Source organism: Diabrotica virgifera, chromosome 5 (genome assembly GCF_917563875.1).
Source record: "Diabrotica virgifera virgifera chromosome 5, PGI_DIABVI_V3a".
In the NCBI taxonomy this organism is placed as follows: Eukaryota; Metazoa; Arthropoda; class Insecta; order Coleoptera; family Chrysomelidae; genus Diabrotica; species Diabrotica virgifera.
The window spans coordinates 74,615,647-74,737,542 of record NC_065447.1 but is presented as its reverse complement, the minus strand read 5'-3'; the positions used below and the strand labels follow the sequence as shown (position 1 = coordinate 74,737,542).

Genomic DNA, 121,896 nt, shown 5'->3' with positions numbered 1-121,896 from the left:
GGTCTTCACCTTTCTTTAGTTCCTTTTATATTTATATTATCAATACACTCAAGGAGTTTGACCTATTTAAAATGCCTAATTTTGAAAAAATTGGAGTTTAAAGAAAAATTGATTGTTTGCAATTTGGTATTTTTCATATTTTACTTCAAAATATCTCCGAAAATACTGAAGATATGAAAAAAATTATAAACTACTAAATGTTAGCTTTTTTAATGACTAAAATTACCCTGTGCATGGATTTTCATTACAGTGAATAGTTAGCCAGATATAGCTGTTTAAAACCTCTATTTACCAGCAAACACCCCCTTATTCGAGCCCTTTAAACCCGCCCTAATTAAAAACTAAGGCATCTTACGGAATTTAATTCACACAGTCTTATAGCTCTTTAAAAATCCTACAAAATCATTTTTGAGGGGTCTCATTACTGAGAGGGTATCAAAGTTGCTTTCCTACGAAGGTAATTAAATCCATTTACTAAGGCTGAAAGTCAGTGCACAGTGAGATATAATATTTTTTCAAAAATTAGGCATTTTAAATAGGTCAAACTCCTTGAGCGTATTGATAATATAAATATAAAAGGAACTACAGAAAGGTGAAGACCAATTTTGAATTAGGAAGGTAGTTAGGGGGTTGTTTTCACTGATTTTTTCGTAGAGAAAAGCAGGTACCGACATTTTTTTTATTATAAGTCGCTTAAATTTCATGATAGAAATTTTTTATTATTTTTTTAAAGGTCTAATTGTATACTTGAAAAAAGATTCTTGAAGTTTTCCTCGAAAAATGCCAATTTTTCCCATTATTTGGCTTTGAATATTTCAAATTATGCATTTGACGAAAAAAGCTAACCTTTAACATGCCGTATCTTGGTTTGTATTAGTCTTAAAGATATTATTGTAAAATAATTTAGTTTGTATTACTAAAAGATACAATTTTGATATCTACAGTTTTTTGATTAAATGCATATTTTTCGAGGTATTCTCAAAAAACCCTATAAAAAAATCGATTTTTTTCGTCAAAAAACTGTTATTTTCATGCGCGAATAACTCGAAAAATATTAGTTTTACGAAGAAAATGTAAAAAACGTTTTTTTCTTAGAATCACTTTTTGCATCGAATTACATGGTTAAAATGTAATAAAAAATTCCCACCCCCGAGATGGGGTGCCAACCACCCCTAAGGTTTTAGCGTATGATAGCGGCATGATATAGAAAATGATCCATGGACTATTCCCTACCTTCTGTGAAAATTTCAAGTAAATCCATGATGGACGAAAAAATTGCGAGCCAAAATGCTTCATTTCCTCAATAGACTATTGGGGCCGACCGACTATAATAACTTGTATTTATATTTAATTTAGAACGTGTGTACTGATTTTCAGCCTTGTAAAACAACTTTGATACCCTCTCAGTAACCCCTGTTCTACGTTTCGCTTGACCGACCGCAGTATGTTTCTCTACACACTCACAGTAATCAACTGTGAAAAATCTAGCTTTAGTAAATTCAAATAGATTTTTCAGCGCTGCCTCTCCGTCTATTCGGTCGTTTAATAATATGCACATGCTAAAATAGTTGAAAAACCACCACACTGCAATACTACAACGCACGCAATGGAGTGTAAAAAGCTCTGTAGAAAACTCTAGAACCATTATTGTTCTTCGCAAAATAATTTAAGTTTATTTTTAGATGTATGTTAAGTACAAAAAGTAAGTTCACAGCATCAGTCTTCAATAGATTAATATATGATACACAAGTACACATTCCTATCTTTTAAAATGTATCACTAATGTTATGATGCAATTGTTATTTTAATGTGATTGTGATTGGTATCGTAACACTGTTTACTGTACACATTTATTATTTCTTCTCAAATCTGTTGCAGATGATAAATGATCCTGTTGCACATTTATAGAAACAATTTTTAGGTTTAGTATGAGTTTAAAATGGATGAGGTTCCTGCTAGTTAGTGCGATAAAAAATATCACATCTGAGTTGTGGGAAAATTGACTGTAAAAGGATTTCCAAGATAGTCAAATAGTTATGAAATAACTATTTGGCTATCTAGTTAATTCATAACTATCAACATAAGTTGATAAAATATCTATATTAACAAGGTCGTGAAATCATGAAATATGTTATGGTAGGGGAGCCCAAGCGGGGATTTTTGCAGTTACTCAAGAGTCAGATTATCATATGGGGAGAAACGTGGTACCCTGCAGATGTACCTCTACCATATTGGCTCTTAACATAGGGGCGTTCGTTCAGGGGGGGGGGGGTCGAAAAAAAATCTATCCTTAAAAATACTTGAAATTGTCAGAGTAAGATAAGGTAAGTACATGCAAAACGATGTATATTTAAAAAATCAGACGATTTGAGGGGACGTACGGAAATGTGTGAGTCAAAAAGTTTCACAAAAAAAAGCGAATATTTCGCGAAATGAGTGACAGATCGAAAAACTAAAAAATATGTGCTCAATATTTTTTAAAAATCTGTCGAAAGATACCAAACATGACCCCCCACGGAGAGGGGTGGGGGGCAAATTTAAAATTTTAAATACAAATTCCACGATATTTCGCAAAATAAACATCAGATCGAAAAACTGCAAAATACACTTATTCAATATTTTTGAAAAATATATCGAATGGTACCAAACATGACCCACCACAGAGGTGGGGTGGGGGGTTACTTTAAAATCTTAAATAGGAGCCCCCATTTTTTTATTGCAGATTTGGATTCTTTACATAAAAATAAGCAACTTTTATTCGAAACATTTTTTTGAATTACGGACAGATGGCGCTATAATCGGAAAAAACGATTGTTGGAAATGGAAAATTAAATTAAAAAATGGGATATCCCCACTAAAATGGAAAATTTTACTTAACTTTTTTTGGTTTTATGACCCAATAATCACAACCCAATAGGTCCCCAAAGCGCTCGAGTGATTGCACATTTAGCATACTTTGCTCCCCTACTATAAACACTATACTGTCATACCGGAATAAAATTCAACAGCTCCATTAATATGCAACAGATCTTGTAAAAAAAATAGTACACTTAACCGCAAAAGTTTTCCACATTAAGGACAAGATACAAGGGTAGGTATGCATCTAAATCATGTTATAATCTTGTCTTTTGAGAACATTTTGTTTTTTAATTTCGCTGATATCTTTGAAAACTAAGAAAATAGACGGTTTTATTATTTAACATGTATTTTAGCTCCAACAAAAAATAACAATTAACAAAACTTTAAACAGAAACATGACGTGAACTAATAATGCGACTTTGCTCCTCTACTTCTAACAAAGGCTTCACACCGTCTATGGAGTTTTATATATTCATAACTACAGTTTCTACATCTTGCAGGTAAGCAGGAAGGGGCTGATAAAGTCTTAATTATCGACTAACAATATCCCATTTTTGTTCAATAGGATTCATGTCGGGACTGTGAGGCGACCAATTTAATGTATGAATATTTACCTCACTTAAGTACTTAGTAACGACATGCGATACGTGAGGTCTTGCGTTATCATGCATTAAGATGAAATTATTTCCTATACCGGGTGGTGAATCGTAAAACGGGCCATAGGAAACTCAATGTATAATTCTAAACTGTTGAATTCCTGCTTCCCTAATTATTATACATCAAAAGTCATGAGAGAATATTTGTAGAGAATTGAAATCTGTATTAAAATCAAAAGTTAAAATTGTTCTACGATTTAAATGCATTCCAAAACTTTGAAAAATATAATACATTTGCCACAGAAGGTATGTGTGTAATAGCCACTTTACACGATGCAAGTAATTGCGAAATTTATTGCACAAGTTCTTGCAGCAAGAACTTCTGCAATAAGTTGCAACTAGCTTTCTGCAATAAAGTGATTACACGGTGCAAGTAATTGCATAAACTGACATGAAATGGACAGAAACTTTGACATACCATAAATTTTAGGTTATGTTGTTTTTACTTTTTATAAATTAAAAATGTAATTTTTTGAGTAGAGTTATCAGATATATTAAATTAAAAATGTTAGATTATAATTTGAGAAAATTATAATATGTATTATGTATAACAAAATCAATTAATACCTAATGCAAGTATACCTATAATACATTATTCATTTACAAAAGGAAACAAGTTGTTAAATACAAAATAAATAGAAAATAGTTTCTTTAATCCCTATGTTGCATAATTAAAGTTATCCACCAGAATAATGTTATCTGTGAAGCGTGAAATTGGTAAAAAGTTCCTCTAGTTTTGTCAAAAATTGTTTAGTTTGAAATTTACAATGACAGAATGTCAAAACAAACAGTGTAGCCTTAAAAGTTACTAAAAATATAACCAAATTGCAGAAAAAATTGCATGAAAAATAGGACATGTTCTATTTAGCTGCAACTACTTGCAGCAAGAAATTGCTGCAAGAAGTTGCAGCTTTTCTGTGGAATTCGCGTATGACACGATGCAATTTCTATTGCTGCAAGAAATTGTGTAATAAATTTCGCAATTACTTGCATCGTGTAAAATGGCTATAAAAGTTATAGGCCATACGTTACTATTTTTAACTGACAGTGCTCACACCATTGACTGAATAAAAAACCTTTATTATTAATACTTTCTCTGCAACTGAGGGTGTCTTATCAACTGTATTGTTTGTAAACAATAAATGATAAAATAAAAATATTGACAGTTCAAAAATGTGAAAGTAATAACTTCATTGTGACACATTATTGCACTGTGTGGCCTAATGGGGAACTTGCACATTTTTTTTTATTACATAATAATGTTCAGTTTTGTATAAAAATGAGATTTCCAAAATTTCCCGCTTCAAAAACTCATAATAACTTAGAAATACAAATTTAAAGTCTTCTTTATTTTAAAGTAGTTCAGACGGCCCGTGACGTCACATAGTTTTACATTAGTTTTTTATATGGTTATATCAGTGATGTGGGAGGGTTATATGTAAGTATATTCTTCTTCTTCTTCTTTAGTTTATTGGCCTCCACCTACTTGGGTATTTGGCCACAGCATCGTCGCGAAATATGGGAAAATATTTATATTGTAATGACATTTTTTTATCGTATGTCATTGTAATAATATAAAAAATATACCAGTTTGTTGGGATTGGAGTTTACAGTTTTTGAAGGAAAAAAGAGAAAGATTAATATGGAAAATAAAGAAAAACTTTATAAGTATTGTTTAGTGCCATTCTGTACAAGTACAAGCATTCAAAACCCCAATAAAATATTTATTAGATTACCAAGGGATAAAAAACGCCGTTTAAAGTGGTTATTTGCATGTCGAAAAAATATATTTCAGATAATACACAAGGTCTTCATGTATGTCAAGATCATTTTATCGTAAGTAGTCTGTTGTCTGCTTAATACTGTTAAATAAAACAAGTATATTTTTTCATATTTCTGTGTTTTATAATATTGCCACTATACTTAATAGGAAGTGTGTACCTACTAAGTTTTATCGTTAAATACTTATGAGAATAATAATCAGAATAAAATCACAGTATAAAATTAGTAGGTATAATGGGAGTATAATATACATAATATATGTACTTACTTATCTGCTTTAACTCCCCGAACTTCTCCGACGGAAAAATTTTCACTCTTTTGAAAATATGTAGCCACCATACACATATCAACTATAGGTAAGTTATCAGACTGCCCTTTACAAAAACCCTCTTCGGTCATTTTAAAAAATATATCTTAAAAACACTCAAATATATCAGAAATAGAAATTATGGGCCATTCCACGAACATACGCCTGTTTTGGATTACTTCGACAACGAATATTTTACTGTGCAACATAAGAAGTACGAAAGTAAATAGCGCTAATAATTATTCCAATAAATAACAATGTAATTTGCAATTTATTTTCGTTCTTCTTATTTTGCACAGTAAAATATTCGTTGTCGAAGTAATCTAAAACAGGCGTATGTTCGTGGAATAGGGATATCAAATATATTTATAAATTAGTGTCAGTGTCACAACGAATGCCAAACCTATGAGGGAACTTACACATTTTTTTATTACGTAATATTATTCAGTTTCCTTTAAAAATAATATTTCCAAACTTTCACGCGATAAAACCTCATAATAACTTAGAAGATAATTTAAAATCTATATATTTTTTCTGTTTTCTGGCCTTGGTTTAGAAGAACCCTTAGCCAATGTAAAATAGTTCAAACGATCAAAAACGCTTGTGACGTTACATAACTGTATTTTCTACTGACGTTTATAATGTCTAATTTAAAATTATATACAATTTTGTTTACTTTGTTGGTGCAGAATGTACATGCACAACTATATGACGTCACTATGCGTTTTGGACCACCTGTTTTAATTTGAATTTTTAATCGTCTTTAGGGGCCAAACGAAAGACAAACAAAACTTTTTTTATCTTTGATACATGTTTTAAATTATGTTCTGTTGTGATTTATAACATTTTTTTCGAATTTAAAAATTGATGCAAGTTCCCTATTTTGGGCTAAAAAACTGAAAAGTGTATTACATTTTTACAAAATTTTGGAATATGTTTAATTCGTAGAACAATTTTAATAGTTGTTTTCAATACAGATTTCAATCCTCTACAAATATTTTCTAATGTCTTTTGATGTAAAATAATTAGGGAAGCAGCAATTCAACAGTTTAGAATTTTACATTTAGTTTCCTATGGCCCGTTATCCAATTCACTACCCGGTATAAGGTACGAAAGGAACAACGTATTCAAAAAAATAAAATTTCTGTAATATATCAAATATATATCATCAAATACATTCTTAATGTCAAGAAAATTCCTCTCCAAACATCACAGAACCTCCACTAAACAATCTGATCTCTCGCGTATGTCACAAATTGTACCGTTCACCCAGTTGACGAATAACTCTTAAGCGTCGATCAGAACTGTTATTAGAAGTGTTCCGTGGTTGTGTTGGATGCGTGTGATAACTTTATTATCCACGGAAACAAATAATATCCATTTATAAACAAATAATAATAAATTCATTTTTTTAGTAAAATTGTGGCTTATTTCCCATAGAAAATACTTAAAAATAATATCCACTGTTAATAATATATTTCGGTAAAAAGCGTGCTTATTTCTCGGAAAGTGTGTGTTTTTTTGATCTTTCCCGACCGAAGGCTGGTTTTGACTGAACTGCACTGGTATTAATTTTTGTCAATCAAGGCTTTCGGATTTGAACGCTCTTAAAACTGAGATCTATTCCTCAGTCTGGATGATGTAATTGATTAAAAACGGTATTTCGTTTCGTATACATAAAACTGAAGAAGTTTAGGTAATTAAAAATATAAATATGTTTTTCTATAGATGCTATACAATGTGCAACTTCTCTCAGTACTTACATACATTCAAAACGAACAACTTCTCATGCGGTGAGAAAAGTCGGCCATTGCAGTGAGCAATATTTTTTCTGACGGGTTCTCCTACGGTTTTCCATATATGATCGCCGTTTCCATGGTAACATGCACAATACAAACACAATTAATGTTGTCAAATAAAATGTGTTGGAGCAAAACTTACCAGGAATTACCTTTCAAAACTTTTTGAAGATAACTGTTAATTAGAATTTTAAATAAATAACGTAAGTATATAAATTTTAAGAATATTAAATACCTACATGTATAATGTATATATTTTATTTCAATTTATGTATAGAATATACGTAAAAGCACCTAAATTATTTAATTTTGAAGTTTGAACTCTTGACAAAACCGCATCCATAGAAAAAGTACAGTGTACAACACATGAGAAAATGACATATTTCTCCCTCGCTTGATTTGCGCAACAAACGTCTGCGCTCGTGAGAAATATGTCTTTTTTCTCACTTGTTGTACAATATACTATTTTGTATATATTATTACGAGCGGAAAAAATTTAAATTTTAAATGATATGTATTATTTCGTTTACAAAGAAAAGTTATTAAAATTTGTAATTAAAAAATAGTAAATGTAGCTTGTCGCTACATAAGTATAAGGGGAAACACACGTTGTTATTTTTTATTGTTAATTTACTATTGTTACAGTAAAAAAAATGTACAAAACATGAGACTACGATATAATTTCGATGTATACCCTCCCTTGTACCTTGTCCTCCCTACACAGTGTCTCAAACTTAACATAAGAAAAACATTTCTTCCACCCGGTAGAAGCCCAAAAGAGCAACAGTGTAAATGCCAAAAAATCTAAATTAAAAGAAAATTAGCGAAATCCGTCAATCCCTTCACAAGAAAATCAACTATCAAAAAACATAATTTTTGGTAGTACAAATCTTTTAGGATTAAGTGTCCATTATAAAAGTGTTCTTTGGAATAATATATCATACGCTGCCCTCAGCTTGATGTACAGGATATTTAAACTTAAAACTAGATTGGCTAGGTTTAAAGATCAGCATTTTCTTGTGTTGGTCTATAGTATTTTTCCCACAATTTACGCACCTTGGATCCAACAGCTTTGCAACCAGTTAAAGAATATTCAAAATGTTCTGTTTGGACCCAGGACATTGAGTTCAAAATAGACCTAAAATAAAATATACATGAAATATATAAATAACTTTAACAACGGAAATTGTCAATATAGGTACTAAAATAATAGTCATTCATAATAAATATACTTATGGCCAATACAAGATAGTATGTATAGCAATAAAATAATAATAATATTAATGTCGGTTCTTCTATCAGGCGCGACCCTTGCGAATGGGATGCTTACTGGGTATTCGTAGCGCCAATACCCAGAGAGTAACAGGGATACTTGCCGTGGAACAAAAACTGACACCTGGCAGTAGGTATAAAATGCACACCCATTAATATGGAGAATTCTGATTTATGTTTAGGATCGCTGCCTGGGGATCGCCAGGGCACGTGTGGAGCCGGCGCTGGACGTGACAGCATGTGGGACGTCGGTGGCAGGATGTTGAGGAGGCGGGCCCCTGTCATACACTCAGCTACAGTCCAACCACAACCACAAGCGAGCCAAACAACAACAAGAGCTCCACCGGCCGAAGGTGCTGCGCTGGAATATCAGCCGGCGCTCACTCAAGCGGGACGACCGAGGCAGCGCATGAAATGGACTGTGTCCATTAATGAAAACATTTTGCGCTTCTACTACAAGGTGACAAACCTCGATCAAGAAACAATCGGCTACCGACAACAGCTGTATGAAGAATTTTGCAGGACGTACCCAGATATTCAAGTATCGGAGCAACGAGTATCAGACCAATACCGGGTAATTCAAAGAAACAACCTGATCCCACACACCAGACGCAATGCCATCAGAAGCGAAGTCGAACGGGAGATTCATATCCAGGGGCTAATTTTAGATCAAGTCCCTAATGAGATCGGTGATGAGCAGATTCCTGAGCATCCCATCCCAGAAACTCAACCTGATGATACACAGCAGGAAAACAACGAGTTGTGCGATAGTCTAGCAAACGAAATGGCTCGTGCCGTACAAGAGATTAATGGAACAAACCCACTTAGCAGACCACCGCTACCACGAATAAACTTTTGTAAGAAACTAGGTGCGCTGTTACAAATTGTGAACACTGAAGTCCTACCCAATTATGTCGTAGAAGCTCACACGTTAGAATATTTGCATATGCTAATCTACTGTGCAGCAACAGAAATTGCTAATGTAATGGGCGTTAAGACCAGAACACGACGGGGTACAAATAACGAAAGAACTGGTAACAGAATTGCACCCTGGGAAAAAAGACTACTCGGAAAGATTGACTTACTATGTAGGGATATTGGTATAGTCACAGAATACATACGAGGTGTAACAAGTAGAAAAGTCATCAGGAGGGCTGAAGAAATAATGCTGAGTACCGCAAGACACTCAAGATATGATCCAGAAAACAACACAGCCCATCAGTGTCTGGATACATTAAAACAAAAACTCTCAGTTTATTCAGGACGACTAAGGAGGTACAAAGTTAGTAACAACCGCAAAAGCGACAATGCTCTTTTTGAAATATCTGAGAAGACGTTCTATCGAAAACTCAATTCCACTGTAAAACGTGTCGATAAGACTTACCCAAGCCAAGAAGAAATTCATGAGTTTTGGGGAAATCAACTTTCCACATCAGCTGCTCTTAACAACAATGCTGGATGGATAGAAGATGTGACACAGAACTGTCCACACTACATGTGAGGGTACGAACCCTTCACTACTGAAGAAGTCTCAAATATCATCAAAGAGCTTCATAACTGGAAATCTCCTGGACCAGATGGAGTTCAAAACTTTTGGCTCAAGAAGTTTTGGAGTGTTCATGAATGCTTATCAACACTAATTAATCATGTTATTTCTAATCCGCAGGATATACCATTATTCCTAACTCAGGGAACCAATTATTTAATACCGCAGGATCAAAATAACACCCAAGATCCAGCCACCGCCCAATTACTTGTCTTCCAACTTTGTATAAATTGGTCACATCCTGTGTAGCCCGGCGTATCTACCAACACTGTGCTCTGAACAATATCATAGAGCCTCAACAGAAAGGATGCGCTAAGGGTTCCATGGGTTGCAAAGAACAACTCATCACCGATTCAGTCATTTCTAACCAGGCATATTCCAAAAAGAGGAATCTTTTCACTGCCTTCATTGATTACAAGAAGGCCTTTGATTCAGTGCCGCATGAATGGCTTATAGATATATTGAGAATATATAAAGTCGATGATAATACCTTTTTAGAGCATATTATGACAGAGTGGAAAACTAGAATTCACCTTCAAATACCTGGTGAAAATAACATCGAAACTGAAAATATCGCAATCAGCCGGGGCCTGTTTCAAGGAGATTCGTTGAGTCCTCTGTGGTTATGTCTAGCTATGAACCCACTATCTCAGCTATTGAACTCCACAGACGCAGGTTTTAGCATCAAAAATAACAAAAATGTGGTGGTGAAGCTTATCATTTATTGTATGATATTAGCATGCACTTCGGACTAGACAAGTGCCGTATTTTAAATATAGTCAGAGGAAAAGTACAGCCCGGAGGATTCGATATGCAAAATGACCAGAACATCGAGGCCATGGGTGAAAACGATATGTACAAATATCTTGGAGTAAAGCAAGCGCGGAAAATTGACCATAAACAAATGAAAACAGATATCTACTGAGTTTATACAAAGGTTAAAACAGCTGCTTCGCTCACACCTTAACAGTAGAAATTTGTTTAAGGCACTAATCACCTAGGCATGTTCCGCGCTTAGCTATTCATTTGGCATTGTTAAGTGGACAAAAACGGACATAGAAAATCTTCAGCGAAAAGTAAGAACGCACCTCACAAAGGCACAAAAACACCATCCCAAAAGTGCAGTAGAAAGAACGACATTACCACGGAATTTAGGAGGAAGAGGACTTATGGATATAGGTGAGCAATTAGACAAACAAATTGCTAACTTAAAAACTTTTTTTCGGATGCAGGCTGAGACATCTACTCTACATCGCGCTATCTGCGCAGTAGATGACACAACACCGATCAAAATGAGGGAACCAGAAATGCGCATAAACCAGCTCACTAAAGACGAAAAAATGCGCACCTGGATGGGTAAACCCCTACACGGGCGACATCCCAATGAGGTTCATAAAGATCAAATGAAATGTCTTAATCGTATTAAGTAGATAGTCTTTCGACTTACTCTTTTATAATTTCATTTGGAAATGAAAGAAGTTTCTCGGGTTGCAATACTTTAAATATGTATTACTCAAGTCACAGAGACTTTGAAACCTGTGTTTGGTTTGATAAATCAATATATCCAAACAGCAATAATGAGTCAACTTTTTAATGATTAAACTGACAGAAGTAACCTATAACATTACCAATTAATTCCGACGCCGAAACGGCTGACGTCCACTTGGCTCGACGCCCAAACGGCGACGCCCAGATGTTCTAGATTCGTGTTAGCCACATTAGTCATGTACGTTTTCTGGCTCGCCTTAGCAACCCGTGCGACATCATCGGCATAATCTACACATCCCCTCGGCAGCTGTAGCCTCAGCACCCAGTCGTACAGAACATTCAACAGGATGGGACCTAGCACTGAACCCTGCGGAACCTGATTTTGGTATCTTGTCCCCTTATGGGCCTGTCAGTAAAGTTGACCAAGTTAAATCACGTTGACCGAAAGGGATATCTGCCTCCAGATATCTCTTTCGAGATCCTGACGATTACTCTGTGTACTGGATGTGTAACTTTTGGACTCAACTTACTATCCAGAACAAATAAAAAGAAAGATAAAGTGGTGATTACAAAAAAATATAAAAAAATGTATGCACAAATTGCTCTATGTAAATTAAAAAGTCTTCGCACTTACGTGACATGTTCCTCAGTAGGAGAGTTTACGTTTCTCTCTTTAAATTGATCTATAATACAGTCTGCAACGTGTTCTCTTTCCATTGGTAAGAGTGGTATATAGTGATCAATTAAATTATGGCTTATTGTATCAGAATGGTAAAATCCACCTTAAATAGCAAAGAAAACAATTACTAAAAATTTAAGCAGGTATACATTATTATAAACTAGAAAAATTTAACGCACGAGTAATAATTTTTTAAAAACGATAATATTTTTACAGTAAACATTTTTTTTCGGTGATAATAAATTTTAATGATTAAACTATGTCACTTAGGAAATAGGATAATTCAGGAAGCTGGCTGGCAGTCAACACCTACACAACCAAAAGCAATCATACACAAAGACTTGCCCAACGAAATAAAAGAAAAAATCGCAGAAAAACGAAGCCTAAGGAAAATATGGCAAAGAACCCGCGCACCCCAGGACAAAAATAGATTAAACCAAGCTACAACACGACTAAAAACTTTGTTAAACAACAATAAAAACAACGACCTAAGATGATATATACAAAATATATCTGCCACGGAAACCTCCGAGCCAGTAACGGACGATGGGCTAAAAGTAATAACGAAAAAGCCACATTCTTTGCCAAATACCTGGAGGAAGTGTCCCAACCACATGCTCAAAACAACAACCCTGATGCAGAAGATAATATTCAATTGTATTCAGAATATCCATACCAGCTAGAAGTACCATTGGAGAAATTCAGAGCCAAACAAGTTTTCAACAAAATCCAAACAGATCAAGGGCCTCGATTTTTGGCCCTTCGCTTCGTTATCGAACGTATTCGCTTCGTATACTAAACAGATACGAAACGAATAACGAAGCGAAGGGTCAAAAATCGAGGCCCTGAATCCGAAAATGTCCCCCGGGGTTTGACTTAATTACTCCAGAAATTTTAAACTTTAAGATCTTCCCAAGAAAGAAGTGCAATATTTGACACAGATTTTTAACGCAATCTTAAGAACTATAGTCGTCGCTGGGCCATCGAAGTGTAAACATCGTTAAAGCGCTCCGAAAAAAACGGTGATTAAGAATTCTAATTATCTTATCAACAACAATAAAAAAAACCCATTAGCAATAAGTGAGAAAAACAAAACAATATGTTCCCTTCGGGGAATCTTATTGGGTTCAGAAATGGACAACCAGTTTATCAACAACAAAACATACAGAGTGATCCAATAAATCTACAAATAACACAAACAACCAATAACCAACTACAGTGGCAGCCAACAATAATGAACCAACCAGAAAATGCAATGAACATGAATATGCCAACTATGCAACAACAGTATCATACAACTCCTATACAGACAGCAAATACAAACTATCTCTCTCAACCAGTTCAGCAGCAAATGCCGACATCAAGTAAAAATAGTGCAAATATCGAAGACAGAGAAACTCACTATATGACATCAACCAGCGAAGATGAAGAAGAAAATCAAACAGTAAAAACGCTTGGCAAGTCATGGGAAGCAATAAAAGGAAGAAAATACATAACAACAAGCCAAATCCAAGCGAAATTGAAACAGATAACCGATTCCAACCGCTGTCGAAAGAAACAGAAGAAAATACTGGAAACGCAGAAACCAACAAAATACCAAAACCTCCACCAATATTTGTACACGGGGTACAGGATTTCAACGAGATGACAAAGCAATTAGAGGAAATAGCGAAAAAAGAAGAATACCAGACAAAAAGTTTAATAAACAACGTTGTCAAAATAAATTGTGAAACACCAGAAATATACCGAAAATTGGTTAAGGAGTTCAAGGAAAAAAATATATACCATCACACGTACCAACTAAAAGAAGAACGAGCCTACAGAATCGTGATCAGATACTTACATCACTCAACCAATACTGATGACATAAAAAGTGAGCTATCTCAGTTAGGGCACAAAGTGAGAAACATAGTTAATGTAAAACAACAAAAAACCAAAGAACCGCTTAATCTCTTCTTTGTAGATTTAGAACCCGCGCAAAACAATAAAGATGTCTATAATATAACAGGCCTACAGAACAGAGTAATACACATAGAACCTCCACGAACTCAAAAAAACAGTATAATACAGTGCATGAGATGCCAACAATATGGACATTCCAAATCATATTGTAATAAACCATTCGTCTGTGTAAAATGCGGAGGCTCACACAATACCACCACGTGCAAAAAGTCAAAAGACGCCAGCCATATGTGCGTTATGCAATGGAGGCCACCCAGCCAATTATAAGGGATGTGATCACTATAAGAAACTTACCAAAGGAAGCAACAAAAACAATGGAGAGCATCAAAACCCATCAGCAATCTAAACAAATGATATATACACAAGAAACACACAAAAACTATCCAATCCACTGCCCCAGGGCTTGAGCTACGCTGAAGTAACTAAACACAACCAAACAGAAGATACAACCACTGTGTTAAACAAGTTTTTGGAAGAATTCAAGAATCTATTCAACCAACTAATCCAACAAAATAGCATGGTCCTCAACATGCTTACCATGCTTATGAACAAAATGAAATAATGGCTAAGTTTCTTCGAATAGCCCAATGGAATGCCAACGGCCTTCCAAGCCATACAGAAGAAGTGAAAATATTTCTAGACATAAATAAAATTGACATATTTTTAATTAGTGAAACGCACTTTACGAACAGAACTTATTTTAACATACCTAAATATAAACTATATCATACTGAGCATCCTGACGGCACAGCCCACGGAGGTACAGCAATACTCATCAAAGAAAATATTAAACATCATGAACTACTGAAGTACAAAGAAGAACACATCCAAGCAACGACAGTAAGCGTTGAAGCACTTCCATATAATGTCAACGTAACAGCTGTGTACTGCCCTCCTCGCCATAATCTAAAACGAGAACACTATGAAGAATTTTTCCAAACTTTACGACCAAAATTCATTGCTGGGGGAGATTACAACAGCAAGCATACCTTGTGGGGGTCACGACTTATAACAAAAGGCAGAGAACTTGCACATGTTATACAAAATAAGAATTACTCATTTATCTCAACGGGAACATCAACATACTGGCCGACCGATCCCAACAAAAAACCAGATTTATTGGACTTCTTCATAACAAACGGTATTGGTATAACTTATACAGATATAACACCAAGCTATGACCTAACTACTGACCATAGCCCAATAATAGCAACGGTAAGTACAACAGTTATCACTAAAAAACCAAAACTCCACCTGCACAACAATAAAACAAACTGGGACACTTACCGACAAATAATTCACGATACTATCGAAATAACAACGAGGCTGAAAAAACCGGAAGAAATAGAAGAGGACTATAACAAATTTATAAACATACTACAGTATGCAGCTAAATCAGCTACCCCACAAAGTAATCCCAACAGAAACATAAGTAATATACCTTTAGAAATAAAAAAACTGGTAGCTGAACAAAGAAAGGCTAGATCTGCATGGCAACGAACACACACACCAGACAGCAGAACAAGATACAATCGCATCAGCAACAAATTAAAATCAAAGCTGCAAGAAGTCAAAAATGAGTCATTTACGAATTACATCACCAATCTATCAAGACAAGACAACTCTATATGGAAGCCCATAAAAAGTAAGAGAAAGCCAATAACAGCATTACCTCCAATACGTAAAAATTCAACACCACCAGGACCATGGGCAAAAAGTGATAAAGAAAAGGCTGACCTATTTGCCGAGTATTTAGCAGAAGTTTTTACTCCACTAAATGACGACCAAGTACCAGAAGTGAACCAAATATTAGAAGAACCACTACAGATACAGGACCAAATAAAACTATTTACTCCAAAAGAAATTAGAGACGTAATTGCCACCCTAAACCCAAAGAAGGCACCAGGCGAAGATCTGATAACCGCAAAAATGTTAAAAGAAATACCCAAAAAGGGCATAGTTAAACTACTGCACATATTCAATGCAATACTTAGATGTGACTACTGGCCCAAAGCACTCAAAATTGGACAAATAATTATGATACCAAAGCCTGGCAAAAACCCTCTAGATGTCTCATCATATAGGCCTATCAGCTTATTACCAACAATCTCCAAGTTGCTTGAAAGACTTATCCTAAACAGAATAAATGCAGAAATCAATCCACAAAATTGGATCCCAGATCATCAGTTCGGATTTCGACAAAGCCATTCAACGATACAACAATGCCATCGCATAGTCAACGCCATCAACCAGTCACTTGAAAATCAGCAGTACTGCACAGCAGCCTTTATAGACATCAGTCAGGCTTTTGACAAAGTCTGGCATCCAGGCTTGTTATGCAAAATAAAAAGAATTCTCCCAGCAAGTTACTACAACCTACTGAAAGCCTACCTACACGAGCGGCAGTTTAAAGTAAAAGTTAATGAAGAAGTCTCGGAATACAAGCCTATTCACTCTGGCGTACCACAAGGGAGCATACTAGGGCCATTATTGTACATACTATATACATATGACTTGCCTACAAATGATAAAACAACCATCGGGACATTTGCAGACGACACTGCTATTTTTGCCAAGCATGACGATCCTATTGCAGCAACACAAAATCTCCAAGAGCATCTAAACTCACTTGAAATATGGCTGAAGAAGTGGAAGTTTAAGGTAAACGAAACAAAATCATCCCATATAACATTCACTCTCCGGACTGGAACCTGCCCACCAGTAACCATCAATCAAATAAAAGTACCACAAAGTAATCAAGTCAAATATCTAGGGCTACACTTTGACAATAAACTCAACTGGAAACACCATATAACAAAGAAAAGAATGCAACTTGACCTAAAAACCAAAGAACTTTACTGGCTCATTGGAAGAAAATCCTACCTTTCAATAGAAAACAAATTGCTAATATATAAAGCAGTGATAAAGCCAATCTGGACTTATGGCATTGAACTGTGGGGCTGTGCTAGCAAATCCAATACTGTGATTATCCAGAGAGCGCAATCCAAGATACTTCGAGCAATAGTTAATGCACCATGGTATGTATCAAACCAAACTCTACACAAAGATCTAAAAATTCCATATGTAACCGAAGTCATCCAAGAAAACAACAGAAAACACCACAACAAACTAGAAGACCATCCTAATCCACTACTTCATCCACTACTGCAACCTGTCCACAATAGAAGACTCAGAAGAAGCTGACCCTCCGACCTAAGAGGTAACTGAGGAAACATCGCTGGATGTTTACCTCTCCACGTCACCACATTTACAATAATTTAATTTAATGTAAGACCAACAAATTGACTTATAGATGTTTGTTTTATATCTGATTGTCAATAAAGGGAGATAATAAAAAAAATCTTAAGAACTGGTTACTATCCCGTTTTGTGGAAAGTGGCACAAATCATCTTAATACCCAAACCAGAAAAGCCTGTAAAAGAAGTTAAGTCCTATAGACCTATCAGTCTACTTTCCGTGATGTCAAAGGTTATTAAAAAAACCAGCGGCGGCTCGTGGGTCAATCTTCAGGGGGGTCATTTTGGTTTGAAAACTTCAAACTGTTGATTTTTTAAAGTATTTAAAAGATCTTTTAGCATTTATATTTTAGATAAAAAATACAGACTTAGATAAAACTCAATACTATTTACCCTAGTTTTCCGAAAATTAAATTTGTCTTTTTTTAGAGTAAATCTTTTAAAAAATATAGGAAAAATGGTATGAACAGGTTATTGACTGATATATAGATAGGAATATTTATAGTATAATAAATTGTAAATTTATTAAAACGAAACTTACTTTAAATATTTTTATATTTTAAGTCAATTCTTCTATCCTTTAGTTCTGCAAAATAGTCTATGACCTTCTCATTGAACAAGCAGACGGTAACTAACTAAACGTGAGGCCGTCGACTCTACTACAGGTATACGACGGAAAGGTCACTCCCACTCTCGCCCACGAAATTGCTATCTGCCGTCTCTTTTCTATTTTACATGCATTTGTCCATAAGCCATAAGAACTGTATGTAGACAATTTAAAATACGGCCCAGCCACGGGCTTGTGTATAGCGCGAGGCGCGACGTCTATTATATTTGTTTTGCCAATGCAGACTGCTGAGAGTATTTCAGAGTGAAGTTTTAGATAAAAGATATTTTTAATAAAATTGGTATTTTTATGAGATTATTTTAGGGGGGTCATTGACCAATTGACCCTAAGGAGGAGCCGCGCTTGCAAAAAACTACTACTAGTAGTCTCCAATTCCATAAACAAAGCCTTAGAAAAGACAAAATGCTGTTCTGCAGCCTTTTTGGATATCTTGCAGGCTTTTGATAAAGTCTGGCACACTTGCCTGTTATACAAAACAAGACAAGTCCTTCCTCTCAACTACTTTCTAATCCTCAAGTCCTATCTCACCGACCGTCATTTCCTTGTAAAAGTAAAAAATTAGTGCACTAACTTATATCCAATCAAAGCTGGAGTAGCTCTGGGTAGTGTCCTTGGACCATTTATCTACCTACTCTACACAGCAGATCTTTCTACAAGTCAAAACATCATCACAGCCACATATGCCGATGACACAGCAATCATTGCAGCTCACTCAAACCCGTACATCACCTCGCAACTACTCTAGACAAATCTCGATAGAATAAAGATCTGGTTACAAACATGGTGAATTAAAGTAAGTGAAAGCAAGTCAGTACATATAACGTTCACTGTTCACTAATCGAAAAGATATGTGCCCAACCGTCTCATTAAATAATCAAGTACTACAAGAAACAAAGGGATGCTGTAAAATACCTAGGTATGCATTTGGACCGCAGATTAACGTGGAAGAAACACATATTCACGAAAAGAAAACAGTTGGGTCTGAAACTCAATAAAATATACTGGCTGACAGGAAAAAGGTCACAACTGAGTTTGTACATTGAAAGTTTAGTATACAAGTCTGTGATTAAGCCAATATGGAGATATGGTATACAACTGTGGGGATCTGCGTCGAGATCCAATATCGACATCCTGGAGAGATTTCAATAGAAGAGCTTCCGTATTATCACAAATGCATCGTGGTTCATGTCCAAGGAATACATTGGGTGCGTTCACCAGACCAGTGTGCTATGTCAGCGCTTTGAAACTGTTTAGGATTTTTCCGGTGAACGTCATGTCAATTTAGGCTAAACTTCAACGTGTTGACGAATCGGTCGCCATTTTATTCAACGTAGTATTTGTATCGCTTCAATATTGAACGTGTTTAAGAAATATATTGTAATGGCGCGCTGATTTGAAAATATTTACTTTTACAATGGTTTTAATTATAAAGTAATTGAAACTTAGGAGATACATAATTGTATACGCTCACGAAATTGTAAATCTGTGTATTGAGGGACAATATTTTCAACATAATTCATATTTCTCGTGACAATTATTATTTATTTGTGGTGGGTATTCATCATCATCCAATGGTTCTGCCAAGTCCAGCACAGCCAGCAGCACTAAAAATTATTTCTTGTTCATGTCATTATCAAACAACAATAAACGTAGTATTATATTGTCCATTTTTGAATTAAATTTGTGTAAGACACGTCCAAGTTATCGTTGAACGATAGCACGATATAAAAATAAACAAAAACAACGAATCTCGTTTTAGGTTAAGTTCATAATTCATAAAACATGCGAGAACAGAAAACAAAACCAACTATGAAAGTGTCAAACGGAAAAATACCATTCACCAGACTGAACTTTTGACTGAATTTTAAAGCGCTGAAACACAGCTGTTCAGTTGAAACTTAAACTGATTATTTCTGGTGAACGCAGCCATTAATCGTAATCTTCAAATAAAGACTGTCAAAGAAGAAATTTCCAGTTACTCCCAAAAATACGACATACGACTGCAAAACCACCCCAACAGGCTAGCGAAGAACCTTATGAGGCCCCAGGCAAACAGAAGGCTAAAGTGCCACATTCCAAGCAATCTACCAAGATTTTAGATTTTCAAAAAAAATTTAAATGATACACATTTATTACAATCACAAATAATTTTGTTATAGTTCTTCCACTCTAACTTTTCCCATGCGTCACGATTCATTTTCAAACAATTTAAATCCAAACATAAAGTGAAACGTACGTCGATGTGTAGTATTGATACGTACTGTCAGAGTGTCAGTGGTAATAATTAGGAAATGGCTGTTATTAGTGATGTAAAATTTCCGGGAAGATTCGAATGCCGGAAAGTTTCCGGAAACTTTCCAGGAATATTTGAAACTTTCGGAAACTTATGGAAATATTGTATTTTTATTTAAATTCTTATAATAAATCATACTTAGCTTTATTTATTGTTGAGGTATTCAGAAAAAATCTGTTAAAAATTAAACCTTCAAAAACACTTATTTAAAATTCAATTAACTTAATTAAAAAAATACTCTGAATATTTTTATTAGTCATTATACTTAAAACTAAAAAAGTTATTTTATTTAAAAAAATTTTAAAATAAAAATAATAAAAAAAATCCAAAATTGATTACATAGGAACTTAATTCAGGTAATGTGTATTCAGTATTCCTATATAGTATTACAGCAGGAAATTTTTTCTTAACTAATAATAACAAAAGAAACTACAAAATTCTTAGGAATTATAATTATAATAAATATAAATAAATAAGAGTCTATTCTTGTGAATTAGATAAATTTTCTTCACACAAGCAGGACTATGTAACATGAAGAGAACATGATGAAGAGTCTCTCTCTGTCTTGATTAATCTTTCATTTTATGATATGGATTTGGAGCCTTGCCCTGGTTCCAACAGATGAGTTCTAGAAGGACTCTCATCACATACCATTTTCCCATGTTTATGATCTTTTAGGAGTTTTTCATTATGAGCTATATTAATTGACTTTCTGCTCTATGTATAGCCAGTCTATTTCTACTTTTATTATGTATGAAAGAGTATGTGCTAAAACTACGCTCTGTTTCGGCGGAGGAAGCTGGTAACCCCAGTATTGTAATTGCCAAATCTTTTAAAGAAGTTTTGATGCACATTCTTTGCCAACAGCTTATACAATCTACTGATCGTGCTGAAAGCTAAATAAAATCCATCGATCAAAGGCCTGCTTTTGCACAGAACTTTGTAAGTTTAAAAGAAATTATTTTTTGTCAATAAACTTTAGATAATTGGTTATTTTCTTGTCTATACACTGCGTAGCTAATATATGCTCTTCAGCAGTGAGGCTTTGTCCTGTTAAAGAAGGATCAAGTAAGTTTGCAGCATAGTGCACAGGCTTCACTGCCAGTTTTTTCTTTTTTCTAATTTAGATAAGCACTCGTTTTCCTTAGACTTACTGATTGGAAGTAACGGCATATTCTCGGTAAAAATATTTTCTATATCCTTAAATGCCTCGACAACCTGGGATATTTTACATATATTGCCTTCCAATAAAGTAGACCATTTCACAATTATTGGTGTTAGTACAATTGCTACTTTTTACAACTTTATCCAAAGTATTTCATCATCCAGACAGTTTTGTTTAACATTCCGTGAACATTTTTCATTTTCTTCCTCTAGTTATGACCATAAGCATTTGTAAAGCACTTTTAGACACAATAAGGCTATTTATTTAAGGATTGAACCCTACCTACTTTTTACAGGAAGTTTTAATGATATAACCTTATTGTAGTTTTGAAGCTGGATTTTATTAAATCGGGCAAAAGATAATGGGAATATCTATGGCTATTACCCACGTGGGATACTAGCCATAGATATTACATAGGATACTTTCGGGAACCGAGAAATGTCAATAAAAATTCTATCTACTGAAAATCTCCTAAATATTCACTGTTCTGCTTGATGGAATCGAGGCATGGACATTAACTGTTGCAACTCTGAATCGGCTATTACTAAGACGTTTTGAACCAAAAATATTGAAAAAAAATATATGGTCTCATAGTTGACAGCACAACTGGGCAATATCCAATTAGAACACAGGAAGAATTGGAAATGTAGCGATAACTGTTGTCTACTATGTGACTCTATTGGAAGCCGCTATTCTCATACCTCAAAAGAAAGAAAAAAAAACGTATAATCTTATAATAAAAATGATTTATCCTTACCTTGGTGATTAAAAATATCTTTGACAATTACTTTTTCAAAATCTTCTAGTTCAACATCAGCGCGAGTTTTATTTTGATTGTAAAGATCATTTAACTTATCTACAATCAATTGTGATCCACTATTGGACAAAAACATAAAAATGGTGTTTCTGTAATCAGCTCCATCAACTTTTTCTCTGTAATCCAACATAGGTAAGATGGAATTTAATAACTCTTCAGGCATGTTGTCTGCGTCATGAAATATAAACAATTGTTTACTGCAGGAAGTTACATTGCCTTTTAACCAGCTGTACAAATTTTGCTGAAAAAGAAATCTCTTTCAATTTTTTGAAAAAAAGAAGTTTTACTCTATGAACAAAAGTGGCTAATGAGAACCAAAAAATCTCAATAATAATATAGTTCTGAAGCTATTTCTTTGTGGCATTTATGTAATTTACTATTCTAATTGGGAAATAAGCCAAAATTTAAGTCGAAAAATGATTTTATTGACGATTCGACTTCCCCTTCGGAGGTCGTTATCGAAATACAGCATATTAATAAATTAAACAAATTTTGTTGCTTAGTAAAAAAATTCTTCTAATAATTTAGACATATCGCCGCTTCGCAAGAACGTAGGGATAAGTCAAAAAAGACGATTTTAGAGGAGAGGCATTTTAAAATTATATAGATATGATCATGGGCATAACTCCGAATAAGTTGTTACTTTAAAGAAATTACCTATACAATCTTGTTAGAAATCTATCTAAATACAAACTGTGATAACTAGATAAATTTAAAGTGTTAATATGGTTAAATTTTATCATTTTGTTACCCCTATTAGAGTTGAGTCTTTTTTCCTGAGAAACATTTACTTCAACTTTGTTAAAACGCTGACCTAACTACAAAAAGTGTCCTTATTTTAGAGAGAATTTTCACAAAAATTAATCATAAATATAAGAACAGTCGTTCTTGACGAGAAGTAAACACACAAATTGCTTCATTTTCTGCGGCATAACTAACTTGGGTCTATATTCATACGAAAATGTTAAGTATTTAACTACTTTCGCGCCAAACAAATATAGACACTTGATGCCATCTTTTAGCGACTATTATTATTAACGTCATAGGTCTTTATTCACGCGATAGATACTTTGATTTTTAGTAGATCTGCATTAATAAGTCAATTTCGTCAAATTTTGACTTAAGCCTACGTTCTTGCGAAGCGGCGATATATTATAAATTTTAAAGTAGAAGACTTTAAAATGATATTGCCAATATTTATGAATTGCATTTCTGGGACGACTTTATTGAAAGATTACATGAAATCAACTTTAACTTAAGAATATCCGTCACAAAAAATCACAGCATGTGATTTCACAGTATTCCATTTTTAACGTTGATGTTGTAATTTGATTTGTAATTTAGATATCTGTTGGTGTGTGTTGGTTTTCTTTACACTTGAGTCTCAATGATATGAATGAGTCAGATTAACTTAAATTATTAGAAGATTTTTTACTAAGCAACAAAATTTGTTTAATTTATTAATATTTTGTATTTCAATAACGACCTATGAAGTGGAAGTCGAAACGTCAATAAAATCATTTTTCAACTTAAATTGTGGCTTATTTCCCAATTAGAATAGTAAATTAACAGGTTGACTGCCCATATATAAATAAAAAAAATTGGCCCACATGCCCAAGCACATATTAGTCAAGGGCATAGCGGGCGTATACGCCCGCCGGGGCATATTGGGAGAATTAGGTAGCGGGCGTATACGCCCGCCGTGGCAGTCAACCTGTTAAATAATTAATAAACAAGCACAAACTGTGAATATGTGTGAGTGTGAGCTAGTAAGCTATTCGCGGTGTGCAGGTATCTGGAGAGGATATGAGAAACGATCGTGCACGAATAGCGGAGAAATCTTGCAACTTTCTTAAATAATTCATATTCTCAATTAAAATTGTCAAATTGACGTATATTTCATACCTACTGTTATTGAAGAAGAAAAATTATATGTTGCTCACAATAATGATATGATATGCAATTATTATATATAAAAGTATATTTAATTAACTGTATTTTGTTTGCATTACTGCATTTTAATAATTAATTTTATTTACTACATACAATTGTTTACCTTTTAATAACATAACCTAAATCTTACTTTTTCTTCTCATAATTTTTTTGGGCTACGGCCTTGACAATGATCCAGCAACCAGGACCAATATGATTGGCCAATATAATTAAAAGTACGAAAAAAGTTGCCGAGCTATGAACCAGGTGTCGCTTTTCCGAACTTGCACGGTCCCAATATAAAGATATTGCATGGAGAGCTGGGCGCTCCAGATTCAGATTCCAGATCTCCAAAAAATTGGAGATGTGGATACCGACGAATATTGCGGATAAGTTGAGTTGATATGACAAATGAAATAATTTTACATCAAATGAAAAAGAGTACAGAAATAACAAAAACAATAAAAATTCGAGTTACAATATTTCAGTCATGTAATGAGACATCCAGAGAGGTACAACCTTCTGCACCTCATAATACTGGGCAAGATTGCCGGAAGAAGCCAAGGCCGAAGAAGAGACCCATGCCGAAGAAAAGGCCCATACTAAAGAAGTACATCTTGGCTATCTGCTAATATGTTTCTCTGCTGTAGACAAAGTAATTATTTAAGGATATAAGTTATAAACACTTAGGATATTGTCGGTAGACAATTAAGACTTTTCAGCCCCTTCGTGCTTCCCTGCATGTTATAGAAACTGTGATTATTGTTATCTGAAACTCCATAAACCAAAATCAAATAGTCCGCTTAATATCCAGTACGCCTAGTCATTGTGAAGCTGTTATTAGAAATAGAGGGCGAAACAAGCAATATTAGTTTACATTATATTTCTTCTGTTTTAAAAGTTTTGTTACCTGTTATTATTTATTGTTAATTTAGTATCTTTTCAGTTAAAACACATGTTAACTGTATATAGAGGAGAACTGTACAAAAAAATAAAAACATATGAAAGGATAAAGAATAAACAGAGGGGACATAAATGAAGATATGTCTATTATAAAAATAAAAATAGGAGGAATTCTGTAAATCAGTGGTTCTCAACCGGGGGGCGCCCCCCTGGGAGGCATGAGAGAATTTCAGGGGATGCGTGAGGGTACAAAGAAAAAAAAATAAAAATTAAAAAATATATATTTTGTTAAAAAACAAAATATTTTGTATTTCGTATTTTTATTTTGTTTAGAAATAATTCTTTATTTAAACGTGATTAAAATCGTTTTACTCAAACACTTGTGTATGGCAACATCGTAGGAGCGCAAAGTATATTTACCAACACTGTATTGCAAGCACTCCTGGCTCCAGTTCAGTGGCTCCGTCTCACGCGTCAGTCTCGGTCGACAGCGTCTGTGTGCTGTTTGTAGCAATCAGTGTAATCGTTATTTAATAACAGAGTTTGTGTTTTAATTGTTTGTGAATTATTTAATAGTGTTGTGTAACAGCTTTGTCAGCTGAGTCAGGGTAGCCTTGATGATTTCCAATCTCCGATAGGAGTGGCACAAGAAGAAGAAGAACAGCTTTGAAAATGGCTAAGTAACTTCAAAAGAAAATATTGTATTCAGACGATTATATCAAGTATGGTTTTACCTTTATGGAGAAAAACGGCAGTCATTTACCTCAGTGTGTTAACTGCCTTGCTGTTCTTAGTAATGATGCAATGCGCCCCGGACGTTTGGAACGGCATCTAATTACAAACCATTCTTATTTGAAAGATAAAGGCCCAGAATTTTTTATTGCCAAAAAGCAGCCTTAAACGTATGAAACTTGACTCTACTGCAAATTTTCGTGTTGAAAATGAGAAAGCTGTGGAAGCATCATACAAAATAGCACTTTTGATAGTTAAAGACAAGAAACCACATACTATTGGTGAGTCACTAATTAAACCTTGTTTTCTTACTGCTTGTTGTACCGTACTTAGTGAAGACAGTTGTAAGAAAGTAGAAAAAATTTCTCTCTCAAACGACACAGTAAAACGTAGAATTGATGACATGGCTCTGGATTTGTAAAATCAACTATTGCAAAAATTGAAAGGTTCACCGTTTTTTTCTTTGCAGTGTGACGAAACAACTGATATTTCAAAGCATGTACAGTTATTGTTTTACTGTCGATTTATTGACAGAAAACGGTTCCTGGAGGAAATATTGTTTTCAACATCTCTTGAAACAACATCTAAAGCCATTGACATATTTTCTGCTCTTGAAGATTTTTTAGTAATCAATGAACTTCCATGGGAGAAAGTAATTGGCATATGTACTGATGCGGCCCAAGCCATGACAGGATGTCGATCTGGATTTATGGAATTGGCAAAAAAGAAGAACCCTAGGATAATTGGTTCTCACTGCATTATTCACAGACAAGCTTTAGCTAGTAAGACTTTACCTGAACCTCTCAACGTCACATTAAACTTAGCAATTAAAATAGTTAACCACATCAAATCCAGCGCATTAAACACTAGGCTCTTTCAGGCACTATGTCAAGAACTTAATAGTGATCAGGAAACCCTCCTGTTTCACACAGAAGTCCGGTGGTTATCCAAAGGAAATGTGCTTGCAAGATTATTCAATTTAAAGTCAGAAGTTGAAATTTTGTTAATGACTTCAAAACAAGATCTTCACAGAAGATTTACAGATGATAAAAATATCTTTACTTGGCTTATTTGTCTGACTTTTTTGAGACACTTAATGTCCTGAATCTGAAACGTCAAGGCCGTAAAAACCTCTTAAACACTTATGATGCAATTAAGGGGTTTATAGAAAAAATATCGCTTTGGCAACGCCGCCTCCACAGTTCCAAGCCAAACTTTTCCTCTTTTCCTAAACTGAACGACCTTCTCGATGATATTCAAACCCTTCCACTACATCTAGTTTCGGATTTCATATCACGGCATTTGGAGGAACTGAAAAATCAAATTCGAAAGTACTTTCCAGATGTTAGCTCGGAAAACTGGGAATTTAAGTTGACAAGAGATCCTTTTCATATCGAAGTTGACATTCTTCCAGTTAACCTTCAAGAGCAGGCAATTGACCTAAAATGTGATTCACAAGCAAAAGCAGATTTTCCAAACATGGACTTGGAAGAATTTTGGTTAACCTACTTTCCTGTTTACCCAGAAGTGGCTACAGTATCTGCGAAGTTATTAGTCCGGTTTTCATCCACATATCTTTGCGAATATGGTTTTTCTGTATTGGCGTATATAAAATCAAAATACCGTTCAAGGCTGGACGTTGAAAGTGACTTAAGGTGTGCTCTGACACAGTTTCAACCGAATATCGAAAAATTTGTCAAGAACAGACAATGCCAACCCTCTCATTGAAAGTGCAAAAACACTCATATACTGAATTCGCTCTACCGAGATTCACTTTGATACATTCGGAATAGGAAACATACAACACAAAAATTCCTACCTCACACTATTAACTGCTAAAATCCACTTAATCTTTCATTAAAAAAAAAGAATTATTAGAAATAGTGGGAGTGTCTACTAATCTCATAAAATTTTGTGAAGTTTATTTCTACAAAATATTTTTATTTTGCACAATAAATAATCTTGTCATTTGTTATCAATACATTATAATGGTGTAAATAAATAATTATTGATTGGCGTAAGGTTTATGATATTTTTATGTCTGTTTACTATTAATAATATTTGCTATGAGCAGGTGCGTTGGTTGTGTAGAAATTTCCAGTCACTTCTGACAACTGAACTTCCCAAAAAAAGAAATTACTAACGTCAGTGTCAAAGTGAATCTCGACAGAGCGAATTCAGTATATAAGACTTTCAACTTTATATGCGTATTTGATTTTTTGATTATTCTTTTTCTCGAATAAATAAACAATGTTAAGTTTAATATGACATCAAATAAACTTTCGTATTTAAATATATCTGGATTTTTATTTTGCATCCCAGCTTTTGCTAACGTAGAGTTAACATCGTCAGTTTCACAATTCACAGATCTAACTTGAACCAACCAATTATTGACTGGAGGGGAGGCGTGAGCTATCTTCAGTGTTCAAAGGGGGCGCCAGTGCTAAAAGGTTGAGAACTGCTGCTGTAAATGATGATTAGATAAGAATACTTTAAATACATTTTATATAAAATATCGAGTCCAGAATATGATGAAGAAGAGCTGATGGGAAATAACAATGAAGATCACTGAACTAATAGATCACTAAAATAATGTAAACCCTAAAAAAATAGATAATCAAATTAGTAAACATCAGTGTCTAATGCTGAAGATAAGTTGGGTTGAAAGAATCACAAATCTTGAAGTAATACGAAGGATAGGAAGAGACCCAGAAATTTTGTTAACGATAAAACGAAGAAAACTCGAGTATTTGGGTCACCTGATGAGAGGTCATAAATACGCATTACTTCAAAATATAATGCAAGGAAAAATAGAAGGAAAACGGAATCCAGGCCACAGAAGAATGTCGTGGATGCGGAATTTGAGAGAGTGGTTTGGCTGCACCACTAATGAACTTTTTAGGTCAGCTGTAAACAAAGTCAGGGTAGCCTTGATGATTTCCAATCTCCGATAGGAGTGGCACAAGAAGAAGAAGAAACATCAGTGTAGTTTCAGATGAAGACTTAGCACAATGATTAGTTATCCAATGATTACTTAGCCAAATTTTCTTATTAATAGACATTCAAGCATGAGTCATGCATAAAGCTATGAGTATGGGATGCCTGTAACGGCATTGAAATATTTTGAATAACCATGTCTCTAACTCGATTTTGGTTCTCTTTGCGGTATGTAAAGTTCGATACAGAAATCTCTCTCTTTCTCTCCTGATGTCAATTTGCAAATTTAAAAATGTTAGTAAACTAGTTAAATCTCACTTAAGGCATATTAGAAGGTGTGAAGGAATTCTACATAACAATATCACCCACCAACATTTAAAGCTTTGTATCACATACTTTGTATACATCAGAATTTCCCCCTTGGTTAAAATGAAGCCTTCCTGAAAAATAGTGAACATATTTACTTTGAACTCCTAGTTTAAATAAGCTCTGAGCAATCATCTCGCTGATATAATTTTTCCCTGTTCCAATTGGACCATGCAAGCTTAGGACCAGTGCTTTTCTTGAAGGGTGGTTACTGTTCCAATGAGGACTTATAGCGTCTATAACTGTAGACGCTAAGGGTTGGCCATATAATTTTGTTTTTAATAACAATGATAATTCTAAAAGTAAACATAAGAAAATATAAGTACAGATTGGTGGATTTTACACAATTCAAAGGTAAACTCCTTCTCAGAGGCATCTTTCAGTGCGTCACAGTTTTTTGATTTCTTTCTAACTCATTAAGTTGGAAGTGATAGGAAAAAAGGTAGTTCCCACTTAAAGACATTTATAACATTTATTCTAGTTGTTGATAGGTGGCGCTATAATCGAACAAAAAATGATTTATTTATTTATTTTATTTATTTATTTCAACGGTAGAACCATTTACAAACGAGTACAAAAAAAATAGTTAAAGTAAAAATCATGTACAAAAAACATCAAAAATCAACGAATAAAAGACAATTAAACAACAAAATTTGTAAAATAAGACAGTAAATTCAATCGCAGAAGATGAAAAATATTACATACATATTTAAATCAATAAACTCTGAAGCTGCCTTTTGAAGACATTAATGCTTGGACAGAATGGATCAAGTAGCATTTCATTGCATAAGCTGAGCATTCTCGACACGGGAAAATGACGAGCATACTCAGTCCTATGAAAAGGAATATAAAAGAGTGCAGTGTGTCGAGTTCTATGTATTGTGTTTAAGTACACATTATCCAATAACGAGGGACAATTGATAGCATTGTTTAGAATTTTAAATAGAAACAACATATCAGCTCTCAACCTGCGGTTCTTCAGCGTAGTAACATTAAATATATATATATATATATATATATATATATATATATATATATATATATATATATATATATATATATATATATATATATATATATATATATATATATATATATAGTCTTTTAAGTCCCTTTTACTTTTCAGTGTCGGGACTAATGTCTATTCACGTGTGCACAAACTTTGACCATTGTTTTCTATCCTGCGCCAGTCTGCTTGCTTCTGCTACGGTTTTCCCTTTCTTTTGGATAATCTTCGCAATGGTTGTATCCCAGTTTTCTGATGGTCTTCCTCTGTTTCTTTTTTTCTGAATTCTTGCTTCCCATACTTTCCTTACTGGTATGTTTCTTCTCATTCTTTTCATGTGGCCCCACCAACTCAGCTGTTTTTCTTGGATGTATTCTAGGAGTGGTTTAGTTTTGAGCTCCGCTCGTATATCTATATTTCTTAGTCTGTCTCTTTTTGATACTCCTTTTACTCGTCTTAGGTATTTCATTTCCAGTGCCTGGATCTTACTCTTCATACTTCTTGTTAATACCCAAGACTCGCACCCGTATGTAAGTACTGGTCTGTATATCGTGTTGAAGACAGTTATTTTGGTTTTTCTGGATATTTCTTTTTTGTTTAAAAATTTGTTGTTAATTGCGTGGAATATTTTAGACGTTTTGTTAATCCTTTCTTCTATATCTTTGTGTTGTTTTCCGTTGTTTTCCACTGTTACTCCCAGGTATTGAAAGTAGGTAACATTAAATTGAGACATTATTCCAGAATAATCTATGACGAAATTTTCAGTATTTCTTATATTACAATGTGCTTTATAAGCTAAGGATCTTAGAAACTTCCGCTGAACGCTCTCCAATCCATCAATGTAAACTTGATGAAATGGAGACCAAACAACAGAGCAGTATTCAAGTCCAGAGCGCACTAGAGAGCAGTACAGTAATTTGAATACAGTAGGTGAGAGATCATGACTGTTGCGATAAATAAAACCAAGACTGCGAAATCCTGTTTCCTTAATTTTAAGATAATGGCTTCTAAATGTCAATGCACAATCCAATAATAAAATTGGAAAGAAATCCTTTGTAAAAGGTATAAAATTTTTTTATTAAAAATCCCTTAAAAGGGCTACATCACAACAAAACGTTTTAGATTTTTATAAAAAATCATCATCAGTGTTCGATCTAAAAATAAGTATAACCGATTTAATGAATATAAAGTTAGTATTTAAATTTTGACAAAGGTTAGAGCAAGTTGGTTATACTTACAAACTGGATGCTAGCTGAGCCACAAAAGAAAAATATCTGGGTAAAAACCCTTGACATAAAATATAGATGCCTTAAAAGTGCATACTTCAATAAAAAGGCCTGTGATGGTCACATGGCAAACAGGATAATGTCCTAAGGTAAAGTATACAGGTTTCCCAACACGTGGGATCCAAATTGAGTTGATCACATTTCAACGACTTAATGGCAACTGAATGCGAAATGAGTGATGTTTCTGAAAGGTGTCAAAAGACAGATGGACAACGTGACGTGGAATTTACCTTGTATTACGAAGCCAACTAATTGTTAGTAAAATATTTAATGAAAATTTACATAGTAATAACAAACATCAACAAAGTTAATGTTTGTTATTACTATGTAAATTTTCATTAAATATTTTACTAACAATTAGTTGGCTGTCGTAATACAGGGTAAATTCCACGTCACGTTGTCCATCTGTCTTTTGACACCTTTCAGAAACATCACTCATTACTCATTTCGCATTCATGTTGCCATTAAGTCATTGAAATGTGATCAACTCAATTTGGATCCCACGTGTTGGGAAACCTGTATACTTTACCTTAGGGCATTATCCTGTTTGCCATGTGACCATCACAGGCCTTTTTATTGAAGTATGCACTTTTAAGGCATCTATATTTTATGTAAAGGGTTTTTACCCAGATATTTTTCTTTTGTGGCTCAGCTAGCATCCAGTTTGTAAGTATAACCAACTTGCTCTAACCTTTGTCAAAATTTAAATACTAACTTTATATTCATTAACCCTTAAACGCCCAAGGGTGGATAAAAAATGTCCACCTAATGCGTATTCCCTTATAACATATTTATTACATGTCCCGAAATTTTTCAAAAATTATTTATTGTTAAAAAGAGGACCCTTTATCGAATGTTAATTTGGTTCTACCGATATTTTTAAAAATAAAAGTAATATCTTGAATTCAAAATATGGGTGGGCACAAAAAGTCCACCCTTGGGTAAAGGTTTCTATATAATTTCTCGTTGGCAAAAACATAATGCACATAATTATCGACCATATAATTACATAATCGACATAATTATTCGCCACACTAATGAGGACGAAAAGAAGAATGTCAAAAAAATCGACAAATCTGAATTACTGGCTTTTAATGTTATGTTAATTTTGATGTACATCGTAATTTTGTTGTAAGGTTTGTACATCGTTTATATTAAAATTTTAGAAGATGCTGTGTTTACTATGCATAAGATTCTTTCAATTTCTTCTGTTTAATTCATTTTCTAACATTTGTAACAACTCTCAATAAATATATTAGCTATTTTCGAGGTGGACATTTTTTACCCACCCTTGGGCTTACATGGAACCTATAAAAGGTTGGGCGTTTAAGGGTTAAATCGGTTATACTTATTTTTAGATCGAACACTGATGATGATTTTTTATAAAAACCGAAAACGTTTTGTTGTGATGTAGCCCTTTTAAGGGATTTTTAATAAAAAAATGTTATACCTCTTACAAAGGATTTCTTTCCAATTTTGTGATTGATGGTATACAGCCAACTACAGGAAAACTTTTTCTTTTCCTTGTGGATTTTAATCCAATAATACACCCAAATCTTTAATCTCAGTAACTGAATCCAAGAGTACATCATTAAGAACATATCTATTAGCTGTTAGATTATTTATACGACCAATTGAAATACAAGAACATTTAGTCGGATTTAGGCTTAAACCATTTTGTTTCGACCATAAACATATACTATTAACATCATCTTGCAGAAGATCTCCATCTGATATATCATGTATGTCACGAAATAACTTAAGATCATCAGCAAATAGTAGAAAGTGTAAGTTTTTGATAGCCTTACCAATATCGTTAATGAACAAGTTAAAGAGCAAGGGACCACAATGAGATCCTTGTGGGACACCAAAACAACAATGGAATTCTTTAGAAACATAATTGTTGATACGAACTTATTGTGGACGTCCCATCAAAAAGCTTTTAATCCAATTGACAATGGGTTCACCAAAAACAGACGCATGAAGTTTATGAACCAACAGGTTATGATTAACCCTGTCAAATGCCTTTGAGAAATCAGTATAAATGCTGTCGACCTGAATCTTATTCTCAAATCCACCCAACAAGTATTGTTGGTAGTTGACAAGGTTTGTTACAGTTGACTTTCCATTAGAAAAACCATGTTGCTCATTATGTTTCGGCAAGCCCAGGTAAGATTTATCGATACCAATTTATCTAGACGTTTTGGGATTGCTGATTGAATAGTTATACCTCTATAATTATTTACACACTCGCGATTGCCAGATTTATAGATAGGTGTAAGAAAACTATTTTTCCAATAATGTGGAAATATAGATGATGACAATGATAAATTGAAAATTTGTTGTAAAGGTTTACAAAGGGAAAACATACAGTTCTTACATACAAAAACATCTGTCAGACTAAATTCCAGAGTTTGGATATCTACACTGTACTCTAATTCAAAGTTAGGTAAATTATACTCACTATCATTATATGTACCCGAAAAATAATTGGCAAATAGATTGACTATTTCCTCACCACACTGAGCAATTACATCCCCACCTTCATTAGACATTACATTAGGATAAGCGTTAGACCCACGTGTAGCCTTAACATGTCTCCAAAAAGAGCGGGGATTGCTTGAAAGATTTGCTTGAATATTTATGTATTATCTATACAACTATAATCTGTAACATTTATAAAACTATACAAATCAAAGAACAAACCTTTTTATAAATGAAATAAACACAATTGATTTGTTTTTATACCAAATTACGATTAGGTACGATTCTGACAACAGTCAGATTTAACTAAAATGTCATGCTATGATTCTCTACATTCTTAAAATCCGTATATTACGTCATTAATGACACACTGAAAGACTGAGAAGAACTTTAAATTATAGTCGTATAGATATGTAATAAGTAAATAATGGGTAAATACCTAAATCTTTCTTTTTCGATTATAGCGCCATCTATCAACAACTGGAATAACTGTTATACATGTGTATGTATCACGGACATGCCTTTTTTTCTGTCACTTGCTCCACATGAAAAAAAGCCTCTGAGAAGCACCATATCCAATATATATCAATAATCAAGAAGAATAATTAATAAGATTAATTTGCTAACTTGCTAGTTTCATTCTATGATAGGTGTGAAAATGTAAAGAAATGGTATCTTAATAATTACTGTATTGTTACGAATATTTTGTCTTTTAAAGCTATGTAGAGATTTGAAATTGCCTAAAGGTCTTAATCTCAATAAAAATAAACCAAAATCTGTATCTCCACGAAAGTAGATGACAACCTTCAAGTGGAAGGCTAATACAGATAGGGACTGAGTGATTGCCAGTATAAACAATCCCCCATCTACTGACCTACGGCTTCGGGCGGATGAGTTGGTAAGTAATAGGACACTTCTTTTGCCTTGTAGTGAGAACTCAACTTGTTAATCACCATGACACCCGGCAGTTGGGTTTCAGATCCTGTGGTTAGTCACGCTCTGACACCCATACAGCAACCTTCACTACTAAACCACATTCAAATAGCAAATTCCCAACTATAAACAAATGCATGTATTACTATTCGCCGTCTCATTCGTCAGGCTGTTAAATGTAATTTATTGCCCTAAACGAGGCGAATTCTCATTTTACAGGTCCAAACTGGTCAGTCTGCAAATTCAAATTGTAGGTAGCATGTTGGTTTTTAAGATACACTTCAGGACGACCCTGTTTAGCTTCCATGCGCGTTTGTTTACAGTTGGGAATCTGTAAAATGAATGGACTTTAGTGTGAACATTAAGGTCTGTCTGAGTTGAGCCTAGGGGTGGGATATTTTTTCGCTTAATTTGGGTGATTAACATGTTAACAGGTGGAGGAACCAAGAATTTGGTCAACAGTATAAGGATTCGACAGGTAATGGGAAACCACCTGATTATATTCCCTTGAGTCCATCTAAAAGTCAGAAAACAGAAAATGATATGCCTTGTGAACCCGCATTATATAGGTTCCTGGTTACTTACTGAGAAATGTGCAACCAAGCCTGCAGATGAAGGCAGAATCAACCTGGTGGTGGATTTTCAATTATTTATGTATTTTAAATACAAATTAATATCTGGAGAATATGGTAGGCGAATATATTTTCTTCTAAAAAGTTAATGCTAGACCAGATTTGTGAGATGCAGCATTTTAATGTTGGAATATGCAGTCCTGACCCCGTAATAATGAAACAATATGATTTTATAGTATGTTGGCATAATACTCTTCTGTCATAGTGGTCCTCTATTGGTACAAAATGGCTAGGAAGATCTGTTGTATGTGACCCATGGATCAGTAAAGAATTTTGGAAACCAAAAGAATATATCACACAAAGTTTTTAGATGAATTAATGGTTGTATTGCATGATGAAGATAATGTAGAAGACACAAGAAGGCAGCATACCTTGCAAAACTTAAAGTGTTACAATTTAATATTAATAATATTAAATTTTGCTCACATTTTTTTAGACAAGCTCTGGAGAAAAAAGGTTTAAAACTTAGTAGGACAAAAACAGAGTATTTGGAATGTTCATTTAAAGATGGAGTTACTACAAATAAAATGGTATCTTTGGATGGTGAAACGATTGTGAAAAGCAATAGTTTTAAGTACCTAGGATCAGTATTACAGAGTAATGGAGAAATAAATGGAGATGCATGCAGTAGAATTAGGGCTGGATGGATGAAGTGGAAAGAAGCGAGTGGGTGTTGTGTGACAGAAAAATTCCAATGAAGCTGAAGGGAAAATTCTATAAAACAGCCATAAGACCGGCTATGATGTACGGAACTGAATGTTGGGCAGTGAAAAAGAAAGAGGAACAACGAATGCATGTGGCAGTGATGTGATTGCTTAGATGGATGAGTGGAGTGACAAAGAAGGATAAAATTAGAAATGAGTATATTAGGCGAAGTCTAGGTATAGCACCAATTGATGCCAAAATGAGAGAGCATAGGTTAAGATGGTTTGGTCATGTTCAATGTCGAGACGTTAATCACCCAATACGAAGAATAGCTGAAGTGCAGATTCCTGGAAGGAGTAGGAGAGGAAGACCAAAGAATACCTGGGGGGAGACGATAAGGCAGGACATGTTGGTAAAGAGGGGATTAACATTGATATGACCCAAGATAGAATTGTGTGGAGAAATGCAATTAGGGAAGCCGACCCCGCATAGGGATAAGGCAAAGAGAATGATAATGAATATTAAATTTTGCTGCGACATGGAAAGAGGTGAAAGAGCAAACATTAAAAAATAGTTGGAAGAATTTGTTTGATGACCAAGATGCAGGCATAGATTTAGAAGGGTTGAAAGTTCCTGATTTCTGTAGGAAGATACATAATACTGGAGACGAAGTAGCTAAGGAAGATGTTTTATAATAGCTAGAAGTAGACGAAGGTGACCCTGGGTACAACATCATGACTGAAAGTGAAATAGCAGATGAAGTTACGAATCTAAAAAATGAAGCTGAATGGAAGCGAAGATAGTGACAAAAACAAAATAACACTGAAGTTATTAGAGGTAAGATTGCATCTCAACAATCTAATAACATTAATTAATTATTCGTCAGATGTTGAAGTTTAACTGAATTATACAATTTTTTTTAATTTTAGAGAGTTGATTATAAATCACAGCAAACTTCAAAAGTGTAAACAAAACTTGATTCCTTTTTCAAAGCAGGATTACCAAAAGTAAGTGCATCAAAATCAAACAACAACATGACGTCACAATGAAGACAATTGAATACAATCAATTTTGTTTGTGACTCATTTATTGAGCCACATATTTTCCCATAGACCAGCATCTCACCAGTAAGCCAGGGATCGTATTGCACATAATGGCAATTTAAAGAGCTGTAGTCTGTGAGGACAAAACTTAAATACTCCCTTGGTAACAAACAGGTTAAACCAATTTTTATATCATGGACTTTCAGCTTTAACGAACAGCCTGTCCCCCCAAATAGTCTGTTACATCGAGGTTTTACTGTACTATCTACTTACTTTGTATATCACCGGGGATTGTATTACTATTGCAACATTCAGTGAACCAGCAATATGGGCTAATTTCTGATGAAAATATATTATCAGCTACAACATCTTGGGGTTTTGCTGCATTTAAATAATCTTTTGCAGAGTTATACATTCCACTTATGGTAAATCTACTTTCAATGTTATCGCTATCATCCGTTTCTTTAGAACAGTCTTTAAAACTGCAGTAAAATCTGTCTGTCCATGATTTTGAACTACCTTCTTTGTCTTTATTTGCCCAATAATCATATTGCCAGAATTGCACTTGGCCTGTTTCAGAATCTTCGTTAAATCGGTCACATTCATTAAACCAACAATAAGGATTCCATTTTGATTTAGATTTAACTTCTTTATTTTCATTGCCTCCGTTTACTTCCTCACAATCGAATAATGAACAGTAAAGACCCTTGTCCTGATTACTAGATGTATCTGGTTCTGATTTCGTGTATGAGTTATCATTTTCTGCATTTAATTTGTCTTCTTTACAGTCAAAAACTAAACAATAGGGATTATACTTTTTGAATCTATTAACAATTTCGGAATCGTGTTCTGGTTCTATACCTGGCGTAGGATCATCGTTCGGGTTTTCAGAGTTAGTATTTTCTTTTTTACAATCAAAAACTAAGCAATAAGGATTATAAGTTTGTAACTTTTCACCGATATTAAAGTTTTGTGTATTTGAGTTTGACTCATCGCAATCAGCATACAAACAGCGAACGTCTAAATTCCAACATAGTGAAAACTGCACATAAATTAAAAGTAATAAAATAACTTTTAGCATATTTACTGTTAAAAACAAAGTCAAGTTAAAAATAAATATTTTTAGGTTAGTTATTTAAAAATAAATTTATCAACACATGACACAGGACTTCACAGGACACAGCATATTTTTAGGTCTGTTCCTTTGTTTTTTAGTGTTACACTTTTGAGTGTAAGTGTAAGAAATTCTATGGACATTTGAGTGTAAAATGACAGCGGATGTGACAGCGGCTCATGACAGCGGACAGTATTAAACGAAAATTATCGGTGTGCCAATCAAGCAAAGGAACAAGGAACTTCCGAATATGGCCTAACTGGGGGCACATAACATAACCTAATCCTAATATTTACATTTGTAAAGAATATCCTGTTTGTTTTTATTGTCGATTGTGCAGCGAAATTGTGATAGCAAATCAAATATAAAGTAGTTTATCGCCTACAGAACTGAATTAGTCCATAGCAGTTATCAGTTTTTCTTTCTTGGGAAGCTTATACATGTAACTTTTATTGTTGTAAATTGTGCGAGTAGGGCAGACAGGGAAAAGTCTTATTTTGTACTGTTCCCAAGGCTCCCCATGCAATACATTTAAATGAATTATCCAAACAAAGCCGGGGACAATGGATAAAAGCCACAAGAAGAACAGATATAAGGGAACTAAAATTAAAATATGAAAAGTAAACATTTTATAAGTGGTAAGTTTAATGTAATTCAATTAATAAGGATTTTAAATGTCTACAATAATAATAAAAATGTGATAATTCAAGCTTAATTATTAGGAAAGCCAGCCATGTTTCACTTCCATGAAGCAGAGAAGGGAGGTATATAATATACTGTCCCTTTTGTCTTCTCATTAATTTCTCTTTTGCTAATGAAACCTGTAGTGAGGGAGTGATATAATCGTGATGTTTTAGCAATTCTGTTGTTCATTTTTTTTGCATTTTTTGTCTATTATAGTTTATAAATATTCAAAATCATTCATATGTTCTACTAAATTTCCGTCTAGGTTTATATGGATTTCTCTCGGTGTCTTGGAAATAAGTAAGGTTTTAGTCTTTGCTAATTTTATTTTCATTCCTTTTTCTGCAAGTTCTCTCGTCTATAAATTTAGGTTGCTTTGTAAAGATTTCTCTGAACTTGGTATCAATGCAATGTCATCTGCAGATACACATTTACTCAGAGTTATACTTTTTAATCAATGGTAACCTAAATCTAATTTTCGGGACTCTACTGCATTTTTTTTATTGGTTCATTCATATATATAATATAATGAATAGCAGTGAGCTTAAAACTCCACCTTGCCTTACTCCTTGTGTATTAGCAAATTTGTTTGATTCACAGTTTAATGCTCGCACAATGTTCCAGTACATAAATTTTACTTGCATCAATTAGTTCTCCTCCAACATCGAACAGTTCAAGCCCTTTCCAAATGTGATGTCCGGGTACCTTGTCAAAGGCTTTTTCCATTGTCTTATAGTAAAGATATGATCTTGGACACTGTGCCCGGTCAGAAACCTTTTTGTGCATCGTCTAGTTGATGTTCCACTTTCTTTCTCAGTCTCATCTCCAGTGTTCATTCATAAATCTTAGCCAGTACACTTAGCATGAAAATACCTCGATAATTTGAACATTACTTTTTTACCTCCCTTCTTTACCAGAAGAGCCATTACTGCTGTTGCCCAATCTTCTGGGATGCGTTTCTGTTTCCAAATTGTTATCAGTAATTTGTGTAAGTAGTGTAATGCAGATTCCCCCATATATTTCAACAATCGTGTTTTGATATTATCTATTCCTGCCACTTTACCATTTTTCATTTTTGCAATGGCTTCCGTTAATTCTTCCATTGTTATTTCATTACTCAACTCTTTGGAATATTTACTCCATCTATTAACTATATCTTGTGGTTGGGTAAGTGTTTCTCCATTTTATTTTTTTTTTATTTGCACGACAGTACTACCTGATTTACTTCTCATTTTTTCAGACCTTAATAGAACAATTTTTGGTTTGTCCTACTACTGTCTTGCTCCATCTTTTCTCCAAATCTCTCCCACTGTTCCAATTTAGCTTTTTTAACTTTTTCTTTCACAAGCTTCCTTGCTTATTAACTGTTATTTTCTAGATAAGCTCTCCATGGTACTTTCTTTTCTTTCACAGCTATTTTTATCTCTTCGCTCCACCAACTAGTCCTTTTTTTTTGACTACTTTTATTCAATAAAAATATTAAAATACTCTTGTGATAGTGAAGAGACAGTTTATGTTTCCTTTCAATCCAGAGGCGATACAGCTCCGTGAAGTTAGCCCGAAAAAGTCGGGAAAAAAAATGCGATTGATGCCATTCGTTTGTCCATTGATTGTCCACGTTTGTCCACCATTTTATTTCGTTAGTCCACCCATCAATTCTTTTTTATAAACAAAAATTTTTTTTCGGGCTAACTTCACAAATCCACAAATTTTCGAAAATTTAAAAAAACTCTTGCTATATTGTTTGTCCATCGTTTGTCCATGTTTGTCCACCACATAATTTTTTTGTCCACCCTCTGAAACAACCCCCTGTTAATTGTAATTATTTTTTTATTTCTTAATTCGGGCTAACTTCACGTTCTCTTAAATGGGCATTTAAACGTTAATTCAGGTGCAGAATCACAACTAAGCGTTTGTCCACCCCTTTGCAGCATTTGTCCAACCCCTTAAAGTGCGAAACAACCCCCCTGTTAATTGTACTTATTTTTTTATTTCTTAATTCGGGCTAACTTCACGTCCGTTTAAACGTGTATTTTAAAGTTAAATCGGGTGAAGAATCACAACTACCCGTTTGTCCACCCCTTCGCAGCGTTTGTCCAACCCCTTAAAGTGCGAAACAACCCCCTCGTCAATTGTAATTATTTTTTTATTTCTTTATTCGGGCTAACTTCACGTTCTCTTAAATGGGCATTTAAACGTTAATTCGGGTGCAGAATCACAACTAAGCGTTTGTCGACCCCTTTGCAGCGTTTGTCCAACCCCTTAAAGTGCGAAACAACCCCCCTGTTAATTGTAATTATTTTTTTATTTCTTAATTCAGGCTAACTTCACGTCCGTTTAAACGTGTATTTTAAAGTTAAATCGGGTGAAGAATCACAACTACCCGTTTGTCCAGCCCCTTAAAGTGCGAAACAACCCACTCGTTAATTGTAATTATTTTTTTAATTCTTAATTCGGGCTAACTTCAAGTTCTCTTAAATAGGTATTTAAACGTTAATTCGGGTGCAGAATACAACTACCCGTTTGTCCACTCCTTCGCAGCGTTTGTCCAACCCCTTAAAGTGCGAAACAACCCCCTCGTCAATTGTAATTATTTTTTTATTTCTTTATTCGGGCTAACTTCACGTTCTCTTAAATGGGCATTTAAACGTTAATTCGGGTGCAGAATCACAACTAAGCGTTTGTCGACCCCTTTACAGCGTTTGTCCAACCCCTTAAAGTGCGAAACAACCCCCCTGTTAATTGTAATTATTTTTTTATTTCTTAATTCAGGCTAACTTCACGTCCGTTTAAACGTGTATTTTAAAGTTAATTCGGGTGAAGAATCACAACTACCCGTTTGTCCACCCCTTCGCAGCGTTTGTCCAGCCCCTTAAAGTGCGAAACAACCCCCCTGTTAATTGTAATTATTTTTTTATTTCTTAATTCGGGCTAGCTCCACGTTCCCTTAAATGGGCATTTAAACGTTAATTCGGGTGCAGAACCACAACTACCCGTTTGTCCACCCCTTCGCAGCGTTTGTCCAACCCCTTAAAGTGCGAAACAACCCCCCTGTTAGTTGTAATTATTTTTTTATTTCTTAATTCGGGCCAGCTTTTAAATGCCCATTTAAGGGAACGTGAAGTTAGCCCGAATTAAGAAATAAAAAAATAATTACAATTAACAGGGGGGTTGTTTCGCACTTTAAGGAGTTGGACAAACGCTGCGAAGGGGTGGACAAACGGGTAGTTGTGATTCTGCACCAGAATTAACGTTTAAATGCCCATTTAAGAGAACGCGAAGCTAGCCCGGAATAAGAAATAAAAAAATAATTACAATTAACAGGGGGGTTGTTTCGCACTTTAAGTGGTTGGACAAACGCTGCGAAAGGGTGGACAAACGGGCAGTTGTGATTCCGCACCCGAATTAACGTTTGAATGCCCATTTAAGAGAACGTGAAGTTAGCCCGAATAAAGAAATGAAAAAATAATTACAATTAACGAGGGGGTTGTTACGCACTTTAAGTGGTTGGACAAACGCTGCGAAAGGGTGGACAAACGGGCAGTTGTGATTCTGCACCCGAATTAACGTTTAAATGCCCATTTAAGAGAACGTGAAGTTAGCCCGAATAAAGAAATGAAAAAATAATTACAATTAACGAGGGGGTTGTTACGCACTTTAAGTGGTTGGACAAACGCTGCGAAAGGGTGGACAAAAGGGGCAGTTGTGATTCTGCACCCGAATTAACGTTTAAATGCCCATTTAAGAGAACGTGAAGTTAGCCCGAATAAAGAAATAAAAAAATAATTACAATTAACTAGGGGGTTGTTTCGCACTTTGAGGGGCTGAACAAACGCTGCGAAGGGGTGGACAAACGGGCAGTTGTGATTCTGCACCCGAATTAACGTTTAAATGTCCATTTAAGAGAACGTGAAGTTAGCCCGAATAAAGAAATAAAAAAATAATTACAATTAACTAGGGGGTTGTTTCGCACTTTGAGGGGCTGGATAAACGCTGCGAAGGGGTGGAAAAACGGGTAGTTGTGATTCTGCACCCGAATTAACGTTTAAATGCCCATTTAGGGGAACGTGAACCTAGCCCGAATTAAGAAATAAAAAAATAATTACAATTAACAGGGGGGTTGTTTCGCACTTTAAGTGGTTGGACAAACGCTGCGAAAGGGTGGACAAACGGGCAGTTGTGATTCTGCACCCGAATTAACGTTTAAATGCCCATTTAGGGGAACGTGAACCTAGCCCGAATTAAGAAATAAAAAAATAATTACAATTAACAGGGGGGTTGTTTCGCACTTTAAGTGGTTGGACAAACGCTGCGAAAGGGTGGACAAACGGGCAGTTGTGATTCTGCACCCGAATTAACGTTTAAATGCCCATTTAAGAGAACGTGAAGTTAGCCCGAATAAAGAAATAAAAAAATAATTACAATTAACTAGGGGGTTGTTTCGCACTTTAAGGGGCTGGACAAACGCTGCGATGAAGTAGACAAACGGGTAGTTGTGATTCTTCACCCGAATTAACGTTTAAATGCCCATTTAAGGGAACGTGAACCTAGCCCGAATTAAGAAATAAAAAAATAATTACAATTAACAGGGGGGTTGTTTCGCACTTTAAGTGGTTGGACAAACGCTGCGAAAGGGTGGACAAACGGGCAGTTGTGATTCTGCACCCGAATTAACGTTTAAATGCCCATTTAGGGGAACGTGAACCTAGCCCGAATTAAGAAATAAAAAAATAATTACAATTAACAGGGGGGTTGTTTCGCACTTTAAGTGGTTGGACAAACGCTGCGAAAGGGTGGACAAACGGGCAGTTGTGATTCTGCACCCGAATTAACGTTTAAGTGCCCATTTAAGAGAACGTGAAGTTAGCCCGAATAAAGAAATAAAAAAATAATTACAATTAACTAGGGGGTTGTTTCGCACTTTGAGGGGCTGAACAAAGGCTGCGAAGGGGTGGACAAACGGGCAGTTGTGATTCTGCACCCGAATTAACGTTTAAATGTCCATTTAAGAGAACGTGAAGTTAGCCCGAATAAAGAAATAAAAAAATAATTACAATTAACTAGGGGGTTGTTTCGCACTTTAAGGGGCTGGACAAACGCTGCGATGAAGTAGACAAACGGGTAGTTGTGATTCTTCACCCGAATTAACGTTTAAATGCCCATTTAAGGGAACGTGAACCTAGCCCGAATTAAGAAATAAAAAAATAATTACAATTAACAGGGGGGTTGTTTCGCACTTTAAGTGGTTGGACAAACGCTGCGAAAGGGTGGACAAACGGGCAGTTGTGATTCTGCATCCGAATTAACGTTTAAATGCCCATTTAAGGGAACGTGAACCTAGCCCGAATTAAGAAATAAAAAAATAATTACAATTAACAGGGGGGTTGTTTCGCACTTTAAGTGGTTGGACAAACGCTGCGAAAGGGTGGACAAACGGGCAGTTGTGATTCTGCATCCGAATTAACGTTTAAATGTCCATTTAAGAGAACGTGAAGCTAGCCCGAATAAAGAAATAAAAAAATAATTACAATTAACGAGGGGGTTGTTTCGCACTTTAAGTGGTTGGACAAACGCTGCGAAAGGGTGGACAAACGGGCAGTTGTGATTCTGCACCCGAATTAGCGTTTAAATGTCCATTTAAGAGAACGTGAAGTTAGCCCGAATAAAGAAATAAAAAAATAATTACAATTAACTAGGGGGTTGTTTCGCACTTTAAGGGGCTGGACAAACGCTGCGATGAAGTGGACAAACGGGTAGTTGTGATTCTTGACCCGAATTAACTTTAAAATACACGTTTAAATGGACGTGAAGTTAGCCGGAATTAAGAAATAAAAAAATAATTACAATTAACAGGGGGGTTGTTTCGCACTTTAAGGGGTTGCACAAACGCTGCAAAGGGGTGAACAAACGCTTAGTTGTGATTCTGCACCCGAATTAACGTTTAAATGCCCATTTAAGAGAACGTGAAGTTAGCCCGAATAAAGAAATAAAAAAATAATTACAATTGACGAGGGGGTTTTTTCGCACTTTAAGGGGTTGGACAAACGCTGCGAAGGAGTGGACAAACGGGTAGTTGTGATTCTGCACCCGAATTAACGTTTAAATACATATTTAAGAGAACTTGAAGTTAGCCCGAATTAAGAATTAAAAAAAATAATTACAATTAACGAGGGGGTTGTTTCGCACTTTAACGGGCAGGACAAACGCTGCAAAGGGGTGGACAAACGGGTAGTTGTGATTCTGCACCCGAATTAACGTTTAAATGGCCATTTAAGAGAACGTGAAGTTAGCCCGAATTAAGAAATAAAAAAATAATTACAATTAACAGGGGGTTGTTTCAGAGGGTGGACAAAAAAAATTATGTGGTGGACAAACGATGGACAAACAATATAGCAAGAGTTTTTTTAAATTTTCGAAAATTTGTGGATTTGTGAAGTTAGCCCGAAAAAAAATTTTTGTTTATAAAAAAGAATTGATGGGTGGACTAACGAAATAAAATGGTGGACAATCAATGGACAAACGAATGGCATCAATCGCATTTTTTTTCCCGACTTTTTCGGGCTAAGTTCACGGACCTAGGCGATACACAATCTCCAGACAGTTGTTTCTGCCTTACGGCGTCCCCAGTGGAGCTGCCTGCACACCTCTGAATCAAAACGAAATCAAAATGTCTATTTAAGTGGAATTTCAAAAATAGTTATCTACTATTAGGATGCTTCAGCGATATCTCTTAAAGAAAAGAGAAAAGTCCCAGATACAAAATTCACTATTAAAATAGTAAATAATTATTTAAATCTGAAACTTTTCTTATTGGAACCCCTTTCTGGTACATCCTTAATCTCTTTTTGACTTTTACAATTTCGGACTTTGAATTATCTTTCTGATCTTTTTTCTAGATTAATGAAAGCAGAATGTAACTGTATACTGCAGAGTCCTTTTCCCTTTCTTTATTCATCATCTCTTGTCTTATAAATTGTAAAAGTCAGAGATTAAGGATGTTACCAGAAAGAAGTTCCAATAAGAAAAGTATCAGATATAAATAATTATTTACTATTTTTATTTTAATAGTGAATTTTATATCTGGGACTTTTCTTTATTCTTGTGATACTTTCCACATTTTTATGATTTTTTTATGGTACACAATGTAGAATTTTTATTTATGTCTTTGTTTTAGGAACAACCACCAGATATTTAAAAGGTATAAAAAGAAGAAACTGCTGGAATTTCAAAACAAATGTGTTTGACTAGTAAAGATTTGGATAAATAACAGGAGTTACTTTGGGCTATAGCTACGTGCAGATTTATTTCCTTGTGGCTTCCTATGTTAATTCTTAAAGTAATCGTTTAATTGTTAATAAATTATCAAGTATGATTCCCAAATATTTTATTTGTTTGACACCTTCTATGGGCTGATTGTGAGATTATAGTTAAGGTACCAAAGGTATTATAAGGATAATAACACTTGAGGTCAATGGTGTATATACCGAGGGCCTTTGGCCTGAGGGATATAAGTTGACTGAAAGCGATATTATCGTTAATACCTGTGGTGCCTTCAACATTTAATGTCCGACTAAATTATTCTTTATAGGCAAAAAATTGAAGGAATTTTGAATTAATTAGTTTTCAAATAAGTACATTTACCAGCAATAGTTGTAACGTAATTGTGGTAACCATAGTTTTACTTGGGTTGTTATTTGTCAACTTGACAGTATTTAACTAGTTATTTAAATTTAATACCCTAGGGCGTAATTTTTCAAAATAATGCCCTAGAGCCTAGGGCATTATGTCATACTTAACTGACTTCGAAATCATGTCATTATTTATCAAACTGCTTCAAAATCATGTCATTATTTGTCAAATAATATACCAGTCGGACATTAATATTATTACAGTAGAACCTCGATTATCTGTCAGGGCACCGGACCAAGGGTATGACGGATAATCGAAAAGACGGTTAACAGAACATTAAAAAAAATAAAAATTCATAGTACAACTCTCAAATTTCATTTGTATGGTTTGTTTGACAATATAAGAGGGATTTATGTTCATACAATCGAATCAATTTAAAATATTCTGAAATTTGTGTTTTACTGCTGCTTCATATTTTGCGACGGCTGAATTTCTTAATCGGCATAAGGCATAAGATCATGCAATCTACTTTATTGGCTTCTTCTTGTTGAGAATACCACTCGATGAATTATTGCATATGCGATGCAGCTTCTCTAGATTATTTACGCAAATCTTTGTCAGTTACAATAGGTTCATCAGTATAGCTACAGTCAAGCTTCCTTGTGTCCAAGCATCAATATAGCTACTGTGTCAGCTTCCGAATAGGTTTGGTCCGCCTTTGTTGCCATTTCAATGAGTTCTTTATCTGTCAGCAATGGATAGCCGTTTGTGTCCTCATCACAAATCAAATTACCTTTTTTTTTTATTTTTTTTTGCATTTAAATGATTGCTAATGTATAACTCAATACAACTTCTGTATGTACCCTGACGGTTAACAGAGGTGACGGTTAATGGAGAGACGGATAATCGAGGTTCCACTGTACATGATTTCGAAGTCAGTTATATTATAATGCCCTAGGGCGTTATTTTTCAATATTTATTTTGAAAAATAATGCCCTAGCTAGGGTATTAAATTCAAATAACTAGTTAAATACTGTCGAGTTGACACAATTACGTTACAACTGTTGCTGGTAAATGTACTTATTTAAAAACTAATTAATTCAAAATTCCTTAAATTTTTTTGCCTATAAAGAATAATTTAGTCAGACATTAAATGTTGAAGGCACCACGGGTATTAAAGATAATATCGCTTTCAGTGAATGTTTATCCCTTTAGACCCTTTTAACCCTTAAGATTGTTATCTAAAAAAAATACCAAGAAACTTTACAGAATCAACGATACTGATCTGACTGTAATTAACACATTCACAGACACACTTTAGATGTAGACACATCTTATGGAGTAAGTGGCTTCATATGCAGTTGTGTCTGTGAATGTGTTAAGAGGTAAAGATTGACGAGCTCCTGTATAGGATAATGCTACTGTTTTATGTTAAAAAAAGGTAAATTAGAATCGGACCAGGTTTTTATCGTGAGTAGATCAGAAGGTATAGTAGCAATATTTGAGTTGCTCCAAGTAATACTGGTATCATCAGCAAAAAGAAAATTTTTTCCATCAATTTTTAAACTAGGGATGTCATTAATAAACGTAAGGAAAAGTAGACGACCTGATACTGAACCTTGTGGTTTGTAGAGGACCCCACATACAATATTTTGGAGACTAGAGTCTGTATTATTTGCTCTAACCAGTTGTTTCCAACTATCCAAGTAAGATTGAAACCAATTCAAAGAAATTCTTCGAATTCCATAGAAATTTAGTTATTTTTATCAAAATTTCATGATTTACACAATCAAAAGCTTTGGCATAGTCACAAAAAACAGTGGCAGTGTGAAGATTATTGCTCAGTGCTTGATAAACCTCATGTAGTACAGAAAACATGGCATCAGCAGTACATTTATTATTTAAAAAGCCGAACTTTTGTAATAAAATGTTGTTTTCAACAAGAAAGGACATAAGTCATGCTTTTATGAGTCTCTCAATAATTTTGGAGTACCAGTAGTAATGCAATAGGTATATACTTGCAGGAATTAGATTTTTCACCACCCTTATGAAGAGGAATAATGATAGCTGTCTTTAGGTACTCTGGAAATTTACCTTTCTCAAAAGAATCATTAATTGGCGAGATGAGGACACAAGGATCTACAGATCGAGCGAGTCTCGTAAATTGCACAGCTTCGAGCCACGCTTCACGCAACCATATTTGCGTACCGTAATTTCGGGTGACTTTGGCCCGCCAGGGTGACTTTGGCTCATTTTGGGAAAAAGATTTTTTAGTAACTAGGGCATTTGTACAATAAATTATAAAGTAAATTTCATTGTACCGCGCCATCAGTACCATATGAACTGTTTGAAAATTTTAATAAATTATGCTAATACTTGTTATGTTACGAAAAAAACGAATTTCTAAAATTTGGTCATTCCACATAAGATTTTTTGACTGCAAAAATTGGTTGGCGACCAATATTACTTCCAAGAGTAAGATTAATTGCATAGTGGCATATTAAAAATCTGTGAATTTTTAACCTCCGTACATCGTTATTTCAGTTTAAACATAGACAGTAAGACGGTCGGAAATTATTTTGCAAGGTGCTACAAAATTTAACGGTTTTCGGGTGACTTTGTCCCAGTTTGTTGATTGTTGGATTTTGGTCGTTGGTTGCTTCTATATTAAATTAGAGTAAGTAAATGCTGCTTTTAATTTGCATTTAGCCTTGTAACAACTGCAGGGTTTATTAACTTTATAGCATTAACGACGTAAGTAACTTTAATTTTTTTTAGATGCCCTCCAATTACAAATGTGTTGCTGGTAGTAGAAATTATGGAAATTACACGGCAGACACAGTCGAAAGAGCTCTAGAAGCTATCAGAAATGGAGTTCTATCTCAAAGAAAAGCTGCAATAGAATTCGGAGTACTGGGTAAAAGTAATGGTACTGGGTGAAAGAAGTTTATGGCAATGGCTCGAAATCCCCGTAAGAAAATCCTACCACTTGGCTAATGTTGATTTCACTGAGCCATTGGAACTTGGAGATAACCGATATTTCTTTCCAGATTTAAAAAAAGCTTGTAAATCATTTTATTGTTCATTTTTTGTTAAGAAATGGTGTTTTTTGTTAACCTAGGGTCCTATGTAAAGTTTCATGTTAGTTTTAGTTTCCTTTGTTTGAAATTTAAATAAATTTTTTTTTCACCTAACAAATTGTTTGTTTCTGATTCATCTGGTAGGGTCACTTTAGCCCAAACAATAATAATCACAGAGAATAAATATAAAATGTAGCTTGAGACAAAGTCACCCGACACTAGCGGGTGACTTTGCACACCACATTTTTATAATAAAGGAAGCGCTTCTTTGTGTTTTCGTGTAATTTTTCTAAAAGAGTAGTTATAGACTCAAATACACATAAATAAAGAAACATACTTTTATGTATACAAAAAACTGAAATCTACATTTAAACTTCAAAAGTGAGTCAAAGTCACCCGAAATTACGGTACTTGTGTTTTGGGTTGTGTGGTCATGCTCTGGTCGATTGGAGTTATAATTTACCAAATTTAAATATAGTCGTTTCTACTGATTCATAATATGTATACTATAATATAATATATTGAAGTTTTTAAATATTGCTAATATTATTAAAGTTTTTAACATTGTATTTTAATATACTTTGTTTTATTAATAATAATATTACCTAAGTATTGCACCTTGTTCAAAAAAAGTTCAAGATAAATACCGCGGTTTTTTCATATGAAAATGCAAAGAAAAAATATACAATTTGCAGAGTATGTAAATGCTTGTTTTTTGATAAAACAATACAAATTGTATGTAGGTAGGTAGAGTAGCAAAGCATTGAGTAGTTATAGCAAAAGTAGCTACGCCATCTGAGAGACAATAAGGATGAAATTAGTTTTATATTTTCTTTTCTCATGGAGCATGCATGATGGAGAGTTTTTTAAAATACGTAACAAAGCATGTTGTTTTGTTATCTATGTTGCAAATATGTTGTTTTTTTTTTTCAAATTACAAAATATGTTGTTTTCAATACAAGTACCTAATTGTTGTTATTATTTAATGAGCATTTAGAATTTTGACTAACGCTCGATTTCATAATAAAGTTAAAGTGTGTGTTACCTTAAAAAAAGCAATTGTTACAGTTAAAGAAAACTGTAAATTTAAAGTCCACTTTAACTTTATTAATATAAAATCGAGCGTAAGAAATTTTATAAACTTTGGAAAATAGCATTTCAAAAAAAGTACTGTAAGTATGCTGTATTTTTAATTTTTTCTCAAAAAATAAAACAAAACTCATTTTAAAACATATATTAAATTATAAACACAACACTAAATAAATAATTTTTCTCAACGGTTAAAAACCACACTTAAAAGTTTTAGAAATTCACATCCCAGAATCAAGTTACTCAAATTTTCAAACACCTCACCTGACACAGTGTCTCAAGTATGATTGCACGAAGCTGTTGATGTTATATTTTTACTCACATTAACAAAGTATTCATTTAGATTTCCAGGGTCTGAAAGGAAAAATGTTTAAGCTGGGTGAATTTTATTTCGAAGATCGTTTATTATGGACTAAGTTTCTTTTGCAACACTTTTAGAGCTTCTCAGACAATTTTGATAGTACGATTTTTTAGCTGATTTTATAAGTTTTAAATAGGTTTTCCTATACTTGCTGATATATTCAGTGACAGAGCCATTGGAAAGTAAATTTCTTGATGTAGAGTAGTGAACGCATATTCATGGCTGATATGCGGATACCGGATACCTTTAGTAGTCCAGGGCCCAGAATTTGCGATGTTTTGACTTAATTGTAATTAAAGGAAATGCTTTGTTGAACATAAGGACATGAAAGCATATTAAAAAAATCACTGAAAAGTGATAATTTTAAAATTACAGGAAAGTGCCACTCGGAGGTTAAGCAAAATTAAATTAAAACTTGTAGCTACTTTAGTTTTTTCAATTTATAAATCTAGTTTAAATTAAACTAAAAAGAAATATATCTTTTTTGTAAACAAACAAACAAACACATTTAACCATAGATTAATAATATAGTATTACCGGACATTTAACCATAGATAAATAATATAGTATTGGCGCCGGTTGGATGATACTGCGCAGGACGAGTGTAATATCCACCACCGTCTCGGAGGTAGGTGTAGAAAAGTGTTAAGTTGGATTTATAGTTTGACGTAGCGTAGACGTAGACGCAACGGAGACGTAAGAAACGGACTGGAAACGTAAGAAAATATTAGCCGTGTTCGTGCTGCATGCCCCGAGTATGCCCAGAGGGAGAACGCTTGCGCATTACGTTTTCGGAGGGCAATATTCGACCTTATTGAACGTCCAATTTTGTAATGCGCAGGTGTTCTCCCTCTGGGCATACTCGGGGCATGCAGCGCGAACACGGCTATTATGTCAATTTATAGTTCGACGTAGCGGAATTTTTGCGCATGAGCAGAAAGAGTAAACAATGACTTAATTCTAATTCAACAACATAGCCTATAAATTATGCGAACAGTAATAAACAAACTTTGTGTTTATTTATTTATACTTATACTACTATTTATTATTATTATAATATTTATCTGTTTTGTGTGTTACATGGATTAGGAAATAAACGAAGATATGCTCCTTGGTGCCGCATGCCGTGGGATTTCCAACTATTTTGTTTCATTTCTTATCTTAAAAATGTTTATTGGATTTACCTATCGTATAATATGTGTATATAACCCCGAATTAGGCTAATAAACAACTCATATTTATCTGAAATATTGAAATGGCTCTATGATATATTTTTATTAAATTAATAACTTAACATCCATTGTATTCAAATAATTAACAAAATTCGAATATGTTGATAAACAACTTTATCTTTACAAAATTGATGAGGGCGTGTCCACTTTGGGTGACAGAACAAAATTCTTAATTTTGATTGGCCAGACGTAAGAAACGCACTGTAAAAGATGAAAGTTGGTGAACTCTTCCGTTATGTTACGTTTCTCTTATGTTCCGTCAGGCGCTTGCGTTCATTTATAAACAGGAGTACACAAAATTCGGTGTTGATCTTTTCCAGTGCGTCTACGTTACGTCTACGTCTACGCTACGTCAAACTATAAATCCAACTTTACACTTTTTTTCCTACAGCATTTCAAAGAAACGAGTTGTACGCGTTCTACGACAGAAGTTGAGTGTATCGTGAAAAAAAGTGTAAACACTAGAAAAACAAAGAAACAAGAAAGTGTAACACTTTTACACTTTTCTTACACTTTTCAAGAACTAGTGTTACACTTAAAACAAAGGAACAGACCTTTTTTATTTCTCTATGGGACACAGTCATAACACTTTTGGACAATGACATTGACAGCTGCATTTAACGGCTAAACAGCTGGCGCCGGTTGGATGATACTGCGCAGGACGAGTGTAATATCCACCACCGTCTCGGAGGTAGGTGTAGAAAAGTGTTAAGACAGTTTTACATTATGCTATTTTCATGCTAGGCAAGAGCCATGCAAGACAGATCACGCTACTGCGCATGCCCACGCGCTATTTCCATGCAATTCCTCTGCTAGACGAAAAATTAAAACATGTTCTATTTTTCATGCTATTTTGATGCAAGTCCTGTCAAAATTCATGTTGCGAATATGACAAAATTTATAGTTTAGAAAAAAACCCAACCTTATTGTGTAAGTTGAAATGGTATTTATTGGATGTAATAATTTGTGGTTTATATTTGAATATATTTAATTATGGACTGAAGTTTTTAAGTGAAATATCTAAAGTTAATATTTTGATATATTTCTTCTATTGGCAACAATGAAAGTGGTATCTAAAATTGCACAGAAATAGCTCAGATGTAAAAAGGTCAGGGTAGGCAAGAGATATGCCATGCAAGACGGACTTGCATAGCATGAGACTTGCATAGCCTTGATGTAAAGCTGCTTTTACACTTTTTTTCCTACAGCATTTCAAAGAAACGAGTTGTACGCGTTCTACGACAGAAGTTGAGTGTATCGTGAAAAAAAGTGTAAACACTAGAAAAACAAAGAAACAAGAAAGTGTAACACTTTTACACTTTTCTTACACTTTTCAAGAACTAGTGTTACACTTAAAACAAAGGAACAGACCTTTTTTATTTCTCTATGGGACACAGTCATAACACTTTTGGACAATGACATTGACAGCTGAGCTGAGATAAATAAAACTGTCAACAACAACAAAAGTTTCCTTTGCCTTTTCCTTGGTTTCCTCTTAAAAAATGTATTAATATTAATATTTGACTTTAATATGAATATGGAAATAAAACCAAAATCTAGTGAGAGAACGGAGAGAACTTGTAAAATAGAAATAGGCAATGACACCTTGGATGGCTTCAAAATTGAAATTAAGGAAGAACCCAAGACAGAAACTGCTGCAGATCAAGCATTTGATTATTTAAACTTAAATAAATTCACGGTAAACACTAAAGTAGAACAAGATGAACATAAATTTACACTAGTTGAAGAAAAGCAAACAATAAATGAAGAAAGTAAGTAAATAACGCTAATTAATAATTATAATAACAAATTAATTGTATGTTGGGGAAGTTAAAGCAAGGAATGTTGGTTAACACCTTAAGCGCCTTTGTGTATACAATATATACACAGGGGCGTAACAGAGGCCCCCGCAGCGTGAAGCTTGCGGGGGGGCCCCAATCGCTTAGAGGCCCATCTGGTCATCTGATATTATGTAAAAATCTGTCATTGTTATATTATTATACGTTGTGTGTTTAAAATTAAAAACGTAAAATTTCTAAATAGACGTATTTGCCAAGTTGAAATCATCTCATAATATTTAGAAACTTAATCCCTTCCGGCCTTTTTATGGTAAAGACAATAAAAACTATAATGCTTTGTACATGACTATTGAAAGATTTGAGAATTGCAATTTGCCGAAATGGGTTTTCTCTTAATCTTTACCTACGTCTAGTATTTAGATACAATTATTCAGAGGCGTAACAGTTGCCCCCGCGGCATGAAGCCCCAATATATCAAGGGCCCCATCTTGTTGTCTAATATATGTAAAAATGTGTTTCTATATTATTTGCATACATACGTTTTTTAAGCAGTGCAGTATTGAAAATAAAGTTGTCCATCCGAATTAATAAAATTGTAGATAATATATTTGCTGATAGTAGATAGTGCAAGAAGAAAGTTGTTCATCTCATAGAATAATACTAATGTAATCATGTAGTAATTTTTGTTCTATTTTATTCTATACCAATTAAGATGAAAAATGTAAGTCGTCATAAACAATTCATGAATACATTCATGATCAGCGTCACGACGGACGTATTTGCTTGACAATTTGGATTTAGGTTCTAGTTACACTCCACTTCAAAGTTGGATTTATGCTGTTGGTTGCTTTTACTTTGGGGGGTGACACCCCTTCTTGGGGCGGAAAACATACGTTTAAAATAAGTCCGGAAATGTATAAATTGACTAATTATAAGCAACTTTTGTTCTTCTATAGAGTTTCTTTATCTATGCTAATACTTTTCAAGTCATTTGCGAGTGAAAATGTTTATTTTTCAAAAAAAACACGTTTTCAGACGGGTTTTTCGCAAATAACTCAAAAATAAGTATTTATCAAATTAAATATTAGATATCGAAAAAATATTTGTAGCGAAATGTAGCTTATAAGATTCAGAAACTGGTGTACTTATTCATGAAGTCTATCGACACAATAAAAGCACAGTTGAAGCTCATGAAAAATTATTCTTATTTGTCAACCTGCAATAACCAAAAAATGAAGCAATTTTCGGGAAAAACTCTTAAAACTTTTTTTAAATGTTTCAAAAAAAAGCTTTATTTTTATTTTTTATAAAAGTTTCTAGCACAAAAACTATACGAGTTACGCTCAAAATAAAGTAGTTGGCCCCTTTTTGGTAAAAAAAATCTTGAAAATCTGCTCCTATCTCGCACCCCAAATAAAATTTATCATTAGCGCTTTACCATTTCGGTACTTTAAATATTTATTGCTATATGATCTGTAAGTTTGACCGGTTCGAAATTCTTATTTTTGAAAAAAAATTAAAAAATGTTTTATTTTGGAAAAATGCCTTTTTTTTCAAAATAACTTAAAAAGTATTATAGTGATACGAAAAATCTCAAAGAGTAAAGAAATGTAGGTAGGTCTTGCTTTTAATAAATATTTTGGCTTTATTTTGTTTTTCTGTAAGACAAAAATTGGTTAAGACATGGCTGTTTAAAATTTGCATATACTCGTGATTAGTGACTCGTTCAAGCCCTTAAACTAGAACCCATTTAAAAATAAGCACTTTAAACCGGTGAAACTTACAGGTCGTATAAAAAGGTTAGGTAATTTGTAAAGCGATAATGATTAGTTTCATTTGGGGCGCTAAATAGGGGGAGATTTTCACAATTTTTTACCAAAAAATGGGATTAACTCTATTTTGAGCGTAACTGGCTTAGTTTTGATGCTAGAAACTTTTGTAAAAAATAAAGCTTATTTTAAGCTCTTTAAAAAAGTTCTAATGAGTTTCCCCGAACAATATTTCATTTTTTGGTTATTCCACGTTGAAATATTCGATTTGGAATTTGACGAATAAGAAAATCTTTTCATGAGCTACAAGTTTTCTTTATTGAGTCGATAGACTTCTTTTTTGTTTCACTTTTTTTATAAGCTAAATACATTTTTGCTAACAATATTCTTTTCGATCGAATACTTACTCTTTGAACTATTTGCGAAAAATCGCCTAAAAACGTGTTTTTTTTGTTCAACAATAAATATTTTTACTCATAAAATAAATAACTCGAAAAGTCTTGAGTTGACCTCTTTGGTGGTGACACTGAAAATTACACGGTATCGCCATATTTTACGTTGATTTACTGGGCTGTAACACATATATACCTCGTCCAATTTACTTACCGTTGCACGTCATCCGCGCCATAGCCTGTGACACGATACCAACACGAAATATCTAGGCGGTAGGTGTGTTCCCCTTTAGAATCATTTTGATTCTAAAAAAGAACACACCCACCGCCTAAATATTTCGTGTTGGTATCGTGTCACAGGCTATGGCGCGGATGATGTGCAACGGTAAGTAAATTGGACGAGGTATAGGTATTTGTTACACATGTTGCATTGGGTAATTTTTTAAAGGGGGCTCCATTTCCAATTCTGCGGGGGGGCCCCGACGGAGTTTGTTACGCCACTGTATATACAGTACACTGTTGGTTTCTGCCCGAAATTTACCTGAACTAGTTCTGGCAGGTAACTCTTTGATGTCAGAAGTAGAAAACTGGTTCTTGAATTCAAGACTAGTTTTAAATCCTGAAAAAACTAAAGCTGTATTCGTTAAAACAAACCGAGTCCTGACATTCGTCCTGACACATTTGACAATATTAACCTAAATGAACATCTGATACCCTTTTCTGAGTATGTCAAATCATATCGAGAATCTATGTAAAAAACTAAACCGAGCTTGGTATGGTTTGAGAATTCTTGTAAAAAATGTTAACATCAATGTAGTAAAGTCTTTTTATTTTTCTAATTTTTATTTGAGAGCTCGATATAACATCATAGTATGGGGAGATAGTAAGTAGTTCTTTCAAGTTACAAAGTTTTTAAAATACAAAAAAAAAAGTAGTATTTGTCATGAAGCAATTAAAATACTCTGAATCATGAAGCAACCATTATTTAACATATCTCTCACCTTTGACACCAGAAACAAGTTTAACTACAATATCCCTTATCATGGGCTTACATTACTGGAAATAGGAGCTTTAAGGCGGCACCAGACATACGGTATTTGGCAAATACTGAACAAGTGATCGCTATTTGCCTATTAGTGTGGAGAGGTTGCTTGCTATTTGGCATTTACCAATTTTAGTGCTTGTCGAATATTTGTTGTGTTCCCATACATTGTCGTCAGTCTTTTCAACACTTCAAAGTAAATGAATATCTGCCGTGGTGAATCTCAAATATGTGGTGCAAGGTGCTTGCCGTTTAACGAACACTTTCATGAGCACTCAAATATTTGATATTTAGCAAGCACTTGTTCAGTAATTGCCAAATACCGCAAATCTGGCGCCGCCTTTATATGCAGGTATACAATTCTACAACCACCTGCCTCTACACTTGAAGATATCTGAAGATATCTCCATGATAAAAAGGGAGATTGTAAGCTTTTTGTGTAAATTAGAACTATATATTATTATAACAAACGATTTTATGAATAGTACATGGAACTAACATATTATCTAAATGTACCTAAGGGGCTGTTCAAGTATTATGTAACGCAGGTTGGGGGGGGGGGCCAAAAATCTTCAAAAATTGCATTACGTAATACGTAAATGTCCCATTAAGATGCGTTACATATGGGGAAGGGAGTGGTCAAAAACCGCATTATGTATTACTTGAATGCTCCCTAAGTATATAAATTTATGTAAGTAGTGCACTTGCTAATTATTGTTTTTTTACATTTATGTAAATGTCATAATTTTTAAACCTGTATCTTTGACTGCCCTTATACATTTCTTTTCTGTTAAAACTATGTATTTAAGTGTAATAAATTTCAGATTTAGCCATACGGCTCACACTCCCTCTAAGGGGAAAATTTACTCATCTCAGACGGTGTCTGAAAGTTGGTCGAGAACACTTCGTCGACGGAAAATTGGTCGACAACATTTGGTCGACAAACAGTTGGTCGAATGCACAATTCATCGAATGGAAAATTCGTCGACGAACATTTGATCGAATGGAATTTTCGTCGACAAACTGTTATTTATCTTTAGGATAAAGGGATTAATGGTGACAAACGACGCCGACAAGTAACTGGAATATTGTATTATACATTTTTTTTGGGGGTTTTGTTAATTTTGTTTCTAAATCTTACTTATTTTTACAAACGACGCCGACGGGTTGTTGGTTTTTATTTTGTTAACTGGAATATTGTATTATACATTTTATTTTTTTTTTGGTTTGGTTAATTTTTTTCTAAATCTTAATTATTTTCAAATTTAATGAAAAAATTGGCTGCGGTGGGAGAGTAGACAGCAAATATAAACCGATATTTTAATTAGTGATGTTGTACCGTTCTTCTTTTTGGTGTCGGCGTACTTGAGAACGGAGCATTTACGGACAAGTCAAATTTGGGGGGTACCCAAATGTGGGGGCACTTGCGGACAAGACGAAATATGCGAGATGCTGAGGTCAATAAATTGTTAGGGAATCGAGGCAATTCCGTACAATGTTTTCGACTGCAATAAACTTTCTTTCTGAACGAAGCTTTCTTTATAAACATTAGAAAATTTAAAATGCAACATTTAAATGACTGAAAGATCATTTTTATACAAAAAAAATTCAAGACGATTCTTGTAAAAATGAGCCATTCATGATGCGCCAAAAGTGGAGGGCTTAAAAGTAAAGCTATTCTTACCATATTGATTTTATTATCAAAAACTTAATTCACAACTGCACATTATTTATAAAAGCAATACCTCCTATTCTAATCAACGGAAATTGATGTTCTTTTTGAAGTGAATACTTCTTATTGCTTGGTATGGAAATTTACTAAATTCTTATTTGGAGTTATAAAAAAATCGTGACGCGAGTGGTAAGCGTTCGGTATACCTTAATGTACATATTTATATTACACTGTAATATACACTTATTCAAACTTTCATAGTATTATCCTGAATTTTCTACTGTTTGACTGGTTTCAGGGTGATTTATTATAAATACATGTGTGTCGTATCTACTATAATGTTTGAAAAAATTTTACAAATCACTATAGTGTTGAAACCACCCCGAAGACAGCCGATCATAAAAAATTTGGAATCTATATTTAGTTTTACCATAAAAGCATGTGTCGCACTTTGTTTTTAAGAAAAATTTAATACATCACCCCTCTAAGGTTGAAACGACCTAATCCCAATTAATTATTTAAAATTCGCGATGTACAGTTGAAGTCACCCTGAAACCATTCAAACAGTAGCAAATGCAGGACCAGGTTTACTATGAAAGTTAAAATAAGTGTTATATATGTACGGTATACCGCAAGCTTACCACTCGCGTCACGACTTTTGAATGACGCCAAATACGAATTTAGTATTTGGCGTCAAATTTCCATACCAAGCGATTAGAAGTATTCCCTTCAAAAAGAACATCAATTTTCGTTGGTAAGAACCGGAGGTATTGCGCCTTTTATAAATGTGTATGTGTAGTTGTGAATTAAGTTTTTGATAATAAAATCAAGAGGGTAAGAATCGCTTTACTTTTAAACTCTTCACTTTTGGCGCATCATGGACGGCTCATTTTTACAAGAATCGTTTTAATTTTTTTGTATAAACATGCTCTTTCAGTCGTTTAAATATTGCTTTTCAAATTTTATAATATTTAAAAACAAAGCCCCGGTGAATTTTTGAAAAAAAGTGGCTAAATCGGGTTTTAAGGGTTGTAGGGCATTAAATGTTTGTTTCAGTTTGTATAAGAATACCAACATGTCGAATAAAAAAAAAATAACTTCCTACATGTTGTTGTTCTGAAGCTATTTTCTTGTGGCATTTTTTCAATTAACTAGTTTTGATGGGAAATAAGCCACAATTTTACTAAAAAAATGATTTTATTAACGTTTCGACGCTCAAATCGGGTGTCGTTGTCAAAATAAAACCATTTTTTTAGTAAAATTGTGGCTTATTTCCCATCAAAATTAGTTAATCCCTACATGTTAATGCGGTTGAGTTATTTTAATTGTTTATAAGCTTAAAATAACACTACTTTTTCAAAATTATTTTATAATATTTATTATAAACTTTTTAATCAAGACTTGATCTAATTTGATAAATTGAGCCTTTGATTTGATGTCTTTAGAATGTATGTTGACCTAATAGCATACCTTATGCATAATAACCTTATGCATAATAACGCTGTAGATAGAAGCTTTTTGGGATAAACAATTTCAATTTTACAATAACTATTATGTAAAACTTCTTGCAATTTTAACGGCTGAATACTTCTAATATTGTTTCTTTACTTACGCGAAAATAAAGTGTTTAGTGTATTTTTAGAAAAATTATTAATCATTTTCAAAAAATCGACTTTTGAAGCTATTTTCCCAATAACTAAGCAACAAATTAACAAAAATAACTTTTCAAACACTCATTTTATAGAATTTTCTATGCTTCTTCAGTAAAATTGTATCACCTTTCCATACGGCATACCGGTCTCCACCTTTAATATTAAAAATCAAATAGCGATCTTTAATTGTTTATATATTGTTTATAAGGTAAAAAGTACGTTTCATCTTTAGCATAATTTTTATATTGGATGTTGTAACCAAATTTACCCTAAGCAGTTCTTAGATACCTGTATCAACGGATGTCACGAGAGAGGCCATTTTTATTTGCTAATTTCTCTGGTCTATCACACCCTTTCTTGTCTGTGTTTACAATACAAATCATTAAGGGCCGATTTCTCATATCGAGTTCAACTCCAGTTTAACCTGAACTTTTAGTGAACGTCAGTTTAAAGTCAAAATCGTCTTTCTCAATTCACGTTCAACCGATGGCAGTTTAAACTTGAACGATGCTTGAATGCTAGAATTCGGCCGTTCAAAGATTTCTGAACCCAGTTCAGATGATTTCATGGATTACGCATGCGTTGTATTAACACGAAACGCTGTCATAATATAAATATATCCTATTTTATTATATTAAGCCTAACGATAAACGATAACATTATTTTTGTTTTTATAACATTTATTTATAATTATTAAAATGACTATTTGACTATTGGGACCGTGCAAGTTCGGCAAAGCGACCTCTATTTCTACGCTCTGTACTTTTATTCGCACTTTTAATTATATTGGCCAATTATATTAGTCCTGGTTGCTGGATAATTGTCAAGACCATAGTCCAAAAAAATAATAAGAAGAAAAAATAAGATGCAGGTTATGTTTAGCAAACGTAAACAATTGTATGTAGTAAATAAAATCAGTTATTAAAATGCAGTACTGCAAGCAAAATACAATTAATTAAATTTACCTTTATATAATAATTGCATATCATATCAATATTGTGGAGCAATATATAATTTTTCTGCGTCAGTGACAGAAGGTATGAAATATACGTCAATTTGACAATTTCAATTGACAATGTGAATTATTTAAGATAGTTGCAATATTTCTCCGCGACTCGCGCACGGTCGTTTCTCGTTTCCCTTTCCAAGTACTTGCACACCGCGAATAAATACTTAAATTTAACTTTATTCAAAAACAGCATACAAACGGTAGTTCAAAATGGCGACAGTTTTTTACCTTTTGCCATCTATTGGCATTTCTCGAAAGCTGTACAACGTGCACTGACATGAACGCGCAATGAGAAATGCATTCCAAACAAAACGGTGGTTCACCAGTGAACCTGGTTCAACTGAACCATAGATTACCGCAGGTATGAGAAATCGACCCTAAGCCACATAAAGAGGTAGGGCAATAAACTCACTATAGCTATAGAAATGCTCTACTACAAAATTTTAAAAGATAAGACTCTAGGTAATTATAACGCAACAAGTACCTGCATTTTAAGACCCAGGTAGATTTTTGGGGGTGACACTATGCCGATGGGTCTTTGCCGATGATTACATTCAATTGAGATGGTAGGTATGAATCACCTCTATAGTCCAACCATTTTTAATTGAAGGCGACTCATCTACAAATTGAGCTGAGAACTATCGGCAACAATGTTAAATTTTAAAACTAAATTTATACCGGGGGCATTTTTATTGGGTATGCCTTGCCAATGTGCATAAGGGAAAAAGGAAGATGATTTCATAAAATTTGCCCCGGTAACAATATACCTCCGGTCTATGGGTCCTATTTACGAGCGACTAAGTTGAACAAATTCCTTGAACACTGTGAATCATTGGTAACCTTATCAATACTTCGTTGGTCTATATATTTACGTCCAAGGAAGGGTGAGAATCCAAGAAATATTCTACTCGTAAACAGGTGTCCTTATCTGCATGGACGTAGACGTGGGGTGTTTTTTTCTTGTGACATGGGATCAAGCCACAATTTAAGTTTTAAATTAAACATATTTGACGTTTCAATTTCCAACTTGGAAATCACTATCAAAATACAAAACTTTAATAATTTAATCAAATTTTGTTTTTGACGCTTGGTAAAAAAATCTTCTCTAATAATTTAATTTGATCTCACTCATTAATATTGACAATTCAGACATAATATATTATATGTATGTACATTTTAAAGTAGATTTATTTAGTAAATCTTAATCTTCGATCCATTGTCTTCACTCTTGTTCGTATTCTCGATTTTTCTTTCGTTTACTTGATTAAAAAAAACTCCACCATGTTTTTATTTTTAATAGGCGTGTTGGAAATACCGGGTGTCCACTTATATTTTCCCCCATTTTAACTGCCTATAACTTCTAAACGGCTCAAGATAAAAAAATGTAGTTTTCGCTGAAATGTTTTATTTTAGTAAAAGTTTGGTCTGAATGGATTGGATTTTTTATATCGCTTTCAAATACGAAAACAAAAATGGCGGATTATTGAAAAAAAACGTTGTTGCCTTTTTTTAAATGGAACACCCAGTATATTTTTTTGTATATTGAAAGAAAGGTCATTTACCTATCCAGCGATATAAAGTCTTTCAAAATCGGTTGTCAAATCACTGAGTAATTAATTTTTAAAATGAGAGGTGCAACGTGGATATCACATACCTAAATACCATACTAAGCAAATTGATATTATGTTATGTGATTTCCACATTTGACAACCGATTTAAAAAAAAAAATTATCTCTGGATAGGAAAGTGACCATTTTTCAAGTTACAAAAAAATATACTGGGTGTTTTAATAAAAAAAGTCAACAAAGTTTTTTTTTCAAAAATCCGCCATTTTTTATTTAAAAGCGATATAAAAAATGGTCATTTACCTAAAAACTTGAAAAAAACGGTCATTTACATATCCAGCGATATAAAAAATTTTAAAATCGGTTGTCAAATGACTGAGCAATTAATTTTTAAAATGAGGGATGCAATGTGGAAATCACATAACATAATATCAATTTGCTTAGTTATGTTATTTAGGTATGTGATATCCATGTTGCACCTCTCATTTTAAAAATTAATTACTCAGTGATTTGACAACCGATTTTAAAAAACTTTATATCGCTGGATAGGTAAATGACCTTTCTTTCAATTTACAAAAAAATATGCTGGGTCTTCCATTAAAAAAAAGTAAACAACGTTTTCTTCAAAAATCCGCCATTTTTGTTTTCGTACTTGAAAGCGATATAAACAATTCAATCCATTCAGACAAAACTTTTACTAAAATAATACATTTCAGCGAAAACTGCATATTTCTATCTTGAGCCGTTTAGAAGTTATAGGTAGTTAAAATGGGGGAAAATATAAGTGGACACCCGGTATTTTCTGATCTTTTTAAAACTTTGGAGCAATAATTGCAGCGAGTTTGTTCTTAGTTCATTTGCCATTATTCTTTCGCGTTTTAATACCTGCAAAATAATATTCACGCGGTTCCCAAAGATCAAGGATAGTAAATGAAACTCAATACTTATTATAAACACACATCATAATGATAATTTGAAGTGAAAACTGACCTTGAAATACTGTATAGATAGGTACTCTCTATTAGTGATGTAACGAATATTCGTATTCGCATTCGCGAATATTCGCATATTTTTGCATATTCGCATTCGCATTCATATTCGCGAGATTTGTGTGAATATTTTGCGAATATGAACATCAGAAAAAAAGAGGATAATATTAGGTTAATAAAATCAAAATCTATTTACATCTTATCTTTTTTTATTAAGAAAAGGTAACTTATGCCCGGTTGCACCAACAGATCTTAAGCTTAAGTCGAGAATATCATAAGAATTAATATAATATAATTATAATATATTACAATAAGAATACCATAATATAATAATAGATATAATTGATAATAAGGTAAGAATCTAAAATTATGGTGCAACGTAAGTGATACTCAAGGAGGCCCTATCTATAAGTAGAGCTTAGCTAAGCTGGAGCTTAAGATCTGTTGGTGCAACCAGGCATAAACCTCGTATAATCACATTATCATCCTTCACTTTATTTTATTATTTGTTATTATGTAATAAACCTTAAGATTCAGATTGATTTAAACTAAATATCAATTAACTTCTCATTAGAACTTTAGAAAACATTACAAAAATACAAACAAAATTTAAAAAAACTGAATATTCGCATTCGCATCCGCATTCGCGAATGTCGGTAGCAGATATTCGCATTCGCATTCGTATTCGCGAATGTTCAAAAAATGACATTCGTTACATCACTACTCTCTATTAATAAAATTTTACTTTATTTACTATTTTACTTCGAAAATAAGCCGCACTTTAAGTTGAAAATTCAATTTATTTGACGTTTTGACTTCCACTTCGGAAATCGTTATCAAAATACAAAATATTAATAGGTACGTATCACTTTCAGAAGTGGAAGTCGAAACGTCAAATGAATTGTTTTTTCAACTTATATTGTGTCTTATTTTCCAAGTAAAATAGTGTATAATCATTAATATAACTAATATTGGATACATTATGGTGCAAATGATTGGAATAAATTCGTTCTTTCGTAAACCAGCGACATTCAGGATAAATCCTGAGACAGGCCGACTTTTATTTTTGAATTATGATGTATATCATACTAATGACGTCATCCATTTGAGCGTGATGACGTAATCGGCGAATTTTTTAAATGAGAATGGGAGTCGTGTACTAGCTCATTTGAAGGGTTATTTATTCAATTATCTATTCAGTAATATAAACATTGATATAATTACTCATAAGAAAAATTATTTTTAATAAATTAATCGACGCAAAAAGAAGAATGTGTGTAATTTATTTAATTCAAAAAACATTCTAATGCTTTCAGAAAATAGAAAAAATGTTGTTTATTTCACAAATAAACATTGTTTTTCGCTTAAATTAAATAATGTTTAAACTTTAAAGGGGCAGATGGGTGGCAGCTCGAACATTAAAATTAAGTGAAAAGCAATGTTTATTTATCAAAAACCATTTTTTTTCTATCTTCTGACAGCATTAGAATGTATTTTAAATTAAATAAATTTCATGCATTCTTTTTTTGAGCCAATTTAATTAAAAAAAATTTCTTGAACACCCTGTATAAATAATTATGTTAATGTTTATACTGCTGAATAGAGAATTGAATAACCTTTCAAGTAACTATCACACGACCCCTATTGTAATTTAAAAAATTACAATATCATGATCGATCATGTCATCACGCCCAAATGAATGACGTCACTAGTACGATATATGTCTCAAAAATCATAATTTAAAAGTAAAAATCGACCTGTTTCAGGACTTTTCCTTAAAGTCGGTGGCTTACGAAATAACGAATTTATTCCAAACATGCATCACACTGTACGTAATTACATAAGATGCCACAAAGAAATAGATTCAGAAGAATATTTACTTTATTTTGTTAGAAAACTAGAAAATACTTGTCAAAACATACATGATAATTTAATAATTACATAGATCTTAGATTTAACTTTTACGCAATTACTTACCTACCTGTTTATATAAATAATAAATAATTAAAATATTATTTTGGTACGCCACTGCAAAGCTGACAAGTGAACTATTGGTGAATAGTTTTAAGTGCGATGTTGCCAATGAAACACCTTCAATTAAAAATAGTTGAAGTATAGTAATATTTTAATGGCTTTGTAATTTAACTTCATGGGGGTACGAAAGAATTAAAAACTTTTAAAAATTTGAAAGAACATAGTTTTTGGGGGGTATAGACGTGTTTTACACAATTTTTAAATATCCCTAAAAACTCAGTTATTTCAAATTATATGTACGTAACCTATAGAAAACCTTGAGTTAGTCTATTTTGAAGCATATAAAATGGAGAATATCCCAAAAAACTACCGAAAAAATAAACAGTTTTCCGGATTTTTGAAGATGGCGCACCGTACGATAAATACGTAATAAATTTGAAAAAAGTCAGGAATATAGTTTTTGATAAAATTCACAAAACGCAAAAAATATTAGACATGCAGCCATCGCCAAAAAAAGTTATACGTACCTATCAAAAAAACAAAAAAAAAAAATTGAGGTTATGTACACTAGACCTTTGGGTTCATAAAAATAGATGTTTTGTAAAAGCCTCAGATGTGCGTGTGAATTTTTTGTAATTTATAATTTAATTGCAAAACAACTTAAAAAAAAAATAAAATCGAAAAATTGACCTTTTTGGATGTGGGGAAAGGGGAAGGGGGTGGTGGGCTAAAATTGCGGTGAGTCTTAATTTTTTTTAATCATATAGAACGTAAAAAAATAAAAAAAACCTTCAGGCTGTATCGACCTCAAAAAATATGATTAGACCTGCAAAAATGGTTTTTGGGGGGTATAAAAGTGATTCGCCCAGTTTTTAAATATCATAAAATACTCACTTATTTCAAATTATACATGATCTATCAACAAAACCTTGAGCTGATCTATTTCGAAGTCTATAAAATGGAGAAAGTCCCCAAAAACCCCCTAAAAAACTGTTTTCCGGATTTTTCAAGATGGCCCAGTTGACGGAAAAATCTGAAAAAAATCAGATAGATAGTTTTTGATAAAATACATACAATGCAAAAAAATTGGACCTGCAGCCATCTTAAAAGAAAAATTATAAGTTTAAAAAAATAAAAAAAAATGAGGTTATGTACACTCGACCGACGAGTCTATAAAAAGTGGACATGTTTTGTGAAAGTCTCAGCTATACGTGTGAATTTTTTGAAATTTTTAAATCAATTTCAGCCCAACTAAAAAAAAATTAAATCGAAAAAGTTTTTGGATGTGATGGAGGGGTAAGGGTAAGGCATAGAACGTAAAAAAATGAATAAAATTAAATTCTGGTAGTGAGGGCACTTTGCCTATCTTAACGGGGGGTATCCTTATGTCAATGGAAAAAATAATATGTATTTTAATAGAAGGGACTCAAAAATGTCATTATATGCCATTATAACAAGTTATTTTGATTTAAAACAAGTTTTTGATCAAATTGTATAGTGTAGAAAACGTTAAAATACCGTTTTTACATTTTCCTCCATTCCCAAAATACGTCACAATCGATTTGGCTGAAAATTTGCCCACAGATAGCCAAAACATAGTACTTTAAGTAGTTATAAGGATTTTAATAATATTACAATACTAAAAAGGTTACATGCAATCATATCAGACTCAAAAGTATATTAGTCCAGTCGGGATATCATTTGGCCTTGCATGCCGAGCTGCCCAAAATTTTATTTTTTTAATCTTTAGGGGGGTCAATAGTAGCCTAAATTTAAAATCGCGAATGAATTCCTCCATTACGTTAGCCGCCATCTTGATTTTTTTTGGAAAAGGAGAACCGTTTTTGCTCAATATCTCCACCATTTTTAACTTTGCGACAAAAATGGTAGGAACTGAAATTGTTCCAAATAAATCGTATTTTTATTACAATAGCTTTTTAACAATTTTTGTCGTGAGGTCGATATTTTCCGAGTTGATTGTACTTACAGTAGACGCCTATATTTTTGACTATGATATTGCATGTAATTTTTTTGGTATTGTAATATAATTCAAATCCTTCGAACCACTCAAAGTCCTATGTTTTGGCTATTTGCGGGCAAATTTTCAGCTAAATCGATTATGATGTTTTTTGGGAATGGAGTAAAATGTAAAAAACGGTATTTTAACGTTTTCTACCCCATTCTAGTTTTAGTTCTCGTGTGAGTCGGACGTGTCAATAGCCGGTGCTGACGAGTAATCTAAACGCTTTACTAATACGAATAATAAATATCGATAATTATTCAAATAATATATAGACTAATAACTCGCGTTTTCATTTCTATTTTTTAATTAAATGAGTGCGGACACGGGCGGTAAACCGCCCCCTGAACCTGATGGACCTCCCAATACCACCCTTAGTAGTCCAGATGTTGAAATGGAATCCCCTAACAATTTTAAAGGTTTTAGTAAGGCTGAACTCAACCAAACTGTAAGTACTTCCGATCCTATTAAATCTAACGATGACAAACAAAAAGAAATTTTTAAGTATACCATAAATGACCGTGGACCGTTCCATATATATGTTGAAAATAAAGATAGCGATCTTAAAGGTAAACTTAATGCATTAAAAATTGGTGACATTATTCTTACAAAATTCCCAGAATTAGATAATAAAATAATTAGTATCGATACAATTGGCAGAAATAAATTAAGAATTAAATTTACGGATTCTAAAAACGCTAATTACCTTATCGACAAGAAAGACGATCCGGTTTTTGTTAAAAACAATTTGGATGTTTATATACCTAAATTTATTATTATTAGACAAGGTGTTATACGGGATGTCTCAACAGAATTCTCCGATGAATATCTTAAAAATAAAATTAAAAAATTCGAAATAAATTATAATTTTGAGGTAGTAAACGTTTCTAGAATAAATAGAAAAACGGTTACCGATGATAAAATAAATTATGTTCCTACTAAATCGTGTGTAGTAAGCTTTAAAACACAAGTACTTCCAAAATACGTTACTATAAATAAGGTGTTGAAAGAAATTGAACCATATCAACAAAAAGTCCTGCTTTGTTTCAACTGTTTGCGATTTGGCCACCAGGGGAAGCATTGTAGGAGTAACCCCCGTTGTAACAATTGCCAGAAAGACCATAATACAAAAGAGTGTCAGGAAACAACATTAACCCCAAAATGTTTTAGTTGTATGGGAGACCACTTCACAACAAATCTTAAGTCATGTCCAGAATTCAAAAGACAGAAATTAATTAAAGAATGCATGACTAATAGTAATATTAATTACCATGATGCCAACAAACAAATTCCCCGCAAATCTTATGCAGACGTAACATCAAATAACATTATTAAAGATTCTCATCAACAAAATTTGCCTTCTTCTAATTACCCTCTTGTTAACCAAAGCAAAGAATACATATCTCTCACAAGAACCGACACGGACGGCGATTCTTTTGTTGTTAGCATGTACTTAATTTTAGTATCGAGTTGGCAAGTGTACACGCGAGTACACTGAGAAAAGTCTCGCACATTTCTGGCGTGTATCAATAAAATTTTAGTTGCACTGAGAGAAAGGTTGCATGCACGGCCGGCTTTTGTTGACATTCTTAATATGGTGGAATTATTGTTGATTTACAAAAGGTTGCAAATACAACACAAAGTAATGGTGAGAATTATATTGATTAAAACCATGGATAAAATACCTTTTTTATCCTGATTTTAGCATTGACCAATAATAAAATATATTATAGTGGCGTGACATTCACTAATTATTCTTTTTGGCTTATATTGATACAACGATACAAAATATAATTTGTTGTTTTCAGCAATTTTGAAAAAGTGTGAACAAGTTGGTGAGAATTTGAACGACTTGGTGTGACCTAATAGGCTGTCTGTCCGTCCGACCGCGAATATAACTCCTTCAGTCACTATACCAGGTAGAATGACAAATGAGGTGTCAAATGAAAGCTTATAATCCATGGATGGTACTCAAGGTGAGACATTTGACCTAGACTGTCTGTCCGTCCGACCGGAAATGTAACTCCTCCGTCACTATACCAGGTAGAATTACAAATGAGGTGTCGAATGAAAGCTCATAATACATGGATGGTACTAAAGGTGGGAAATTTGACCTAGGACTTCCGGTTTTAGAAATACGACCGGAAGTACTCTTTTAAAGTCACCGCAATAGCACAAGTGATATATTATTCGACGCGCATTCGCAAGACGAGAACAAATACATACTTCTGGTTTCATGACTGTCTGTCCGTCCGACCGCGAATACAACTCCTCAGTTACTAATACAGATAGAATGACAAATGAGGTGTCGAATGAAAGCTTATAACCCATGGATGGTATTAAAGATGAGAAATTTGACATCGGACTTCGGTTTTAGAGTTACAACCGTAGGTACTGCTTTAAAGTTACTCAAAATATGATATGAATGTAAAACAAGATGACAAAATTAGTAAAATCGTAGATCAATCGACGCAAAGTTACACGAAGAGCTCCAATATCGACTTCCAGTTCTACTTTCGATTACTTTGGGTGAAAACCTAGGACCAATTACTTGTTTGTCGAGGTATTTCCTAATTCATTATATTCGTTATTTCGTAAAATAATCGAAAAATAACAGCCGTTGTAACCGTCACGGAATCCAATTCTTTTTGGATGACAAATGTTCGTGATCAACAACAAGAAACTGTATGTTAAAATCGAATGTCAATATTTTCAATTTTTATTGTCTTGGAAACCAGCCAAAACATTCCTAGACCTGGATCCCGCGTAAGAAAGAAAAGTTGATTAATAGCAAGCTGAAAATTTGTTAATAGCTTAACGGTGTCCAGTCGGACAAACTTTGATGCACGGGAACACTGGAACAGGGGAAGTTTTAACTGTGGAGCTTGATAAACGTGTCGTCCTGACAAGTTTATGATTGTGAACAATAGCAAGTTGTTTTTAAGTTTATTCGATAGCCAACGTTATGTAATATATGCGAAAATGTTTGTCCGACAAAAATGTTGGGCATTTTAACGAGTCCGACACGTAGAACATGTCACATCACAGGAATTATGTTGGTGATGAATAGCAGTCTGATTTTTGCATGAGAGTTTAATGAAAGGTTAAAAAAGCAATTGGAAGTTCTGCCCGACAAAATTAATGGGAAGTTTTCGTAGTCGGACATTCTAAACAGGTAAGATATAGACAAAAATGCTGGTGATAAATAGCTTTCCGACAAAGACGAAATTTAATTAAGTAAATTATTCCTTACCAAGAATGACTATTGTCGGAAAAAAATAAGGGGTAGATTTTGTAGTCGGACAATTTAAAAAAATAATTTTTGAAATTTCAATAAGGGGTGATTATTCTATGTCAAAAGTACCTGCAATCAATTACAATCGATATCTTTCGATTTATCTCAACATCATTTAGATACCTCACTGTTATACATTTATAGTAGATCAGGCAAATTATATTATGGATTGAGTGGTCTAGCTATCTTTGTCTGCCACATGCGCGGGATCGCTTGGTTAAAAGAGATAGATAGACCACCTATCGACTTTTTGCACTGTATTCCCTGTCTACCCGTATGTCTATGAATACATTTCCATTTAAGAAAAACTGTCACTTTTGACAATAATTCATAATAAATTGCAATCGTAACTTCAAATTTAAACTAATCGATTTATTTTGGCAGCAAATTATTCTTGCCATGTGACATATGAATTACATTATTATTTCATTTGTAGAAAGTTGATAAAAATTACGTTATACAATTTTAGTAATAATTTATTTAGGTACCCTTTTTCAATCAAGCAAAGCATTATAGCAACGAAGAATGATATTCAATAGAAATTTCACAATTATCTGGCAACTGAACCTCATTGAATTGATGACCAAGTATTTTACTAACTTTGTAAAATGTTCGAAAATTACTCAAAAATGTTCCGTTGAATGGTTTCACTTTTGATTTTTCGACTTAAAATTTAAACTGTTGACACTCAAAAATAGACACAAAAACACTCCATAGTTAATATAAATTTTAATTTCCAACACACGTGGCAAACAGAAACTCAGAGACCAATACTACTTTCTATAGCACAAAGTGTCACACTGACAAATGCAGCCTTCTAATACATACTTCTGAGCATAATGTGTCATATTTACGTATATTCTTATAAGCACCGAAGTTTTAGACTCTTCACATTTTTCAATGTCGTTTACAGGATTAAGATTTGAGTATGGAAAAAATGTATATGGGCCATTTCACGAACATACGCCTGTTTTGGATTACTTCGACAACGAATATTTTACTGTGTAACATAAGAAGTACTAAAGTAAATGGCGCTAATAATTATTCCAATAAACAACAATGTAATTTGCAATTTACTTTCGTTCTTCTTATTTTGAACAGTAAAATATTCGTTGTCGAAGTAATCCAAAACAGGCGTATGTTCGTGGAATAGGGTATACAACGTTTTTTGTAGGAAATTTTCTGTACTTTCTGATGCGCCTAATTAGAAAACCCTAAGAGATTGCTTTCACATGTTCTTTGACATTTTTTATTGTCATTTTGAGAATATCTAGATCAAACTCCACCCAAAAAAATAATTGTTTTGCAATATATACATGCATTGATACTTACCTCATTGTTTTTGGAGTGTGCATGTATATATATGCACATGCAAATATGTGAATATAAATAATAATATACAACTAAAATAGCTTTATCAATATGTGACCAAGTCATTCTGAAAAAATGTTTTTTATTTATTTCCTTCGATTTGCCCAAACTTTTTGTCCGAAATATAACTTTTTGCGTTACAAAATATAATTTGTACATAAACAAATCAAAATTAGCTTGCTATTTATCACCAACATTTTTGTCTATATCTTACATGTTTAGAATGTCCGACTAGGAAAATTTCCCATTCATTTTGTCCGACAGAACTTCCAATTGCTTTTTTAACCTTTCATTAAACTCTCATGCAAAAATCAGACTGCTATTCATCACCAACATAGTTCCTGTGATGTGACATGTTCTACGTGTCGGACTCGTTAAAATGCCCAACCTTTTTGTCGGACAAACATTTTTTCATATATTATATAACGTTGGCTATTGAATAAACTTAAAAACAACTTGCTATTTTTCACCATCATAAACTTGTCAGGACGACACATTTATCATGCTCCACCGTTAAAACTTCCCCTGTTTCAGTGTTCCCGTGCATCAATGTTTGTCCGACTAGACACCCTTAAGCTATTAACAAATTTTCAGCTTGCTATTAATCAACTTTTTTTTCTTACGCGGGATCCAGGTCTATCCGTACATTCCAGCCAAAACCAGCCAGTACATTCTTTAAAGTCGAATATCGGGGTAAATAAATAAAAAACCAATAAGTATTGTACTATTTTATTTCTATAAATATAAAGATGTAATAACTGAAAAAATATATATAGTATACAATAAAACCTAATAAGCAATCGAGAAAAGAGAAAAAGTAATTTTTTTAAATAATATGTATATGGAAACGTTTTGATCATTATGGTCAGAAGCTTATATTCCATATGAAAGCAGTCTTTAGCTTTTTTGTTGGAACGCAAGTATAATCAAGAGAATGTAAACCTATTATGAAGAGTGTATTGTCAATTATCAAGCATTAACTTGAATGTTGAAACAATTTCAAGTGATATTGGATCAAACTTTTTGAATTAGCTAAATTATATAATGTTACTCCTGAAAATCCTGAATTTCAAGTAGTCAGTCATAAATTGTTTTATATATTTGACCTATTATTGTTTTATACAAACTACAGAAACAATTTAATGAAACATAGTTTATTAAATTTAATTTAGGTTTGCTGATAAAAGTACTTTATGGAAGTTTTTGTGAGTATTGGATTCTCAACTTTTTAAACACAGTACGTGGCTTGTGGAATGAACACATATAAAATATGACTTTGTGCTCTTCCTGCAGATGCATTTGGTACAGTAGAGGTCAAAGAAAGGTTAGAGAATTTGTATGATATTTTAGATTCAAATTCTTTGTGAAATCCCAATAAATACAAAATTATTTTTTTATACGATAGTTTATAGTTCATGAAAAAGCTTAAAATAATTAATTCACATAATCAAGATATCTCAAAAAGAATTAGATTGTATAAATGTTGGAAAATAACAAATTAATAGTTGTAGGCTATATAAGAAAATATATATAGAAAATAAGTCTATACAAAATATTATGAGCTACAAACTGATACAAAAACAAAATACTAACGCCAAGTCAAGCCAAACAAACAACTGTGACAACAAACGCCGATCCTGTACAAGACAAATGTCACCAAAATTATTTGCTATTCATACAAATTGAGAAATGGCCGATCTGGCACATGCGCATAAAAATTTAGTTCATAGATAATCCGTTTGTGTCGGTTCTTGGGAGATATGTATTCTTTGACCAAAGTTTAAATAGCTCTTCTGTTACTCGTCCATTCACATTTTCGGCCAATAGTAATCATAATAAATATACAGTCGTCAAATCTTCTAAAGGCAGCAAAAGGCAGAGACCAAATAGTCCTGTCTTGACACAGTCAGATCCAGAATACACATTTAACTTTAGACAATCAGGAACTAATATTCCAATTATAAATAGTCCTTCATATAAAAATAATTTAAATTCAAATTCTCACACGCTACAAACAAAGTCAAACTCTGATATTTTAGATATAATTTTTACTATTGTTACCGAACTTTTTAAAAATTTTAGGGAAACTAATAATCCCAATGTTACTAAACAAGACTTACAGCAAATATTAATTAGTAAACAATTATTAAACGTGCACAATATACCAACTACTTCGTTGTCTTCTCAGCTATAAACAAACTCAACATTTTACAGTGGAACTGCAGATCTGCAGTTGGCAATAAAGAAAACTTAGAATATCTCTTAAATACAACAGAAACTACCATAGCAGCTTTGTCAGAGACCTGGTTTAAACAGGAAAGGTTTTATAACTTCCAAGGTTATAATATTGTTCGGTCAGATCGTATGGATGGTTACGGTGGGGTAGCCATACTAGTAAAATCCAATAGATTATTTTCAGAAGTCGTAGTACAGAAACCAGCAAGAATGATGTGTACATGCATCGAAGTGAAACTTCTACCTAATAACAAAGCAGTGTACATATTGTCAATATACATTAAACCAAAGACTCGGATAGAAGTAAGAGAATGGATACAATTTTTCGAAAACTTACCACGACCTTTTATATTGCTGGAGATTTCAACGCTCATCATCTTTCTTGGGGTTGTGAGTTTAATGATGTCTATGGTGTTTCTTTGCTCAATGCTATTAATCACTGCAATCTTGTGTATCTCAATGACGGTGCACCCACACTTGTTACGTCAGGTAGAAAAAGTGCCATTGATCTGTCTATTTGTACGCAAGACATAGTACATTTAATATCTTGGTCAGTCATACAGGATCCTCATGGATCCAATCACCTTCCTATATATATGAAGTTTAATAACTCTGACTCAGGCTTACAAACCTATGGTCCAGTTCACAACATATGGGTTCTTAAAAGAGCCAACTGGAATCTGTACACGACAACACTAGAGGAAATGAGCACCGCATGTAACTACAACAATTTCATAGACACGATAAACTCAGCTGCAAACATTTGTATCCCGAAAAGAACAATAATAAGAAATAAGTACTGGAAGCACAAACCAAAACAATGGTGGAATGAGACCTGCAACAACATTGCTCATAGGAGAAAAGAAGCTTTCAGATTATGGAAAGAAAACCCAAACATACAAAATTTACTTGAATTCAAACGAGTTGATGCCATCGCAAAAAAAACATTCAAAGAAACAAAAAGAATTCAGTGGACGAAATATGTTGAGAGCCTAAATCAGACAACTCCCATCACTGAAGTATGGAAAAAGGTAAATAGTTTTAAGAATCGTAAGCAGCAGAATAAGTTACCTATTGATCTGGAAGCGAATTGGATAGAAGAATTCCATGCCACAATCTCACCAGACTGGGCAAAAGAATGCATAGAATACAATCAGTTATCTTTAAAAACTGTTCCCAGAAACAACTTGTACTTACTTGAACGTTTTGAGATGTGGGAATTAGAAAGATCGTTGAAACTATCTAATAATACTTCACCAGGCGAGGACAATATAACTTACTCCATGCTGTTTCACCTCCCATTTAAACATAAAAAGTCTCTGTTAGAAATCTATAATAGTATCTGGACTGGTGCAAGTCCTATTCCGGATAGCTGGAAGAACTATATAATATTACCTATTAAAAAGAAAGACAAACCGCTAGACCTCTCAAGTTCGTACAGACCTATATCCCTGGCATCTTGTATTCTTAAAACTCTGGAAAGAATAATAAAGAATCGATTAGAACAATGGCTAGAATTTGAACACATCCTACCAAACTCACAATATGGTTTCCGGAAATGTAGGTCCACTCTCGAAGCTATTACTGTTCTCGTTACAGATATACTGACAGGATATACAATAAAAAAACATACAGCTGCAGTTTTTATTGACCTTTCCTCGGCTTTTGATAACGTAAATTTAAACATTTTGTACCATAAGCTGACATCAATAGGAATACCTCATGAAATATGTTCATTTTTAATTTCACTATACTCCGATAGACGACTTTCACTAAAATTAAACCAAAATCTTCAAGGATCCCGAACATCGAATTTAGGACTCCCTCAAGGCAGCATACTCAGCCCGCTACTGTTTATACTATATACAATGGACTTCGAAGTAAATTTGAATAACGTGAATATGATACAGTTTGCTGATGATATAGTTATCTACACCAACGGTACTACTAGTTCAAATTGTCAGAACATTTTAAACACAAACCTATGGTCAGTTAAGCACTGGTTAGATTCAAACAACTTAATTCTTTTTGAAAAAAAATCTGAAGTGTGTATTTTTACTAAAAAAAGGGACATAACTCAAGTACAGTTACAACTGGGACCATATCTTCTTCCAATCAAAAATTGTGTTAAATACCTTGGACTCTATTTAGACAGAAAATTACTGTGGAAAGATACCATCCACCATGCAATAAAAAAAACCGAGAACGCTATGAATATTTTGAGAGCATTCTGCCATACCAAATGGGGAGCAGATCCAAATACCGCTTTACTGTTCTATAAAACAATGGTTAGAAGTATATTAGACTATGGCAGTCACCTATATGGAACAGCAGCACATACTCACCGAAACAAAATAGAGACCCAGAAAAACACAAGTTTGAGAATATGTCTTGGTTATCTTAAATCTACCCCAATAAATATTATAGAAGTCGAATCTGTAGAACCTCCACTATCTTTCAGAAGGCAGCTAATTAGTCATAAATTTATGGCTAAAGCCATATCCAAAGAAGCCAGCTATCTTCGTAACATTCACGACCTCACTGTCCTAGTACTCACCCATCCATATTGGCACTCAAAAGCTACTCCACTCCTAGTAAACAGCTATACCACACTGGCACAAATCTCTAACTCCCTGTCTATCAACAAAACTATACCTATCTACACCGAACCTCCCCATGTTTTCTTTTCAAAACATATAAAAACATACTACCTGGACCCAAAAGAAAACTTTCTAGAAACCATTAATGGAAGATGGCCTGAACACCAATACATATATACTGACGGATCCAAGTTGAATGGAAAAGTAGGCTGTGCCTTTTATGACGCAAACTCGTCCCAATATTACAAGTTCAAGCTACCAGATGAGTGTTCCATATATACCGCCGAAACAATTGCCATAGCAAATGCATTTAGATACGTCCAGTCGAGAAACACACAGAATCATGTTATATTCACTGACAGTAAAAGTGCAGTTGACCGAATAACAAACTTGAAATCATCGAAAAACCTTACTAACATGAGGCAGAAATATTAAAACTGAACTTTGAAGCAACAAAACAAAGGAAAACAATAACTGTAGTGTGGATTAAAGGGCACTCAGGAATAAAAGGTAATGATGCAGTGGATACACTAGCCAAATCAGCCACTGACACAGGCTACCATCTAACCACCAATATTGTTCCATATACAGATCTTACCTCCAAGTTTACTTCACATTTAAAACAATTGTGGCAGCAAGAATATAATTCATCAGTCACAGGGCTTAACTATGTCGGCCACCAAAATAACATACCATTGAAAAGCTGGTTTCATGAATTAACCAAACGAAACTTCATTGTTACAATAAACAGAATAAGATCTAATCATGCTATGACTCCTTTGTACAAATATAAAATAGGACTGGATGAAAACCCATATTGTCCATGCGGAGAAGTTGGTGATATGAACCATGTAATCCTAGAATGTTCAAGAAATAAGAAGAGCATAGAATCATTTTTCGAAGAAATGGTAAATCTCAAATTCTGTTTGCCAACCAGTTTAAATTGTATAATTTTTAGTAATAGTATTAACTTATATCAATGTTTGTATAATCATTTAATTCGTTGCAAAATGAAATTGTAAAAAACTAACACCATTGTAAGCAATTCTGCGATACAAAATATTATTGTAAGTGTGTTCACGAAAAAATTAACAAAAAAAAAATAATTAAAAAAAAAGTTAAAAAAAAAGTAAAATAATGATAAACAAATAAAAAAAAACAAAAAAAAACAATGAAAAAAAAAGGAAATAAAACTAAACAAAATACTACATAAATAAAGCATTAAAAAAAAACAAAAATATAATTAAAAAAAAATATACATATAAAAAAATGCACTAAACAGAAACACACATTTACTAACACAATAACATTTATCCTAGGGTGTGAGAATTTGAAAAATCAATTTATTTATATTGGATCAAAAAAAAATGCTCCCTTTATATTTCATAAATAAAAAATAAGTCTGGCTAATTGGTTCATGCCAAAGCCAATTATAAAAAAAAAACGTTTTCTACACTATAACATTTGATCAAAAGCTTGTTTTGAATCAAATTAACTTGTTATAATGTCATATAATGACATTTTTGAGTACCTTTTATTAAAACATTTTAATTTTTCCATTGATACTTTACGAGAGAAAATGCAAATTTGTTAAATAAATACCAAATCACTGTAAAATCGCTTAAAATAACATTTTGAGAAAAAAAGAAGAAGAAGATTTTTTGACCTTAAATCTCTTATTTTTACGTCCCGCAGAAGCTATACACCAAGTTTTAGAAAAAACGGAGATCCAAAAGTTTTTTTGATCCAAAATTGAGTGATTTGAAATGGAATCACACTGATACAATATTCTAGTTCACAAAATAAAAACCAACAACCCGTCGGCGTCGGTCGTTTGTCACCATAAATCCCTTTATCCTAAAGATAAATAACAGTTTGTCGACGAAAATTCCATTCAATCAAATGTTCGTCGACGAATTGTCCATTCGATGAATTGTGCATTCGACCAACTGTTTGTCGACCAAATGTTGTCGACCAATTTTCCGTCGACGAAGTGTTCTCGACCAACTTTCCTAGACCCCATCTCAGATACCTATGGTATTAAAAGGATTGACCTCTGGTGGGACTCTTTCTGTGTTATCGAGCCCTAGGTGACTTAGTATGCAGGTGTATCTCCCAAGAATTTTCGTACACATCTGGCTGTTGTGAGTAGTACAGCTTTCTGCATGGTCTTGTAAAGATGTTCATTTCGACCTAGCTTTTTTATGCTTTTGAGGAGGTTCTTCGGAATCACTCCAGTAGTAGACATAATAATAGGTATCGTGTGGGTACTTTGCATTCTTCATTGTCTTCGTATTTGAATTTCCAGATCTTGGTACTTGGCAATCTTTTCGGTAAATTTAGTACATAGATTATTGTTGTTAGGTATCGCCACATCAATTAGTGTTGTTTTTCTTGTTAATTTATTAACTAGTAAGAGATCCGGTCTATTATGTGCCACTGTTTGATCTGGGAGTACAGTGCGGTCCCAGTATAGATTGTAGTTGTCATTTTCAAGCATACTCTCAGGGACGTATTGATAATATTTTGTTATTTATTAATGACTTATGTGAGAAAATCTTTGTGCCCTGTTTGTGTTATGCAGATGATTTAAAAATTTACTTAGAAATTAACAATATCAATGATTGTCACACTATCCAGAATGATCTGAGTGGTGTGCATGAATGGTGTAAAGAAAACTATTTAAATCTTAATGCAAATAAATGCAAAGTTTTAAGTTACTCAAGGAAACATAATAGTATAAACTATGTTTATACTATTGATGGTAGCGAACTGGAACATGTGAATAAAATTAAAGATCTTGGCTTAATTTTTGACTCTAAACTTTCATGTACTGAACATATATCTTTAAAAGTTTCTGAAGCACTTAAATCTTATGGATTTATAGTCAGAAATAGCCGAAATATTACTAACATAAAAACTGTCAAATTAATATATTTCTCTTATGTATGTTGTAAGTTAGAATATGCGTCTATAATTTGGTCTCCATTTTATAATTCACATTTTCAGTTGATTGAAAAGGTGCAGCGTAAATTTTTAAAATATTTATCATTTAAAATTAACGGTATATATCCAGAAAGAGGTATCAGAAATAGTGAGTTCTGTAATAGTTTAGACATGGTTTCATTAGAAATGAGACGTAATTGTGCTTCACTAATATTCTTATTTAAACTGTTGCATAATTCATTTGACTGCCCCGATATTCTTAAACAAATAAATTTTAATGTACCTTCTTATCCTGTTAGAAATGTTTCCACGTTCAGAACTACACAAGCCAGAACAAACCTGTTATTAAACTCCCCCATATTTATTATGTGTGAAAATTATAATTGTTTGGTAGACTATTATGATATACTCAACTGTAGTATTGGGACCGTGCAAGTTCGGCAAAGCGACCTCTATTTCTACGCTCTGTACTTTTATTCGCACTTTTAATTATATTGGCCAATTATATTAGTCCTGCTTGCTGGATAATTGTCAAGACCATAGTCCAAAAAAATAATAAGAAGAAAAAAATAAGATGCAGGTTATGTTTAGCAAACGTAAACAATTGTATGTAGTAAATAAAATCCGTTATTAAAATGCAGTATTGCAAGCAAAATACAATTAATTAAATTTACCTTTATATAATAATTGCATATCATATCAATATTGTGGAGCAATATATAATTTTTCTAAGTCAATGACAGAAGGTATGAAATATACGTCAATTTGACAATTTCAATTGACAATATGAATTATTTAAGATAGTTGCAATATTTCTCCGCGACTCGCGCACGGTCGTTTCTCGTTTCCCTTTCCAAGTACTTGCACACCGCGAATAAGTCAACTTGTCACAATGGCTATTTTGAATTCTTGATTTATTGGGTATTTGTTTTTTCTTTTCTTTAATTATTGTAAACTCTTAAAGTAATGTAAGTTAAAATTTAGTTTATTCGCGGTGTGCAAGTACTTGGAAGGGAAACGAGAAACGACCGTGCGCGAGTCGCGGAGAAATATTGCAACAACTTAAATAATTCATATTGTCAATTGAAATTGTCAAATTGACGTATATTTCATACCTTCTGTCATTGAAGCAGAAAAATTATATATTGCTCCACAATATTGATATGATATGCAATTATTATATAAAGGTAAATTTAATTAATTGTATTTTGCTTGCAGTACTGCATTTTAATTACTAATTTTATTTACTACATACAATTGTTTACGTTTGCATAACATAACCTGCATCTTATTTTTTCTTCTTAGTATTTTTTTGGACTATGGCCTTGACAATTATCCAGCAACCAGGACTAATATAATTGGCCAATATAATTAAAAGTGCGAATAAAAGTACAGAGCGTAGAAATAGAGGTCGCTTTGCCGAACTTGCACGGTCCCAATAATTAATGTAAAATTATCCTATAAATGGATACCTGTTGGACAATAAAGCTATCCAGATTTAGCCATACGGCTCACACTCCCTCTGAGGGGAAAATTGACTCATCCCAAATACCTACGGTATCAAAAGGATTGAGCTCTGGTGGGACTCTTTCCGTGTTATCGAGCCCTAGGTGACTTGGTATGCTGGAGTTTCTCCCAGAAATTTTCGTACGCATCTGGCCGTCGTGAGTACTACAGCTTTCTGCATGGTCTTATAAAGGTGTTCATTTAGACCCAGCTTTTTTGTGCTTTCGAGGAGGGTCTTCGGAATGACTCCAGTAGTAGACATAATATGTTATAAGTGTCAGACTTCATCTAATTATAAAGAAGTCAAAAATGAGATGTTTGGATGCCCATGTGACTTATGCAAAAGAGTAATATGTAAAACTTGCTCTGGCTTATCAGCTTCTGAAGTAAGAGTTGTAGTTATGTCTAATAGAATAATGCCTTTCTTTTGCCCTTCATGTAGGGATGCTTTTACCTGCCCTTATAAAAAAAGTTAATGATCTGGAATCTGAACTCCAAAATTTCTCATCTAGCCTTAATTGCAAAATCACATCTTTAGAGCAAAGGATACTAAGAATGGAAATTTCCGAAGCTGATAAAGAAACTCAACCATACAACACTTACATACAACCATGAACGCTCAACCATAATGCCACAGAATAGTAAATATAATTAAAACAACTCTTGAAGAAAAAAAGTTTTGCGCTGGAGTGTTTCTCGATATACAACAGGCATTTGATAGGGTATGGCATCAAGGTCTCCTCTATAAACTAAAATTACACATGACAGACCAACTATACTTTATTCTAAAGTCGTATCTGACTGACCGATATTTCCAAGTCAAAATTGAAGACAACTTCTCAAATTACCACATCATCCAATCTGGCGTACCACAGGGTAGCGTTCTCGGCCCATTTCTCTATCTGATATTTACAGCCGACGTTCCAACCAGAAATGATACCTTATTAGCTACTTTTGCCGATGATACGGGAATCTTAGCAGTGGATGTCGACCTTAATGTAGCATCACAAAAAGTTCAAAATCATTTAGACCAATTACGAAACTGGCTCAAGCGATGGAAAATAAATGTTAATGCCAGCAAATCAGTACAAATTACTTTTACAACCAGAAAATCTACATGTCCTCAAGTTTCTATAAATAATACTCCGACTCCCATCAAGCCAGTTGTCAAATACTTGGGATTGCATCTGGATGAAAAACTCATATGGAAAACGCACATTAAAATTAAACGTAAACAATTAAATCTTAAACTAAAAAATATGAACTGGCTATTTAACAAGAAGTCTCAGTTATCTCTTGAAAATAAACTGCTTCTGTACAAAGCTATACTTATACCAGTTTGGTCTGACGGAATAGAACTATGGGGCTGCAGTAAACCTTCAAATACGAAGATACTCCAAACATTCCAATCCAAAATTCTCCGTATGATAAGTAAAGCTCCATGGTATGTATCCAACCAGACACTCCACAATGATCTGGACATCCCACTAATCAAGGACTTAATAAAAAATCGTTCAATAAAATATCAAAATCGCACCACTGACCACACCAACGACTTGATAAATAATTTATTCACCCAACCACTTGCTGAAAGAAGACTAAAGAGAATATGGCCAGACGACCTACCACAATAAAGAATAATACTTAGAGAACCGTCACTGGATGGTACCTAATTCATGTTAATTTACTTTCAGACTATTTACTTATTACTTTGTGTTTAGAGTAGATTGTAAAAATGCAGTATATCAAAAAAAAATAAAGTAACTCAAAGTTCCAAATTAATTGTTTCAAATTCTGATTATGAGAAATCAACTGACACTGGTAATCATTATGAATCTTTTATAAGTGAATATAGTGAACGTCATAAACGTGAAAATAACCTCATGTTGTTCAATGTTTCCGAATCTGCCAACGATTTAAAAACAGTTGAAGAATTACTTTCAAGTTTTACTGAAGTATCCATAAAAAAGTTGTTTCGTGTTGGAAAGCAAGGAAATAGGCCCCGACCAATTAAAGCAATTCTGGACAGTTCTGCTAGTGTTATTCGTGTACTAAAAAACCGAAGTCAACTACCTTTAAATATTAGAGTAAGCTCCGATCTTACTATCAGTCAGCGGAATTATTTAAAGGAACTTAGGAAGGAACTGGAAATAAAAAAAGTGCTGGTGAAACAAATCTGACTATCAAGTATGTGCATGGAATTCCTAAAATTTTACCTATTAAAGAAAAAAACTAGTCTGTAGGGATAAATCTAATTTAAATCATTCAAAGCTATCTGTTTATTTTCATAATGTGGGAGGCATGCGTACTAAGTTGATAGATTTTAGTCTAAGTGTATTGTGTTCGAGTTATGATGTTATTATACTTGTTGAAACATGGTTGACAAATAGCTATTCTGATTCAGAATTGGGCTTGGATTCTGATTATAATATCTTTCGAACAGATCGTGATAATTTTGATCATTTTAAAGATAAGGGAAGAGGTGGTGGTGTCCTTATAGCCGTTAAGAAAAAGTTTAACAGTTTTGCTTTATCTATACCTCATACTAAAGTTGAACAAATTTTTGTACTAGTTAATATTGGAATAGAAAAAGTTATTTTTGGCTCTGTGTACATACCGCCACGATCTGATCATGAAATATATGAAGATCATTGTAATGTCCTTGATTTTATATTAATGAACAATAACTACTCTAAGGATTTTATTTCTGGGGACTTTAATCTTCCGAACGTTACGTGGACAAACGATAATTTAGGAGTTAGTTTATCGAACTATCCACCAAATTCACCAGCTTTACATATGGTTAATTGCTATAGTTTCTACAACCTTTTTCAAAATAATTTTGTGTCCAATAGTAGAAATGTAATTTTAGACTTAATATTTTCTAATTGTAACGAGTTGAGTGTTGTAAATGCTGCTGATTTAATTTTTCCTAACTCCCTTAACCACAATGGTGTAATGTTCGATGTTAATATAATAAATAACAGTGATTCTTTAAAGTGCGCAGAGTCATATTATGATTTTAAAAACGGTGATTACATTGGTATGAACTTTTTCTTGTCGGAAATAAATTGGGAGTCACTAATGGCTTTGAATATTCAGGACGCTGTGTCTAAATTTTACGATATTATCAATCATGCAATAAATTCTTATGTTCCTCAAAAAGTATGTAAGACAAGTACATTTCCAGTTTGGTTTAGCCCGGAGTTAAAACGATTAATAATAGAAAAGAAAAAATATAAAAGGTATAAGATGTTCAACAATTATGATGATTTTATTATTTTTCATAACTTAAGATCTGAATGTAGTAGACTAAGTAAAGATTGTTATAATTTATACGTTAGAGATTCTGAATTTAGAATTAATAGTGACTCACACACTTTTTGGAAATATATAAACAGTCGTAGGAAAAATTATGATGTACCATGCCACTTATATTTAGGAAATGATCAGAGTTGTTCTGGGGAGGAAGCTGTGAATTTATTTGCCCAATTTTTTTCTACAGTGTTCACTGACCACAATACTACCCCCCCCCCCCCCACAATATCAATTTGAAAATGCTGGTAACATGAGTTCATGCTCTTTTAACATTAATACTATTTTTGAGAGTATTCACAATTTGTCTCCTAAACTAAATTTTGGCCCTGATGGCATTCCTAACTATCTATTAAAACAATGTGTTTGTACTATATCTAAGCCATTGTATATACTCTTCAATAAATCTTTGCAAGAAGGGGTTTTCCCTGATTGCTGGAATCGTAGTTACGTAAAACCCATATTTAAATCTGGTTCAAAGTCAAATGTTGAAAACTACAGAGCAGTTTGTATTTTATCAGCAATTCCAAAATTATTAGATTATTTAGTTACTAAGCAGCTTACTTGTGAATTCAGTAGTATTCTGGTGAATGAACAACACGGTTTTGTACAGGGTAAATCTACAGTAACTAATTTACTTCTTTATCAGAGTGACATTGTTATTGCTTTGGAAAACAAGTTACAAGTAGATTCCATCTATCCTGACTTTTTTAAAGCATTCGATAAGGTCAATCATAATATCTTACTTGCAAAACTTACAGCATATGGTATTTCTGGAAGTCTCTTTGATTGGATGCAAAGTTACCTGACTAATCGAAGTTTAAGTGTAAAAATAGGATGTTTTCTTTCTAATGCGTTTACAGCTACATCTGGAGCACCGCAAGGTTCCCACTGTGGCCCCCTTCTATTTAATTTGTTCTTGAATGATGTTCACTCTATTTTTAAGGAAGTTAACTTTTTAATGTTTGCTGATGATGTTAAAATATATAAGACTGTCAATAATGAGGATAACATTTTTCAGCTTCAGTCACAAGTAAATGATATTTATGAGTGGTGTGTTAGAAATGATATGGAACTTAATATTAATAAATGCTTTTTAATAACTTTTGCTAGATCCCATTCGCCTATTCACCATCAATATTTTATTAATAATACTCCTGTCACACGTGTGAACGAAATTCGGGATTTAGGTATAATATTTGATTGTAAATTAACATTTTACTCTCACATTGACCATACTGTTTCGAAGGCATTTAAGATGTTGGGTTTTGTATTACGTTCATCAAAAGATTTGTCAATTCACACAATAAAAATCTTATATTGCAGTATCGTGAGATCAATTATTGAATATGGTTCTATTGTCTGGTCACCTAGTTATGCATATCAAATCCTAAATATTGAAAAGGTTCAAAACAAATTTTTACGTTTTGCAGCTTTTAAGATGGGTTTAAAAGTCGGAAATTATACTTATGACAATATATTAATGAGACTAAATTTACAAACTCTTGAACGCAGAAGAGTCATGTTGGATATTTGTTATCTTTGCAAAATTATCTCTGGTGTCATTAACTCCGAAGAATTGTTAAGTCTTGTATACTTTAATATACCTGCTAGATTGACACGAAATCCACAAATATTCAAGGAACAACGGCATGCTACAAATTATGGTCAATATGCACCAATTAGTAGATTGACCCTGTATGGAAACAAGTTTAGTCATCTAATAGATCTGTTTGGTTCTTCAGTTTCCTCTATTAAACAAGAACTCGGGCGTCTTGAATTTTGAATTCAAAAATTAATTAGATTTAACTGTTATAATGGATTCAGTTGTTTTCATCATTTAACAATATTTTATATTATTTTATTTTTTATGTTTGTTTTATACTTAGTTGTAGTTTTACATGTATCTAAATTTTATATTTTCATTATTAGGACGAAAGCTCTGCTTTATTGTATTTTGTATGTATTGGGTTTATCCCGTTAATAAATAAATAAATAAATAATAATTGGTATCGTCTGGGTACTTTGCATTCTCCATTGCCTTCGTATTTGAATTTCCAGATCTCTGTACTTGGCGATCTTTTCAGTAAATTTACTGCATAGATTATTGTTGTTAGGTATCGCCACATGAATTATTGTTGTTTCTCTTGTTAATTTATTAATAAGTACGAGATCTGGTCTATTATGTGCCACTGTTTGGTCTGTGAGCACAGTGCGGTTCCAGTATAGCTTGTAGTTGCCATCCTCAAGCATACTCTCGGGGATGTATTGATAATACGGAAGATGGTCTGTTTGGAGAAGTCTTAGCTTGATAGCTATCTCTTGATGAAGGATTTTTCCCACTGCGTCATGCCGTTCCTTGTATTCAGTTGCAGCAAATGCCTGGCAGCCAGCCCCCTGTAAGATGTTGGATGGTTTCTTGGGCTTGACATCCATATCAGCATCTATCGTTTTGAACCTGAGGGTCTTTGATGATATATTTCAGGTAATTTCCGGTTGGTATAACCTGATCCTGAATGGCCAGTAATGAACCCTCCGTTTCAGGGAACATCTTTCCTGATGTCAACCAATAGTTCGACGCTGTATTGTCGACATAGTCTTGGCTGACCTCATTGGGATGTCACCCGTGCAGAGGTTTACCCATCCAGGTGCGCATTTTTTCGTCTTTAGTGAGGTGGTTTATGCGCATTTCTGGTTCCCTCAGTTTGATCGGTGTTGTGTCATCTACTGCGCAAATAGCGCGATGTAGAGTAGATGTCTCAGCTTGCATCTGAAAATAAGTTCTTAAATTAGCAATTTGTTTATCTAATTGCTCACCTATATTCATAAGTCCTCTTCCTCCTAGATTCCGTGGTAATGTCGTTCTTTCTACTGCACTTTTAGGATGGTGTTTTTGTGCCTTTGTGAGGTGTGTTCGTAGTTTTCGCTGAAGATTTTCTATATCTGTTTTTGTCCACTTAACAATACCAAATGAATAGTTAAGCGCGGAACAAGCGTAGGTGTTTAGTGCCTTAAACAAATTTTTACTGTTAAGCTGTGAACGAAGCAGCTGTTTTATCCTTCGTATAAACTCAGTAGTTATCTCAGTTTTCATTTGCTTATGGTCAATTTTCCGCGCCTGCTTTATTCCAAGATATTTGTATATATCGTTTTCACCCATGGCCTCGATGTTCTGGCCATTGTGCATATCGAATCCACCGGGCTGTATCTTTCCTCTGACTATATTTAAAACGCGGCACTTGTCTAGTCCAAAGTGCCTATTAATATCATTAGAGAATGTTTCTGTTCTAGATTGTCTCGAGTAGAAGCCATTAATTTTAAATCATCCATATACTAACAGATATACTGTACAACATATATATATATATATATTAACTTTCGCTACTACAGTATTGTTGTTTTTAATGCTAAAACCTGAGTCAGTGGAGTTTAATAGCTGTGATAGGGGGTTCATAGCCAAACAGAACCACAATGGACTCAGCGAGTCTCCTTGAAACAGGCCCGGTTGATTGCGATATTTTCCGTTTCGATATTGTTTTCACCAGGTATTTGGAGGTGAATTTTAGTCTTCCAACTTGTCATTATATGCCTTAAAAAAGTCACTATGTTATCATCGACTTTGTATATTCTTAATATATCTATAAGCCATTTATGCGGCACTGAATCAAAGGCCTTTTTGTAGTCGATAAAGGCAGTAAAGAGGTTCCTTTTTTGGTGAATGCCTGGTTAGAAATGAGTCGATGATAAGTTGTTGTTTACAACCCATAGAACCCTTAGCGCATCCTTTCTGTTGAGGCTCTATAATATTGTTTAGAGCACAGTGTTGGTAGATATGCCGGGTTATACAGAATGTGACCAATTTATACAAAGTTGGAAGATAAGTAATTGGGCGGTACTTGGCTGGATCTTGGGTGTTATTTTGATTCTTAGGTATTAAATAAGTGGTTCCCTGAGTTAGAAATGATGCTATTTCCTGCGGGTTAGAAATAAAATGTTTAATTAATGTTGATAAGCACTCATGAATACTCCAAAACTTCTTAAGCCAGAAGTTCTGAACTCCGTCTGGTCCAGGAGATTTCCAGTTATGAAGCTCTTTGATGATATTTGAGACCTCTTCAGTAGTGAATGGTTCGTAGTTAGCTGTGACATAGTGGTGACAGTTGTGCATCGTATCTTCTATCCAGTCAGCATTGTTGTTAAGAGCAGCTGGTGTGGAGAGTTGATTTCCCCAAAACTCATGAATCATGAATCTCTTCTTGACTTGGGTAAGACTTGTCGACACTTTCTACGGTGGAGTTGAGTTTTTGGTAGAACGCCTTCTCAGAGTTCTCAAAAAAAGCTATTATTATTATTAATTTGGGAGATGGTCCGTTTGAAGAAGTCCCAGCTTAATCGCTATCTCTTGATGAAGGATTTTTCCCACTGCGTCATGCCCTTCTTTGTATTCAGTTGCAGCAAATGCCTGGCAGCCCCCTGTAAGGTGTTTTTTTTATTTTTATTTTATTTGGGATACAGACAGGACAAACCCATAAAAGTATCCACTACAGAATTTCAGATACATTTACAATTTTACAAACTGATATATAACTACAAACTAAAAGTAAAAATATTCATTGAAGTAAGAACATAAATACAGAAAATGATATGATATGTATGAACAAAAGAGAAGAAAAAAAAATGAGAAAATAAGCGATAACAAGACTGAATACACCAAAAGACTAAGTTTCAAGAAAGTGATTCTTCAATAGTTTTTTAATCATATCCGCTTTATGAAAGAAGATATCAATATCCACAACGCTAGACAATTTATTATAAGTATTTGTCATTCTATGAGCAGGTGAATTTAAAAAGTAATTTGTGCATGCTTGGTCCGTAACAAAAGTATAATTATTTCTAGTAGTGTGGCTTGGAGTACGAATTTTCAGGAAATTTATAAGGTCAATACAATCTACATTATTATTTAGGACCTTGTGAACAAATAAGACATCCACAATTTGTCTACTATGCTCAAGAGCAATTATTTTTAAATTAGAGCGAATGCGTTGTCTATCACTATCAGGATAAAATTTCCTTTTACAATAGGAAATAAACTTATTTTGAATGGATTCTACTTTAGAAATGTATACCGAATAACGCGGATTCCAAATAATAGAACCAAACATTAAAATACTATTGACATATGCCATATATAACGTTCTAATGGTAAAAGGGCTTTGTAACTCAAAACAAGTTCTATATATGAAGCCCAACTGCTTACTGGCTTTTCTAGTTATATTAGAGATATGTTGATCAAAGAGTAGCTTACGGTCCAAAAGTATACCAAGATCCTTAACGCTTTCTACTGCATGCAATACACAGTTAGAAATTTCATATGTGTTATAGTTTAAGTCAGGGCTGCTGCGAGAAAAATGTATATAATTACATTTTGAAACATTTAAAAACAGGTTATTTCTTACACAATAATCAGATAAATTGTTTAAGTCTTCTTGAAATTGAATTCTATCATTAGGACATGAAATACAGTGATATATCTTTAAATCGTCGGCATACATAATAAATTTAGCAAATTTAAAACAGGCAGAAATATCATTAACATATAAATTAAAAAGTAAAGGACCTAAATGGGACCCCTGAGGCACTCCTGACGTAGTGATCACAGCATTGGATTTAAAAGCTCCTAAAGTTACTTGTTGTGATCTATTTCTGACGTATGAGTCAAACCATCTTAATAAATTACCATGTATACCGATTTCAGATAGTTTCAAAAGAAGAATCGAATGATCGATTTTATCGAAAGCTTTACTGAAATCAGTATAAACTGAATCAACGCTTTTTCTCTCATTTAGACTTTGAAGTATGTATTCAATGTATAAGAATAAGTTTGTATCGACTGAACGTTTTTTCATAAAGCCATGTTGTTCAATATTAAGTAGGTTTTTTACGTCATAATAAAGAAAATCAGAAATTATACTTTCAAATACCTTACTAAAAATATTTAACTTAGAAATAGGTCTGTAATTTTCAACTTTGCTTTTATTTCCGGATTTATGAATTGGAATAATAAAAGCATTCTTCCATTTATCAGGAAATTGACCGGCATTAAGTGATTTATTAAACAACAGAAATAAAGGTTCTGTTAGAGATTGTTTACAGTTTTTAATAAAATCAGTAGGTAGCTCATCTGGTCCAGGCCCTTTATGAGGTAAATTTTCAAGTTTATTTTCAATAATTTCGCGAGTAATAGTATATTTACAGATATTTAAAGGCGTGTTAGTGTAAATATTACCAAAATTGCTAACATTACTAGGTACAAAAACAGAAGCAAAGTAATCAGAAAATACGTTACAAATTTTCTGTACGTCAGTAGTAGAGCCCTGAGCAGTAAGCAAACTGTTTGGAAAACTATTGGAATTTCTCTTATTTTTTACAAATTGCCAGAAGTATTTAGGATTTTCAGTAATATTGGTTTCAACGTTAGTTAAATATTTTTTATAATCTTCATTTATTAAGAATTTAGATCTGCCCCGTAAAATTTTGAAGGTTAAATAATCTAAATTATTGTTGTATTTTTTCCATCGACTATGAAATTTAAGCTTTTCTTTAATAACTTTTATTGTAGAAGTAGAGAACCAAAGAGGGTATCTTTTATAGTAATTAGGATATGTAGGTACATGCAAATCAATGATTTTATCAATAATATTATAAAACAAATTTACAGCTTCATTTATATCATTTAACTTAAATTTAGTTTTCCAATCAACTGCATATAAAAGACGGTTAATTTCATTAAAATTCGAGAGTTTAAAATTTCTTCGAGATTGGTTTAAAACCCTAGTGCAAATATTAAAAGGAATATCTACATCAAACTCTAAAGTATTGTGATATTTATCCTCGGGAACTAGTGGATTCGTAGACAAACATACATTTTTTATCAAAAAACTATTGTTAAATATAAGGTCTAAAGTATTACCTGATTTATTGACATTTGGGTTGTACTGAACCATACCAACCAAAGACATGGTGTCAACTAATAAGCTTGATCTAGGATCATTATAATTACTTGGTTTGCAGTGGTCATTCCCATATAGTAACCATTTAATTTCAGGGAGATTAAAGTCTCCACAAATGACAAAAATATCATTAATATTATTTAGGTAGATATCAACAAGCTTATTACTTATTATATTAAATTTAATGCAGCCATGTCTGGGAGGTATATAAACACAACCTATGTGTACTTTTTGTTTATTCCGAGGAGTGATGGTGACCCAAACATCTTCTGCTTCAGAACACCAAGACTCCTCGGAATAGCTAGTAAGTTCCTCGGACACAGCTATAAGAACACCTCCTCCCGTAAGTTTGCTAGAAGAACTTGTCTCCCTATCCCGTCTATACACTTTATAACAAGAAAAAATTTCTTCACTTAAAATTGATGTATTCAGCCACGTTTCCGTTAAACAAAATGTTTTGTTCACAATTAAGAATATTGCGAAATACAATGCTAACTTTTGAATTTAATCCTCTAACATTTTGATACAAAAAAGACAGATTAGAAACACCAGCCATATCCATAAAAAAAATACAAAAAACAATTTCAAAAAAATAAATATGTAGTTTAATCCAACTTCTCGATATCCCCATCGCATGAAATTTTTATAATTCGGGATCTATCATCCTTTCGCACAAATATGACGCAATTTCTTGTCCAAATATATTTGTATTGTTTTGATTTCGCAGCTAGTTTCGTATCTCGTAGAAGTTTTTTATTTTTAGGGGTCAAGTGTTCATTAACATATAATTGGTCAGATATATTTGCTATTTTCAATCCCCTAAAACTATCATTTTGACGACGTTTTGCTTTTGCGGCAGCCAGAAATGCATCCTTTTTAATTTTTTTAGAAAATTTTACAATAATAGGCTTAGGTAGATCTGTACGAAAAGTTGAGGAACGGTAAAAAGAGTCAACATCACCTTCGGTTACAGGGAGATCGATAGCCGAACCAATTTCGGAAACTATTTTTAAAACATTCTCGTTATCTTTAAAAGGAACTCCGCATATCTCAACATCATTGGCTCTTAACTGTTGCTCAAGTGTATCCACTCGAGAATTTAAAAACTTGACCTCATCCCTTAAATTTAAATTTTCTTTTGTCAACTTTTCAATTTCCTTAATCTTGTTAGTAAGAGTAGAAATAGTATTTTCAAAAGTTGTAATTGAATCGCTGCAAAAATTAACAGACTGCAACAAATCTCCGTATTTAATGTTCATTGATGCCATATCCTTCTGAATACTATGCAAAACTTTCAACGTTTGTGACGAGGAGGTTTCTTCTAAAGGAAAGTCATCAGAATCTTCATCAGAAACAATGACCGAACGCCTCTTATCAACTGTCCCTCTGCAATTAGTACACGTCCAAGATAAACCTGGTGTCTGAAAGCGTGAGACATCCGATTTAGTTAAACCAACACACTTAGCGTGATAGAATTTCTGACAACCACCACAACATTTCAGACCAGGTGATTTGCCGGTGACTCCTTGAGTACAGAGTACACATATTGGCATCGTTTAACCAGAAACGATTAATAGTCTATTAAGTAAAAACTAGACGAAACTTTTTACAGTAATTAGTGTATTTGATTTCTGACTTGAAATAGAATTATAACCATCAAATTTATTAATTAATTACATTCAAAATCCATATGCAAACAGAAAAACTACACCAACTAATACTTTAAAACAGTACTCTGCTGTAGTGAAAATTTAAACAATATCGTTTACGGTAAGACTGAGAATATCGCCGTAAATTGAGAGCGAATATAAACTCGTCCGCACCGAACGACTGTCTTCGAAAATATGTTGGAAAATGTGTTGGATGGTTTCTTGGGCTTGACATCCATATCGGCATCTGTCGTTTTGAACCTGAGGGTCTTTGACGATATATTTCAGGTAATTTCTGGTTGGTATAACCTGATCCTGAATGGCCAGTAATGAACCCTCCGTTTCAGGGAACATTTTTCCTGATGTCAACCAATAGTTCTACGCTGTATTGTCGACATAGTCTTGGCTGACCTCATTGGGATGTCGCCCGTGCAGAGGTTTACCCATCCAGGTGCGCATTTTTTCGTCCTTAGTGAGGTGGTATATGCGCATTTTTGGTTCCCTCAGTTTGATCGGTGTTGTGTCATCTACTGCGCAGATAGGGCGATGTAGAGTAGATGTTTCAGCTTGCATCTGAAAATAAGTTCTTAAATTAGCAATTTGTTTTTCTAATTGCTCACCTATATCCATAAGCCCTCTTCCTCCTAGATTCTGTGGTAATGTCGTTCTTTCTACTGCACTTCGAGGATGGTGGCTTTGTGCCTTTGTGAGGTGTGTTCTTACTTTTCCAGATTCTCTATGTCCGTTTTTGTCCACTTAACAATGCCAAACGAATAGCTAAGAGCGGAACATGCGTAGGCGTTTAGTGCCTTAAACAAATTTCTACTGTTAAGGTGTGAACGAAGCAGCTGTTTTACCCTTCGTATAAACTCGGTAGTTATCTCAGTTTTCATTTGCTTATGGTCAATTTTCCGCGCTTGCTTGACTCCTAGATATTTATACATATCGTTTTCACCCATGGCCTCGATGTTCTGGCCATTTTGCATATCGAATCCTCCGGGCTGTACTTTTCCTCTGACTATATTTAAAACACGACACTTGTCTAGTCCGAAGTACATACTAATATCGTCTAATATCATTTGAAAAGTATTCTACAGTTCTTAGCATCTCATCTAGTTGGTTTAGAGTGGGAGCCATTAATTTCAAATCATCCATATATAACAGATGATTAAGCTTCGCCACCACATTGTTATTTTTGATGCTAAAACCTGCGTCAGTGGAGTTTAATAGCTGAGATAGTGGGTTCATAGCTAGACAGAACAACAGTGGACTTAACGAATCTCCTTGGAACAGGCCCCAGCTGATTGCGATATTTTCAGTTTCGATGTTATTTTCACCAGGTATTTGAAGGTGAAATTTTATTATTATTATTTCTTATTAAAACATTCCATCAATGATATGCTAATATTTTTTACGATGTTCTTTACTCAGTTATACACATGGTAGTACCACAAAAGAAAATGTCTCAAGGGTACTTTCCAAGATGGTTCTCTCAAGAATTAAAAAATGATATTATTTTAAAAAAGCAAGCACACAAAGCATTTAAAGAATCTGGGAGTAGGTATGATTATATTACTTTTTCAAGATTAAGATCACAATGTAAAGTCCTATCTAAAACTTGTTACAATGAATTTGTGTCCAGCTCGGAAAATGCTATTGTCAATGAGAGTAATGTGAAAAAATTCTGGTCCTATGTCAATTCACAACGAAAATCTAATGATTTACCATCTGAAATGTTTTACAATGAGGTGAGTTGCCAACTGGGGCCTGATCTACCAAATCTATTTGCAGATTATTTTAAAACTGTTTACTCAACAAAAGATTGTCAGGCGGTTGAATCTTTATCCTTTAATGATATCAGCATAAATAATCTTCATATCAGTATTTCAACAATTTATGAAGAGATTTGTAATCTAAAAACAAACAAGAGTCCAGGACCAGATGGAATACCACGCATTATTCTAAAAGCATGTAGTTTCGTACTTTCTCGTCCTCTCTATATAATATTCATCTCTTCTTTAAAGTCTGGTTATTTCCCTGAGTTTTGGAAGACTAGCTTCTTGACCCCCATATACAAATCGGGGAATAGAGTTGATGTGTGCAATTATAGACCAGTTTGCAATTTAAATGTAATTCCAAAACTATTTGAAAAAATAATAACAAAATATCTTACATCAGTGTTATCATCAACAATAATACCCCAGCAGTATGGATTTCTAAATAGAAGGTCTACTGAGCTTAATTTGCTAGTTTACAGTGAGTTTCTGTCAAGTGTCTTGGATGGTGGTGGTGAGGTAGACAGTATATACACTGACTTTTCTAAGGCATTTGACAGGGTAAATCATAAAATTTTATTGGATGAGCTGAGGATAGCAGGTTTGGGTGGTGGTTTGTTGAGCTGGATCGGCAGCTATTTGTCTGATAGATCTCAAATAGTAAAGGCCAAAGGCTTTAAATCTAAGGAGATAAAAGTACCTTCTGGTGTGCCTCAAGGGTCTCATTTGGGACCCTTGTTATTTAACATCTTTATAAACGACATCCATAGTTGCTTTCAATATTCAGAATTTCTATTTTTTGCTGATGACCTGAAATGCTTCCAGGCTGTCTCTTCTACCACTGATTGTATCAACTTGCAGTCAGATTTGTCCAGACTTGTGGACTGGTGTGAAGAAATTGCATGGATTTAAACCCAAACAAATGCCTCACTATGTATTTCTGTAAGAGGCGTTTCCCCTTGGTTTTTTCCTATACAATTTCTTACACCATCTTGATCAATATGTCAGCTACTAAGGATCTTGGAGTCTTATTTGACAATGCTCTATCCTTCAAATTTCATATCGCAGAGAGTGTTTCTAGAGCCCTTAAAATGGTTGGCTTTGTCAAGAGATGTACAAGAGATTTCACAAATCTCTCAGTAACCCGCCTATTATATTGCTCATTGGTCAGACCCCTGTTGGAATATGCTTCTTCAGTCTGGAATCCCCTCTATACAAGCCATGTACACAAATTAGAACAAGTGCAAAGAAGATTTTTGCGGTATTTGGCCTTTAAGGCTGGACTGGATCCCCTGACAACTACTATTACAACTATGATTCAAAACACACAAGATTTTATCTCCCTCCTCTTGAGATTCGCAGGCAATGTAAGGATTTACAGAACCTTTACAAAATTTTTAATGGTATTGCTGATTGCCCAGATCTACTGTACTCTATTGGTTTAACAGTGCCATCAAGGAATACTAGATTTCACCTCATGTTTCAACAACCTTTTTGTAGAACTAATGTAAAGTAGAATAGTTTTAGTTCAAGGTCTGTAAGGACAGCCAATAACTTGTCTCCGAACATTGATTTCAGTGTAAGTCAAAGACGCTTTACGTGCTTTGTTAAGGATTTAACGCTTAGGGTAGAACATTAATTTATAAATTTATAAGAATATTTATAGGTAGTTAGGCGATTTAGTGTTAAGTGTTCAAATAATTGTCAATTTATTATCTGTGATATGTTATCATTGTCTACATTACACTACATACATTACAGATACATTATCTGTGATATGTTGATATTTAGTGATTTTAATTAAGTGTATTTACATATACATATTTTTATAATTTATTTTGAGGTTTAATGTATACACTTGCGATCATAAAAAGCGGGTCACTCGATGAATTCTTCAAGTTAGATGTCTCGAATTTTCTAAACCTGTTGTCCGATTTGAGTGATTTTTTTAGTATGTTATAGCCTTATTCTTTAACAATATCGCTATTATAATATTGTTGCTAGACAGGTAAATTGTCATTGTATACCGGGTGTAACAATCATACTGTGTTTATTCCTCGAAATTCGGAACACCCTGTTGAATGTATTGGCATAGATAAAATATTGAAATTAAAACTCGATTGTAACCTTAGGCTTTCTTAACATTTTCTTTTTTCTTTTATTTATTTTTGTTCGATAATAAAAAGTTAGGCACGTTAAAAACTAACCATGCTCTTCATCAATACAGGGTGTTTCTGAATAAGTGCGACAAACTTTAAGGGTAATTCTGCATGAAAAAATAATGAGAGTTTGCTTTATAAACATTTGTCCGCAATTGCTTCGTTTCCGAGATACGGGATGTTTAAGTTTTTCTTACAAACTGACGATTTATTTATTGCTCTAAAGCCCGTAGAGATATGCAAATGAAATTTGGTAGGTTTTAAGAGACAGTTATTTTGCATTCTTTGACATACAATTAATAATTCTACATTCACCATTGGCGTGCATACGGGTATAAACATTTTAGATACATCCCGTATGCACGCCAATGGTGGATATAAAATTCTTAGTTGTATGTCAAAAAATGCGCCATAACTACCTCTTAACACCTATCAAATTTCATTTGCATATCTCAACCGGTTTTAGAGCAATAAATAAATCGTCAGTTTGTAAGAAAAAATTCAACATCCCATATCTCGAAACCGAAGAATTTGCAGCCATAGGTTTATAAAGCAAACGGTAATTACTTTTTCATGCAGAATTACCCCTTAAAGTATGTCGCACTTATTTAGAAACACCCTGTATTGATGAAGAACATGGTTAACTGTTAACGTGCCTAACTTTTTTATTATCCAACATAAACAAATAAAACAAAAAAGAAAATGTTAAGAAAGCCTAAGGCTACAATCGAGTTTTAATTTCAATATTTTATCTATGCTGAAACATTCCACAGGGTGTTCCGCACTTTGAAGAATAAACATAGTATGATTGTTACACCCGGTATACAATGACAATTTACCTGTCTAGCAACAATATTATTATAGCGATATTGTTAAAGAATAAGGCTATAACATACTAAAAAAATCACTCAAATCGGACAACAGGTTTAGAAAATTCGAGACATCTAACTTGAATAACTCATCGAGTGACCCGCTTTTTATGATCGCGAGTGTATTTTAGCTCTTAAATTATTTTGTAATAATGGGCAAGGCCCGTAAATAAATAAATAAATTATTATATACACAGTAGTTGGGTCGAGGATTATAACGGTGCGAAGGTAAATGACCACCCCTTAATTTTTTTGTGTTAAGACAATAACTATATTACGACCCCGGTATAAGCGTTTTGTCTAATAGATTCGTTAAATTCATATTTGTTTATCGAAGAATCGTAAGTTCTCACAAATCTCTCGTATTACGTGATTTATTCTTGATTCTCACGAATAGTCGAATGTATAATCTGTTTCTACGCAGAATGTGACGTAATTGTTTTAAGTGTATCAGCGGTGTTTGCCGAGAGGCTCACCGCCAAAGGCATCAAAGTCATAGATCTTTCAGTAAATTGTTTTTACCGACAGAAAGTCGGAGGTTTTATTTATTTTAGAGTTGGAATATCGATAAGAGCCTTTGAGTGTGTTTATATATTTTAACAAGTGTTTTTATTGCTGACTTAAGCATTTTCCATGAGAACGGGCCTTTCGCTGTGACTACGTCCAAGTAAGCATTTTTTTGGTGAGAAAATGGGTGGAGTGAAATATTGAGGTCTCTTTGTGTATTCTTTTCATTGATTGGATGACCTGTTTTTGGTATACGCCAAAGGGATTACCCTGGTGCGTAATTAGCAACTTCTTATTGGTTGAGATTTGATTGATTGAGTGTTTTGGATCTGATGTTGGTAGAATGGGAGATAACTTCTTTTTTTTGAAAGAGGGAACCCAAGTTTGAGGAGATCGGTCAAGTCAGTTCCATTAGGGCAGCCATCACGTTAAGTTTTGTTCTGCCAGAGAGAAACGTTGCCGGTGCCTCGGGCCGCCAATATGCGGTTACCGACAAAGTTAGTAGTGAAGTTCCAGTTAAGTTTTTTTTGGAATTGTATTGCAGAAATAATTGTGTTTAGTTAGTGTTTACCCCATCATGGCTTAAACAATCTACAGACCACCGCGTTTTCGCCGTTTTAAGCGAACGCGATATCCTTGTACCACTGTTGGTACCATCGATCTTTACAAGCAAGTAGAAGTTAAGAAGTTTTCTTTTTGTGTTTTCAACACCCTAGTTAAAGCACGGAGTTGCTTTCATTTTAGTATTTTTGATCCAGTTTAGTGAACTAGACAACAAGATTTTTTTAAATATTTTTGTTCGAGTACCTAAGTGCTAATTTATTTAGACAATGCTGAATTTTTCTATAAATTTTTTTATGAACTATGGTTTCATCAAATATGTACTGTTGCTGTATCTATTAATATTGTGGAGTGACTTTTGTGATGTGAAATCGCGCCTTGGACAACCACAGGAAGATTCAAGGACAATGCTTACAAGGTATTTTTTATGTAGAACTTTTCTTTCATTTATTTGTTTGGTAATCTCGATCTCAATCTGTAACACCGTGAGATCACAGATTCATCATTTCGTTTTTGTTTTAATAAATAATGTTTTATGTAGTAATGAAACAAAGACTTACTCACAATCATTTAATTGTACTTTGACGACCGGTTTCGATCTCTACATTATTCAGATCATCTTCAGGTCGGCGTTACAAGTAGTTAAATGATGCCGTTACAAGGGATGCGCTGCCACTTAGTTGTTAACATGTTAATACGTCCAACTTATGCTAATAGGTTAGCTGGGAGAGGTATAGGGCAAACAGACATGTTACGTAGGTCAAAACACAGTAAATTTTTTTGAAATTTGAATGGATCCTGAAGGAAGATGCGTGCTGTGAAACAAAGGATGTTGTGTTAGACAGGAGAAAGGCAATGCTCGAGTGGATGTGTTTTAAATGTAGCTAAGTTTGAAATCACTTTATTGTAGAATCTTGTACTAATGTGATGGTCTTTGCTCGTTGATGTTTTTCGATATGGGCAGAGGTCAAAGTATTTGAAATGACAAATAGGAAAGTATTTAATTAAATTAAATTAAAATGTCTTGTTCCCGGTCAAAGGACTAAGGGATGTCACAGATTTAATAAAATTGTAGGTGCCAAACACTTTGAAATCTATGAAATGTATAGAAATAATGAGAAGGCTATTTAGATGAAAAAATAGTAAAAAAAAGTTGTCAAAAGAGAGTACCTAGTTAAGAAATGTAAAAGTAAAAGCTGTAAAAAGATCAGAAAAAGGCAAGGATTATTTGGTTTGAGTTATTGTATGATGGAATATGTTCAGAGAGAAAGTTAATGGTAGGGTGTAAACTGCATTCAATATTTAAATAATGTTTTATTTGCTAATTACCATCTTATTATTTCTCTTTTCCTTCTCTCTTGAATCGTAAGAACAATAAAGAATTTGCTGAGTATAGTATAGAGTGGACAAAGTAAGTCACATCATATTTGCTGTAAATTTAAAGTAGTTTATATATTTTTTATTTGAATATGTTTTTTTGTTTTGTTTTGATTTATCTATCTTTCGTTTATTATTTCTATTTTTTGTATAATTTTTGGTTCCCTTTAGGTAACCAGTGGCGCCCAATATTTTATTTTATTTTAATTTAACATTCTTATTTTGATCTTTCTATTTTTTATTTCTAAGCTAATAAGAGTATACTATAACATCCCTTAAGAATCCACAGCCCTACTTGAGCGACCGTGGCCATGTTGTGTAACATCCCCTTATATGACATATCAACATCTTGTCAAAGTTCTATTCCCTTTTCATGTTATAGGATGCCGTGTGTAAAGATATTATTCACGGGGCATAGCTGTATTATTTATAGACCATAATGTTTTACTGTGCCACAGACCCAATCGTAAAATATAGTTCGGCGCTTAACATGTTAAAGGCTAGAGATTAGAGAATTCATATTAAACAATTACAAAGCGCCTACACACGTCCTGACATGACCACCTGACTGTTGGGTCTGACCAATGGAGCATGTGTAGCCCTGTTGCATGACAAAAATTAGTCATCTCGGAACATATTGTATGAACCAGCAATGGATATTGGATATAAGCTTGTTATATGGCACCATTGCCATACTCAATTTTTTCATACTATCACATTACATATTAAATAAAGTTACATTTAAAAAATAGTTTTGAAACACCAAAAAAGTAAACCTTTGAAAAGTAAGTAAATTGTACAATATCAGTGTAAATACTGGATACAAAAAGCTCAAAAGAGGCATATTAAATAATAGGTAATTAAAATTGTTATAAAAAGATCAACACTGTTGTTATAAAAAGGAAGATCAACTGATAAATAAAAATGAAAAATGAAGATAAACTGTATTAAATGTAAGATAATTTAAATTGTGTAAACTGAAACTAAACTAAACTTAAATTATAAGCTTATAAACTACATAAACCTTATTATTCTTGTACATTATACCATTGATTGAAATTTTACAGGAGTATAATGTCACTGTCAGTGTCGAATTACCGACGCACTGTTGCCTCACTGTTAAAAGTTTGCAGAACTGTCGTAAAACAAAAATATTGATGACGCGCTACTGTTTACTCTTAAGGAATAATATCGAATGGAGGAATAAACTTAAAAAGGTCAATTTGGCAAAAATCTTATTTTATTTACTATATTCCTGTATTTCTGCAATAATTTTTCTGTTCCAGTAAAATGTTTATAGTTGGTTTGTATTTTAGGTTGCCCCCAGGTGGAAAACAAAATGAACATTGTGGAAACGTTACTTTTATCTCCCAGAGAGAAATATACATCTCAACACACTGAAGCAAAGAATACGAAAGTTGGGACTGGACAAAGACCTTACAAATGTGAAATTTGTTTCAAGCAGTTTACTCAGATACGGTACTTGAAATCGCACTTGCTGGTACATACTGGAGAAAAACCTTACAAGTGTGAAATATGTTTTAAGCAGTTTTCTCGTAAACTTCATTTGAAAACACATTTGACAAGGCATACTGGAAAAAAACCTTACAAGTGTGAAATTTGTTTTAAACAGTTTACTACTAAAAGTAATTTGAAACGACATCTGAGTACCCATACTGGTGATAAACCTCACAAGTGTAAAACTTGTTTAAAGCGGTTTATTACTTCAATTGACTTAAAAAGACATTTTAGTACTCATACTGGCGAAAAACTTCACAAGTGTGAAATTTGTTTAAAACAGTTTGTTACTACAAATGATTTGAAAAGACATTCGAGATGGCACACTGGAGAAAAACCATACAGGTGTGAAATTTGTTTGAAGGAGTTTGTTACTACAGGTGATTTGAACGTACATTTGAGAGTACACACTGGAGAAAAACCGTTCAAATGTGAAATTTGTGTAAAGCAGTGTATTACTGCAAGTGTTTTGAAAAGACATCTGAGAACACACACAGGAGAAAAACCTAATCAGTGTGAAATTTGTTTAAAGCAGTTTAGTGAAGCAAGTACTTTGAAAAGACATTTAAGAACACACACTGGAGAAAAACTTCACCAATGTGAAACTTGTTTAAAGCAGTTTAGTACTACAAATGATTTGAAAATTCATTTGAGAGTACACACTGGAGAAACCCCTTACAAGTGTGAAATTTGTTTTAAACAGTTTTCTCGAAAAATTAATTTGCAAACACATGTAGGAAGACACACGGGAGAAAAACTTCACACATGTGATACTTGTTTAAAGCAGTTTATTACTACAGGCGAATTAAAAAGACATTTGAAAACACACAGTGGAGAAAAACCATACAAGTGTGAAATTTGTTTAAAGCAATATATTAGTACAAGTGATTTGAAAAAACATTCGAGAGTGCACACTGGAGAAAAACCGTACAAGTGTGAAATTTGTTTTAAACAGTTTAGTGTAGCAAGTACTTTGAAAACACATTTGCTAGTGCACACTAAAGTAAAACCGTACGAGTGTGAAATGTGTTTAAAACAATTTAGTACAACAAGTCATTTACAAAGACATTTGAGAACACATACTGGAGAAAAACTGCACAAATGTGAAACTTGTTTGAAGGAGTTTATTACTACAAGTGATTTGAAAATACATTTGAGAGTGCACACTGGAGAAAAACCGTATGAATGTGAAATCTGTTTCAAGAAGTGTATTACTACAGGTGCTTTGAAAAGACATTTGAGAATACACACTGGAGAAAAACCTCACCAGTGTGAAATTTGTTTAAAGCAGTTTAGTGAAGCAAATAGTTTGAAAGTACATTTGAGGGTGCACACTGGAGAAAAGCCGTACAAGTGTGAAGTTTGTTTTAAGCAGTTCAGTAAAGCAAATAATTTGAAGACCCATTTGAGAATACATCCTGGAGAAAAACCATACAATATAAAGGAAAAAATTCCTCTCATTGGCTGTATACCATAATAAAAAACTTACTAAGGAAGTAAAACTTCACTTGTAGGTAGATGGTATATAAATTTATTAAAATTTTTATCTAAAAAGATCCAAATTGGGTTGAAGTGGGTACATCTATAGTACAAAAAACAAACGTTTTCGGACCAATCAGTCCATCATCAGGTTGAAACTTTAGATCCAAAGTAGTTGGAACTAGCTACATAGATAGGTCAAAAGACCTTACTTAGTGTTACAATAATTAGGCCATTTCGGCTACAACAATGTCGACAATAAGTCGATGTTAAAAGAATATATAAATGTAGTGAGACTATAGTGTAGTCTTCATCTTGGCTTCAAACTGACCTCAAACTGGCTTCTGGCTTCAAACGTCAGTTTGAAGCCAAGATGAAGACTACACTATAGTCTCACTACATTTATATATTCTTTTAACATCGACTTATTGTCGACATTGTTGTAGCCGAAATGGCCTAATTATTGTAACACTAAGGTCTTTTGACCTATCTATGTAGCTCTAGTTCCAACTACTTTGGATCTAAAGTTTCAACCTGATGATGGACTGATTGGTCCGAAAACGTTTGTTTTTTGTACTATAGATGTACCCACTTCAATACAATTTGGATCTGATTAGATAAAAATTTTAATAAATTTATATACCATCTACCTACAAATGAAGTTTTACTTCCTTAGTAAAAATCATACAATTGTGAAATTTGTTTTAAGCAGTTTTCTAGTACAAGTAATTTGAAAAATCATTTGGGTGTACACACTGGAAAAAAATGTACAAAGCTTGAACTTGTTTAAAACAGTTTGTTACTGCAAGTTGCAACGGATAGCTATGTTAGACATCAATCAGGCTGTATCTCTAACTGAGTTTAATTTAAATAAAAATGTATTCTTAATAAATATGGGTTTTCATGGGTCGACCGACCCCAATTCTTCAACTGTCATCAACACGCCTAAGTTCATGAGCAACTTCGATACGAGAATAATAAAAAAAATGCATTGAAATCCAGACCCCGTAATTTTTGGAGCATTAGAAAATGAGTACAAAGACATACATCATTTTTTTTTTGTAATTCCACCTTCAATTTACCGTGTACTTCTCGTTGACTCTTAACCGATAAGATAGAGTCGTTGATGAATCGGGCGGCGTCTGTTTTCATGTTTCGAGGTTATGTTGAATAGGTTTATTTTTGCCATAGACGGGCACGCAAGGTTTCACCAACACGAATCTACCTTATCGGCAGAGTCTACGAAAAGTGTACGGTAAATTGAAGCTGTAATTACAAAAAAAGAAATATGTATGTCTTTGTACTCACTTAACGCTCACATAACGCTCAAAAAATTACGGGATCCGGATTTCAATGCATATTTTTTTTATAATTCTCGTATTAAAGTTACGCGTGAAAGTGAAGTGTGAAGTTTGTTTGAAGCAGTTTTCTCTAACAATTGATTTAAAAAGACATTTCAGAACACACACTGGAGAAAAACCTCACCAGTGTGAAATTTGTTTTAAACAGTTCAGTTAAGCAAATAATTTGAAGACCCATTTGAGAATACATTCTGGAGAAAAACCATACAATTGTGAAATTTGTTTTAAGCAGTTTTCTAGTACAAGTAATTTGAAAAATCATTTGGGTGTACACACTGGAAAAAAATGTACAAAGCTTTAACTTGTTTAAAACAGTTTGTTACTGCAAGTTGCAACGGGTAACTATGTTAGACATCAATCAGGCAGTATCTCTAACTGAGTTTAATTTAAATAAAAATGTATTCTTAATAAATATGGGTTTTCATTGGTCGACCCCAATTCCTCAACTGTCGATCAGCACGCGCAACTTTGATACGAGAATAATAAAAAAATGCATTGAAATCCAGATCCCGTAATTTTTGGAGCATTATAAAATGAGTACAAAGACATACATAATTTTTTTTTCGTAATTCGACAATTTCGTTTTTCGAAATGGTAGACGGTGAATCTGTCTGACTACGCATCTGGTGGCGTTAGTTCTGGTGAGTGGCAACTCCTAAAATGATGGCACAGTAGTCGAAGAGACTCCCTGGTAGTGTGACAGATTGTCCCGTCCTGCTGAAACCATTGTTGGTTTTAAGCTTGGACCATTTTCGTGACCTTTTCCGTATGACCTAACATAGTACTCTATCATAAAATTTTTTTCTGCAAAACAGAACCATTCTGAAGCACCTAAAGGTACACCGTGCGGTACGCGTTCGTTAGATTAGTACATGTTTTCAAGTGGCACACGATCCAACTTCTGTCGGCGCCAAAAACGCACGACGTACACACGGCGCGAAGTGCGCTGCGCGCGTATCTATACATACCTTTACATTATCATGACAATCACATACGTTATAACAACGTTCAGACACCACTCGATACGTTTCGGCACATGACACATACAAATTTGAGGCAAACGAATTTCAGTACTGTTTATTTTGCCGCATACCGTACAAAGAACGAACATCAGATCATGCCAATCTGTTCATAAAAAACCTTTTCGATCAGCCCTTAGAAGATTGAAACGAATCTGGCCAGAAGACCTACTTGAGTAACTGTACGGAGAGCCATTGCTGAATGGTACCCGGCACATGCATACTACAAAATACACTTAGGTTTTAGACTATGCAGAGCACTTTATAAAGAATAACTTTTTTTCGTAAAATTGATATTAAAAAAGTTTCCCATATGGTTCCAAGTTACGCAGACACACTGTATAAACTATTTACTTATTACTCTAAATGTTAGTGTGGAGCAGATTATAAATTTGCAATTAAATAAAAAAAATATTATATTACTTTATTTATGTAATAAGTTTTCTGTTCCAGTAAAAGATTTATAGTTGGTCTGTATTTTAGGTTGTCTCCAGGAGGACAACAAAATGAACATTATGGAAACGTTACTTTCATCCCATAAAAGAAAATATACAGGTGATGATGCTGAAGGAAAAATATTAAATAAAAATATGAAAGATGGGACTAGACAAAGACAGTACAAGTGTGAAATTTGTTTTAAGCAGTTTACTAGTAAACGTGATTTGAAAGTACATTTGAGAGTACACACTGGAGAAAGACCGTACAAGTGTGAAACTTGTTTGAAGCAGTTTTCTCAAAAAAGTAATTTGAAAATACATTTGGAAACACACACTGGAGAAAAACCTCACCAGTGTGAAATTTGTTTTAAACAGTTTTCTCCAGCAAGTGGTTTAAAAAGACATTTGAGAATACACACTGGAGAAAAACCTCACCGGTGTGAAGTTTGTTTGAAGCAGTTCCTTACTAAAAGTCATTTACAAAGACATTTGAGAACACACAGCGGCGAAAAACCTCACCAGTGTGAAATTTGTTTTAAACAGTTTAGTGAAGCAGGTAGTTTGAAAATACATTTGAGAGTGCACAATGGACAAAAACCTCACCAGTGTGAAATTTGTTTGAAGCAGTGTATTACTGCAAGTGTTTTGAAAGGACATTTGAGAACACATACTGGAGAAAAACCTCACCAGTGTGAAATTTGTTTGAAGCAGTTTTCTCAAAGAAGTAATTTAAAAAGACATTTGACAACACACACCGAAGGCAAACCTCACCAGTGTGAAAAAAAGACAATTTAGTAAAGCAAAGTGAGGATAGCAACGGCAGTAATTATGACTGTAAATCTATGGTTGATAATAGTTTTAGGAGATTAGGCGAATAAGAGAATCCGTAATTTTGTTTTGTATTTGTACTGCTCATTGAATATTCTTTTAAATAGGACACAAGTTTACACTTTACACAAGTTTCATCACTTATAACCGTATTTTAAAAATAGGGAGAATTAATTACTGTGTTATTCAGCACATTGGACCATTTAAGATACACAGGACCCTCTCACAGATAATGTGTTGGAAATCCTCGTCTCACTAATTAATGATTCCTTCGAAAAAGGCAAATTTCCAGAGTGCATAAAGACAGCCATTATTATTCCTCTTCATAAGGGTGGTGAAAAATCTAAGGCCTTCAACTATAAGACCTATTGCCTTACTACCGGTACTCTCCAAAATTATTGAGAGACTCATTACAACTCGACTTATGTCATTTATCGTTGATAACAATATTTTATCTCAAAATCAGTTCGGCTTTTTAACTAATAAATGTACCACTGATGCCATGTTTTCTGTATACTACATGAGGTTTATCAAGCACTAAACAGAGAATTGCGAGTGTATTTTAATAACAAGCTGTTAAAACACAATAAATACCCGAAATACCTTGGGGTTACTCTAGACAGAACGCTCACATTCAGAGAACACCTGACGAAAACAGCAGCAAAATTGAAAACACGTAACAATATAATACAGAAACTCTGCGGCACTACATGGGGGTCCACAGCATCAACATTAAGATCCTCTGCTCTTGGCCTGATATATCCGGTGGCAGAATACTGTGCTCCAGTGTGACTAAATAGCAGGCATACCCACCTGGTCGACACCCAACTAAACCGTACTATGCGTATGATAACAGGCACAATTAAGCCCACCCCTACAATGTGGCTACCTACCCTTAGTAATATAGCACCACCCAACCTACGCCGCGAACATGCATTGGTTAAAGAATATAACAAAATAATGGACAGTCGCCAGCTTCTAGTCCACAACGACATCCCCGATATTCTTGGAAACCGTCTCCGATCCAGGTTACCCCCTCTACAATCTGCTCAAGCGCTGCAGCAATCCAACTTTGACTTAAATACCCGATGGAGAGAAGATTGGGAAAGTAGGACAGATCCGCATTACCATAGTCTACCGGACATCATAGGGAAACCTGGCGAATTTGAACGTCCCCGTAAGATTTGGGCAGCCCTTAGTCGAATTCGAACAAACTGTGGAAGATGCGCCGACTCACTCCACAGATGGGGTAAACTCCCCTCGCCTTCTTGTGACTGCGGCGCTGCAAGACAGACGATCAGTCACATTGTTCAGGACTGCCCACGCAGAGCATACACAGGCGACCCTATAGACTTTGTAATGGCAACCGAAGGGTTAATCGAATATATAAAAAAATTGGACATCTGTTTGTGATGCATTGTATAATGCATAAATCTAAATATATTCTGTGATATACTTAAGCCATACGCTAAATAAAAAAAAATAAATATCAAGCACTAAACAATAATCTTTATACTGCCACTGTTTTCTGTGACTATGCCAAAGCTTTTGATTGTGTAAATCACAACATCTTGATTAAAAAACTAAATTTCTATGGAATTAGAGGTATTTCTTTGAATTGGTTCCAATCCTACTTGAATAATAGGAAACAACTAGTTCGAGCAAATGATACTGACTCTAGTCTCAAAAACATTGTATGTGGAGTACCGCAAGGTTCAGTATTGGGTCCTCTTCTGTTCCTTATCTTTATAAATGACATCACTAATTTAAAAATCGATGGGAAAATTTTTCTTTTTGCTGATGATAGCAGTATCACTTGGAGCAACTCAACTATTGCATCTCTTTATAAAACTATAACTTCGGATCTACTGACGATAAAGACCTGGTCTGACTCTAATTTACTCTCTTTTAATGTAGATAAAACAGCAGCATTATCATATAAAGGAGCTCTTCAACCTTTGCCTCTTAATAACAGCCAGATCAGTACCGTTGATTCTGTAAAATTTCTTGGTATTTTTATAGACAGCAACCTCAAATGAAGGGTTAAGGGAAAAACAAGGAATGTCACATTATCTTTGTTTTGAGAAAATAGGAAATTTAATGTTTGTAAGTACATATCTTTAAACCATTGCACTAAAGAAATAGTATTTATTTTTATTTACCAAACTTAAAGTATATATTGTATTTAATACACAAACTCATTTTAACCAAATTTTTAAAGAACAGAGATAAAAAAATTAAAAAAGTACCTAACTACAAATAAAAACTGAAAAAACAAGGACTGTCCAAACGTCATGTTGTATTTTACATTACAATATTATTTTACGTTACAAACATTAGTTGCACCAGCTGATAGAAAGGCTGAAAACAAAATTATGGCAATAAAAGTTATAACAAAAGGCAATGCAATATTTTTTGATAGTCTCATGCAATGATCGCCTGATTGACTTTTTGACTTTGATTTTGACTTTTTGCGAGCAGCCTTTTTAAAATTATAGAATGTCTGTGCCTTACGTTTGTGTAACTCATTTTGAATTGTTAATTTACGAATCTCTGCAGCAACCTTGTCATAATTTAATGATTTTAATTTCGCCTGGAATTCATCACATGCTGAACATGTGTCTGATCTTGGCTAAATAAAGGACAAATTAAATCTCGTGTTAAAAATTTGCCGATATGTAACGAAAGAAACTTTAATGGTCGGATGTTTTTCTTTATAATGTTCAAACTCTCTGGTAAATACTTTTTCTTAGATTTGTGTAAACTGTAATGGGATCTGGGAACTATGCTTACCACGTTTATCTTGTCCAGAAGTTCCTGTAGCTTTTAAATTTTTTTGTAGGTGTTCAATTTTGTCCTTAGTTACACCATGTATTGACATGAATGCTTTAAAACACACATTAATTTCTTGAGAAACTCCATTACGCTTAATTCTAACTTTATTGGCCGTGTCGTTTCTAACACTTCAGGCTTTAAAGCTATGGTTGTACAGAAGGATCCTGAAGATACCATGCACAGACAAAGTCACCAATGAAGAAGTACTACGGCTAAGGAAGATGAACACAACCGCAGATTTAGTCAACATCGTGAAAGGCCGTACTTGGGACTTGCGAAATCAAGGCAGATACGAGCTACTTCAATGCAGTTTACAAGGTAAAATTGAAGGGAAAAGGGCCCAGGACGAAGAAGAATATCCTGCCTTGCTAACCTAAGAGCATGGTATAGAAAGATCTTAACACAACTATTCCGTATAGCAACCAACAAAGTCATCATCGCCAGAATGATCGTCAACGTTCGGAACGGACAGGCACCCTAAGAAGAAGAAGAAGAAATTTCTAAAAAACATAAACAAAGGAAACTAAACGATTAAACTTGAAATAAAAACGTATAGTAGTTAATTTTTGTTTTTTTTTTTCAAGTGGACTCTCCTTGTTTTTACCTTTCACGCGTGGACATTTCCAGTTTTTATCCTTCACAGTACTATTTTAAATAGGCATATTTATCGGACGGTCCAAGTTATTATCTAGTGGTCTGCTGTAAATAGTAAATACATAAAATATCTGTTAGATAGTGTCACTATCTCAATTTCTTATAAAGTGTGACATTCCCTGTTTTTTCCCTTCACCCTTCATATCGATTCGTTAAGTAAGAAACTCGCCTCAGCTTGCTATGTAATAAGATCTGTCTCAAGGGAACTCAATTTAGCATCTTCTAAAATAACATATTTTTCGTTGCTCGAGTCTCATCTTCGATATTGTCTTCCTTTTTGGGGGTCTAGTACAGCTGCTCAATTTGATGTTATTTTTAAATTGCAAAAAAGAGCAATAAGATATCTGTTTGGCCTCATCAGAAGACCTACAAATTGCAGAAGTTACTTCAGAAATCACGGAATTTTAACACTTCCATCTTTATATATTCTAGAAACGGTTTGTTTAATTCGTAAACACCTTCATGTCTTTACAGCAAGGCCCAATCATCTTTACTCCACCAGAAATTCAATCTTTGATATTTATTTACCGATCCCATCCACCGAGTTAGTAATTAAATCTATATTATATTCCGCAAAAAAACTTTACAACCCTCTCCCTTTACAACTTAAATCTGCAACATCTTTTTTAAAGTTCCGTAAAATGACAAAAGCCTATCTATCTTATTTAATAGAAGAATTTCTTAATAAATAACTAAGAAAATTGGGTTTCATACGCAGTAGCTTAAACTGTCAATTCCTAATGTATTTTATTTGATTTAAGTATGTTTAATTTGCAATTTATATAAATTTTGCAATTAATTGTTTTTGTCTTTGGATTTATATATTTTTTTTTATTTACGACAATCCGCTTCAACCTAATAAGGTTATTAGCGGGATAGTTAACAGTTTATTACACTTTGTTTAAATAATTACAGTCTTTGAGATACAAAAGTAGTTTATTAGTATTGTTATTGTCTAAAATGTCTTTAAGATTGTTTGCTAAATGGTATTTAATTCTTTACACTTTTCCACTAGCACATCCTTCACTGTAAGGGGTGAACCGCACTCATCACAAATTGGAGATTCTTAATTTTTTAAGCAAATGTTCATGAGAGAACTGGGTATGTCCAAGTCGTAAACGGGAAATAATTGTTTGCTGTCGTCTGGATACTTCGGGTGGTTGCCATGGTCCAACCTTATTTTTTATCTCCTGAAGCTTTGATGGTGTGGATCAGGTTGTGTGTTGAGTTATTTTTTAAGTGGGTTTCTTGTAACGAAATTAAATCTGGTGCAGATTCTGAGATAAGAAGTTGTAACATGCTTAAATGGGTGTAATACCAATTTAAATTCCATTGTAATATACTATCGAAAATGATTTATTATTTAGTTGAAGCACATGAATCACTATCGGGTTTAGACGCTTCAAGTTGTAATAGTTTTTCTAGTTTTTTGCGTAGTCGTGTGATTCGATTTTTTAATTTTGAGTCAGTAAAATGAGGATGAGTGTCTATAAGCATTTTAATGAGTGATGTTAAATCTGGTGTATAATCCTTAACAATATTAAAGACATATCTTTAGACTAAACTAAAGGGAGGTTCCCTAGGTTGGCTGTATACCATATAGTTAAAAAACTCTAACAAGAAGTAAAACCACTTCTATGTAAATTGGTATATTTATTAAAACTTAAAAATCCCAATGGATTGAATAAAAATGTCCAATTCAGAACGTTTTCAGACCTATCGGTCCATCATCAGTGAATGTGCATACTTGCTAAATAGCCCCAGAACCAAACAATGGTTGAATTTAAAATTCAATTTACATTATTTAAAAATAATATTAAACAGGCTAAACGCCGATGTTACAGGATATTGCCTATGGGAACATGGTGAAACCCTACCAAAACCTCAATCAACCATCTTAGGCCAACTTTGACTATAAAGTTATATCTTTAGCTCTGTATGTCTCATTTAGTAAATCCCGAAATTCATCGTAATTTAAGACATATGATTTTAAATGTTTATTGATCAATCTTTTAGCAGCTTCTTCGGTTTCTATTGTTACTTTAGCTGCTGTGTGAATTTGATTTTGTGATTTCTGGTCTACTTGTATCTGCTGTTCTTGGGGTGAGTCCTGAATGGATGTTATTATGCTTTTTTCGAGTTCATAATTGGTGTCTGCTCTTTTTATTTTGGATGTAGGATTACTTTTATTACCTTCTGTGTTAAATACATTGGATGCTAGCTCTTCTGTTGGAGATGGGGTTTCTGATAAATGTCTTTTGGTTGATGTTGATGTTTCTGTTGTTGGAAGGTTCATATTTGACACCTCCATCGAATTTATTGGAAGAGGGGTACTTGGTGAATTATTTTCTTGGTGATCTGTAGTGGTAACCTGTGAAGTAATACTTTGAGGTCGATTAGAAGTTGGAGTAGTATTTGACATATCAGAATAGGGAACTTGCACATTTTTTTATTACATAATAATGTTCAGTTTTGTTTAAAAATGAGATTTCAAAAATTTCACGCTTCAAAAACTCGTAATAACTTAAAAATACATATTTAAAGTCTTCTGCGGTATAAAATAGTTCAAACGACCCGTGACATCACATAGTTTTACATTAGTTATTATTATGGTTATATTTCGCTGTGCTTAGGTATTATACACGCTAACGTGTACGCAAATACAAAAGTTAGGTACACGCGAATTAAACTTCACCAAGCCAGTGACGTCATTGTTTAGCGTGCGCAGTGACTGTATGTTTAGTGTTTGTTTGATAGAAAAATATTTGTTAAGGGAAGGGAAGCAGAACTATTCAGATGTTTCAATTTTAATTGTAATAAATCAATGTATATATAAAAGTATAAGTATGGGCCATTCCGCGAACATACGCCTGTTTTGGATTACTTCGGCAACGAATATTTTACTGTGTGTTAAAAATATTTTTTTGTTAAATATTTAGGTTAGCAAAATAAATATATGTATTTAGTTGACATGACACGTACAAAATATTGTTAAAATAATTTTTATACGTAAGTTAAATATTATAATCAACCATTCTAAATGGGAAATAAGCCACAATTTAACTAAAAAATGATTTTATTAACGCTTCGACGTCCAAATCGGATGTCATTGCCAAAATACAAAAATTAGTGAAATTAAATAAATTATTAGAAAAAATGTTTTACTAAGCAACAACATTTTTGTTTAATAATATTACGTATTTTGACAACGACGTCCGATTTAGACGTCGAAACGTTAATAAAATCATTTTTTTTAGTTAAATTGTGGCTTAGTTCCCATTTAGAATAGTTGATTACAAAAATGACACAAGGAAATAGATTCAGAACAAGTTAATTATTATTGTGAAAGCTTTAGGTCTTCCTTTTATTTTAATTTTGGACGATAATACTATTTCACTTATAACTAAAAAAATATATATTAATTTATAGTCTCTTAACTTTTTCATACTGTTTTAAAATGTTGTTAAACTCATTAAAACAACTATAAATAATTGTCCACACTGCATAGTTAATTTAAAAACAAACAGTAAACAAATAAAAAATAAGAAATCTCTTTACTAATCAATTATTAAAAGTAAAGTGCATGTAAACACAACGCGATTAAACAAATTCCAACACTCTGACACTCTAACTTTTTTATTTGCGTACACGTTAGCGTGTATCTAGACACAGCGTTATATTTAGGTATATTCTTCTTCTCCTTCTTTAGTTTATTGGCCTCCACCTACTTGGGTATTTGACCAGCTCGTCGTCGGGGAATAAAGGAAAAATATTTATATTCTAATGACATTTATCGTATGTCGTTGTAATAATATATACCAGTTTGTTGAGATTGGAGTTTGATACAGTTTCTGAAGGAAAGGAAAGAAGGTTTACTATTAAAAATAAAACCATTTTGTAAAAGTACAAATTTTCTATGAATAGTTCAAACGATCAAAAACACTTTTAACGTCACATAACTGTATTTTATACTGACGTCTATGATGTCTAATTTAAAATTATATACAATTTTGTTTACTTTGTTGGTTCAGAATGTAAACAAATAACCCGATGACGTCACGACGCGTTTTTTACTGACGTTTATAATGTCTAATTTAAAATTATATATAGACCAGTAAGGATCTGTTTTTAGGTGGATGTGAGAGGTGGCATTCAGATTTTTGCGGATAAAGTTAGGTGATCGTTAATAATAATTGATTTATGCTCCTTCTCAAATATGCCCGGAACATTAATAAAATATTTAAAAATTTCAAAAAATTTCGTTTTTTTTTCTACTTTTTTTGCTTATAACTTTAAAACGATTCATTTTGGAACAAAGTCGTATAGGAATAAAACAAAGTCAATTAAATTTTCTATCAGATGCGATTGGTTAAAAATGTCATAATTTATCACCCTTGCTGTAAAATAGCAATAAATATAAAATAAGGGGACAAAACAAGTCTGTCCTTATTCAATGATTTTCCATCACTTAGGTTACACTTGGAACCTTCCTAATTCGCTTAGAAAATTTTTGTAATGTGCTAAAACCGTACACCAAATTTCATTAAAATTGACTTACTAGATTTTGAATAACAATTTTGCAATCTAAACTTTTTTAAAAAATTAAAATTTTTTAAAATCTTGCACAACAAAAACTAGAAGATACAAAGATTTGTCAATTTTTTGCATATAAAGAAGCACTCCACCTATCTAATAAACTTTACAGAATTGAAATCGGATTACTTAAGCAGCCTCAGCAATGTTTAAAAGTTATAAACAATTTTTTGGCTTATAAACAAATTAGTGCTGTGGCCAGGAGGGTGTGCTACGGGCTCCTTTATTTAGATGGACTTACCCAAGATTTTTATGTATTTTTTGACCCGTAGAACACGATTTTTTTAAATAGCAGTTGATCCGGATGTCGATAAGATTGTTATAAACAAAGAACTTGAGGAATTACATAACATCGATTTTCCGGAAAATAATATATTTTTTTTATTTCTTGGGCAATTCTAAGCAAAAAATGTTCTTACAAGTTTTTTCGTAGGATGCATAGTTTTCGAGATAAACGTAGTGGAACTTTCGAAAAATTGCAATTTTTGAACGCGAATAACTTTTGATTAAAAAATAAAATAGCAATTCTGCTGACAGCATTTGAAAGTTTAAGTCAAATTATACCGGTTTTAATTATTTGCATTGCTAAAAATTAATTTTTTTATTATTAAACAAAGCTATTTGTTTATAAGCCAAAAAATTGTTTATAAGTTTAAAACATTGCTGAGGCCCCTTAAATAATCCGATTTTAATTCTGTAAAGTGTATTAGATAGGTAGAGCACCTCTATACAGGGTGAGTCATGAGGAACTGTACATACTCCTACCTCGCATAGAGGCCCCTATGGGGAATATCAAATGACCATTAAAAAGTGTCTGCTCCCATTGTTTAATAATATACAGGGCGAGTTTCTCATTTTGACAGAAATTTGTATTCGTCATAATTTTTGAACGGTCAGATCGATGTGTCTCTTATTTTGGTCAATCGTTACACTATTGCCACCTAATCAACTGATTTATTCAAACTAGAAAAAAATCAGGTCCGGCTTTAAAAAAATTAGTTCGTTTGGGTCTTAGAAAAAATTTCACCCTGTATAAGCTTTTTGAAAACTATAATATGAATTTTACAAATAAGACAAATAGGCAATTAAAATAACATATTTATTTTTTTCCGCACACGATTGCTTAATTTTTTATAAAAAAATCAAATTTGATTATGAATTAAAAGTTTGGTAAAGTGAACCATAGATTTAACAAAATTAACTTTTATTACCAAAATTAATTTTTTTTGAACAAATATTTAATTTATGTTACCACCAATTAACTGATTTATTCAAACAAGAAAAAAATCAGGTCCGGATTTAAAAAATAAGTTCGTTTTGGTCTTAGAAAAAATTTCACCCTGTATACGCCTTTTGAAAACTCTAATATGATTTTTACAAATTAGACAAATAGGCAATTAAAATGGCATATTTATTTTTTTCCCCACACGATTAATTAATTTTTTATAAAAAAAATCAAATTTGACTATGAATAACTAAAAGTTTGGTAAAGTGAACCATAGATTAAAAAAAAATAACTTTTATTACAAAAATGAATTTTTTTTTGAACAAATATTTAATTTATGTTATCACCCAATCAACTGATTTATTCAAACTAGAAAAAACTCAGGCCCGGATTTAAACAAATAGTTTGTTTGGGTCTTAGAAAAAATTTCACCTTGTATACGTTTTTTGAAAACTCTAATATGAATTTTACAAATAAGACAAATAGGCAATTAAAATGGCATATTTATTTTTTCCCCACACGATTACTTATTTTTTTATTAAAAAATCAAATTTGACTATGCATAAAAAGTTTGGCAAAGTTTTTGCATAGATTTAAAAAAATTAACTTTTTTTACAAAAATTAATTTACAAAAACAACGTTTTTGTTAAAATTAAAAGTTTTACCATTTTTTTTTTCTTTTTTTTTTTCGATAACACGTCTAGATCTAAAACTTCCCATGACACTTCTTTTGGACTCTATAGTTTAACATAGACGTGATCAAATTGATAAATTTTAAATTTTTCCACCTAATTTTTGCTATTTACAAGTTTGCTACTTTTACAAGAAGAAGACAGTCTACAACAATTTTCATAGTCTTCACAATGGTAAGAGGTATGTGCTGTAAAAATTTCAGAAAAAAATATTAAAATGGAACATAGTTGTAGCGAGTTTAAACCGTGAGTTCATTTTTTTTTCATTTTTAGGTTAAAATTCCGATTTTGACAAATTTTAATTTTTTAATAAAAAATTAAGTTATCGTGTGGGGAAAAAAATAAATATGCCAGTTTAATTGCCTATTTGTCTTATTTGTAAAATTCATATTAGAGTTTTCAAAAAGCGTATACAGGGTGAAATTTTTTCTAAGACCAAAACGAACTAATTTTTTAAATCCGGACCTGATTTTTCTCTAGTTTGAATAAATCAGTTGATTGGATGGTAACATAAATTACTTATTTGTGCAAAAAAAATTAATTTTTGTAATAAAAGTTTTTTTTTTAATCTATGGTTCACTTTACGAAACTTTTAATTCATAGTGAAATTTGATTTTTTTATAAAAAATTAAGTATTCGTGTGCGGAAAAAAATAAATATGCCATTTTAATTGCCTATTTGTCTAATTTGAAAAATTCATATTAGAGTTTTCAAAAAGCGTATACAGGGTGAAATTTTTTCTAAGACCCAAACGAACTAATTTTTTTAAAGCCGGACCTGATTTTTTCTAGTTTGAATAAATTAGTTGATTAGGTGGTAATAGTGTAACGATTGGCCAAAATAAGAGACACATCGATCTGACCGTTCAAAAATTATGACGAATACAAATTTCTGTCAAAATGCGAAACTCGCCCTGTATATTATTAAACAATGGGAGCAGACACTTTTTAATGGTCATTTGTTATTCCCCATAGGAGCCTCTATACGAGGTAGGAGTATGTACAGTTCCTCATGACTCACCCTGTATATGTAAAAAAATTAGCCAACTTCTAAATGGTCTACTTTTTGTTCAGAAAGATTTTAAAAAAATTGAACTTTTTTAAAAACATTTAGATTGCAAATTTATTATGCAAAATCTATTAGGTCGATTTTAATGAAATTTGGTACACGGTTTAAGTATGTTACAAAGAATATCCTAAGCGAATTACTAACATTCTAAGTGCCACCAAAGTGGTTAAAAACATTGAATAACAACAGGCTATTTTGCCCCCTTATTTTGTATTTATTGCTATATTGCAGAAAAGGTAATACGTTAAGACATTTTTGACCAGTCGTATATCATACAAAATTCAATTATCTTTATTTTATTTTTGTACGACTTTGTTCCAAAACGAATCGTTAAGGAAAGAAAGCAGAAAAAAATCGACGTTTTTCGAAATTTTTAAATATTTTAATTTTTTTATTAATGTTCCGGACATATTTGAGAAGGAGCATAAGGCAATTATTATTACTGAAGGTGTCACCTAACTTTATCTGCAAAAATCCGAATGCCACCTCTCACATCCAAAAATAGACGTTTTTTCACAGATCCTTACTGGTCTAATATACAATTGGTGTAGAATGTAAGCATACAACGTTGTGACGTCACGACGCGTTTTGGGGTGGTTGGTATAAGTTGAATTTTTAGTCATCTTTAGGGGCCAAACGAAAAACAAACAAAACTTTTTTATCTTTGATACAGGTTTTAAATTATGTTCTGTTGTGATTTATAACATTTTTTTCGAATTTAAAAATTTATGCAAGTTCCATATTGGTTAGGGGAGAGGTTTCTGATGAACATTGTGAGGCAAGATGGCCATGTTGTTTGCATTTGAAGCAAAGCGATTGATCACTGGACAAAAATATTTTGTAGCTAACATTATCATGATTAACAGATTAACCATGATAAAATCAGGTATGGTTATATTATTTAGGGGTTCTATGTATACTTGACGCCTAAAACTGAGTATGTGACTATATTCAGGATTTGTAGCTCCAATTCTCAAACATGTTATTGGTGACATCAATTTCAAGCCTAGGTTCTGGAGAAAGATTGCTTAACATTTCCTGTGGTATTGTTGGATGAACATTAGATAAGAGAAGACGTTCTGATGGAGTAACTAATCTACGTGCTAGAAGTACTTCATTATTTATTTTTATGGATCCCGTTTTATTTAGAAAGTCGTCAACTACAGCTTTACTTGAAAGATAAATGCATACAAGGTTATTAGAGATTATTGACGAATAAATAATATTTTTTGGTTGAACGAGTGGTCCTAGTTGCAATAGATAATCTTGCAATTTTGCGCCATTGATTGAACTGAAGATGATGGTTTCTTCTTTTAGTGGAGTTTTTGTACTAGCTTGTTAAGATGCAATAGTAGTGTACATTGGATTGTTTTGAGAAGTGGTAGGAGTTTCCATTGTTGATAAATTATTATTCATCATTTAATTTTACTGGAACGATTTAATTTAATTATTATCATATTCAAGTACGGTCCTGGTTTTAATTGTTGTTAGTAAAAAACCAGTCCGGTGTTGTGTTGATATGAAGATTTTATTTGGTTAGATTTCCAAAATAAAGATATTATTTCAATCTAATTAATGTTCTTCTACTCACGTTTTTAGGTCTTCTTATAACACCAACCGTCGTATTCTGAATATGTATGTGGGTCTACCACCGTATTCTGAAGATCAGTTGGGTAGAAAGAGTCACAAACGAAAGGGTTTTGCAACGTTTGAATAAAAGTTGCGAAGTAGTGAACACGGTTAAAAGGCGCAAATTGGAATACTTTGGTCATATAATGCGTCACCCAGAAAAATATGACATACTTCACCTTGTCATGCAAGGTAAAATAATGGGAAAAAGAAGTGTGGGCCGCCGTACAACTTCTTGGCTTAAAAACCTACGCCAATGGTTTGGGAAAACTAGCACTTAACTATTTCGTGCGGCTGTAAATAAGACAATGATTGTTAATATGCTGCGCAACATGAGAGCCAACGATCGACAAGCGGTCTCGGCACCTTAAGAAGAAGAAGATAACACCAACTTTATTGAACAGGTATATCACTTTAGTTAATTTACTTTGGTGAAAATACTCGTATAAAATTGCGAATATATCGGAGCAATTAAACACACTTTGTGTTTCGGAACCAGATCCGGTCTCCGGATTTATATCTTATTTACTGTATATTGACGATTTATCTAATTTTAGTAAATTGTAGTTGTTATTTGTTGTTGATATTATTTTTCTTTTGACTGTATGTAAGCTTTGTCCATAAAATTGTAAAAATTTTCAGTGACAATAAAGCATATTTCTATTCTATTCTATACTTTCTTACACTAGCTTCCCACAATCGGCAATATCGCGGACAGACGCGGACCAGCTCGCACCGTGGGAAGTATATCGTCCGTGGTAGCACAGACGCGTCTGTGCTGGTCTGTGGTAATCCGTCGAGAGTCGGTAAAGATCAAAGGTGCGGTGTGGGCCCGTGCGACGCTGTCACGATTTTTTTGTATAAGTTGATAATTATACACATTTTGTTAAAAATAACATACA

The 121,896-nt window shown here is 33.4% G+C and overlaps 2 protein-coding genes and 1 long non-coding RNA gene across 4 annotated transcripts; 2 read left to right on the top strand and 1 right to left on the bottom strand.

The window, feature by feature from the left end:
• Positions 1 to 2,682: 2,682 nt before the first annotated feature.
• On the bottom strand, positions 2,683 to 38,527 carry LOC114342875 (torsin-1B-like). Of its 2 annotated transcripts, XM_028293678.2 has the most exons (5): positions 37,683 to 38,523; positions 29,411 to 29,676; positions 22,451 to 22,751; positions 12,344 to 12,491; positions 2,683 to 8,541 (listed from the first exon to the last, which is right to left on the bottom strand). In XM_028293678.2, exons 1-5 carry the CDS (start codon positions 38,488 to 38,490, stop codon positions 8,403 to 8,405), a joined length of 1,662 nt encoding a protein of 553 aa, XP_028149479.1. In that variant the 5' UTR covers positions 38,491 to 38,523; the 3' UTR covers positions 2,683 to 8,402. The 2 variants fall into 2 exon arrangements, with proteins under 2 accessions (XP_028149479.1, XP_028149480.1); XM_028293679.2 differs by lacking the exons at positions 2,683 to 8,541; positions 12,344 to 12,491 and adding an exon at positions 21,041 to 22,394 and having other exon boundaries at positions 37,683 to 38,527.
• A 182-nt stretch (positions 38,528 to 38,709) lies between these two features.
• On the top strand, positions 38,710 to 46,579 carry LOC126884235 (uncharacterized). The gene is made up of 2 exons (XR_007697889.1): positions 38,710 to 39,161; positions 46,382 to 46,579. It is a non-coding gene; the product is annotated as an uncharacterized LOC126884235 (long non-coding RNA).
• A 7,473-nt stretch (positions 46,580 to 54,052) lies between these two features.
• On the top strand, positions 54,053 to 106,426 carry LOC114342876 (zinc finger protein 26-like). Its single transcript, XM_050650148.1, has 2 exons — positions 54,053 to 54,370; positions 102,973 to 106,426. Exons 1-2 carry the CDS (start codon positions 54,130 to 54,132, stop codon positions 104,649 to 104,651), a joined length of 1,920 nt encoding a protein of 639 aa, XP_050506105.1. The 5' UTR covers positions 54,053 to 54,129; the 3' UTR covers positions 104,652 to 106,426.
• The last annotated feature ends 15,470 nt before the right edge of the window (positions 106,427 to 121,896 follow it).

Coding starts and splice junctions, on each gene's coding strand:
- LOC114342875 (XM_028293678.2), bottom strand. CDS start 38,490: ATGCTAAAAGTTATTTTATTACTTTTAATTTATGTGCAGTTTTCACTA. Junction 29,677..37,682: donor AATCCCCGGTGATATACAAA/GTAAGTAGATAG, acceptor GTTTACTTTTAG/AATTATCATTGTTATTAAAA. Junction 8,542..12,343: donor CCTACTGAGGAACATGTCAC/GTAAGTGCGAAG, acceptor ATTTTATTTTAG/GTCTATTTTGAACTCAATGT.
- LOC114342876 (XM_050650148.1), top strand. CDS start 54,130: ATGAATATGGAAATAAAACCAAAATCTAGTGAGAGAACGGAGAGAACT. Junction 54,371..102,972: donor GCAAACAATAAATGAAGAAA/GTAAGTAAATAA, acceptor TTTGTATTTTAG/GTTGCCCCCAGGTGGAAAAC.